Below are 144,179 nucleotides of genomic sequence, written 5' to 3' on the forward strand. Positions count from 1 at the left end.
CATTACAGGAGGATCTCCCGGAATACGTCTGTAGTCCCAAAGTAAATATGCAAGACAGGGGGATCTCCCGGAATACGTCTGTAGTCCCAATTTAAATATGCAACGCAAGATAAAATAGTAGGTATGGCATTGAGTTATATAGTTTATACTAAACATAGAAAAGGAAAATAGGGATTTAACTAAACATGGCGCACAGAATGTCAAATAGGCAATTAAAACACGTAAACATGCTTTTCTAGTCTAAACTAAACAATTAAACATATTAGTATAATTTAATAAGAGAAACATTTTATGATTTAAAAAGGATAAACATGATTGCAATAACAGCCCGTGTACGTACTCGTCACCTTACGTACACTGCACCCACACAATAAATAATATTAAAATATCCTAAGGGAAAAGTCCCCAACACAAGGTTAGGCAAGCCACTTACCTCGAACCGCTCTAATCACCTTGATAACACGTTCTTGCCAGGAATACCTGACTCCAAATGGCCCGAATCTATTCAAATAAATTGCATAATGTAAATATAACTACAAGTAACTAATTTAGCTAATTAATTCGAAGCAAAAGCATGAAATTAGGAAAAACAAAGGCCCAAAAAGTCTTCCCGGGCCCACGTCTCGGAATCGGGTAAAACTTACAAATTATTAATACCCATTCACTCACGAGTTCAGTCGAACAAAAATCATCTAAATCCGACGTCAAATTCCCATTCAAATCTCAGATTTTCAATTGGGGAACCTTTTCCCCCATTTCCAAACTTTTACCCTCAAATTCCATAATTAGACTAGGAAAACAACAATAGATTATTGTATTATGAACAAAATAGAGTTAGAATTCATTACTCAATAGTTCTCCTCCACCGAGCTCCAAATCGAATTTTGTGTTATGAAATTTCAAACCCTCGAAATCCCGTTTTCTGCCCAGCGATTTCTGCATCTGCACTCATGGGGCCGCATCTGCGGTCCTGCACCTGTGGAAAAATCAATGCAGGTGCGGAAGTTACTTATTGGGCTGGGTCCGCATCTGCGACCCCTAGGCCGCATCTGCGGCTCCACTTCTGCGGATGACCAGCTGCACCTGCGAGCCCAGCATGCCCTGTCCATTTTTGCATCTGCGAACTCCCAAGCGCACCTGCGGACTCCCAAGCGCACCTGCGGACTCCCCTCCGCAGGTGCGAAACACTAGAACCAGCAATGCACCAGATTTTCCTAAGTCCAAATTTCTTCCCGTTAAGCATCCGAAACACACCCGAGGCCCCGGGACCTCAGCCAAACATACCAACCAATCCTAAAAGACCATACGAACTTAGTCGAGCCTTCAAACCACATCGAACAACACCAAAATCATGAATTAAGCACGGATTCAAGCCTAAGCATTTAAAATTTTCCAAATTCTACAAAAGACGCCGAACCACATCAAATCTAGTCCGAATGATCTCAAATTTTACACACAGGTCACAAATGATACTACGAACCTACAGCCACTTTCGAAATTCCATTCCAAGCTCCATATCAAAATTTTCACTATCGGCCGAAATCACCGAAAAACTAACTTCCGCCAATTCAAGCCTAAATCTACTACAGACATCAAAAGCACATTCTGGACGCACTCCTAACCCCAAAATCACTCAACGGAGCTAATGGAGCCGACAAAATTCCATTCCGGATCTGTCTTCATATAATTCCAACTACGGTCCAAATCCTAAGGCTTAGGGACTAAGTGTCCCAAAACACTCCGAAACTCAAAACCAATCATCCCGGCAAGTCACAATAGCGGAAATAGATATGGGGAAAGCAGTTAATAGAGGATCGGGGCTATTACTCTCAAAACCACCGACCGGGTCGTTACACCCTAAATCTACTAAAATTTTGGAGGCCCATAAAAAATAACGTAATGAACAATAGTCACCACTTCGCCATGACTGTTCCTTATTTTTTGGCATTTTAAGGCCATAAAATAGGAATTCAAGACAATTCCCATATATTTGTATGCTACAGTCAACGTCATCTACATGAATTCAGGCGACCAGCCTCGAATCTTCTAAAAACTTTCTGGACCATAAAAATAACCTAATGAACAATAGACATCTCTTTGCGAGAGTCGTTCCTAGTTTTTTGCCGTTATATCGAATAAAATAGAATTTCAGGACGATTCTCATATTTTTGCTTGTTATAGTTCACACCATCTGCATGAATACGGGTGACCGACCCCGAATATCCTCAAATTTTGTGGCCCTATAAAAAAGGACCTAATGAACAATATGCATCGCTTCGCCATGATCACTCCTCACGTTTTGGCATTTTAAGGTCATAAAATAGGAATTCAAAATGATCCCTAAATTTTCGTGTGCTATATTGTTCACGCCATCTGTATGAATTCGTGCGACCACCCTGAATCTACTAAAATTTTGCAGGGTCCATAAATATAACTTAATGAATAATAGTCATCACTTCACCATGACTGTTCCTTATGTTTTAGCATTTTAGGGCCATAAAACAGGAATTCAGGATGATTCCCAAATTTTTGTATGATAAAGTCAACCCCATCTGCATGAATTCAGGCGACCAGCCCCGAATCTCCTAAAATTTTGTCCGCCCATACAAATAACATAATGAACAATAGTTATCTCCTTTCTATAGTCATTCCTAGTGTTTTGGCATTATAGGGCCATAAAACAGGATATCATGACGATTCCCAGATTTTCGCTTGCTATAGTTCACGCCATCTGCATGAATTCGGGAGACCGACCCCGAATCTCCTAAAATTTTGCAACCCTATAAAAAAGGACCTAATGAACAATAATCATCTCGTCATGATCATTCCTCGTTTTTTGGCGTTTTAGGACCATAAAATAGGAGTTCAAGACGATTCCTAGATTTTCGTGTGATATATTGTTCATTCCATCTGCATGAAAACGTGCGACCACCCTGAATCTACTAAAATTCTGCTAGTCCATAAAACATAACCTAATGAACATTAGTCACTGCTTCGCCATGACTATTCCCTATTTTTTGGCATTTTAGGGGCCTAAAACAGAAATTCAGGATGATTCCCAGATTTTTGTGTGCTATAGTCCATGCAATATGCATGAATTCGGGCGACCAACCCCGAATCTCCTAATATTTTACGGGCCCATAAAAAATGACCTAATGAACAATCATAATCGCTTCTCCATGACCGTTCTTCGATTTTGGCATTTTAGGGCCACAAAAGAGTAATTAAAGATGATTCCCATATTTTCGTGTACTATAGTCCATGTCATCATCATGAATTCAAACGACCGGCCCCAAATCTCCTAATATTTGGCAGGCCCATCAAAAATGACTTAATGAACAATAGGCATTGCTTCGCTATACCGTTCCTAGTGTTTTGTTATTTTAGAGCCATATATTAGGAACTCAAGATGATTCCCATATTTTCATGTGCTATAATCCAGGTCATCTGCACAAATTTGGAAGATCGACCCGGAAACTACTAAAATTTTGCGAGCCCATAAAATAGACCTAATGAACTATAGTCATCACTTCGCCATGACCTTTCCTCATTTTTTGGTGTTTTAAGGCCACAAGATAATAATTCAGGATGATTCATAGATTTGCATGTGCGATAGTCCGCGCCATCTGCATGAATTCAGGAGATTGGCCCTGAATCACCTAAAATTTGAGGGACCATAAGAAATGATCATAGTCATCACTTCATCATGACCGTTCCTCACATATTGGCATTTTAGGGCCTTAAAACAGGAATTCAAGAAAATCCCCAGATTTGCATGTGCTATAGTCCACGCCATCTGCATGAATTCGGGCGATTGGCCCCGAATGTCCTAAAATTTTGTGGGTTTATCAAAAACTAATTAATGATAAATAGTGATCACTTCTCCATGACCGTTACTCGTGTTTTGCGTTTTAGGGCCATAAATAGGAATTTAGGATGATTCCCAAATTTTCGTGTGCTATAGTCCATCCCATCTGCATGAATTCGGGCGATCGACCCCGACACTCCCAAAATTTTGCAAGGCCATAAAAATGACATAATGAACAATAGTCATCGATTCGGAATGACTGAGCCTCTTTTTTTGTGTTTTTGGACCATAAAGCAGGAATTTAACACGATACCCCTATTTTCGTGTGTTATAACCATTGCCCGGACCAGAATTGCCTAAACGTTTTCTGGCCCATAAAAAACTATCGAAGGAACAATAGTCATCGCCTTGCCATGACCATTGTTTTTTTGCATTTTAGGGCAATAAAACTAGAATTCAGCCTGATTTCTAGATTTTCGTGTGCTATAGGCCACGCCATCTGCAAGGGTCCAGGCGATCGAACCAGAATCACCTAAAATTTTGCATGTCCATAAAAATGACCTAAGGAACAATATTCATTGCTAGCCATGATCGTTCCTCGTTTTTTGGCGTATTGGGGCCATAAAACTGGAATTCTACTTGATTTCCAGATTTTCGTGTGCCCCGCGCCATATGCATGGGTTCAGTCGCCTAGACCTGGAGCGCCTTAAATTTTACCGACCCTTCAAAAATTACCTAAGAAATAATAGTCATCGCCTCACCATGACCGTTCCTCATTTTTGGCATTTTAGGGAAATTAAATTGAAATTCCGGCTGATTCATTTTCGTGTGCATGGGTCGGGGTGATCGGACCCGAATTGCCTAAAAACTTTTCTACCCATCAAAAATGACCTAAGGAGAAATAGTCATCACCTCGCCACTACCATTTCTCATTTTTTGACGTTTTAGGGCCATAACCTGGAATTCCGCTAGACTCCCAGATTTGTGTGTGCAATATATCCCACGCCAACTACATGGTTCCAGACGGCCGGACCCGAACCGCTACAATTTTGTCGCCCATCAAAAACGACCTAAGAAATAATAGTTATCGTCTCACCATGACTGTTCCTCATTTTTTGGCATTTTCGTATGCATGGGTCCGGACAAACTGACCAGAATCACCTAAAATTTTATCGACCCATAAAGAATGACTTAAGAAACAATAGTCAAAGCCTCGCCATGAAAGTTCCTCATTTGTTGATGTTTTAGGACCATAAAACTGGAATTCTGCCCGATTCCTAAATTTTCGTGTGTTATTGCCCATACCATCTACATGGGTCCGGGCAACCCAAACCCGAATCGCCTAAAATTTTATCGTCCTATCAAAAACGGCCTAAGGAGCAACAGTCAACGCATAGCCATGACCGTTCCTCATTTTTGGCGTTTGAAGGCCATAAAACTAGAATTCAACCTAATTCCGAGATATTCATGTGCTTTAGTCCACGTCATTTGTATGAGTTCGGGCGATTGGACCCGGATCGCCTAAAATTTTGTCGGGCCATCAAAAATGACCTATAAAACATTAGTCATTGCCTTTTCAAGACCGTTCCTCGTGTTTTTGGCATTTTAAGGCCATAAAATTGGAATTCTTCCCGATTCATTTTCATGTGCATGGGTCTGGGCAACCGGACCCGAATAGCACTAACTGTTGCCAGCCCATTATAAACAACCTAAGGAACAATAATCATCGCCTCGCCACGACCATTTCTCATTTTTGGCGTTTTAGTGCCATGAAATTGGAATTCCGCTATATTCCCAGATTTTCTTGTACAATAGCCCACGCCACTTGCATGGGTCTAGACGACCGAACCCGAATCACCTAAAATTTTGTCGGCCCACTAAAAATGACCTAAAATAATAGTCATCGCCTCTCCATGATTATTCCTCATTGTTTTGGCATTTTAGAGCCATAAAACTAGAATTCCGCGTGATACCTAGATTTTCGTGTGCATGGGTCTGGGCGAACGGACCCAAATCACCTAAAATTATACCGGCATATAAAAATGACATAAGGAACAATAGTCATCACCTTTTCAGGTGGACCATAAAACTGGAATTTCGCACGATTCCAAGATTTTCGTGCGTTATAGCCCACACCATCTACATGGGTCCATGCAACCCGAATCGTCTAATATTTTACCGGCCCATCACAAATGGCCTAAGGAACAACACTCAGCGCATCGCCATGACCGTTCCTCGTTTTTTGCATTTTAAGTCCATAAAACTGAATTCAGCCCTATTCCCATATTTTCATGTGCTAAGTCCACGTCATGTGCATGGGTTCGAGCAATTGGACCTGAATCGCCTAAAATTTTGCCTGCCCATCAAAAATGACCTAAGGAACATTAGTCATCGCCTTGTCATGACCGTTCCTCATGTTTTTGGCGTTTTAGGGCCATAAAAATGGAATTATGCCTGATTCCCAGATTTGCATGCAGTATAGCTCACACCATCTACATGGTTCCAAGCGCTCGCACGTGGATCGCCTAAAATTTTGCATTCTCATAAAAAATGAAATAAGGAATATTAGCACCGCCTCGCCATGACTGTTCCTCATTTTTTGCATATTAGGGCCATAAAATTGGAATTCCTTTCGATTTTATATTTTCATGTGTTATATCCCATGCCATCCGCATGGGTCCGGATGCCCGGACCTGGATTACCTAATATTTTTTGACCTAAGTAACATTAGTCATTGGCTCGCCATGACCATTCCTCATTTTTAGCATTTTAGGGCCATAAAATTGGAATTCCGCCCAATTTTCAGATTTTCGTATGCTATAGCCCATGCCATCCGCATGGGTCCTAGATTTATCTGATTCCTAGATTTGTGTGTCTTATAGCCCACGCCATCCGTATAAATTGCCTAAAATTTTGTTGGTCCATCAAATTGACCTAGGGAACATTAGTAATTGCCTCACCATGACTGTTCCTCACCTTTTGGCATTTTAGGTCCATAAAATTGAAATTTCGCCTGATTCCTAGATTTTTGTGTGTTATAGCCCACACCATCTGCATGGGTTCAGTCGCCCAGTTCCAAAGCGCCTTAAATTTTGTCGGCCCATCAAAAATGACCTCAGGAATATTTTTCATCGCCTCGCCATGTCCATCCCTCACATTTTGTGTTTTAGGGCCATAAAATTTAATTCCGTGTGATTCTCAGATTTTCGCAGGCTATAGCTTGCGCCATCCGCATGGGTCCGGGATTGATCCTTATTTTTCGGTGTTTCAGGGCCATAAAACTTTAATTTCGTCTGATTCTCATATTTTCATGTGTTATAGCGATGCCATCCGCATGGGTCCGGGCGCCCGGATCAAGATCGCCTAAAATTTTGACGGCTCATCAAAAATGACCTAAGGAACATTCATCACCTCGCTATGACCATTTCTCATTTTTTGGCATTTTAGGGCCATAAATTTTAAATTCCGCCTGATTTCGGGATTTTCTTGTGCTATAGCTCATACCATCCGCATGGGTCTAGGCATCCGAACCCGGATCGCCAAAAATTTTGCTGGCCCATCAAAAACTACCTAAGGAACATAAGTCATATCCTCGCCATGACCGTTCCTCATTTTTGGAATTTTTGCGCCATAAAACTGGAATTCTGCCCGAGTCCCAGATTTTTATGTGCTATAACCCACGCCATCCGCAAGGGACCGGGTGCCCATACCCGAATTGTTAAAAAATTTCTGGCCCATCAAAAATTACCTAAGGAACATTAGTCATTGCCTCTCCATGACCATTCATCGTTTTTTGGTGTTTTAGGACCACAAAACTAGAATTTCGCGTGATTCCCAAATGTTTGTGTGCTATAGCCCATGCTATCCGCATGGGTCCGGGCACCCAGACCTGATCACCTAAAATTTTTCCAGACCATAAAAAATGACCAAATGAACATTGGTCATCGCATCGCCATGACCATAAAACTAGAATTCTGTACCGATTCCCAAATTTGCGTGTGTTATAGCCCACGTCATCCGAAGGGGTCTGGGTGCATGGACCTCGATCACCTAATATTTTTCTGGCCTATAAAAAATAACCTAAGGAACATTAGTCATCGCCTCGCCATGATCATTCCTCATGTTTCGGCGTTTTAGGGCCATAAAACTGAAATTCCGTCCAATTCTCATATTTTCGTGTGCTATAGCCTACGCCATCTGCATGGGTCAAGGTGCCCGGACCCGTATTGCCTAAAGTTTTGTCGACCCATAAGAAATGACCTAAGGAACATTAACCAGTGCCTCTGCATGATTGTTTCTCTTTTTTTGGAATTTTAGGGCCATAAAACATAAATTTTGCTCGATTCCTAGATTTTAATGTGAGATAGCTCATGCCATCTGCATAGGTCTGGGCGACCGGAGCCGGATTGCCTTAAATTTATCCGGTCCATCAAAAACAACCTAAGGAAAAGTAGTCATCGCCTCTCCATGGTCGTTCCTCATTTTTGGAGTTTTAGAGCCATAAAAATGAAATTTCGCCTGATTCCTAGATTTTCGTGTGCTATAGCCCACGCCATCTGCATAAGTCCGGACGCTCGGACCGGATTACCTAATATTTTTCCCTTCCCATCAAAAATGACCTAAGGAACATTAGTTAGCGCATCGATATGATCGTTCCTCATCCGCAAGAGTTTGGGCGCCCGTACCCGGATAACCTAAAATGTTGTCGCCCTATAAAAAAAATAACCTAAGAAACATTAGTTTTCGCCTCTCCATGACCGTTACTAGTTTTTTGGTATTTTAGGACTATAAAACATGAATTGTGCCCGATTTTCAGATTTTCGTATATTATAGCCCACGCCATCCGCATAGGTTTGGGCGCCCGAACCCGAATTGTCTAAAATTTTACCGGCGCATCAAAAACTACCTAAGAAACATTAGTCATCACCTTGCCATGACCGTTCCTCAATGTTTGGCATTTTAGGGCCATAAACTAGAATTTTGCTCGATTCCTAATTTTTCGTGTGCAATAGCTCACGTCATCGGCATGGGTCTAGGCTCCCGGACCTGGATTGCCTAATATTTTGCTGGCCAATCAAAAGACGACCTAAGGAATATTAGGCATTGCCTCGCTATGACCGTTCCTTGTTATTTGGTGTTTTAAGACAATAAAACTAGAATTCTACCTGATTCCCAGATTTTCGTGTGTTATAACCCACGCCATCAGTATTAGCTCGGGCACCAGGACCCGAATCGCATAAAAATTTTCCGGCCCATTGAAAACGAGCTAAGGAAAATTAGGCATTGCCTCGCCATGACCGTTCCTCGTATTTTGGCGTTATAGGGCCATAAAAATAGAATTTCGCCCGATTACAAAATGTTTATGTGCTATAACCCACGCCATCCGCAAAGGTCCGGGCGGCCGGACACGGGTCGCCTAAAATTTTGCCGGCCCATCAACAACGACCTAAGGAACATAATTCATGCCTCGCCATGACCGTTCCTCGTTTATTGTCTTATTAGATCCATAAAACTAGAATTATACTTGATTCCTAGATTTGCGTGTGTTGTAGCTACGCCATCCGCATATATCGCCTAAACTTTTGTCAGCCCATCAAAAATGCCATACGAAACATTATTCATTGCCTCACCATTACCATTCCTTGTCTTTTGGCGTTTTAGGGTCACAAAACTGGAATTTTCTCTTATTTTTAGCCCACGCCATCTGCATGGGTTTAGTCGCCCAGACCTGGAGCGCCTTAAATATTGTCAGCCCATCAAAAATGACCTAAGGAATATTAGTCTTCACCTCGCCATGACCGTTCCTCATTTTTCTGAGATTTTCATATGTTATAGCCATGTCATCTGCATGGGTCCAGGCGCCCGAACCCTGATCGCCTAAAATTTTGTCAGCTCATCAAAAACTACCTAAGGAACATAAGTCATCACCTCGCCATGTTCGTTCCTCACGTTTTGGCATTTTAGGTCCATAAAACTGAAATTACGCCTCATTCCCAGATTTTCTTATGCTATAGCCCATACCATCCGAATGGATCCGGGCATCCGGACTCGGATCGCCTAAAATTTTGTCGGCCTTTCAAAAATGACCTAAGGACCATTAGTCATAGACTCGTCATGACTATTCCTCATTTTTGGCATTTTAGGGCCACAAAAATGTAATTTCGTTCGAGTCCCAGATTTTCGTGTGGTATAGCCGACGCCATCCGCATGGGTTCGGGTGCCCGGACCCGGATCGCCTAAAAACGTTTCGGCCCATCAAAAAAGATCTAAGGAAAATTAATCATCTCCACTCCATGATTGTCTTCATTTTTTTTATCTTTTAGGGCCATAAAACTTGAATTTCGCCCGACTTCCAAATTTTCATGTACTAGCCCACGCCATCTGCATGGGTCCGGGCGGCGAGACCTGGATTTCCTAATATTTTGCCGGACTATAAAAAATGACCTAAGGAACATAAGTCAGCGCCTTGACATGACCGTTCCTCATGTTTTGGCATTTTAGGGCTATAAAATTGGAATTCCGCATGATTCTCATATTTACGTGTGCTATTACCCATGCCATCCGCAAGGGTTCAGTGCTCGTACCCGGATCACCTAAAATTTTGTTTGCCAATCAAAAATAACCTAAGGAACATTAGTCATCACCTCGACATGATCGTTCCTCGTGTTTTGGTTTTTTAGGACCATAAAACTAGAATTTCGCCTGATTCTCATATTTTTGTTTGCTATAGCCCAAAACATCTGCATGGGTTCGGGCGGCCGGACCCGAATCGCCTAATATTTTCTAGACCATCAAAAATGACCTAAGGAACATTAGTCATCGCCTCGCCACGACCATTCCTCATTTTTTGGCGTTTTAGGGCCATAAAACTGGAATTCTGCCTGATTCTCATATTTTGGTGTGCTATAGCCCACACCATCCGTATGGGTTTGGGCGCCTCGACACGGATCGCCTAAAATTTTTCCGGCCCATCAAAAATGACCTAAGGAACATTAGTCATTTTCTCGCCATGACCATTCCTCGTTTTTGACGTTATAAAACTGGAATTTCGCCTAATTCCCAGGTTTTCGTGTGCTATAGCCCACGCCATCCGCAAGGATCCAGGCACCTAGACCCGGATCGCCTAAAATATTTTAAGCTTATAAAAATGACCTAAGGAACATTAGTTATGCCTCGCCATGACCGTTCCTCGTTTATTGGCATATTTGGGCCACAAAACTGGAATTCCGTCTGATTCCTAGATTTGCGTGTGTTGTAGCCCACAACATCCGCATAGATCGCCTAAATTTTGCCTACCCATTGAAAACGATCTAAGGAGAATTAGTCTTCTCCTCGCCATGATAGTTCCTCATTTTTTGGCATTTTAGCGCCATAAAATTGGAATTCCGTCGATTCCTAAATTCTCGTGTGCTATGTGACATTCCCATGAGTCCAGGCGCTCGAACCCGCATCGCCTAAAATTTTACCGGCCTATCAAAAATTACCTAAGGAACATTAGTCATTGCCTCGCCATGATAGTTCCTTAGTTTTTGGAATTTTAGGGCTATAAAACTGGAATTCCGTCAGAATCTTAAATTTTCATGTGCAATAGCGCACTTCATCTGCATGGGTCCGGGCTACCAGACCCGAATCGCCTAATATTTTGCATGCCCATCAAAAACGTCCTAAGGAACATTAGTCATCGCCTCGCCACGATCGTTCCTTGTTATTTGGAATTTTAGGGTCGTAAAATTAGAATTCAGCCCAATTCCCAGATTTTTATGTGGGAATTGCCCGTGCCATCCATATGGGTCCGGGCTACCAGACCCGGATCGCCTAATATTTTGCATGTCCATCAAAAATGACCTAAGGAACATTAGTCATCGTCTTTCCATGATCGTTCCTCATTTTTTGGCATTTTAGAGGCCATAAAACTAAAATTTCGCCTAATTCCCAGATTTTCATGTGCTATATAGCCCACGTCATCCGCATGGGTCTAGGTGCTCGGACCCGGATAGACTAAAAGTTTTCCAGCCCAAAAACTATCTAAGGAAAATTAGTCATTGCCTCGCCATGATTGTCCTCGTTTTTTTTTATGTTTTAGGGCCATAAAACTTGAATTTCGCCCATTTTCAGATTTACGTGTGCTATAGCCCACACCATCCGCATGGGTCAGGGTGCCCCGACCCGGATCGCCTAAAAAATTTTGGTCTATCAAAAATCACCTAAGAAATATTTGTCATTGCCTCGCCACGACCATTCCTAGAATTCTGCTTGAATCCCAGATTTTTCTGCACAATAACCCACGCCATCCCTATGGGTCCATACGCCCGGACTCGGATCGCCTAAAAATTTGCGTGTCCATAACAATTACCTAAGGAATATTAGTTATCACCTCGCCATGATTGCTCCTTATTTTTGGCATTTTAGGGCCATAAAACTGAAATTCAGCTAGATTCTTAGATTTTTTTGTGCTATAGCCCACGCCATCCACATGGGTCCGGGCTACCGGACCCGTATCGCATAATATTTTGTTTTTCCTTCAAAAATGACCTAAGAAACATTAGTCATCGCCTCGCCATGACCGTTTCTTATTTTTTGGCATTTTAGGGCCATAAAACTAGAATTCCGCTTGATTCCCAAATTTTTTTGTGCTATAGCTTACGCCATCCACATGGACACCCATACCCTGATCGCCTAAAAAATTTCTGGCCCATCAAAAAATATTTAAGGAAAATTAGTCATCGCTTCGCCATGATTTTTCCTCGTTTTTTGGCGTTTTTGTGTCAAAAAATTAGAATTTTGCCCGAATCTCAGATTTTTGTGTGCTATAGCTCACGCCATCCGCATGGGTCCGGGCACCCAGATATGACTTGCCTAAAATTATATCGGCCCATAACAAATGACCAAAGGAATATTAGTCATCACATCGACATGACTGTTCCTAGTTTTTTGGCATTTTAGGGCCATAAAACTAAAATTTTGCCCGATTCACAAATTTTTGTGTGTTATAGCCCACGTCATTTGTATGGGTCAAGGCGCGCGAACCCTGAACGCCAAAAGGTTTGAATGCCCATCAAAAATGACCAAAGGATCATTAGTCCTCGCTTCGCCATAATCGTTCCTCATTTTTTGGCGTTTTAGGGCTATAAAATTGGAATTCCACCCGATCCTGAGATTTTTGTGTGCTATAGCCCACACCATTCGCATGGGTCTGTGCAGCCGGACCCAAATCTCCCAAAATTTCGTCGGCCCATAAAAAACAACCTAAGGAACATTAGTCATCGCATCTCCATGATCGTTTCTAATATTTTGCGTTTTACGGCCATAAAACGAGAATTTCGCCTGATTTCAAGATTTTCGTATGCTAGAGTCCACGCCATCCCCATGAGTCAAGGCTCCCGGATCCGGATCGCCTAAAATTTTGCCTTCCATAAACAAAAATTACCTAAGGAACATTAGTCTTTGTCTCGACATGATCGTTACTCGTTTATTGGTGTTTTAGGGCCATAAAAATAGAATTCCACTAATTCCCATATTTTCGTATGTTATGGCCCACACCATCTGCATGGGTCCAGGCACCTAGACTCGGATTGCTTAAAATTTTCCTGGCCCATCAAAATCGACCTAAGGAACATTAGTCATCGTCTCGCCATGATCGTTCCTCATTTTTTAGCGTTTTACGGCCATAAAATTAGAATTTTGCTCGATTCTGAGATTTTCGTGTGCTATAGCTCACGCCATCCGTATGGGTCAGGGCACCCTGCCCGAATTTCCTAAAATTTTGCCTGCACATAAATAATGACCTAAGAAACATTAGTCATCGCCTCTCCATGATCGTTCCTCATCTTTTGGCGTTTTAGGGCCATAAAACTAGAATTTCACCCGGTTGTCAGATTTTTATGTGTTATAGCCCACATCATCCGAATGAGTCTAGGCTCCCGGATCTAGATCGCCTAAAATTTTTCCTACCCATAAAAAATTACCTAAGGAACATTAGTTATAACCTCTATATGACCGTTCCTCATTTTTTGGCATTTTAGGGCAATAAAATTAGAATTCTCGATTCTCACATTTTCGTGTGTTATAGCTCATGCCATTCGTATGGGTCCGGGAACCCGTACCCTAATTGCTTAATAGTTTGCTGGTGCATAAAAATGACCTAAGGAACATTAGTAATCGCCTCGCCATGACCATTCCTCATTTTTTAGCGTTTTAGGGCCATAAAAGTGGAATTTCGCCCGATTCAAAATATTTCGTATGCTATAGCCCAAGCCATCTGCATGATGACTTAAGGATTATTAGTCATCGCCTCACCATGACCATTCATCATTTTTTAGCATTTTATTGCCATAAAACTTGAATTCCGCGTGATTCTCATATTTTCGTGTGTTATGGCCCATGTCATCTGCAAGGGTCCATGCGCCTGAACTCGGATCGACTAAAGTTTTACAGAGCCCATAAAAAACTACCTAAGGAACATTAGTTATCATCTCTCTATGATCATTCATTTTTGGTGTTTTAGGACCATAAAATTAAAATTCTGACTAATTCCCAGATATTTGTATGGTCTGCTCATGCCATCCGCATGGGTCCACGTGCTTGGACCTGGATCGCCTAAAATTTTGTCGGCCCATAAAAAATAACCTAAGGAAAATTAGTCATCGACTTGGCATGACCATTCCTCATTGTTTGGCGTTTTACGGTCATAAAACTAGAATTCCGTCCGATTTTCAATTTCTAATGCTATAGCTCACGCCATCTGCATGCCGACCTAAGAAACATTAGTAATCGCCTAGCCATGACCGTTCCTCTTTTTTGGCATTTTAGGGCCATAAAATTAGAATTCTACCCGATTTTCAGATTTTCGTGTGCTATGGCCCGTGCCATCCGTATAGATCCAGGCGCCCAGACCCGGATCGCCTAAAATTTTGCCGGACCATCAATAACGACCTAAGGAACATTAGTCATTGACTCGCCATATTCGTTCCTCGATTTTAGGTGTTTTAGGGCTATAAAATTGGAATTCCGACCGATTCCCAGATTTTCGTATGTTAGAGCCCACGCCATCTGCATGGGTCCGAGCACCTAGATCCAGATCGCCTAAATTTTTCCAGCCCTTCATAAACATTATAAGGAATATTAGTCATCGTCTTGCCAAGATCGTTCCTCCTTTTTTGGCGTTTTAGGGCCATAAAACTGAAATTTCACACGATTCTCATATTTTCTTATTTTATAGCCCACCTCATCCGCATGGGTCCAGGTGTTGTGCCCGGATTGCCTAAAATTTTACGGCCTATCAAAAATGACCTAAGGATCAATAGTCATTGTCTCGCCTTGACTGTTTCTCATTTTTGGTGTTTTAGGGCTACAAAACTGTAATTCAGCTTGATTCTCATATTTTCGTGTGTTATAACCCACGTCATCTGCATGGGTCAGGCGCCCAGAGTCGGATCGTCTAATATTTTTTTGGCCCCATCAAATATGACCTATGGAACATTAGTTATCGCATCGTCATGACCATTCCTCGTTTTTGGCATTTTAGGGCAATAATACTGAAATTTCGCCCGACTCCCAGATTTTCATCATGGAGAAGCAATGACTATTGTTCATTAGGTCATTTTTTATGGGCCCACAAAATTTTAGGTGATTTGGGCTCAATCGCCCTTATTCATGAAGATGGCGTGAACATTAGCACACGAAAAATTAAAAATCGTGCTGAATTCCTTTTTTATGGCCCTAAAACACCAAAAAAAACAAGGAATGGTCATGGAAAAGTAATGACTATTGCTCATTAGGTTATTTTTTTATGGGCCCATTAAATTTTAGGCAATTCAGGAATATCGCCCGAATTCATGAAGATGGTGTGGATATTAGCACACGAAATATCAAAACTCGTGCTGAGTTCCTGTTTTATGACCATAAAACGCTAAAAACGAGGAATTGTCAGCCCCTTGAATTTCTACATAGAGAAACAATGGAAAGTTAAGAGATGCCATTGGCGCATGCGACAAGGAATCAATAACTGAGACGGATTCTGAGTTTGATGTTTATAGGTTCCTACGACTATCTCAAATTAATTTACACTAATAACTATTTTCACAATTAAATATTTATAGATATTTAGTAGATTTACTTAATATATACATGTATAGAATTTGGGCAAAAGTTATTAGGTTCTCTTGAACCCATAAATTGTGTTGTGGATCTGCCACTGAATTGGTTTGAACAAAAAATGGGGTTAAAGTTTATCAATTGTCAAATTTAGAGAAGTAATTAAAATTACGAAAAATTTAGGTATGCGCTGAATAAATCATGTCAAACTGAGAAAAAGTTAATATAATTAAAATAACATGATAATTACTTTGTTGGTACCAATTTTTATTGTTTCTTCTTTTATAGGAGAAAGGGACAGTTTTATTGTTTCTTGTACAATATGGCTTTTGGTACAAGAAATGGAAGGACAAATTTGGTACTATTGTTTTTGTATACACCATTATTGATATCTAGGGTGACACAAGGCCAGAAGAAACAAAGATCAGTTAAGTATAGATGTGATGTTGACCTAACAATATTAGTTTAGTCTAGGGACGGAGCTACTCTATGAGTTTGGACGAATTGACAAATGATCGTGTTTATATTTGTATTTATACGAAAAAATGCATGTATATAAATATTTAATATATTATATATGAGGTTGTTTGGTATAACTGTATGATAAACTAGGATTTCACACTTCCATTGGATTAACTATCCCATCTTCAATATGAAATAGCTAATCTATCATTTTAGTATAAAACGTCTCCCGGAATTAGCTAGTATCTATAACCAAACATGAGATAAATATACTTTCAAATTTTATTTCGGAATTATTATTCTTTTCTCTTGTACTAACTAACATCTATGGATTTTATTACAAATTCATAACTCATAAACTTTTAAACTCGCCTCTGATTTAGTCAAATATGCAACAACAACAACAAAAAAAAAAAAAAAAAGCCTGAGTGGTCAACACATGCATGTATGGAATCAGGATAACAAGACTAAGAGTTTGAGACTAAGCAGAAAAATCCAAGTCAAGCCAAATAAATCCATTTCAACCGAAAGTAACTGTCTTTCAAGCCAAAAGCAGAAACTGCACCTAAAGTAACAACTAACAATACAAAAGAAAATGACAAAAGCAAGTAAATAATCACATTAATCATTGGTTTAAATAATACAAAGGGCCGCACCTTAGGGCCCCCTCCAAGACCAAATTCCGAATTGTCTCATTTTCCACTGCCCTATGTCCCTTAGAACATGGAGAAAATTTATGCATTTTCTTCCTACTATAAGTTAGGGTCGGAAATGATTTTTTATCTCCACTTACAATTTGAATTTTTAAAAAAACGAACTTGCAAAAAGTTCATGTATTTATTTTATAGATTTTCTGTGTTAATCTTTTGAAGTGGAGCCTTGATGTAACTGTTAAAGTTGTTGTCACGTGACCAGGAGGTCACGAGTTCGAGTCGTGGAAATGACTTATGGCAAAAATGTATGATAAGGCTGCGTACAATAGACCCTTGTGGTTCGGCCCTTCCCCAGACCACACGCATAACGAGAGTTTAGTGCACCGGGCTGCCCGTGTTAATCTTTTATTGATGTCCTATGAAAATGGCTATATAACTACAATAACATCAATAATGGACTACAAAACCTGATCTTCCGTTCGAAAAAATGCTCTATAAGTTCTCACTTACTCCTTCTTTCTCTTCCCACCCTTTTCCCTTTGTAGCCATTGCCCTAAATAATCCAAGAAACACTTCCTTTGCTCCCCATGGCAAGATAACTAAACTTCCAAAGTGTAAAATAATTCCCAAAAAAAAGGATTAGCTAGCAAAGTCTTGGTTTTGATTCAAGAAAATGGACATAGAATTGGCTAAGTGTGAGTGTTGTGGTCTAAAAGAAGATTGCACACAAGACTATATTAATGAAGTGAAGGCCAATTTCAAGGGGAAATGGTTGTGTGGGTTGTGCTCAGAAGCTGTTAGAGATGAAGTTGAAAGAGGGGAAAATAATAATAATAATAAGCAATATTTTCTTGTGATAGAAGAAGCAGTGAAAGCTCACATGTCATTTTGTAGAAATTATAACTCTAATCCTGCAATTTGTGTAGCTGATGGGATAAGGCAGATGCTAAGGAAAAGGTCTGGTGATTTATCTTCTTCTTACCTTCCAAGAAATGTACAAGATCAACAAGTACATCCCAAATAGGAGAAGGAGATAAATCTTTTAACTCTTATTGTAATTAGACAAGGGTAACGTTAACTATGGTGGAATAAAGTGTAACAACAACTTGTTTTTGTTTAATCATCTGGTTTTTACTAATTCAGATTCGCACATCGTAGGGCTCATTTAAGGGAAAGCTCTCCCTACCAAGAATTTTACTTTTAATGTACTCTTATTATAATTAGACAAGGGTAACCTTAACTATGGTGGAATAAAGTCTAACAACACCTTTTTTGTTTAATCATCTTGGTTTCAGGAACACATTGGTCTAATTAATACAAGTTCGCTAGTCTTAAGACTCATTTAACGGGAAACTCTCCTTACCAGGAATTTTATTTCGAAGGTCCGAACCCAAGAACTCTCTTTCGTTATATATGGGTATCACTTTTTTGTATTTCATTTTTTATATTTGGCCATTAAGTATTCCTGGCCAACTAACCTAATTAATTTATATTTACGTTGCACAAATTCCATTTATGTTCCAGTGCAATTAGAAAAAAATAACGGTATCTTTGATGAAAATGATTTTCCTATAATTCTTTTTATGTTTGTTGGGTTGGGGGGGGGGGGGGGTTACTAAGTCAAATGGTACATACTAGTAAAAATTTGTTCTTCCTTTTTTGAACAAAAGGAGGAAAAGAAAGTATAAATTAAGATTTGTATTAAGTTAAAGTAAGTATGGAGTTTCCTTTCTGTCTTTTTCCCCCTCTCCTCGAATAATGCAAGTTTATAAATAATTTAATTATAATTTTTTTTATTTTACTGAGTTACATTCATACAATTAATGACTTATTTTAGATCATAAATTTCATAAATTCTTATATTTCTTAAATTATGTAACAGGTTAAATTATGCCACATAAAATTGAAGGGAGGGAGTTGTTCACCAACTTCGTTACAAATCAAGAAAATGATCTCTCTAACACGATTAACTCATGGCATGATCCACTGATTTCATGATTTCAGCAAACATAAATTAGAGAAATTTACATAGAATACAATTTTTTAAAGACTTATTTATATTTTCTACAACTGCTTTAACAAAATTACTTTTAGTACAATTTATTTTAAAATTTTACCTTTTTAATTAAATTATGTACAACTTTTTAATTCCTAAAATCTCTCATTGAGAATCTCTCTCACCTAATGATATATCTTTCTGATTATATAGTATAAACTAATGTGAAAATGGTACATAAGTATACAATATAACATACACTTTTAGTTATCTGATGTGTACATTGAGAAGAAAAATATGATGCATATTGTTAATAAATATCGTATATAGTATATTATATAATACAAACTTATATGATATTGGTATAGTATATTATACAATATACCTTCATTGTATATATCACTTTAGTTTATATGATGCATACTACTAATAAATATGGTATACAATATATCATATAATATAATTTTTTTTATGAAATTGGTATATAATATATAATACATCACCTTTTTGGATAGTTTTATTTGAAGAATATTTCTCCTACGGGAGAAGGATAAGTTGATAAATAATGAATTATTTGTTGAGAATGTGTTGAAGGATAATATAAATAAAGGTGATGGAGAATTTTAGAGACCAAAATGAAGATTGAAATAGTAATAGTCTAATGGGTTTATAATGAAAATGTTGATTTAACAAAATGGAGAATTTGTAGGCATTAATTATGGGATGGGATGAGAAATGGGATACGTTACAGTTTGCATTCCTTTTCTATAGGGAGTCTACCATATTTTAAGATTATATGTAAAAGTTGTATAATATGAAAATTTAATTGTGGTTGTATATTATGGAATATTGTTTGAATCTATAAGCAATTATGAAAAGTTCCCCATAAATTAATGGCCAAACCCATATACAACCCATTCAACTTAGCTCCATTTTTTATTTTGACACTCTATCTCAACCTTGTTCCATTTTGGCCCTCTAACTCTATTTCTTATGTTTCATTTTAACACAAAAGTTGAAACCAGTGCAAAAAAATATAGCGCGTATGTATACACAAATCTGAGGTGTAATAAATATCTGATTAAATGTTGCTCATCCTTGTCAAACAGGTCAATACTAAAATATACGACCCGGATTTCGTGGTGTCCATGATACTTTCAGTTCAACTTGAAATCCACAAGAACAAATATCCATTTTATTATGAAAAATAAATTTTTTTTTGAGACATGGATTACTTCAAATTTCAAGCTTATATGAAATAAAGGATGAAAAAACCAGGTGACAACATTTAATTGGATATTTATTACAGTTCAGATTTGTGTATACACACGCGCTATATTTTATTTTTGCACTGATTTCAACTTTTGTGTTAAAATGAAATATAAGAAATAGAGTTGGTGGGCCAAAATGAAATAAGGTTAAGATAAAGTGCCAAAATAAAAAATAAAGTCAAGTTGAATGGGTTGTATATGTGTTTGGCCTAAATTAATCTACTATGATTTTAATTAGTTGCCCCATGATCATGGAATTGAGTCCTTAACTTTGGTTGTCCAAACTATTGGTCTTTAGTTTGCCAAAGGCCAGGCATTTGTTGGGCTTATCAGCACCATCATTATAGAGGCAATTTCACTTCTGGCCGTTCGGCTATTTTTGACAATTTTTAGCCCACAGATCTATTATGTAAATTAAAGCCAAAAACTAATTATAATACCTAGCCGGTAAAATAAAAATATCACTAGTCACATTCCAAACCCATGTGAAGTATTTCAAGTACAAAGAAATGTAAAGTATTAAACTATTTCATTCAAATAAGTTTTCAGTTACACAAACAGAACAATTCGGTCAAAAAAATCCAAAAACTGGTGAATTCAAAAAAATCAAAAGAGAAAAACTTACTTAAAAACTCAACTCAGGAAGAAAAAATATACACAGATAACAAGATTATATGTGTATGAGAGAGAGAGAGAGATGTACATTTCACAATGTATACAAGATATACTTTAGATACATAAACACACTTGGATACACTTAATATACACAAATAACAGACTACCAAACTTAGTATACATTGCATATAGAGTTTTTAAAATTAATATACAAGTACCATGTATATACAACTTTATATTAGTGTAGATACAATTTTTATACAAAAGTATAGCTTTTATACAATTTTTAAGAATTAACTAAAAGAGAAAAAAAAAAAAAAAAAAAGAGTGAGAATTTCTACAAAAAATTTATCACAGAAAGAAGAAGAAATAGTAAAGTAGGAATGACAAGAAGAAAAAAACAAAAGGAAATAAGATCTAAAAGTGAAAAAGAAAAAAGCGCTGAGAGTATTTGTGAGAGAAAGATTATACACTTTATATATAAAATATATATTAATTATTCACTTTATATACATATTATAAATTATATACGCAATATATATATATATATATATATATATATATATATATATATATATATATGTGTGTGTGTGTGTGTGTGTGTGTGTGTGTATGTATATACAGTTTATATACAAAATTATATGAACTATGAATGTGTATAAATAGTGTATATGCATTTTATCAGTATAAATACACCTTTCATACAAATGTGCTTACATAATTATACACATTATATATAATATTGTCAATACTCACCGGAGCCACTGTAATCTTTCATGTTCAATTTTGTATAATACGGGTATAATAAATTATTATACAAGAATTATACGATATATAAATAAAGGAGCATTGACAGTAATTGAGCACAACCAACTTTGCAGAAAAAAAATTTTCTCCGACAATGGTCATTTTATTTCCTCCATCTCTCATTCTCATAAAATTCATCCAAAAAAATGCCACGCAATACCATATCTGAAAGTGGAAAGAAAGCGAAGAAGGAGGCAACCACCGTTAGAATTTTGTCGAAAATTACACAAAGAAGATAGTATTTGTTTTTTCATCCAAGTGTAGGAGGAGAAAAAAATATATATATATATATATATATATATATATATATATATATATATATATATATATATATATATAGAGAGAGAGAGAGAGAGAGAGAGAGAGAGAGAGAGAGAGAGAGAGAGAGAGGTATCATTATAGTGGAAGAGAATAAAAAAGAAGAAGATAGGAGTGCAAAAAGAAGAAGATAAGAAGAGAGGGAAAATATGAGGATGAGAGAGAGAGGAGAAGTAGGCGGCTGAAAAAGGGAAGAAATAATGGAATTTTAGGGTTTTGTCTATAAGTTGATATATATTAAATTGCTAGTAAAGGCTAAAAAGAGTAACTTGGGTAAAGTAGGGCCATTATTTTGCCCGAGTGGCCATAGAGTGATGATTTCTGATCATTGGAAGGTAGAAATGACACAAGATAGTCATTCTAGAGGACTGATATTTAGGAATTAGCCAATGAGTCATGAATTTTAGTTTTTCAGGACACAAAGTCCAAAAATTAAAAAATTTAGAAAAAAATAAGTACTGACCGATCCTTAAAATAGCAGCTCTAAAAATGACTATTTGTGTAGTTTCCCCATCATTAAGGGCCTAATAGGCCAGGCAGATCATCTTAGTAATTCATAGCCGAAATGGAGGCAAAAGAGGTAGTAATGTTGTTGGCTAGCCACTTTTCAATCCTGTAATTAAGAAACTAACAATTGTTATGAAGTTCAAAATTTTACAGGTGAAACTCGAGAACAATATAATATCTATCCATGATATTGTCTATTTTTCAATTACAGAGGCTGAAACGTGAGTATTTGTGAATTTTGCCTGGCAAAAGGGCAACTATTAGCGACAAGACTTTTAGCGCAACCGCCAATCAAGTAACAAATCCATGGTAGATTTGGGAACAAATAAATGTCGCTTGTGCAATGGATCTAGCTAAATGTGCATCTCACGACTTAACTTTAATAAATCGTCTAATATACAAATTAAATATTTTTTGAAATTATTGAAAAATATATTATTGACATATGTTTTGTTTTGTTGGTTAAGGCTTATATAAGTTCAAATATGTGGTATAAAAGTTCTCGGATTTTGAAATATCCGATATTTTTTCACCCTGAAATCAATAATCAAATAAGAATTTTTTGAAAACTAAAACCAAACACATTATAAAAACCAAAAAATTCAGTTTTAGATTTTTTATTTTTTTTTTTAACTTACACATTTCTAATATTCATTGCATTAATCCTATCTGCATTTATTCCCTTGAAAGTTGGATCTCTCTTTATTTACCTAAAAACTAAAATCCACTTAATTAAAGCATACATTATCTTATGGTATTATTCTCAGTTTCCTTATGATAGTGTTTGATAGAATTTGCTTCTTGAAGAAGGCTCCAACTCCTGCCATTCATTACTACCATGAGACGGGCACGATGAATGAAATCCCTTTCACTTTTAATTATAGGTCTCGGATTTAAACTTTGAGAACAGAAAAATCCGTGAAAGTTAAGAAATAAGTTGAGTTAGTATGCTTAGAATATACTAAATGATTATGAAAGGAAAGAAAAGCTCTTGCCAATTCATTCATTAATATGATTCCATTTTTTCACCACCCCACAATAGTGAATCTTATCAAGATTTAGGTTCTTGTCACTTTATTCTCATGTCGTCATTTCAAACCTACAAAACTAGAGCGTGAGGGTCCATCTTTTTTCCATGCAACAAAAAACGTTGCCATTTGCCTAGGTATCTGATTCGAACTCCTCCTCCTCTTCTTTCTTCTTCTCCTACTTATTCTTTGTCTCAACTACAGTAATGGCAGGAAACGGCATTAAAAAACTTCGGAAACTGCCTCACGTGTTTGGCAAGGTTCTTGAATTGCCGTTTCGGTCCGATGCGGATGTGGAGGTGGAAGAAAACCCAGAATTCTTCCGTTTCGTGACCGAAATCGGCGTGCACGGTGATGTCAACAGCACCATTGACATTACTAACGTGAGAGCTGAGGCAGTGGAGATACATCCTGGAATGACGAAGATTGTGGTGAGAAATGGAGCCAAAGGTGGCAAAGCGGAGTTGTTGTTGGAACAACTGAAGGTGGACACGTGGAGGTATAGGTTGCCTGCGTCGGCGAAACCGGAGCTGGCTACGGCGGCGTTTGTGGACGGAGAGTTAATCGTGACGGTACCAAAGGGTGATAATGGTCGTAGAGGATTCGGCGGAAGGGACAACGTTTTGGTACGCAGGCTTCTTGTTGTGTAGCAGTGAGAGCAAAGTTCTGATCCGTCCGTTCCATTTTTGTATGCATTTTAATTTAACTATGCATGAAATTTAAGAAGAGGGCTCAGAAGTAACCGTAACATTATTTTCATATGATTTAGAGGTTACGAGCCCTATGAAATTAACCTATATGAATACAGAATAATTTATGTACCCATGTACGAAATTTAAGAATGCAAGAAAACTTTTCTTGATGTTGTGTGGTATATTGACTACATGATTGAAATTATGCAAGTCCCTCATGCAACAACATCATGAATTTTCTATCTGTTCCTTATTTGTTCGAATTTCGAGATCCGGTAAATGAGTTTTTTTTATCGTAATTTTTTTATATTTTTTAAAATATTTAAATTATTAATTATTGTGACTTATAATATTTTTATTTTCTAAATATATAAATTTTATTTCAAAAAACCTAAAGATTCTATATTCAATTTCACAATCAAAATTAAAATATTTAACTCTTGAAATTCGAATGGTTCCACAAAATTAATTGAGACAAAAAGGGACTGAAGGAGTAGTTATCTTGCGTTAAGAATAGTAGATGAGAAAAAGATACTTTAATTGAAATACAAAATTTTATTTCTTGGCCAAAGACTTGAAGAAAATGATGGAATGCTGTACCTATACAATTATTTCGTGCTTGTGTAAGATGATTTCCTGGAACTTATTCTTCACGAAGAGTCATTAACTGCTCCGCAACCTGATTGTATTTTATAAATATTGATCAGAATTGAAGGAATTTTGATATATAATTAGATAATAATAATAATAATAATAATAATAATAATAATAATAATAATAATAATAATAATAATAATAATAATAATAATAATAATTATTATTATTATTATTATTATTATTATTATTATTATTATTATTATTATATATAAATATTATTAAGTAATGAGTTTGAGTTATAAAACAAAAATTTAAAAAGATGTATAAGTTCCTAAAATAAAAATGCTGATACGACTTTGCTAACTTCATGAATGAAGAAATCCTCCCAACAAAACTCTTCATTGCCTTAATATGATTTTTGAGGACTTATGTAAAAATTTAACCGGTTATGCTACACTTTCCACTATTTTCCTATGTGACATAATAATCAACACGTTTATTAGAAATGAAAGGAAGGGTCAAATGTAAAGTACGAGGGTTGTTCTTTAATGTCCATACATGCACGAATCTGAATTAGTCATCGTACCGGTCGGTACATAACATCATTGTGAAAAATTGTGTATATACGGGGAGTAGGGGTATACATGGGTCGGGTTGGTTCGGATTTTCTAATTACCAAACCAAACCAATTATATCGGGTTATTAAATCTAAATACTAAACCAAACCAATAAAAGTCGGATTTTTTAATCTCGGATTTTTCGTTTTTTTTCTTCATAAAGTCCTCGTAGCACAAAACGTAAAATTTGTGATCCAAATATTTCTTTAATCTTAGTAAGACAGAAATATATAATGTGTTTTTCAATAAAATAACATAAATATGAGATGAGTCATGGCATTGTACAGAAATATTCAACAATAAAGATAATAATATCGCATAAAATAAATATTATTAATAAGTCATAATAAAAATAAACATAATTTAAAATTATGACTAATAAGTACTATTATTTACATGACTAACCACTAAAAGAAAAATAAGTTATATATTTTATCTAAACCATGGAAAAACTAAAAAATAGATATCCAACACTATTTTCATAGTACAATTGAATTGAATGTCTTTTATTAGCATTAGTATTGATTTGATTTTGGTTTAGGATTTATTTGAGTTATAATATTTATGGACTATAAAACTTATTGGAGCATCCAAAAATTATAAGTCCAAGCTTGAAATAATACGTTAAAAGATAAAACTATGAAAAAACTTAAGAAATATTTATAAACTACACTACCATAAATATTTTTATGTATTAAATATATTTAAAACTTCTATACATATAATGTCGGATTGGTTTAGTTTTAGTTTGACTTTTTTTAGTGGGTTTGTTTTCAACACCAAATCATAGTCGGATTTTTTCCTCGATTTGACTCGAATTATCGAGTTGGTGCGGTTTGTACGTTTCATTTGTACACCCCTAAAGGGAGAAGGGACGTACCATTCGATTGAGAAAGACAAGAAAGAATATCAAAGGAAAGCTGCTTTGATTTTTGAGGAGAATCTTGGCCACCCCATTCATTTTGGATAGCCATTTGCAGGCCTGGCCATTGAGATAAGAGCTTTGAAATTCCTTCTTGAAGAGGAGACAAAGACGACTTGGCTTTCACATTTCTATTATTTGTAGCAAGACATGCTTCATCTTTATTAGCATTAAAAGCTTCCACATCATTCATATTATAATTGGTACTTCAAATGAAAGCTTTGTTAATGTGCCGGAGTGCGTTGGGATGTATGAGAACTCTTTTTTTAACCAGAGGTTTCGGGTTCGAGCCCTTAGAATAAAGAAACTGCTTCCCCTTTTAATGGGCTTTACACAATGCAAATATGAATTAGTCGAGCCGTGTTGAATATCAGATGGTTATACTCAGAAAAAAGCTTTGCGCTCTCTCCCTCCAAAGAAGAAAGAGGAAGACACCGATACCGCATGAGCGCAATATATATATAGAGAGAGAAAAAAGAGCTGAAAGAAGCAAATATATACAAAGGGAATGAAATGGCGCGAGAAGTGGAGATCTGGAGAGAACTTAGGAGAAATTGAATGGTGCGCAAATATATAAGTTTATTTCCATATGATGTTATCATCAAATAGGATAACTAAAAAGACCTTAACCAATAATTATTTCTAAACAAAGATGAAAATAAAATAGGAAAAAAAGAACAAAGTAGAGGTAAATACTAAGCTTTTAGGAAAAATGTCTCGTATACCTGGTTTACTAGTAACTTTTAATATTTGTAGCATCATGGTATTTTTATTTTTTTTAAAAGAAACCCAAAAGTGGCTACTAATATATAGCCAAGGCAAATAGAGTTTTACATCTTAGGCAATCTGCCTGCGAAAAATTGACTGAAGCACATATTCCTTCCAGTCAGAATATACAAAATTTTGTTAACTTACAAAGAAGTTCGCTTTATCATATTTAATTCTAACACTGGGCAGCTGCCACTTGTCTACCTTTGTAGCATCATGGTATTGGGGTCACCATTAGGGCTGCTTATCGGGCGGATTGGGCGGTTAATTACTCTTAACGATTTGGTTTAACGGTTATCGGCTTTTAAATCTATTAATCCACTAGCCACCCGATAAGATATCGGGCGGATTGGTATCGGTTTAGCTCTTATCGGGCGGTTTATCGGCCTAATTCAATCTATATTGCGTGCGTTAATTGTTTGTTGACCGCCTAGCATACAAATTCAGTATAGAAAATTACACATTGAGTCCAGACATACATGTCTGTTAACGCCTACATAAGAATGATGTAGTGTGTGATGTGGTGTAGAGTAAAAAAATAGAACACATTGTAGTCTACATTACATCCCAAAGCAGACTATGATATGATGTAATTAAGGAAAAAGTAGTTCTAATGGATATGCCACTGTAACTCTTGCTAGATATAACATGGATCATACAAGGATATCAAATTTCATTGAGATAACTATGTGATTGCCTGGGTTTAGATGCAAAGGAACAATTTCAATAGTTTAGCTCATTAAATATAATGGTATCTAAGCTTTTATTAATATATTCATAGCACAAACGAAACAAAATTACAATAAATGTGCGGTCCTTCCCTTTGTTTCTTGTTCATTTCTCTTAGAAAGGTAACAATATATTAATAATTAACACAAAGGCTGTGCTGGAGCCATATTTACAATTTTAAAAAGCAAAAATATGAGCTTGCTCTTCATACTAGGGCACTAAGATAGAGTGCTGGAAGTCGACGAGATAGAGTATTGCGGGTGGCTGCTGGAGTGCTGGTTGAATTTCTATTGAAGCTGGTTGAATTATGGTCGAATAAAGAGAACCATAATTCTGCTGCTGGCTGTTGGCTGAAGTTTAGGCATTAGGGTTCTGATTATTTAGGAATTAGGCGTTAGAACTTAGAGATAGAGTATTGGAAGAAGTGGAAGGGTTTTTGATATTTAATATATATATATATGGATAAAAATAAATTTTTATATATATATATATATATATATATATATATATATATATATATATATATATATATATATATATATATATATATATATATTCTTAACGGGTTAACAGATTATCCGTTAAGAAAATTGAATGATCCGCCCCCAAACCGATAAGCCATTAATAAAAAAAATTCAATTCGTTCCCCGTCCGTTAAACCGTTAACCCGATACCAATAAGCCATTAAGCTTCGGTTTCGGTTTCGGTTCGATTTTGAACACCCCTATTCAGCATGTACAAATTAACTAGCTCATTGCTTAGGTATGAATCCCCATAGCATATGATTGGAGTAGAGTTTAAATTCTATGCACTAAGGGGTCATTTGGTTTGGTAGGGTGTATAAAAATAGTACGGAATAAGGTGTATTAGTAATGCATAGATTAATAATGTATGGGTTAGCAATGCAAGCATAAGCATTAGTTATGCAAATATTATTTCTTATCTACTGTTTGGTGTGGTATATTAAAATCATAATGCATTGCATAATTTTTAAGAAAAATAGTTGTTTACAAAAATGCACTCCATATTCTCAAGTTTTAAGGGACTTTAAGGATAATTTTGTCTTTAACCATACTAATGCATGCATTAATAGCCTTGGTATTACTAATGCCATGGTTTTCTATGCATTACTTATACATAGGATAATACCAAGTATGATGTATAACTAATACAAGTATTAGTTATACACAAGGTTGAAAATATGTATCCAACAAGGTATTAGTAAGGACTATTATCTTCATTTGTATCATCTGAGTGATCTGACATGAAGCTAAAGATAAATGTAAGGACTACCAAGTTCAGGGCTCAAAAGTCATGTTTTCTGCTTCACGCCTAACAGATTCGAACAGCACCGAGGAGAGATAACGTTCCCCAAAGCTCGGGAAAATAACCTGCATATATAATGGCCGGCCGGTGTGATTAGCAGCCACACACTCCTTAACCAAAAAAGAAAATACTGTGGCTTAAGTTCTACTTTCGGGTTATGATCAGTGTAGAGAATTGTCAAGATTAGACGAAAAATGCATTGCATTAAGCAAATTGCTAGGTCAGAAAAACTTCTCGTGGAACAAATTGATGATAGGAGTAAAGCTTATTTAGGAGCAAGAATATAGTTTTAGTTTACGAGTAAACAGACAGTAAAAGTCTGTTTAGCTGTTTGCAGTAATTAAGCACAAAGATTTGGTGCATCATAAGATCAAAATAGGGGTTCTCGTAGTCCCAATCCCCATGTAGTATTGCATTTTCCTTGCATTTTCCAGGGCTGTTCCAGAGTTTAATGCCGCAAATTTTTCAATTGAAATCAGGGAAAAACAAATTTATAGTAAAGTTAAGGCGAATAAAGCCAAAACCAATTCATTTATTCCCAAACTGTTCGATCATAGAGACTAATATTGCTACATGTCGCAACAGATAACGTATCTGCTTGGACTGATCTATCGTTAGCTAGCAACTTGAGAAAAGGAAATTAATACTTACAACGATTAGTTTTCCAGCATTCTCTGGCCGCTTTGCAATTTTAATTGCTGCTGCTGCCGCAGCACCAGATGATATTCCTGCCTGCCATTCATAATTTCATGTTAAAATGATATTAGAAGCATCAATAGCTCGGGACTCGTTTCTCTTCGTCATTCTTTTTCCTTTTTTTCTTTTTGGGGCCTAGGAAGCAGGGGCGGATTGAAGATACCGAGTTAATTTGAACACAGTACTTTCAACGACGAGCATAAATTTATGTGTAAAAATTCACTATAATTGCAACAAATAGTAGATATGAATCCATAACTTTAAAAATATAATGAGTTCAATACTAAGAATCTTAAGGTTGAATTCATAGAGTTTAAATCTTGGATCCACCTCCGTCGGGAAGCATGGGGTTTATTTACCAAGTTATAAAGCAGAACTTACCAGCAATCTTTCTTTCAATGCAAGAAGTTTTGCAGTTTCTATGGCTTCATCACTTGAAACCTGGGTTTTTTAGAAGATCACGACAAATGTATTTTGATCAGAATTTAGTAACCAAAAACCAAATGATACTATTCTCACAAGCTCAAGATCATCATATGAGAGAACGAAAACTTTGGTCGAATTCCTTTAAATGCTTCTACAAATTTATGAAATGAACTCCGTAGGAAATTCATACTTGAATAACTTCGTCAATAAGATTAACTTCCAGCACGCCAGGAACGAAACCAGCACCAATTCCCTGTATCTTATGTGGACCTTAGGCATCACAAATAAGTCGAATGTCAAATCATAAGAGAAAAATTTAATACCGTGATAACTCTATAAATTGCATAGGAAACAGAAGCTTAACAAAGAAGCAAAGATCAATTAACCTTATGCATCTACATAAATGCCTACAACAAGAATCTAACACGACGCTTATGTTGTGAAATTGATGGAGCTCATTAATTTGATAACACTGCCCATTGATCTCACTATACTTATAATTAATCAGAATCGAGATGGGACAACATTTTATATGTAAAGTTCTTGCTCAAGATAACTCATATCATAAATCAGCATGAACAACGAAAAAAGGGGAAACATAAAACCATAACAATAGAGGGAAAATTACTCACCAGGTTTTCCTCCAGAAAGAACAGGACTTTCAACTGGTTCAATACCGTAAAGCTGTAGTACGATAGCAATTGCAGCATTAGCATATAAATATTGATTCCCAATTTAACTTTATAATTCAAAAGGGTTTCCCAATTTGAAAAGATTAATTCACCTTTATGTTAGGATTCTTCTCTCTTAGATATTTGCCTGCGCCTGTTATCGTGCCTCCAGTTCCAATTCCAGAGACAAAAGCATCAATATTCCCGTTCGAGCCTTTCCATATCTCAGGACCAGTGGTTTCATAGTGTATCTAGGATTATAGTAACATTTCAGCTAACCATATTCCCAGTGACGGAGCCAGGCATTTGAGCAAGGCGTTTCAAAACAATGTAAAAATGTCATACTTAATATATGAACCTATGTCTAGGGGATTCAAGAGTTCATTTATATATACAAAATGTTTGTTTTTACCCTATTTGTACAGTGTAATTTTCCAGCAAAGGAGATTCAATTGAACTAGGAGAAAGATAAACCTTTGGATTGGCAGGGTTTTCAAATTGCTGAAGAATATAGGAGTTAGGTGTCTTGGCCTTTATCTCTTCAGCCTTAGAAACAGCTCCTTTCATTCCCTTTGCAGGATCAGTGAGGACTAACTCAGCACCAAAAGCGCGAAGAATGATTCTTCTCTCGAGAGTCATAGAAGCAGGCATTGTAATGATCAGATTGTAGCCTTTAGCAGCAGCCATAAATGCCAGGCCGATACCAGTGTTTCCACTTGTCGGTTCTATTAGGACACTCTTCAGAAAGAAAGAAAGAAACACAAAGTCAGCTCCAATTGTTAAGCAATATGGAAAAGAGAGCCTAACAACTAACATATCCCTCATTGTCTATGTCGCTTGGATCCTTCAAAAATTCCGCTGCACCCGTGTTGGATCCTTGATAATCGGCTTAATGAATGCATATTTTGGTATATATCGCCTCACATTTTGTTCACATCTCGACGATTTGAGATGTTTAATATGATTGTTTGTGCTAAATTTTGGTATTTCTATGTGTAGGAATCATTCGGATGCAATTTGGGACGAAAGGGCGCGAATTGGAGCGAAATCGGAACAAAATTGCAGAAATGGAAGTTGAGCGCCACAGCCAGCGTGGGGCGCTCGCTGTGGCGCACTTTACAGAAGCAAAGAAGTTTGAGCGCAAGGTCCAGCGCCCCACGTTGGCCTGGACGCTCACAACGGGAATTCTCCTTTTTTGACTAGGACTCGGTTATTTCGACCCCTAGACGCCCCCAACTCATATAAAAGCCAACCTAAACCTATTTTTGAAGGGGGGACCGTGATTTAAAGAAGAAGAGAGGCACAAAGCACTGGAAAGCAAGGAATTGATCAATTCTTCCATCCCTTTCCTAGTATTCATTGAATTTATGTTTGAAAATATAATTTTTGATGATTGTATGAACATGAGTGGCTAAGAACCCTATTGTTCTAGAGTCATGGGTATACATGAATGTTGATGTTTGAAGTTTAATTTGACGAAGTTGATTTTATCATATTGGGTTATTTATTTAATTCTGTTTTTAATTATTTTGCTGAGTAGCTAACAGTGAAATACTATCTACGAATTTAGAGTTGAACTCGAAAGTGGGAACTCTAGATTGTATATAGAATTAAATAGAGTAAGTTCTTAAACCCGGGCATCGGGGAACGGATTCGCAATTAGGATAGACATATACCTAATTGCCTTACTCGGTTGCAATACAGGAATTGTAAATGCATTCTTGTTAAACTTAATTCCATAGACATATAGGTATTAAGTTAGCTTGAATAGGCGAGTAAGAACTCGACAGATTCTTACGAGTAATATCAACCCAGTGAATCAACAATCCAGATAAATCAATTAGTTATTTTAAACTAAGAATGCAACATGATTGTTAGATAACCCGTGACCCTGGAATATTATATCCTATTGATTGTTATTCAAAACTATTTAAGTGTTGTGTTTGATTCTTAGTAATTCATTACTTGATAGCCTTTAGGTAGTAATTTAGAAAATTATATATTTTGTCAGAAATATTTTGAATCGATAAGCTATTCGAGTTTGAATTAGTCAAAAGTTAATCATAAGTCTTCGTGGGAACGATACTTTATTCACTACTTTATTACTTGACGACCACGTATACTTGCGTGAGTGTGTTTGGTCCCAACAAGTTTTTGGCGCCGTTGCCGGGGACTTAGAAATTAGCTACTTGACTAAGTTAAGCTTTTATTAGTTATTTGTTCAAGTTTTAATTTTCAGTTTGCCTTGTTTGTGTTAACGCAGGATCTTCTCTTGAATGCGGAGGAGTAGAAGTGCAAACAACCTCATTCCTCTTGATCCAGAAATCGAACGAACACTACATAGAGTGAGAAGGGAACTCGAAGCTAGAACGAGAATAGAAAGAGAGTTGGACATCGTAGTTCAACCACAGCCAATAGAGATGGCAGGTAATGAAGAGCGTCCGGTGATTGAAGCCGCAAGGCCCAATCTTGCGAATATGACTCAGGCTATTGTGAAGCCTGATATCACTGGACATTTTGAACTCAAACAGTACATGGTACAGCTGATTCAGTCCACAGGACAATATGTGGGTCTATCTCATGAGGACCCGCAGAGGCACATTCAGAACTTCTTGGAAATTACGGACACTTACAATTATCCGAACGTTTCCAAGGACTATGTCAGGCTGACACTATTTTCCTTTTCACTGTTGGGAGAAGCTAAGGAATGGTTGCAAAAGGAGCCTACGAACTCAATCCACACTTGGGATGATCTAGCAAGGAAATTCTTAATCAAGTTTTTCCCAACTAAGAAGACAAAGTCGCTGAGGAGCCAAATTCTTGGGTTCCAACAACGGGATGGCGAGACACTTTGTCAAGCTTGGAAAAGATACAAGAAGCTACTCAGAGACTGCCCGCATCATTGTCAGACTGATGAGGTATTGGGTCACACTTTTGTTGATGGGTTAGATGAAGCATCAAAAATGAATCTTGACTCAGCTTGTGGGGGTAGTTGCATGGCGAGGCCGTATAGTGAAATACAACTCTTGCTAAATAACTTCACTGCCAATGACCATAATTGGCAAGGAGAGGGGGATTCAAGAAGGGCAATTAAACAGAAGGCAGCCGGGTTGATTGAGCTTGATGACTTCTCCGCCATGAGAGCCGATATAGCAAAATTGGCAAATTAGATGAATAGAATGACAACGCAACAAACACAACAAATGCAACATGTACAGCAGATGTCTATTTGTTACGAACTATGTGGTGACAGTCATATGAGTGACATGTGCCCCATGAATCCTGAGTCTATATACTATGCGGGACAACAGAGCAGGGGTCCAATGAATCAGCATGCGCAATATGGGAATACCTACAATCCAAATTGGAAGAATCATCCTAACTTCTCATGGGGAGGAAATCAACAGAATCAGAACCAGTATAGGCCCCAAGGAAATTTCAATCAACCTCAGAGACCACCCCTACAAACAGAAGAGAGTACGAATGACTTGCTGAAGAAGTTGTTGCTTGATAATCAACAACTCAGGACCGATTTCAGAAATCTTGAAAGGCAAATGCGACAGTTAGCAGCAAATCAAAATACTAGACCTGCAGGCGCGCTTCCCAATGATACAGAGAAGAACCCTCAAGTTAATGCAGTTACACTCAGAAATGGGAGGGAACTAGAAGAAGTGCCAAAGAAGAGAAAGAACAGTTCTATACCTGAGAGGGAGCTAATCCCTAAGGCAATACACGAGTCAAAGAAAAATGATGCAAGTTCAGAGCCAGTGGAGGCTGCAAGGCCATCACCACCTTTCCCTCAGAGATTGCAGAAAAAGAATGATGATCGCATGTTCAATAAATTTCTCTTTATGTTAAGCCAAGTTCAATTGAATATTCCGTTGGTGGATGTACTTCGTGAAATCCCAAAGTATGCTAAGCACATAAAAGATATAGTGGCTCACAAGAGGAAATTGACTGAGTTCGAAACAGTTGCACTTACTGAGGAGTGCACTTCAAGGGTCCAAAACAAGCTTCCTCAAAAGCTTAAGGATCCTGGCAGCTTCACCATCCCTGTACAAATTGGTAATATTAACGTGGGTCGTGCCCTTTGTGATTTGGGGGCAAGCATAAATTTAATGCCCTTGTCATTATTTAAGCAATTGGGTCTGGGAGCTCCAAGACCAACCACTGTGATGTTGCAATTAGCTGATAGGTCCATAGCCTACCCTGAAGGAGTAATTGAAGATGTATTGCTGCAAATTGGGAAATTTATCTTCCCATCTGACTTCATTATTCTTGATTTTGAGGCTGATGAACAAGTTTCAATCATATTGGGACGACCTCTCTTGGCTACTGGTGATGCAATAATTAAAGTGAGAGAGGGAAAAATGATTATGAGGGTGGACAACGAGGATGCAATTTTTAATGTATACAAAGCGATCCAACTTTCCCGCCACTATGAGGAGCTCTCTATGATATCTGTAGTGGAGGTGGATGAGAAACTTCTTGACACAAGTGTATATCTAGACGATTCTCTAGAAAAAGCAATCATGATGTTTGATAGCTTGGAGATTGATGATGAGGTTGAGGAGATGATGCATATCCTAGATGCAGCATGTGCTTACATGCAAGGAATAAACCCGTTTGAGCCCCTGAATAGGCCAAGTGGCCCCCCTCCAAAGCCGTCAATTAAAGAAGCTCCAAAATTGGAGCTTAAACCCCTACCCCCTCACCTTCAATATGCTTATTTGGGAAGTTCTGACACTTTACCTGTTATTGTTTCTTCTGACTTGTCTAAATTGCAGGAAGAAAAGTTGTTGAGAGTGCTACGTGAGCACAAGCGAGCAATTGGGTGGACGATGTCTGACATCAAAGGCATTAGTCCAGCTTTCTGCATGCATAAAATCCTCATGGAGGACGGATACAAGCAAAGTGTAGAGCAACAACGCCGCCTAAATCCAATCATGAAAGAGGTGGTAAGAAAAGAAGTGATTAAGTGGCTTGATGCAGGTATTGTATTCCCAATCTCTGATAGCAAATGGGTAAGCCCCGTTCAATGTGTGCCAAAGAAAGGGGGGATGACTGTAGTGGTTAATGAAAATAATGACTTAATTCCTACAAGAACTATCACTGGGTGGAGAATTTGCATAGATTATAGAAAATTAAACAAAGCCACCCGAAAGGACCACTTCCCCCTCCCCTTTATTGACCAAATGCTTGATAGGTTAGCAGGACAGGAATACTACTATTTCCTAGATGGTTATTCGGGGTATAATCAGATTACTATAGCCCCAGAGGACCAAGAGAAAATCACATTTACATGTCCCTATGGCACGTATGCGTTCAAGAGAATGCCCTTTGGTCTCTGTAATGCACCTGCGACTTTTCAAAGGTGTATGATGGCTATTTTTACTGACATGGTTGAAAGATTTGTAGAAGTATTCATGGATGATTTTTCTGTGTTTGGATGTTCTTTTGATAATTGTTTAACGAACCTTGATAAAGTGCTAGCTAGGTGTGAAGAGACAAACTTGGTACTCAACTGGGAAAAGTGCCATTTCATGGTACGTGAAGGTATAGTTTTGGGGCACAAGGTGTTAAAAGATGGTTTATAGGTGGACAAAGAAAAGGTGGAGGCAATTGAAAAATTGCCCCCACCGACATCCGTCAAAGGCATTCGCAGTTTTTTGGGCCATGCAGGTTTTTATCGTCGATTCATTAAAGATTTTTCAAAAATTTCTTCTCCATTATGCAGGCTTCTAGAGAAAGATGTCACCTTCAAGTTTGATGATGCATGTCTGAAAGCATTTGAGGAGCTGAAGGAGAGGTTGGTGACTGCACCAATTATCATCGCCCCAGATTGGGGACTGCCATATGAGTTGATGTGCGATGCAAGTGACATAGCAATCGGAGCTGTTTTGGGGCAAAGAAGGGATAAAATATTTCACTCCGTTTATTATGCGAGCAAAACTATGAAACCAGCTCAGATGAATTATACAGTTACTGAAAAAGAGTTGCTTGCAGTGGTGTGGGCGTTTGACAAGTTCAGATCTTATCTAGTGGGAACCAAAGTTATCGTCTACACAGATCATTCAGCTATCAGATACTTGTTTGAAAAGAAAGATGCCAAGCCGAGGCTGATTCGTTGGGTCCTCCTCTTGCAAGAATTTGAATTAGAGATCCGAGATCGAAAAGGGACGGAAAATCAAATGGCTGATCACTTGTCCAGATTAGAAAGTCGGAACCATATAGCTGAAGGAGAGTCAATCAAAGAAACATTTTCTGATGAGCAGCTATTAGCAGTCACCTCAGGTGAAGCCCCATGGTATGCGGATTATGTAAATTTTATTGCAAGTGGGGTGACACCACTAGAATTAACACCTGATAATAGAAGAAGATTCTTACATGATGTGAGGCTCTACATATGGGATGAGCCATTCTTATATAGGCAATGCGTAGATCAGTTGGTGCGAAGGTGTGTTCCTGAAGAAGAGATGAATGCAATATTGCATGGCTGTCATGCTTCGCCATATGGAGGTCATCACGGTGGGGATAGAACCGCCCAAAAAGTGCTACAATCAGGTTTCTATTGGCCAAAATTATTTAAGGATGCACATGCCTTTGTTAAAAATTGTGACAGATGCCAAAGAACCGGAACTATCACAAGGAAGCACGAGATGCCCTTGCAAAATATTCTGACAGTAGAGCTTTTTGATGTTTGGGGGATTGATTTCATGGGACCGTTCCCATACTCTAATGGTCACAGGTACATTTTGGTGGCGGTCGACTATGTTTCTAAGTGGGTGGAGGCCATTGCTCTGCCTACTAATGACGCAAAGGTAGTGGTAAGTTTTGTAAAGAAGCACATCTTTACGCGCTTTGGGACTCCAAGAGTGTTGATAAGCGGCGGAGGAACTCACTTTTATAACAAATTGCTGAATAATGTTCTTGCAAAATATGGAGTTAAGCACAAAGTTTCCACTGCCTATCACCCCCAAACGAGTGGTCAAGTAGAAGTTTCAAACAGAGAGGTAAAGCAGATTCTGGAGAAAACAGTAAGTGGAAATAGAAAAGACTCGGCAGGAAAGCTGGACGATGCATTATGGGCATATCAAACTGCATACAAGACTCCCATAGATACTTCTCTGTACAGGTTAGTTTATGGGAAGGCATGTCACTTGCCAGTCGAGCTTGAACATAAAGCTTATTGGGCGATCAAAAAGCTAAATATGGATATGGACTCAGCTGGTGAGAATAGGTTGCTGCAACTCAACGAGCTTGATGAATTTCGATTGCATGCATATGAAAATGCCAAATTATATAAAGAAAATATGAAGAGGTGGCATGACAAACACATTCAACATCAAGAGTTTGAGCCGGGTCAAGAAGTTCTGTTATTCAATTCAAGGTTGAAGCTTATCCCTGGAAAGCTCAAGTCCCGTTGGGCAGGTCCTTTTGTTGTAGCAAATGTGAGGCCTCACGGAGCGGTGGAACTACGTGATAAGAGCTCAAGTGGTACCTTCTTGGTAAATGGCCAGAGAATAAAATATTATTGGGGTGGTGACATTGCACGTCACAAGACCTCAGTGGACTTAACTGATGCTTAAACATGTGTTGAGTCGTGCCGCGACGTTAAATTAGGCGCTCATTGGGAGGCAACCCAAATTTTTTTTTTGTGTAGAATGTGTGTAATGTATATATCGAGTGCTCGGATAGTCGGGATTTAAAAAAAAAATGTCCGATGCGAGCGCCCAGGCCAGCGTCCCACGCTGCCTGGGGCGCACTTTCCAGTGCCTGAGAAGTTCGAACGCCAGCCCCAGCGTGGGGCGCTGGGCTGGCGGCTCAGGTAAATTTTATTTTATTTTTTTTCGTTTTATTTATTTAATTAAAAATACCCTACCCAATTACCCAATTACCCATATATACTAACATCCCAACCCATACCCAATAACCCAAACCCACCTAAATACACACTCACAACCGAAAAACCCCATTCTTCAGTTCACTCACGCTTTCATCTTCTTCTTCCCCTTTTCTCTCAAAATTTCAATATTCTTCAATAAATCTTGCTCAATTCCATCTCAAGACTCTAAGGTATGTTCTTCTTTTTATCTCTTTTCTTGTATTTTGGAAGTTCTTAGAGTAGTGTAGTCTTATCTCTTTCCCCCTCTTTCTTCCAACACCCTAGGTTCTTAAACATATTTGGATGGTATGGTGGGTGGAATGATTATACACGAAAAATTGGTGTAAAACTTTGGTTGAGCATTTGTGATTGAAGTAGTAAACTATAATTTCCTCTACTTCATGTAAATTTGGGAGGCCCACCTTCTCCCACCATTGTTGAAATAGAAGAGCAAAAATTGATGCCCACAAGGTATTTGCTAAAAAGCTTAAGAGAGTAAATTTGAACACCGGTGAAGTCTAAGTAGCCGAGTGTAGTTATATGAGTTTAGGGTGAAGTGTGGGGTCTCTTGTTGTAAACTTTTGTAAGTGTAGTTAGTGTAGTAATGTAGATTTTAACTTTGTTATGCTTGCACTATAGTTAAGTTACGGCCATGATAGGCTAATTGAATTTTATGGCATAGGGAAGTCTAAGTACCTATAGCCTTGTGATGACACATTGGTGCACATTGGATCAATATTATGATTCGCTTATACATAACCTTCGGTTTTAAGTGTGGGGTCATCTTGCCTCTCACGATGACCTTAGGCAACGTCTCTTGATTCATTCTCATCTTTGTGTTTATCATGTGTAGGTTGTTATGGCTCGTGACGATGCCGCTAAAGGAAAAGGGGTGGGGAAATCCTCCACTACTGCTCCCCCTCCAAAGAAACGCAGGCAAGGCGATAGCCCCTCCCGATAAGCCAAAGGAAAGCAACAGGCTAGTGGGTCTGAAAGGCCACCACGGCCTCGAGTGGAACTTGTTCGGGAGGACGCCATCAAATGGCATGATACTTTTGTTCCATATGGGCGATATGTATCTGAAATAGGGATAAATGTGAAAGCTTTAGAACGGAAATTCCCAGATATACTTGCTACATTGATTGCAAAGAAGATGGATAAGCTCCTCGAATGTCCGGGCCCGGCAAATCTCAGCATGGTAAGAGAGTTATATGCTAACTGGAACGAGAAAAATGACATGTCATGGGTCAGAGGTCAGGAAATTCCAATGGATAGGGAAGCCTTGTGTCAATTTTTGGGAGTTGATAGTCCTAACCCACGAAGGCTTCGAAAGTTCGTCAAAAGTCCAAACTACCAAGCAATACGTCACACTCTTTGTGGCGTTGATTCTAATGCAAGATGGATGCGAACTAAGGGCAATATTCACCTTGAAATGCTCTGTTTCGACTTCAACAAAACGGCCAAGGTTTGGCAAAACTTTGTGCAAGCTAGATTAATGCCCGTTGAACATAATATTGAGTGCACTCGAGCTTGAGTGTGTGTGATTTACTTTTTGATGACCAGGCGCCCCATAAATGTGGGTGAGCTCATGCTTAGGGAGATGACCCGTACCCATTTTGGAGGAAGGATAAAAAGGTTTTTCTTCGGTAACACCTTAACACAATACATGCTCTCTCGTGAGGTGCCAGAGTACCCTGGCTATGATGAGGTAGTGGAGGCACCCACAGCATTGTTAGACATCACATCTATGCTAGAACCCATATCCAAGCTCACCCAAGCTGCTAGGAATGAGAGGGACAAAAATTTCAACAGGTATCTTTACAAATCCCTCAATATTATTATGAGCAAGCTTGGGGTGTCAGATGGGGAGCGCGCGCAGATGCGTAGTGATCTCTCCAGTTCTTCCAAGGAGATGTTGGGCATAGCACCAGGCAGTCCCGTTCATCCATCTGAGAATGAAAACACTGACGAAGAATCTGATAATGCGGATGATGATGACGATATGGGACCAATGGCTTTGGTACCCTTTGGGGATGATGATGCGCACATTGCCGCCGCTGGTTGGCATCCTGATGAGGCAGACTCCAACTAACAGGGAGTTCTTTCTTTCCACTTTACCTTACTTTCGAATTTATTTAGCATCGGGGACTATGCCTTATTTAAGTGTGGGGTGGAGGGAATACTCCTTGAATTGAAATTTTTAGTGTTATTATTATTTTATTTTTATTTTTATTTTTATTTTTTTTTTCTCTTTCACCTTTTAGCTTAGTTTAAGACTAACATATAAAATAAAAAAAAAAAACCAAAGACTTTTCCCGACAATGGATCTATTGGACACTTTTCCTGAGGGATGAAAAGTCTGATTAAAAATACCAAAAAGATTCTCTTTGTTTTACTTTTGATCGTTAGGTAGTATCCCTTGATTTTTCTTTGGACGCCGGTTCTTTTTCAAGGGTGTAGCTCGAACCGGGTGTTTTATTTTATTTCTTTTTAGAAGTAGGATAAGGGAGAAAACTGAGATTGATCTGAGGTACCTGTTGACATGTTTGGTGCTGGTAAATTAAGTTTGGGCATGCGCTCTGTCTTCCTGCGTATATGATTTGAATTGTAATGCCCAAGTAAATTAAAGTAGCTTACTCTTTGACGCCGTTTTCTCAGTTGATTGACTTGTATACCACCTAGCGCAGTGTTGCTTAAAGATCCTCAACTTGATATGCTTGCTTGATTTGAGAGTCGCACAAAACCGTCTTGAGTGAGTCAAGTGCCATGTGTGTATAAGGATTGTTAATATTTTGTGCTACCCTGTGTAGTCTAGAACTTTCCCTGTGTGTTAATCAACGCGAAATCATTAAGTTGTGCTAGTCTAGGAGATGACATAGGCGTTTCTTGCTTGACCATAAAGGTGCTTGTCACTGACAGATAAAATTTTTCCATTGCTAGGCCCTTTGAGCCTATAGACCGTTTCCTTGGCAACCACATTACAAGCCGTACTCCTAATTGTTCTTAAGGTGAGATTGTTGAACCTTAACCTCCTAAGGCACTTAGTCGCTAAAAGTAGTAAGGTGAGAGATTAGGAAGTGACTTCCGAGTGGAACCATGAAAGGGTCCCTAAGGTGCACTAAAATTGTGAATAAAGGTCACTAGTTTATGAACTTCAATGTATGGAGTGTGTTATTTAAATAAATAAAAAAAAAAGAGAAGGGGAAAACAAAAGTTCAAATAATGAAGAAAGATACACACCTCCTAATCTCTCTCACTAGTGCTAGTGAATCTATAGAGATGCTTTTGGAAAAGAGGCTATGTTATTTATGGTGTATGACAAGTGAATGGGTTGAGAAGATACTGCGCTTGAATTATGAGTATAGTGTATTAAAGTGCTTAGGAGGGTTAGTCACTATTCCCAAATGTATCCTACCCATCCCTTAGCCTACATTACAACCTTAAAGTCCTAATTGATCCTAGAGTTAGCTAACTTAGATTAGTAGAGATGTACACTACGGGCAAGCTTATGGTACGACCACGGGATGCACATGAATTCTTTGGGAGAGTGAGTGAATGTTATTCAATTGTGTGATGTCCTTAATTTACGTTCAATGACATATTCAAATTTGTGGACTACTTTGATATTCATTCTTTTGCTTGTGGTGAGGGCACTTGATTTCATGACGGATTGGTGATATTGCACATTTTCTTATGTTGGGTGAATGCGTGAGTTGAGGATGCTTAGTGGTAACGAGTCGTCTCTTGAGGTAAGGTTATTGTGGAGAGGTTGCTTGAGTTGATTGAGTTGGTTGAAAAACATTGAGTATACTTGGGTTATTCAAAAATGGTAAGAATGTGAAATTTGTGTGTCCATGCTTAATGGCCGACATCGATCATAGTCAACAGGTAGGGTGAATTGATTGAATTAATTGTAAAGTCCTCTTTAGTGCTTAGATAGTTCCATTGCTCGAGGACGAGCAAGAATTTAAGTGTGGGGTGTTGATAATCGGCTTAATGAATGCATATTTTGGTATATATCGCCTCACATTTTGTTCACATCTCGACGATTTGAGATGTTTAATATGATTGTTTGTGCTAAATTTTGATATTTCTATGTGTAGGAATCATTCGGATGCAATTTGGGACGAAAGGGCGCGAATTGGAGCGAAATCGGAACAAAATTGCAGAAATGGAAGTTGAGCGCCACAGCCAGCGTGGGGCGCTCGCTGTGGCGCACTTTACAGAAGCAAAGAAGTTTGAGCGCCAGGTCCAGCGCCCTACGCTGGCCTGGACGCTCACAACGGGAATTCTTCTTTTTTGACTAGGACTCGGTTATTTCGACCCCTAGACGCCCCCAACTCATATAAAAGCCAACCTAAACCTATTTTTGAAGGGGGGACCGTGATTTAAAGAAGAAGAGAGGCACAAAACACTGGAAAGCAAGGAATTGATCAATTCTTCCATCCCTTTCCTAGTATTCATTGAATTTATGTTTGAAAATACAATTTTTGATGATTGTATGAACATGAGTGGCTAAGAACCCTATTGTTCTAGGGTCATGGGTATACATGAATGTTGATGTTTGAAGTTTAATTTGACGAAGTTGATTTTATCATATTGGGTTATTTATTTAATTCTGTTTTTAATTATTTTGCTGAGTAGCTAACAGTGAAATACTATCTACGAATCTAGAGTTGAACTCGAAAGTGGGAACTCTAGATTGCATATAGAATTAAATAAAGTAAGTTCTTAAACCCGGGCATCGGGGAACGGATTCGCAATTAGGATAGATATATACCTAATTGCCTTACTCGGTTGCAATACAGGAATTGTAAATGCGTTCTTGTTAAACTTAATTCCATAGACATATAGGTATTAAGTTAGCTTGAATAGGCGAGTAAAGACTCGACAGATTCTTACGAGTAATATCAACCCTGTGAATCAACAATCCAGATAAATCAATTAGTTATTTTGAACTAAGAATGCAACATGATTGTTAGATAACCCGTGACCCTGGAATATTATATCCTATTGATTGTTATTCAAAACTATTTAAGTGTTGTGTTTGATTCTTAGTAATTCATTACTTGATAGCCTTTAGGTAGTAATTTAGAAAATTATATATTTTGTCAGAAATATTTTGAATCGATAAGCTATTCGAGTTTGAATTAGTCAAAAGTTAATCATAAGTCTTCGTGGGAACGATACTTTATTCACTACTTTATTACTTGACGACCACGTATACTTGCGTGAGTGTGTTTGGTCCCAACAATCCTCCAAAAACGCGTAACTTTGTGAGGTTCTGGCACTCACCTTTTGCCATTTTTGAAGGATCCGGACAACATAGCTCCTTGATGACAATCATCATACAAGATAAACCAAATTTTTTGATAAGTTTATTTGTCCTAGGAAATAGAGAGTATTATTAAGCTAATAAAACGAGGTCAACTGACCGTAAGCGTTGAAGGTTTCAAATAATATCCAAACAAGAAGGATACTCAGTAACTGACCTCACCAGGTTTGATGAGGCCTTTCTCTTCAGCATCTTTGATCATACTATAGCCAATCCTGTATATGGAAATAACTCATAAGCATTTCAGCTAAAAAAAGACCTCTACAAGACCAGGTTCTAAGGACATTCAAGAGCCCATATGATTCTTGTGAATGGAAAAAAAATCCTGGCAATGAGCGCTTCCCCTTTAATGAGCCTTACACAATACGAATCTGGATTAGTCGGGCTCCAATGCTGGTAAGGACACCAATGGGAAGCAAAAAAAGGAAGACCATTCAAGTGTCCGTATGATTCTTGTGAAAAACTTTGTAAGAAATTAGCCCGTACATGCCACGGGTCTGCGCATATAAAAACCTAATATTTAAGTAGAGAAGGGTAAAAGGATAGGACATTATCCATCGAGTTTCGAACTGTGTGTCACTGCGCTCGAGATTTCTCAGGTATTAAGAAAAAGAAAAAGATGGCAAGAAATTATCTAACAAAAACGAAATTATATGACCTATCCTTGACACTAGAGCATGGTTCCATCATTTCCAGCTTAGCAGCAACACGCGCAACACAGCCATCCACAATATTATTCAGGTAAACCAAAGGAGTTTTACCAATCAACTGTGCCAAAAATAGCCTCAAAATATTATGAACATTCTAAAACACAATGATTTGTACAAGAATCCAATTTCCAATGATAAACTTACTTCTGTTACATCCTTAGCAATTCCAATCTTTTCCTCCGCCATAATTTTAGATTAATTCTGCAATTGAACTGTAGAAAAACTGAGTGAAAACAATGTTATGAATAATTGTAGTTCGTTTTATTGAATTAATTAATCTGTAAACAATGATTCATTAGCATGCAACTTCATCAAAACAATTCATTGGAAATCTCAAAAAACTATGTCTCATATTACAAATAAGAACGTGAAATTTATTTAAGAAATACAAGGATATACTATTGAAATGAATCAAAAAAGAAAAAGAAAAAAATTACCTAATTTGAGAATGACAAAGGAAATGGAACTTCAAAGCAAATGAAGGCTAAGAATGTCGAGTTGACAAAGGCCAGAGTTTATGCAATTTTCCTACGAATATTACGATGATTAGTTACTGATTTTAGTGATTATTTGACTTGCTTTGATTGCCTTATATTATTAACTGAATGTATCAGTCAATGAACCTTACCGCACTATGTGCTCAAATACAGTGGAAATTGTAGACTTTCCTAAGTATGATATTTCCTCTGTGGACATAAGTAGCTTATTCGTATCTTTTTGGAATTAAGTATTTATAAGGAAGTTTCAATTGATTTTATAAAACTTACAAGGACCTTTGGATTAATTTTAGAAAATTTACCTTTATGGTTGTTACAAATGTTTTTGTTATATGCCTCTTTTCACATGAGATCGATAAATAAGTAATAGACATATTTTAAACATATATATGTCTAATAAGAAATAGCATCATTTAAAGTGTCCAAATAAAAGATGTGGCAACTTTATGTATCATATATGTATTTGACATAAATAACAAAAAAGAATGATTATGCAGCGAATAATAATACGGTTTGCCTACTACTTATAAAGGTATTTTGCCTTTAAATACCCTTATTCATATAATTCTATTAGACGTTCTTGTTTCATATTTTATCCCACATAAAATTATTCTCCTATAGTATTTATTATGTAATATAGGTTCCTGCAAAATTTATTCGGATACTAATTAGCAACATTGAGTTTAACAACGCCAACTAAACGCATTAGTTATGTGAAGTTTAATTTATCAATCAAATGTTGCATTAGTTTTACATGTATTATTTTCTCTTGTGAGGCCAATAAAATATTGTACTACTACTTATGAAAAATCCATATAGAGAAAACTACACAGTATAGCCGCTCCCAAAAATAATAGCCGACAAAATATAGTATAAGTTTTGTATATTAATGTATAATATACATATTTTATACATATTTTTTATATATTTGGCTAGCGGATATAATTATCTTTGGTCAACTGGTCAAATGTGTAATTTGCAACAATTTGGTTACCTTTACGAAAATGGACCATAGTGTGTAAACAAACAGCAGCCCAAATTGGTGAAGGCAGGCAGTGCAGCCCAAATTTCCAATTTAGCCAGCAATAATACAGTTACACGAATAGCCCATTCCCAGACTGTAAACCAAAATCCACCAATTTAACTTCCAATAGAACCTTATCTTCTCATCAAAGACATTTTATCCACACCCACAAAACCTTCCCTCCTCATTTCCCTCACTAAACATGGCAACACTTCATTTTACAACTTCTCCTTCTTTCACCCTCATCTCACCAAAAAACCAAGCCAATGTTGCTGCTGGTATTCATCTAAACAGTCCCTGGAAAACCAAAAATCGTCGAATATCAACCGTTGTCCGGGCTTATAAAGTATTAGTAGAACATGAAGGTAAAACTACAGAGCTAGATGTTGAACCTGATGAGACAATCTTGTCTAAGGCTCTCGACGTCGGCATGTCTGTACCATATGACTGCAAGCTAGGAGTTTGCATGACTTGTCCAGCTAAGCTACTCAGTGGGAAAGTGGATCAAAGTGAAGGTATGCTCAGTGATGATGTTGTGGAGAGAGGTTATGCATTACTATGTGCAGCTTATCCAAGATCAGATTGTCATATTAGAGTTATACCTGAAGAAGAGCTTTTGTCTCTGCAACTAGCAACTGCTGATGACTGAACCTGAAGATCACTCCTGCTTTTGTTATTCCATTTTTGACTGATGTAGAAACTGATACAAGATGTTGTACTTCTTGAGGAATTCAATGCAAAAGTATGTGTTGTTTGTTGCTATAAATTGTTTACTGAAAATATATCTTTCCTCTCTGCGTAAGGCATTCGAACATATAAAGGAATCAAATAATTGCTCTTGATCCTATACAAGAATTATTTTACAAACCTTCAACCATGTAGTTACAGGTGTGCTATCAAAGGTTGTGGTGGGATGGTAAGTACTCTTTCATCCTTAACCAGAGGTATCGGGTTCGAGCCCTTTGATTTGGTAGTGAGCACTTCACCGCCCAAAGTGGGACTTCCCGAATCCGGATGTCGGGTCCCAAAGAGGGTAGTGGACACCAGGTGCTAAACCAAAAAAATGGAAATCACCAAATTTTTGTTCTTTCTATCATGCTAATTACAAAGAATGCTAACAGGTAAAGCAGATTTCTCCATTAACAGTAACGTATTCTCATAAAAAGAATACAAATTGAAGGAAATAAAAGATTTAGTCCCAAGTTTGTAACTACTATTGAAACCCCTCCAATGATATAATGATAAATTTAAGGAAATGTTCTGCAACCTTGCAAATGAGGGAGTAATACATTTCTGACCTTGTTCTAGTAACTACATTGCTCTGTTTGCGAGCTTATAAGGCATCGATAAAACTTCCTTGTCACTTTTAATTTCATCCTACATAATGTACGATGACCACCTAAGCTGTCAGGCAGTGGAAGCCAGGTTTCTTGGTTTTCCTCTGCTTAATCTTCACCTTCACACTAATGCCGTTGTTAATAATGGACTGAAGAACAATCCCAAGTTTCCCCTCCAATTTCTCCCCTTTCCTTGGCGTATAAACTACATTATGAATATCATCAGCCAGTGCTCTTTGAGCCAGAACTTTCCCAACAGCAGCACAAGTAGCCCGATTCTTAGTCGATCCCAAGTCAAATTTCATGTCCTTGGAAATAGAGTGCGCCGCAGCAACAACCTTACTAGTAGCTCTGTGGATAATGCTAGCACGTACAGAACCTTTCGAGACATAAATATCCAAACAAAATGGCTCATGATAAGGAGCAGTAAGCTGATTAAAAGTTGGAACCCTTAACCTCTTTAATGTAGATGCTTCGAATTCATTTAGCTGAAAATCCTCAAATGGAGAGGCAGAGTTATAGCTCAGTTTCTCTTTCTTGTTTTGCTTCTTCTCATCTATACCCTTTAGACCTTGCTCGACCCTAGAAGCTGAAACTTTACTCGATTTTTCCTTCTCCTTTGGACCGTCATTTCCATTATTCTTGTTCTTATTCCTTCTATGGAATTCGAACTTATATTCGTCGTATTCCTTGGAATCTTTATCAAGCTTGTAAAACAAGTTCCCGCGTATCCTCATATCCTCAATCTCATCAAAATCATGACCGTCCTCGTTCAAAGACACATAACTAGTCGCCTCATCATCAATTTCAGTTTCAATGAAAAATGACTTTTTCTTGGATGCAACATTTGTGTTGTCTCGCCACGCCTCAGCTAAGCTAGAGGACACCCTCCAAGTCTCATTATCCACTAATTCAATCCTGCAATCATTTAAGGAATCCTTATTAATATCCTTATACAATGGTGAAAGATGAAAAACCCCACCACCGAAATTTGCAGCAGCGGAACGTGGTTTACTATCCTCGACGAAATTAAATTCATTTGCTTGACAAGCTCTTGTGGGTCTTGAGGAATACGAACATACTCTTAAAGGAAAATGGGAATTGAGTATACACGACAAGTTGATGAGTTGTCTTCTGAATACCATAAACGACATGGAAGAAACTCAATTAGCAACAGCTCCAGATTAGCATAAAAAGTGCTGAAATGAAAAGGATTGCTGATGAAAGTCAATGTCTTGGCTTCAACTTCTTTGAGACAATGTATCGAACAGTTGGTGGGGGATACCTACTGTGGTCTAGACTTATAAGAGCAGCGAACGGTCAGTAGCACAGATCACTGCCGATAGATTTCTCGCGGACCAAATATAAATGATTTTGGCCTAAAAGAAGAGGGGAGTGATGACGCAAAGTTGTGTTCTTGACCCGCAATAGCTTGATCCTAATTTGTTCTTAAGTTGTGTTGATTCTCTCCAAAACCATAACTAAGAAAGGGAAATATCTTTTTAAAAATGGGGAATTTTTTATTCTTCCTCCCACTTTTTTGCATTCTTCGCAAGAAATTACTCCCTATCAATTTATGTGACCTTGTATAACAAAATAAAGAGTTTAAGAAGAAAAAAAGAGAACTTTTTTGAAATTTGTAATCTGAAACATACTATAAACATTTTTGTATCATTGAGGGTAAAAATAATTGTTAAGCTAGTATTTTAAAAATATAGAAATGTGTTAGTTTTTTTTAAACAAACGAAAATTAAAAATGTGTCACATAAAACATATAAGAGGAAGTATTTCCTTTTAATTTTATAAATTCATGTTTAGAGGACGCTGGTAGATTTCGTAAAAAATACTTAGATATCATAGCCATTTTATTTAAGCAAAGTCGAAAGAAGTAAAGAATACTTGCATCCACATGTCTTTAAGAAAATGATTGATTGAGAGTGCTACTCTTATCTTGGATCTTTTTTCTCAACAATGCTTTTGTCATTTGATCCAGTAACGTTCCATTAAATAGAAACAAACAAATTAGAACATTGGTAACTCTCCGATAGAGTATGAGAACAGAAAGATCCATTAGATAAAGAACTATTGGCCGTTCTAAGCCATCTATGACAATTAATCAATAATTCAAAGTGCTTTTCGTTAGCTTGAAGATGAAAGGAGTTTTTGATTGGTCAGTGGAAAATAAGCTTGTTAATTGTGAATGAAATATTAAATTTTCAACATTCACACTCTTGAGCTAGCTACAGCAGTTTGGGTAATGAATACTTGACACTAATTTTCCTATTTCTCAAGACCATTACTACCATAGCCACAATCCCAACCTCCGCTTTGGTAGGTCGGTGCACCAGAAAAAGCCTTCCAAGAGAAATGAGAATTGAGCCTGATTTAGCGAAATTATCCTTTCAAATGATGGATTTCAAAGATCTCAAGGACCCTTGAAAACTGAATATTAGATACAAATATATCTACATATGTTCATTCAGAAAATGCATGAATACTATTTACCGATGAAGTCAGCAGTATTCTCAAAATGCGCCAAAGCTATCAAGTATAATGCACATCTTCTGATGACTAAAGATACTGTAAGGAATCATCTGTTTAGACGGCAAGGCAAGATACATTGGCACTGCTAAACACGTTCCAACAAAACAAATGCATGCATTTCCCATCAAGCCATAGCATACACCATTGTGTTAGCATTCATGTACTTTCCCCAGCTCCTATTTAGCGACCATATTCTCAAAATGGTAGAGGATCTTGTAAGGTACACCTAACCAGAAGCTACCACAGCCTTCCAACTTCCACCTACATCACATGGAAACGGCATGATTTAGACCACTTTGTCCAATAGCCTTGCTGAGTAATTCTTTTCCCGTCCTCCTCCAAACAGCCTTTTGCACAATTGAGCCAAAGCTCTGAAGGAAACATCAAGAATCAGTTCAACAGAAAACCAACCCAAATAGCTCCAAACATCAACGATGCCTGACTAGTTGACTGTAGATTCAGCTAGGGAAACAACGTCCTACTTCAAGTTGGCTGCTGATCGAGGTAATATCATGGCCAGGATCATAGTTCTCAAATTTTTCTTCAGCACCACGTTGTGCGGAAACATCAGCAGGACAAGGAACAGTGCAGCGTCTATCACATTCACTTCAATGATTATCGACCAAGATCAGAAGACTGAACAATCCTCACGACAAGAGAAACTTTACTTCTTAACCGTCATCAAGGGTTAAAGTCAGAGTCACACACTCGAGATCCAGAAGAGCCAAGTTGATCATTTGCATTATTCTATAAAACAGTATTTTGTAAAGGAGTTTCATTTGATGAATCAATTCCACCTTTATAAAATGAAACTTCAGCACTAATTCTATCATCACCTCCATCATGCAGAGGTATCCGAATTGCCCTCATTCATGGAAAATTTGCATCACTGACGCATTTAGAATCAGAAGCTTGTTTTGGAGCCACATGTAGCTCATTTACCACATCAGATCTCCTTGGTTGATTCAACACTAAGACTGTAAATCCTTGCAAATTGCATAGGGAGTCGAGGTAGATGCTAAACCATGTCTATTGCTGCTGATTTCTTCTCTAGCACTTTGGACAGCAGGGTCAAGAAAACAGCTATCTACGCAAACCACACAAATATCTTTCTGATTGTTATTAGTGGCAGAACTATCAGAAGCTTCTTCAATCTGTTTTCTACCGATGTGCTCCCGGAACAAACTTCAGCTAATGAAACAAAACAAGATTGTTACCAATGTGGTTGGGCATTTTCTTTCTAAACTTTTTGATTGATAGGCTCTATACCAGAGATGACAGCATATTTGCAGGACCTAGTGCAGCATCTTCAGTATCAGGGCTGCCGTTACTTGCGCCAGATGGAGAAGAGAGCATTAAATTTGTGGCTGATTCAGTAAAATTCTTCTCTACCTCCGTACTGGAGATTTGGATATCAGACTCGCAACAACCACCTTGTGCCCTAACCACAGTGCTAGCACTTAAATGAACAGCAGAAGCTGGAGAGCCAGAATCCATGGGACCAAACCTGTCATCATTTTTTCCCACTATGCTCACACATACGCCATCATGCAGATGTCGATCATGCCTGATAGATGATTCCTGATCAGCTTTTTCAACCAAAGCAGGTGACGGAGGATGACTATGTTGTAAATCACAAGCTGCAGAAAACGTCGTACAAGTCAAAGTTACAAACATTGATAGAAAAGATAAAATTCTTTAATCAAGAAGCGAAATGTTAAAGAAAAAAAAAGACGAAGCAGGGGCATATAATTATCCTATTACCCTCTTGCATGTCTTCCATCAGTATCTTCTTGCGTAACATGTCTGTCCCAGGAAATACTAACATATTGATGGATTTCATTTCTTGCTTGTTTGATTCCTCCAGTTCCTCAAATCCAAAAACCTTGGTCCAGGTATGCAGATGCTCAGATATTGCAGGAATGATTAACTTCTCAACTTTTAAAGTGGAGAGAACCTGGATAAAGGATGTAAAAACTATTGGTCTAATAATAAACGACATATAAAAGACATAGATGATAAAGATGATGAACATGCTGTTGGAATATTCTAAATGACTTCTGCACAGATGCACAGGACAATTAGAACAGGCATGGCATTAACATAAGCTTCGCAGCATTCGTAAAAGTTTAAGCCTTAAGAGGTCGGACAACATTAAATCTCATAGTGGGAAATGAAAACACGATGACAATGACCAAAGCAATATCATGTTTCTTGTGTCACAACAATATTACTGTTACTCAAATTAACAACATAACTGTTTCAGTAAACTAAATGATGTGCTTTTGGATAAATACTTGAAAGATTTTCTCATACATTTTCAAATATTAAAAAGATAAAAGTGAGACTGCTTTCTTCCTACAGCATTTTACTCCTCCCTAATTTCACATTCCTGGACATATTTCTTGCATACACAATGTCCCGCAATAAAGACAGGCTTTAATATATTTTGTGCCAATTTAGTAAAGACACATCAACTGTCATTTGCAACTTCTGAAGAGTGAAACACTCAGCCCTAAAAAGTAATTGGGACACTTCACCCTCCTATAAGTTCTTTTGTATGAACAACCAAAAAAGTTACAATAGCAGTCGCATGCATGTAAAGGAACATGGGATAGTTCGGCAGTGGATCTGATAATATGCATCAACTTAGAAGAAAAAATTAGAAGCACAAAGAAAGTATAAATCTCATACTGTCTCAATAGCAGACAACAGTCGACGGCACATCCCTTGCCGCCTATATATATTCCGGGTCCCAATGAATGGCATTTCCGCAAGTTGAGTTCCACGGATCCTAACAGACAACCATTGAAAACAGTATTTACTGATTGGTAAGGTGTGAATAAACACAGCACAAGCACAGATGACGCATAAGGAAAAGGAAAATTAAGAAATGTTTTAATGGCTTAGTAAATTCCTCTACATTTCTACATGAAAGGCTAAGTCGAGAATAGAAAGTTAATAACCGATATAAATTCTTTAAATTGTGCCCCTTAGATAGCTAGGAGTTTTACTTGTAAGAAACATACAATCATCTTCTAGATAAAATGGGAAGCCCGGTGCACTATGCTCCCGCTATGAGCATGCCAATATTATGCAAAATACAGATCTTTTGCATGCTTAAATGGAAGACAAAATTCTCATGCTACTCTCATGATCTAACACTTTGGTACTGTGAGAAGGCACGGGAGAAAATATGTTATTGATATTGGATGAACAATACAATACAAGAGGTCCTTATTTATAGCTATACTATACAAGGACATACTACTCCTCTACCAATGTGGGACAATACTACACTATATACATGCTGTAAAACTAACACTCCCCTCAAGCCGGTGCATACAAATCATATGTACCGACCGAGCTTGTTACATATATAACCAATACGAGGACCAGTGAGAGACTTGGTGAAAATATCTGCAAGTTGATCATTCGACCTCACAAACTTTGTAGCAATCTCTCCTGAAAGTATCTTTTCTCTGACGAAGAGACAATCAATCTCAATGTGTTTAGTTCTCTCATGGAACACCGGATTTGATGCAATATGAAGGGCAGCTTGATTATCGCACACAAGTTACATCCGGCTGATTTCACCAAATTTCAACTCCTTGAGCAATTGATTTGTAATGACCCAACCGGTCATTTTAACTTTTAGAACCCCGTTCCCTAAAATAAAACTTTCCGTAGGTGCTTGTAATGATTTATGACTTGCGGGGATTGTTGGTTCGGGATTTGGAAGTGTTTGAAGTGAAACCGGAACACTTGGCTCCTTAAGTTGGCCTTAAAGTGCTAAGTTTGACTTCGGTCAACATTTTGAGAAAACGACCCCGGAATAGAATTTTTATGATCCCAATAGCTCTGTATGGTGATTTTGGACTTAGGAGCGTGATCGGAATTTTATTTGGAAGTCCGTAGTGAAATTAGGCTTGAAATGGCTAAAATAGGAATTTAAAGTTTGAAAGTTTGACCGGGGGTTGACTTTTTGATATCGGAGTCGGAATCCAATTCCGAAAATTTTCATAGCTCCGTTATGTAATTTATGACTTGTGTGTAAAATTTGAAGTCAATCGGAGTTGATTTGATAGGTTCCGACATTGAACGTAGAAGTTGAAAACTCTTAGTTTCATTAAGCTTGAATTGGGGTATGATTCATGGTTTTAGCGTTGTTTGATGTGATTTAGAGGTTCGACTAAGTTCGTATGATATTTTAGGACTTGTTGGTATATTTGGTTGAGGTCCCGAGGGCCTCGGGTGAGTTTCGGATGGTTAACAGATAAACAATTTGAGTTAAAAAGCTGCTGCAATTTTTCCTCTTCTGTTGGACATTCTGGGCTGTGATCGAGCCCAGATATCGAGCCCAGGGTTGACGAGGTACATGCTCGATGCCCTGATCGAAGGCTTAAGCTCGATGCTATGATTGAGGCTATGATCGAAGGCCCAACCTCGATACCCTAATCGAGGCCATGACCGAGGTCCAGGCTCGAGCCTGTGATCGAAGGCAAGGCTCGAGGACATGATCGAAGGTATGGCTCGAGGGCTAGGATCGAGGCCCAAGCTCGATGCCCTGATCGAAGGTACACCTCGATGCCCTGATCGAAGGCACCTGTTCGATGCCGCGATCGAGGCCCAGTTCGAGGACCAGTTCCGAAGGCTGCTGGGCAGTTTTATAAAAAGAGGGCATTCGTCCCATTTGCCATTTTTGACGAACTTGAGCTAGAGTAGAGACGACTTTTGGCAGATTTTCAAGGGAAAAACATTGAAGTAAGTGATTCTAACTCGGATTTGGTCTACATATACAAGTATATCATCGTTTTCACAATCTAATTAGTGTTTTGAGATTGAAATTTGGAAAAAGTTTAGAAATCTCATAGAAACGAAATTTTGAGATTTCGGTATCGATTCGGAGTCGGATTCGAGTGAAACCGGTATGGTTGGACTCGTAATTGAATGGGTTGTCGGATTTCATAACTTTCGCCGGATTCCGAGATGTGGGCCCCGCGGCGAATTTTTAATTAATTTCGGATCTTTTCTTTAAAATGTAGTATTTCCTTATAGAATTTATTTCCTATAATTTTTAGTGATTGTATCGAATTATTTTGGCTAGATTCGATCCAGACAGAGTTGGATAATCGTGGAAAGGCAAAATTGTGGATTAAATTGGAGCAAGACGAGGTAAGTCTCTTGTCTAATCTTGTGAGGGGGAAATTACCTCATAGGTGATTAAAAATTAAATAATTGTTGCTAATTGTGGGGGGCTACGTACGCACGTGGTGACGAGAGTCCGTGCGTAGCTACTATTAATGCTAAAGTCCGGGTAGTTTAGGACTCAAAGCATGCCTTACTTGTGTAAATTGTATTCTTTGATTTATTTATATTAATTGATATCTATATGAATATATTGTGAATTGTTAGATAAAGATATTAAATGATGGAAATCTCATAGGCTTGATTGTCTGTTTAAATCAATTAATTGTTAAAAGAAATTGTTCTCCTCCCAAATTCATCTTATAATGAATATACTCTCCTTCCGGAGGCACATAAGAAAATATCCTCCTTTCTTGTGGAGCGGGCCGAACGCCTCGGCAGGATAGATGCATCTATGGATCGCGCCGCACGTCCCTCGGCAGTGTACACGACACTCTGGATCGGGCCGTACGTCCTCGGCAGAAATCGTGCTTAATAATAATAATAATTACACGATACTTTAATAATTTATTTCAGCTTGTAAAGCTAATTAGTAAATTGGAAACATCTTTGGAATTTAATGAATTATTATTCTTGCTTGTTAAGGAATTAATTGTTACTCCTGTAAATGAGATTTAATTGATAAATTGGAATTTATCTGAATTAAAGGAATTTAATTAATATATTGAAATTGATACATTTGAAGGAATTTGATTATTTCCGCTAATTAAATAAATTCTGTAAATCACATTGATTTAAATATCCTAGTTTTATTTCAATTGTTATTGACCTATATTGAGTGTCAAAGTTGGCCATCTCGTCTCTACCACTTTGAGATTAGGCTTGATACTTACTGGGTACACGTTGTTTACGTACTCATACTACACTTGCTGCACTTTTCGTGCAGGATCTGAGACAGGTACTAGTGGAGGACCTATCATCACATACCCACGTCATCCAGAGGCATAGTGGTGAGCTGCCTTTGAGCTGTCTTTCTGAGCCGTTCTGCAGCTACCAGTGTCTCTTCTGATATTTATATTCTGTCTATTTTATTTCAGACAGTATTTGGAGTTTTGTATAATCTACTAGATGCTCATTCACTTGTGACACCGGGTCTTGGCACACACATTGGTAGAAGTTGGTATTTTATTATTTTCTTGGAATAAAAGTTTAACCAATGTACGTATGACTTATTAGTTGGCTTGCCTAGCTGTAGTGTTGGGCGCCATCACGACCTACAGGTGAAATTGGGTCGTGACAACTTGGTATCAGAGCACTAGGTTCACGTAGGTCTCACAAGTTATGAGCAGACCTAATAGAATCTTGCGGATCGGTACGGAGACGTCTGTACTTATCTTCGAGAGGCTATATGGTGTTAGGAAACTACCTTTCTTCATATTCTATCGTGCAATTGATGTAGCACTAAATATCCTTCTCTTATTCTCTCACAGATGGTGAGAACACGCTCTAATGAGATTCCATACCAGGGAAGAGCTACTCCTCCAGTTGCTAGAGGCCAAGGCAGAGGCCGAGGGAGGGCTCCAGCCCGTGGTAGAGGGCGAGGACGTCCCAGGACTATTCCGGTTATGCCGCCAGTGGATCCAGCAGAGAATCCCATTATTGAGGAGCAGGGTGAGGTGCCTGTGGCAGAGCCAGCTCCGGTGGACTTCACATCTGCATCGGGATTTCAGGATGTCATGGGTCTATGCTGCGATTCATGGACAATATGACTCAGGCCGGTTTATTTCCGGCAGACCCAACCACATCTCAGGCGGGCGGGGGAGCACAGACCCCTACCGGCGCAGGCTCATGGACAGGCAGCTGCTGTATATCAGACCCATGGTGCATTACCCGTGGGTGGAGTCCAGCCAGTGGCAGCAGCTACACCTGAGCCCAGGCCGGCTGTAGCCGCCGATCCTCAGAAACTATTGGACAGATGGACTAGACTACATCCTCCTGTCTTCGGGGGTGAGCGACATGAGGATCCACAGGATTTCATTGATCGTTGCAAGGATAGACTGTACAACATGAGGATATTGGAATCCCATGGAGTTGATTTCGCTACTTTTCAGCTAGAGGGTAGAGCCCGTAGATGGTGACAGTCTTATGCTCTTGGCAGACCAGCAGATTCTCCTCCCATGACTTGGGACGGGTTCACCCGCATCTTCTTGGACAGGTATATTCCACCCTCCCAGAGGGAAGAGTTGCGGTTTCAGTTTGAGCAGCTCCAGCAGGGTCAGATGCCAGTGACCGATTATGAGGCGAGGTTTTCTGAATTATCTCGCCATGCACTAATGATACTCCCTACTGAGGCGGAGAGAGTGCGAAGGTTTGTAGCCGGTTTACATACTGGTATTCAGGCCACTATGGCTCGAGAGGTTGAGATGGGTACCTCTTATGAGCGAGTTGTGGAGATAGCCCGGAGGATTGAGGGTGTACGTCAGCGGAGCCGAGAGCAGATTATGAGAGATAAGCGGTTCAGGTACTCTGGAGAGTTCAGAGGTGCTCTGTCCGGGGGCAGAGGTCAATTCGTGAGGGGACAGTCCAGCAGACCCCCATATCCAGCACCACCACCTCCTCGAGGTGCTCCAGTGCGACCTTATCTCAGTGCTATCCCAGAGAGTTCTTACCGCCCACCAGCTATTCAGGGTCCTCCCAGTGGGTATTCAGGTCCCCAGGGCCAGACACTTAGTCAGCAGCCCATCGCACCGAAGAGTTGTTACGAGTGCGGGGATCCCAGTCACATGCAGAGGTTTTGCCCCAGGCTTCGAGGTAGACCAGTACAGCAGGGTCAGCAGCCTATGCTTACCGGACCAGTTGCTCCACCAGTAGTCTGACCACCCAGAGGTGGAGGACAGGTGGGTAGGGGCCGTCCTAGAGGTGGAGGTCAGCCAGGCGAAGGCCAGACAGTTGGCATTCCAGCTCGGTTCTATGCTTTTCCGGCTAGACCAGATGCAGAGGCCTCAGATGCTGTGATTACAGGTATTATTTCTGTTTGTGGCAAAGATGCCTCAGTATTATTTGATCCAGGATCTACGTATTCATATGTGTAATCTCTATTTGCTCCATTCCTGGGTGTTTCTCGTGAGTCCTTGAGTACTCCTGTATATGTGTCCACTCCTGTGGGAGATTCTGTTGTTGTGAACCGGATCTACCGGTCCTGTATTATTACATTCTGTGGTTATGAAACTAGAGCAGATCTCCTATTGCTTGAGATGACCGATTTTGAAATTATTCTGGGCATGGACTGGTTATCTCCATATCATGCTATTCTAGATTGTCATGCCAAGACTGTTACCTTGGCTATTCCAGCATTGCCTAAGTTGGAGTGGAAGGGTTCCCCTGTTAGTTCATTTAATCGAGTTATTTCTTTTATAAAGGCTCAACACATGGTTGAGAAGGATTGTTTGGCTTATCTAGCCTATGTTCGGGATACTACTGCAGAGACTCCGGCTATTGATTCAGTGCCTGTAGTTCGGGAGTTCCCCGATGTATTTCCGTCAGATCTTCCAGGTATGCCACCTGATCGTGATATTGATTTCTGTATTGACTTGGCTTCAGATACCCAGCCTATATTTATCCCACCGTATCGCATGGCTCCAAAAGAATTGAAAGAACAGCTTGAAGAGTTACTAGCCAAAGGGTTTGTCAGACCGAGTGTATCGCCTTGGGGTGCACCAGTATTGTTTGTGAAAAAAAGGATGGAACAATGCGGATGTGTATTGATTATCGCCAATTGAACAAAGTCACTATTAAGAACAAGTACCCGTTGCCGCGTATTGATGATCTATTTGACCAGTTGCAGGGTGCTAGGGTATTCTCTAAGATCGACTTGAGGTCGGGGTACCATCAGTTGAAGATTCGGGATTCGGATGTTCCGAAGACTGCTTTCCGTACTAGATATGGTCATTATGAGTTTCTGGTAATGTCTTTTGGTTTAACTAATGCACCGGCAGCATTTATGGATCTGATGAACAGGGTATTCAGGCCATATATTGACTCATTTGTCATTGTCTTCATTGATGACATTTTGATCTACTCACGTAGTAAGGAGGAGCATGAGCAGCATATGAGAGTAGTGCTTCAGACATTGCGGGAACAAAAGTTATATGCCAAGTTCTCTAAATGTGAGTTTTGGCTAGAGTCTGTAGCATTTTTGGGACATATCGTATCAGGCGAAGGTATTAAAGTTGATCCCAAAAAGATTGAGGCAGTTCAGAATTGGCATCGTCCCACTTCGGCGACGGAGATCAGGAGTTTTCTGAGTTTGGCAGGTTATTATCGTCGGTTCGTAAAAGGTTTTTCATCTATTGCAGCACCTTTGACCAAATTAACCCAGAAGGGTGCTCCATTCCGATGGTCCGATGATTGTGAGGTGAGCTTTCAGAAGCTCAAGACATCATTGACTACAGCACCAGTGTAAGTGTTGCCTTCCGGTTCGGGGATGTACACAGTGTATTGTGACGCTTCGCCCGTTGGCTTGGGTTGTGTATTGATGCAGGAAGGGCAAGTTATTGCATATGCTTCACGTCAGCTGAAGCCCCATGAAAAGAATTATCCGGTACATGATTTGGAGTTAGCTGCGATTGTTCACGCTCTTAAGATTTGGAGTTATTATCTTTATGGGGTGTCTTGTGAAGTTTACACTGATCATCGCAGTTTGCAGCATTTGTTTAAGCAGAGGAATCTAAATTTGAGACAGCATAGATGGCTGGAGTTACTAAAAGATTATGATATTACTATCCTGTATCATCCGGGCAAAGCAAATGTGGTTGCAGATGCCTTGAGCAGAAAGGCGGAGAGTATGGGTAGTTTGGCTTTCATATCAGCAGAGGAAAGGCCATTAGCCTCAGATATTCAATCCTTGGCTAACAGACTTGTGAGGCTGGATATTTCAGAGCCCAGCCGAGTTCTTGCATGTGTTGTGGCCCGGTCTTCACTATTTGAACAGATCAAGGCTCGCCAGTATGATGACCCACACCTGGTGGTTCTTCGTGAAACGGTACTACGAGGTGATGCCAAGGAAGTTACTATTAGAGCGGATGGTGTTCTGCGACTCCAGAATCGTCTATGTGTTCCTAATGTGGATGGACCGAGGAAAAAGAACCTAAAAGAGGCACACAGTTCTCGATATTCTATTCATCCAGGTGCTACGAAGATGTATCGTGACTTGAGGCAGCATTATTGGTGGCGACGAATGAAAAAGAACATAGTTGAGTATGTAGCTCAGTGTCTAAATTGCCAACAAGTTAAATATGAGCACCAGAGGCCAGGTGGCCTGCTTCAGCAGATGATCATACCAGAGTGGAAATGGGAACGAATTACTATGGATTTTGTAGTTGGGTTGCCGCGGACCTTGAGGAAGTTTGATGCAGTTTGGGTGATTGTTGACAGGTTGACCAAGTCGGCACATTTTATTCCTGTTGTGACTACGTATACTTCAGAGAGGTTGGCCCAAATTTATATTCAGGAGATAGTTCGGTTGCACGGTGTGCCAATTTCCATCATATCAGATAGAGGCCCTCAGTTTACTTCACATTTCTGGAGAGCAGTACAGAGTGAGTTGGGGACCCGTGTAGAACTCAGCACAGCCTTTCATCCGCAGATCGATGGACAGTCAGAGAGGACAATTCAGATTTTGGAGGATATGCTCAGGGCATGTGTGATTGACTTTGGAGGTCAGTGGGATCGTTTCCTGCCTTTGGCCGAGTTTGCTTATAATAACAGTTACCAATCCAGCATCGAGATGGCTCCATTTGAGGCTTTATATGGTCGGCGATGTCGTTCACCTATCGGATGGTTTGAGCCAGGTGAGGCTAAGTTATATGGTACTGATTTGGTAAGGGATGCCTTAGAAAAGGTAAAGTTGATTCAGGAGCGACTTCGTACAGCACAGTCCAGACAAAAGAGTTACGCGGATCAGAAAGCGCGTGATATATCATTTATGGTAGGTGAAAAAGTTCTCTTGAAGGTTTCGCCGATGAAGGGGATTATGAGATTCGGGAAGAAGGGCAAATTGAGCCCAAGGTTTATAGGCCCATTTGAGGTGTTGAAAATAGTTGGGGAGGTTGCTTATAAGCTTGCATTGCCTCCCAGCCTATCGGGAGTTCATCCGGTTTTTCACGTATCTATGCTCCGGAAGTATCATGCCAACCTATCACATGTGTTAGACTTCAGCACAGTTCAGCTAGATAATAGCTTGGGTTATGAAGAGGAGCTAATTACTATTGTTGATAAACAGGTTCGCCAATTGAGGTCCAAGAGGATTTCTGCAATAAAAGTCCAGTGGAGGGGCCAACCAGTCGAGGAAGCGACTTAGGAGGCCGAGGAAGACATGCGGAGCAGATATCCCCACTTATTCAGCACTCCAGGTACAATTCTAAACCCGTTCGAGGACGAACGTTTGTTTAAGAGGTGGAGAACGTAATGACCCAACCGGTCATTTTAACTTTTAGAACCCCGTTCCCTAAAATAAAACTTTCCGTAGGTGCTTGTAATGATTTATGACTTGCGGGGATGGTTGGTTCGGGATTTGGAAGTGTTTGAGGTGAAACCGGAACACTCGGTTCCTTAAGTTGGCTTTAAAGTGCTAAGTTTGACTTCGGTCAACATTTTGAGAAAACGACCCCGGAATAGAATTTTTATGATCCCAACAGCTCCGTATGGTGATTTTGGACTTAGGAGCGTGATCGGAATTTTATTTGGAAGTCCGTAGTGAAATTAGGCTTGAAATGGCTAAAATAGGAATTTAAAGTTTGAAAGTTTGACCGGGGGTTGACTTTTTGATATCGGAGTCAGAATTCAATTCCGAAAATTTTCATAGCTCCGTTATGTAATTTATGACTTGTGTGTAAAATTTGAAGTCAATCGGAGTTGATTTGATAGGTTCCGACATTGAACGTAGAAGTTGAAAACTCTTAGTTTCATTAAGCTTGAATTGGGGTATGATTCATGGTTTTAGCGTTGTTTGATGTGATTTAGAGGTTCGACTAAGTTCGTATGATATTTTAGGACTTGTTGGTATATTTGGTTGAGGTCCCGAGGGCCTCGGGTGAGTTTCGGATGGTTAACAGATCAAAAATTTGAGTTAAAAAGCTGCTGCAATTTTTCCTCTTCTGTTGGACATTCTGGGCTGTGATCGAGCCCAGATATCGAGCCCAGGGTTGACGAGGTACATGCTCGATGCCCTGATCGAATGCTCAAGCTCGATGCTATGATTGAGGCTATGATCGAAGGCCCAACCACGATACCCTGATCGAGGCCATGACCGAGGTCCAGGCTCGAGCCTATGATCGAAGGCAAGGCTCGAGGACATGATCGAAGGTATGGCTCGAGGGCTAGGATCGAGGCCCAAGCTCGATGCCCTGATCGAAGGTACACCTCGATGCCCTGATCGAAGGCACCTGTTCGATGCCGCGATCGAGGCCCAGTTCGAGGACCAGTTCCGAAGGCTGCTGGGCAGTTTTATAAAAAGAGAGCATTCGTCCCATTTGCCATTTTTGACGAACTTGAACTTGAGTAGAGACGACTTTTTGCAGATTTTCAAGGGAAAAACATTGAAGTGATTCTAACTCGGATTTGGTCTACATATACAAGTATATCATCGTTTTCACAATCTAATTAGTGTTTTGAGATTGAAATTTGGAAAAAGTTTAGAAATCTCATAGAAACGAAATTTTGAGATTTCGGTATCGATTCGGAGTCGGATTCGAGTGAAACTGGTATGGTTGGACTCGTAATTGAATGGGTTGTGGGATTTCATAACTTTCGCCGGATTCCGAGATGTGGGCCCCGCGGGCGAATTTTTAATTAATTTCGGATCTTTTCTTTAAAATGTAGTATTTCCTTATAGAATTTATTTCCTATAATTTTTAGTGATTGTATCGAATTATTTTGGCTAGATTCGAGCCACACAGAGTTGGATAATCGTGGAAAGGCAAAATTGTGGATTAAATTGGAGCAAGACGAGGTAAGTCTCTTGTCTAATCTTGTGAGGGGGAAATTACCTCATAGGTGATTAAAAATTAAATAATTGTTGCTAATTGTGAGGGGCTACGTACGCACGTGGTGACGAGTGTCCGTGCGTAGCTACTATTAATGCTAAAGTCCGGATAGTTTAGGACTCAAAGCATGCCTTACTTGTGTAAATTGTATTCTTTGATTTATTTATATTAATTGATATCTATATGAATATATTGTGAATTGTTAGATAAAGATATTAAATGATGGAAATCTCATAGGCTTGATTGTCTGTTTAAATCAATTAATTGTTAAAAGAAATTGTTCTCCTCCCAAATTCATTTTATAATGAATATACTCTCCTTCCGGAGGCACATAAGAAAATATTCTCCTTTCTTGTGGAGCGGGCCGAACGCCTCGGCAGGATAGATGCATCTATGGATCGCGCCGCACGTCCCTCGGCAGTATACACGACACTCTGGATCGGGCCGTACGTCCTCGGCAGAAATCGTGCTTAATAATAATAATAATTACACGATGCTTTAATAATTTATTCCAGCTTGTAAAGCTAATTAGTAAATTGGAAACATCTTTGGAATTTAATGAATTATTATTCTTGCTTGTTAAGGAATTAATTGTTACTCCTGTAAATGAGATTTAATTGATAAATTGAAATTTATCTGAATTAAAGGAATTTAATTAATATATTGAAATTGATACATTTGAAGGAATTTGATTATTTCCGCTGATTAAATAAATTCTGTAAATCACATTGATTTAAATATCCTAGTTTTATTTCAATTGTTATTGACCTATATTGAGTGTCAAAGTCGGTCATCTCGTCTCTACCACTTTGAGATTAGGCTTGATACTTACTGGGTACACGTTGTTTACGTACTCATACTACACTTGCTGCACTTTTCGTGCAGGATCTGAGACAGGTACTAGTGGAGGACCTATCATCACATACCCACGTCATCCAGAGGCATAGTGGTGAGCTGCCTTTCTAAGCCGTTCTGCAGCTACCAGTGTCTCTTCTGATATTTATATTCTGTCTATTTTATTTCAGACAGTATTTGGAGTTTTGTATAATCTACTAGATGCTCATTCACTTGTGACACCGGGTCTTGGCACACACATTGATAGAAGTTGGTATTTTATTATTTTCTTGGAATAAAAGTTTAATCAATGTATGCTTAATTTATTAGTTGGCTTGCCTAGCTGTAGTGTTGGGCGCCATCACGACCTACAAGTGAAATTGGGTCGTGACATGTTTGGTCCAGACTAGCTCACATGTTGCCATAGCCATTGCTCGATATTCTGCTTCTGCACTAGACCGAGCAACTACATTTTGTTTCTTGCTCTTCCAGGACACCAAATTTCCTCCTACTAAAACACAATATCCAGACGTAGAACGTCTATCAGAAGGTGATCCTGCCCAATCAGCATCTGAGTATCCAATGATCTGCTCATGACCTCGATCCTCAAAGAGTAACCCTTTGCCTGGAGCCGATTTTATATATCGAATAATGCGGACAACTGCATCCCAATGACTATCACAGGGAGAATTCATAAACTGACTTACAACACTCACAGGATAAGAAATGTCGGGTCTAGTCACTGTTAGATAATTTAATTTTCCAACCAGCCGCCTATAGCTTGCAGGATCGCTAAGCGGCTCCCCCTGTCCTGGCATAAGTTTAGAATTCGGATCCATCGGAGTGTCAACAGGTCTGCAACCTATCATCCCCGTCTCCTCAAGAATGTCTAAAGCATATTTTCTTTGAGAAATAACAATACCTGAGCTAGACTGGGCAACCTCAATACCTAGAAAGTACATCAATCTGCCTAGATCCTTAGTTTGGAAGTGCTGGAAGAGATGCTGCTTCAGATTGGTAATACCATCCTGATCATTGCCAGTAATAACAATGTCATCAACATAGACTACCAGATAAATACAGAGACTTGAAGCAGAGTGCCGATAAAACACAGAGTGATCAGCTTCACTACGAGTCATACCAAGCTCCTGGATAACCGTGCTGAACTTACCAAACCAGGCTCGAGGAGACTGCTTTAGACCATAAAGTGACTGACGCAAGCGACATACAAGGCCACGAGACTCCCCCTGAGCAACAAAACCAGGTGGTTGCTCCATATAAACCTCATCCTCAAGATCACCGTGACGAAAGATATTTTTAATGTCCAACTGATAGAGGGGCCAATGACGAACCGCAGCCATGGATAGAAAAAGGCGGACTGAAGCCATTTTAGCCACGTGAGAGAAGGTATCACTGTAATCGAGCCCAAATATCTGAGTATATCCTTTGGCAACAAGACGGGCCTTAAGTCGATCAATTTGTCCATTAGGACCAACTTTGACTGCATAAACCCAACGACAACCAACAGTAGATTTACTTGAGGGAAGAGGAACAAGCTCTCAAGTACCACTTGTATGTAAAGCAGACATCTCGCCACTCACAGCCTGTCGCCATCCTGGATGAGACAACGTTTCACCTGTAGACTTAGGGATAGAAATTGAAGATAAAGAAGATATAAAAGCATAATGGAGAGATGACAGACGATGATAGCTCAAACCGACATAATGAGGATTAGGGTTAAGTGTGGTCCGTATACCTTTCCGAAGTGCAATCAGTGTACTAGGAGCAGGGTCCGCAGCAGGAGCAAGGTCAGGTGCAGGACGAGAACCAGTTGGGCCTGATGGAGGACGCAAACGACGATGATAAGTCAAGAGTGGTGTTCCTGTGGTTGGGGAACAATACTAGACTCCTCAACGGTTGGTATAGATGAAACCTCTGTGGTCGAAGGTGGAGGAGGAGCTATAGTAAACTCCTCAAAGGTCGGTATAGGTAAGACCTCAGATATATCATGGTGGTCAGCAGAAGTAAAGAAAGGTTTAGACTCAAAAAATGTGACGTCAGCTGACATAAGGTACCTGCGAAGATCTGGAGAATAACAACGATATCCCTTCTGAACACGGGAATAACCAAGGAAGACACAATTGAGAGCACGAGGAGCTAACTTATCTTTCCCAGGGGCTAAGTTATGAATAAAACACATGCTCCCAAAAACACGAGGTGGAAGAGAGTATAAGGGTGATTGGGAAACAATACTTAATGCGGAATCTGATTCTTGATGGGAGATGAAGGCATCCGATTAATCAAATAACAAGCTGTGAGAACTGCATCGCCCCAAAAACGCAACGAAACACGAAATTCAATTAGAAGTGTGCGAGCAGTCTCAATAAGGTGCCTATTCTTTCTCTCAGCAACCCCATTTTGCTGAGGGGTATAAGGACAAGATGTCTGATGAATAATTCCTTGAAAAATCATAAACTGCTGAAATTGAGAAGATAAATATTCTAAGGCATTATCACTGCGAAAAATGCGAATAGAAACACCAAATTGGTTTTTGATTTCAGCACAGAAACTCTGGAATATAGAAAATAACTCAGAACGATCTTTCATTAAGAAAAACCAAGTACATCTTGAATAATCATCAATGAAACTAACAAAATAACGAAATCCCAAGGATGAACTGACTCTACTAGGACCCCATATATCAGAATGAACTAAGGAGAAGACAGACTCTGCATGACTCTCAACACTACGCGAAAAGGAGGCTCGGGTATGTTTCCCAAGTTGACACGACTCACAATCTAATGTAGACAAACTAGATAAACTAGGCACCATCTTCTGAAGTTTGGATAAACTCGAATGTCCTAAACGTCTGTGGATTAGATCTGGAGGATCTGTAACTAGACATATTGTGGAAGGACTGAGTGAGTTAAGGTAGTAAAGGCCTTCTGATTCACGTCCTGTACCAATTGTCTGTCCCGTACTGCGGTCCTGCATAATAGAAGAATCATCAATAAAATATATACCACAATGGAGGGCACGAGTCAAACGACTAACAGATGCAAGACTAAAAGGACAGCCAGGGACATAAAGAACGGAATCTAGGGTGATAGAAGACAAGGGATTAGCTTGTCCAACTCCTTTTGCCTTAGTTTGACATCCATTGGCTAAAGTAACAGTGGGAAGAGACTGTGAATATACAATATTTGACAAAAGTGATATATTACCAGAGATGTGATCAGAAGCGCCTGAGTCCATGACCCATGGGCCAAGAGTGCTAGACTGGGAAACAAAAGCAAAAGAATTACCAGTAACAGAAGTATCAGTCTGAGCAACTGAGGCTACTTGTGGAGATGTCTACTTACTTGCTCGATACTAAAGGAGCTCATTATATTCTTCTTTAGATAAAGAAAATCCCTGGTTACCAGGAGTCTCGGTCTGAGCAATGTAAGCATTTTTGGGTGGTCGACCATGTAAGGAATAGCACATTTCACGAGTGTGTCCAAGTTTGTGACAATAAGAACACTTGGGTCTAGATCTTCCAAAACGACCTCCTCCTCGTCTATGCTCCATAGTTTGAGATGCCCGAACATCCATTGTCTGGGATGCAAGAACAGAGGAATCAAGTATCTGTGATGAGATCACTGGTGGACTTGGTGCTGCAGCAAGGCGGAGTAATCGAGAGAATAATTCATCAACTGTCGGGACAGTCGGACTAGCCAAAATCTGGTCGCGTACTGAATCAAGATCATTAGGAAGTCCAGCGAGGGTAAGAACGAGAAACATCTTATGTCGCTGCTCTTGTTGTTTTTCCACACTAGCAAAAACTGGCATCAACTTCTCAAATTCCTCCATGACTGTCTGTACTTGACCCAAGTAAGTAGACATATCTAATTCCTGCTTCTTTAAGTTTGTCATCCGCGATATCACATCATAGAAGCGAGATATGTCATTAGTGTATAAGGTGCGTGCCTTTGTCCAAACCAAATAACATGTCTGGAATGGACGAAACAAGGGCATCAACTTGGAATCAATAGATCGCCACAAGATGTTACATAACTGAGCATCGAATTTTGCCCAAAGTGCTATTGCCTTTTCATCTCCATCGCTATACTGTTTGATTAGATGATCTTGAACACCTTGACCTCTACACCACAACTCGACAGATGAAGCCCAAGCTAAGTAGTTTGAACCTCCCATTAAAGGTTCCGAAGTAATAATAGCACTAGAGCTTCCAGAACTCATGTTTCTAGACCCAAAAGCATCAAATCCCAAAGACATTGTTGCAAATTATTACCAAATAAGAGAAAGAATCAACTGTCGGAGCTTTTCACTGGGGTTTGGTCGCCGGACAGTGACGACTCTTGTGGTAGTGTTGGATTTTGCACAACACTGACAGAGATGAAGCAGATAGAAAACAGCCTTACAAAAGTACTGATTTCTCTTTCCCGGAATTGCTGGAATTTATGCACAGCGATAAGTCTCTCACAATTGCTCTGATACCATGTGAGAAGGCACGGAAGAAAATATGTTATTGATATTGGATGAACAATACAAATACAAGAGGTCCTTATTTATAGCTATACTATACAAGGACATACTACTCCTCTACCAATGTGGGACAATACTACACTATATACATGCTGTAAAACTAACACTCCCCCTCAAGCCCTACGGCCAGTAAATTTGGAGAACTAGCCACACCTAAATAAGATGATATAGATTCAGCCCGACTCTGGAACAGGATGGCCTGCCGAATATAAGTTCACAGTTTAATAAGTGCACATCTCAAAAGAACAATGCAATTTTATTAGAGATCATAAATCCTTTATGCAAGGAACACCACTGCATCTTCAAGAAATCTAAGATGATTCAGTTACAAAACAACACACAATAATGTCTAGTGCTCAACTTCTTCATATCTGAAAAACAAACTTGCACTGTAACATATGAACAAATTTGAGCAATCCAGCCTACCTTATAGATGCAACCGATATTATCTCGTCACCCCTTTCCAGAAGTGCAGTGTAGAAGCCACGGAAATTCAGCCGACTTAAATTTGAGCTTCAGAGGAAAGAGAAACATTTCAGATAACTACTCAGTAATGAAAACCAAATGCAAAACGAAGGAAAGAAGAAAAGGACAGTAGGAGGGAAAAGATAAATGATTTATTGTAAAGACAGATTATTAGAGGAGGATTAATGTGTTTCGAGGGTGTGTACAGGGGCAAGATGACATATGGATAGAATGCATTGTGTTGTCCATGAAGTTAAGGAGAAATAAAAGGAACAAGGAAAGAGAAATAAAGAATAGAAAAAATAACTCTAAAATGACATAACTCTCTTCTATATTCCTCTGAGCATCAACCTAGATGAAAAGATGTTAAATTATTAAAAGTGCACTGTCTCCCTTCACAATCAAAATGCTCTGTACTGCTTCGTCCTAGCAGTCGGCCAGACAAACTTAGGAGCACAATCGAAAAAAGGAGTAATCTGTCTCGTAAAGATGAAACTCATTATCTGGAGACCTCGACGAAAAACTACAAAAGCGAATTTCTATAACAAAAAGTTATGCTTTAACTTTTGAAAAACATACACAATGTATATACAGAGTTATATATGTTGCTTTCATGGACCCAATGGAGAAACTGCAACAATAGCTGAAAATAAAATGTGAAGATCATATGCCCAAACCAAATTGGCCAAATCAAATCAGCAGCCAGCTCTTCTTAGGTGAAACAAATAATGAGTACCCATAGATTTTAGATCAGCCAAATTCAAAACCCTTCACAAATTCTAAAAGCTGCATACCCAGTGTTGTAGAGAACATTATGAATAATATTTATCCCACTTCTCCTGTCAACAAAGGGCAAGAAACATTCATCAATAACAGCCACTGCAACAGCTAGCTTAGAATTGCACTCCACCCGTTGAGGAAAGGGGCAACGAGAAATATCTGAGTCCAAATCTGTTCGTTGAATCAGGGACCATGAGAATCCTGCTTCAAGTTCATGTTTGACACCAAGAATATTCTGTAAATGGTCATACAGCTGCATAATCAGAGAAGACAAATAAATCAAGTCATAAACACAAATCCCATGGGAGATCGCAACTCTGATAAGAGGCAGACAAAAAAAGCATATATATAGAATACAGTCTTTCACCATAACTAAAGAAAACGTCTCTCAGATCCAGTGAAAAAGTTTGCAAGAATTTAACTTAAGCTGTAAATCCCTCTATAAAAATTTGATTATACTACTTCGATTCAATAGCCAATTGACTCATTTTTTTGGAAAAGGATCAAAGAGATATATTTGTTTTTCTGAGAATAAATTCAGATGTTCAGAAATTACACGAAAACACTACTTGTTGAAACTTTTAGATTGATGAATATACTTATAACCATAAGACAGACATCATTTTTTTTCTCGAGTTCCGAAATAAGACAACCATTTTAAGACAGCGGGAGTATCAGATGTTAGATAGCATTAGAAATTTTGGGAACACAAAACTATCAAGGAAATATCATACTTCTCAGATCACCATGAGAAAATGATATTACATTGTCCACCAAATCGAAAGGTTCAAAGATCAAGCACGTGCAGGATGTCTTAGAAACCGGCAAGAAATCAAAATACAAGAAGTCAGGAGGGTGAACTTATTAAACTCCTACTGCTCACATTCAATTGATAATTGCAAAGAGCTCCATTTTAAACATTTTTAATCTTGCAGCAACAAGTCAATTATGTCAATCACCAAAAACTCTATAGACTCCACAAGAAAGCATCTTCTAAACATTTTACGACCTTCACTTCCTTCTTTTTCTCTTGAATTTCTTCCTAAGCTTTCAATTCCTAGAATTCATTAATGTGCACTAATCATTGGCGAACTGAAAGATGCCAAAGATCATCACGCTACACACTCCAGCAGGCATTCAAGGAGGAGCAGAGAAGATTTGGCCTTTCAAAGCAAATCCTCTAACAAGTACAAGAAAATATCTTTCTACCATCTCCGCTCAACGGTTTTGGACCTGTGAATGATCATGAAAACAGTGCGTAGGAGCTTATGCTGAGTCCTCCTTGGAATTAAAAGTAGAACATAATTTAAAACTGGAGATACTAATTGTGATTCTGAAATAGTTTCCACTATTTGATACCTATACTTCATGATATAATATGCTATACACCACACAAGGAAAAGAATTCACAACCAGGATAAGAGAAATACCTCCTGACATTTCTGCCCACAAAATAATTCAGATGGATTATTGGATATAGCAGATAAAGCATCCGTCTCCAAACTGCATGATTTGTGATCTGCAAAGGGAAATCTAAGAATCCAGCTCCAATGTAGAAGAGTTAATGTCACAAAAACTTCCAAAAAAAGCACACTTTACATTTTTTCTCACAGAGGCTACAAGAAAGAATTTCGTTGACAGTTCTCTCACTATCCTCCTCAGGAAATTTACAAGCAGCCCCACAAAATTTGCAAGTGCAATTTGGACAATGCCAATGGCCTGGAGGAAGCATCTGCACCAAGAGGAAGCATGTAAATGCCCAGCTGCTTAAAAATCAGAAACTTCCTTTATAGGTTCAATTTGGCAAGCATGATAATAAAGATTAAGCAAAACTAGCTCATCCATCATCAGATTCACGTACATGATATAAGTAAATTACTAAAAGCATGTATGTTCAAATAAAAAACTCCATGTTTTGGGCTCGTCAATAAGTCTGGATAGAGATGGAACTTCCCTAAGAGGCCAAAGTGGAACTTCCCTAAGAAACTGACATCCTAATAATTTCTTTCACAAGAAATTAACATCCTAAAAGTACTGTTCATTCTCATGGTAATTGTAATGCATTTTTGTCTTTCCATACTGTGGTTGACACAAATGAATAATTTTAAACAGTTTTTTAGATCGAGGGAAGGGGATAGGATTAATCTGTCAAACAGTTCATTGATCAGTTTAACTGAAAAGTTTTGGTCAGAGGATAGTCAGCTGACAGAGCTAACACTGAAGATCATGATTCATGGGTCAGGAGAATTGCCTAGAGTTAGTTTTATCGTTGATTGCCTTTTGTAACTTGGCTCCTTTCTTTAACTATTTTTTTTTTTTGGGATAAGGTAAAGATAACCCGGCTCCTTTCCAGTTTCTATTGCGTTCCTTAAGGAGTCCATGCGGGGTGGAAGAGGCAGGCTCAAATTTAATGGTTAACTATACATGGACAATGAAGACAATACATTGCTAAGATAGATAGTGCAACCAGAAACGTGCAAATCTGCTCCAAAGAAATATAGAAGGGCATGATGCAAGTCTTCAATAAATCCGTTCCCTTGCTTCTCTATATTTCTTTGGAGCAGATTGGCACTTTTAAGGTTGCACTATCCATCATGCATCAAAGGAAAACTATGACAGTATGGAGTAACAGTGATAGATATAAAATAGCAGTGAGATAAAGAGAGAATATTCTGATTGATACATACTTGTATGCCCAGACAGCTCTGATGAAAAGTTGATGGACAACCATCACAACAGATTAGGTCCCCACCATCACCACAGATACCACAAGCATCATCTTCGGGATCATCACCATCAATGCCTATACTGTAGAAATCCCGGCGATCAGATTCTTTTTGCCGATTCCACGTGTCAATTAAGCACTCTAGTAAGGAACCTCCGGACTCTAGAACTATGTTTTGAAATGGTTGATGCCGTTTACTTCCAGCATGGAGCTCAAATTTTGAAACTGGAAGGATTTTACTACAGCAACCACAGTGGACACCATCTTGTGTGATCCAACCTTCAAGTTTTACTCTAGTCCTTCTACGGTTCACATATTGAACCTTCTGTCTCAACTTCAATGTCCCGGAGTCAATCAACCAGGACAATAAGGTTCTTTTTCCAGTACATGGAACATAGCCATCACTATCTGTATTTCCCCTCTTGTCCGAACGACGGACCAGCAATGTACATCGCCCAATTAATTTACTTTTTCTTCCATGTATTGAATTAGAAGCAACTCCACCAGATGATTTTGCAACTGTATCCTGTTTAAGTCTCCTTACCTTCAAATTGTCACTTGAATTATCCCCACTCTCCCGGTCTATTGCATGTAATTTGCCTTGCAGCAACTTATCTTTTTTCTTTATATAGCTACTGAGCCTCTCCTCATGCTGAAGAGTGTCTGTGTCCAACGCAGACTCCCTCACAGAAGTCTTTTTACGATCTTCTCTCTTGCCATCATCTTTTCTCTTCTTTTTCATTTCTTTCTCAATCTTTTTCCGTGTTTGCCTGGTAAGTTTATTAATTAAATCATCTGATATTGGAGCAAATGAACAAGAGCTGCCATCAGGTTTACTTTTACCTGAATCTACCTCAGATCGTTTTTGAAATGCCTCATAGGCCTTAATTATTGACCAATAGGATGTTCCACTAGGATTAGTGTACACTGCATCCAGATAGTCTCTATTCTTTCTTGGTCTATAATCAATGGTCCATCCAGCTTCAAGGAGCATTCCCCTTATTCGCTCTCGCAACTGCTGCTTCTCAGTGCTCCCACCTCGTTTCACTTTTCCGTCTTTGCTTTTAGCGGGAATAACATCTTCAGATGCTAAGGACCTACTTTCTTCCTTTAGCACCCCCATTGCTGAGCTAGCAGGCACTGAACTAGGCGGTGCCAACTTAAGTGACGTATCAGTCTCATCTTTTTCAGAGGCTACTGAACGGATGATTTTACCCAACAAAGGTTTTTCCAGTTTCAGCTCATTTTTCTCTGTTTTAATAGACAAAGGTTGCTTTTCCGGGTGTTTAGAACCCGAGTAAAAGGACGGATGGACTAGTAAATTCCTCTTGACAACATCTGCCGACTGAGAACCTTTTCTATTTTCTATTTCCACAGGATCATAATCCTTGTGCATTAAGTCAATCTTCTTCTTCTTATTCAACATAACCTTTAATACCCCATTTTTCCCTTGCAATCTGATTGCTTCATGAGTGGCTTCTCTGGTCAACGAAATGGGCATACGCACTTCACCCTCTAACAAATCATACCTTCTCATAAAGCCATTGTCATCGCCCTTCATCCTACTACCTGAAAAACTACTTGAACTATCCATACATGAAAGCTTCCTCTTCTCAACCATCACACTCCCAGACCCACTCCCGAACTCTCTACAACTCCCTCTTCTTTCAATCATGTTCGATCTGACATCACTGTACCCATTCAATTGCCTTTTCACATCACATTCTTCGTACTTGTTTAAATCAAGCAAATCCGCATTCCTACCAAATTCTCCATCTCTAACACAACTTTTTCCATAAACAACAGAACCATTACGGAGTTTTTGACCATTTTTTCTCCGAATTGACTCTGATATCTCATCACCATACCCATCCAATTGCCTTTTCACATCACATTCTTCGTACTCGTTTAAATCAAGCAAAGCCGCATTCCTACCAAATTCTCCATCTCTAACACAACTTTTTCCATAAACAACAGAACCATTACGAAATTTTTGACCAGTTTTTCTCCGAATTGACTCCGATATCTCATCACTATACCCATTCAATTGCCTTTTCACATCACATTCTTCGTACTCATTAAGATCAAGCAAATTCACATTCCTACCAAATTCTCCATCTCTAACACCACTTTTTCCATAACCATTACTAAAAAATTGACCATTTTTCCTCCGAATTGACTCCGATAACTCATCATTCGACACGTGATCAGTCATGACAAACCTTGGCCTCTTCTTCACCATTTTGTCATCTTTCTTTTTAATAATTAAACAACCAGAAGAGCTTTTTTTCTTCAATACACCCCCTCCTGATCTCACACTATCCTCCATTTTAAACTAAATCTCACAATTACGACACAAAGTCACATTTAAACATTACCTAAATACTTCATAACTCCAAATTATACCTTCAGTTATTCAACGTTAGTAGATCTGAAGCATAACAAAAAAAATCCCAACTTTAGATACAAAGCGGCAGAAAATTTTCAATTTGGCGATTAATATATTCAGAATTGAGTGAATTGAACGAGAGAGAAAAAAAATCAGCGATCATTACCTGGCCGGAAAGTTTCGGCGATTTGTCAATTTCACCGGAAAAGTGATGAAATTGATCGATATAATTTTTTCCCGGCGAAAAAATCGAACCAGCAAATAGAAAAGGAGAAAAATTTTGGTTTGGTTTTCACTTTCTGGGTTTGGTTGTATATATGAACAAAAAAACACTTGCTGTTTTTTCCAAGTGTATTAGTAAAAAACAAAAAGTATACTAGTATACTATATATATATATATATATATATATATATATATATATATATATATATATATTACTTTGGCCATAGATTTTGCCAAAATAAACTTGGATTTTATTTGGCAAACACATATTTGGCCATAAATTTTGCCTACATTTTGGCCAAATCCCAAATCTCAAAACCAGCTCAATAGCTGGTTTTGGGCCAAAATATCACTATTATATTTTTTAAAAATTACCCCAAATTTTTGTATTTTATAAAAGAGTCCACCATTTATTATTTTGTAAGGATATTGCTTCGTATTCTCGGTGATTTGATAGTATATCATGTAGTTCATTATAAAAATAATAATTAAATTTATTTATGTTCAGGACTATGGTTTGCGATAATATAATGAATGTTATTGATAATGGTACTGTTGAGTATTTGTGATAATTTTTAGAACTTGTGGGTATAAGTCATGTTTCATGTTTATACAAACCAAACTTCACCCAAAACAGATGTCCAAACACATTTTCGTCATCAAACCAAATTTCACCCAAATCAGATTTTTCAGAATAAATTTGAGAATTTATGGCCAAACGCCGGCATAGAAAACGGAAAAAAAGCAAAAAAGTGATGTATAGTAGTTGTTCTACTAAGTTGTTAGGACTGTTTCAATTTATTTTATTTCTTCATTTGATTGGAAGAACTTTAATATATTTATCCAGATAATGAAAACATAATGTGCAATAGCTAGAGTTCTTAATCTGCATTTTATTATTGTTTTTCTTTTACAAAGTTAAAAAGTAAAAAGGACGAACCCATCTGAGTTTGGAATTTTTCACAATGCAATTCAAATAGTGAATGCAGACCTTTATCAAATTTAAAAAAAGAAAGTCTTGATAGATGATGAAAGAGAAAATAATTTTATATTGAGTATAACGACGTATAAGTAGTTGCAACCAGAGGCGGTTCCAAAATTTAAAAGTTGCGAGGCATCATTATCGAATAAAAATTTGAGCAAATGCTGGATTAGGAATCGAATCCAGGCCGCACAGTCTAAGATTTGAATTTTAGGGTGTCAAAATATATACATGTTATTTAAGATATATATAAATATATACATAAATATTTTTTTAAGCCTGCCTTATTGAAGTTTGATTTTGAAATTTCTCTTTGCGGAATTTGGCATATTGAATTTAGAGTAATTCTTTAGTGAGAATTAAGAGGTGTTATAAATGGGTAGACCTCTTTAAGTTCAGCCGTTTCACACACCTTCAAATTAAAAGTTGAGTACACATAGACTTGGTTTTTTATTCTTAACTTAAGATAAATGAAACTGAGAGGAAAATGCAAAGAAGGAAAAAAAAGATAAATCTTATTCTTAGCATGAGAGACGTACCAAGTCACCTAGCATATAGATATGACTTGTTAAAATAGGAAGAGAAGCATTGGAACAACCGTAAAATTACTTTTATGTTACCTACAGGTCACGAGTTCGAGCCGTGGAACAATAGAAACAGCCACTAATGCTTGCATTAGATAGGTTGTTTATATCACATTCCTTGGCATACGGCCTTTCTCCGAACCCTGTCGGGGATGAGAGAGTTGAGAACAAGGCAATTGCCTTATGGTGTATATTGGGTACTCATCATGTGCCAAAGTGGAAGAGTTTCCTTTACGCCAACATTAAAGGCTTGGTTTTAAGCTTTGGCCAGCAGTTATCTTTAAGCATAATTTATGCCATGCCGTATATATAAGACTATATATAAGTTCCAAAAGTCTTACTTTTTTTTTCTTAAAGTCCATAATAATCAAACACGTTCACATAGAACCAAATGGGAAAGTATTTGTTTTAACTTGAAAACTAAAATTCAAGTATTAATTCTAATGAGTCCACTTTCTGAAAAAATTAGACAGACCTCTACCTATAAATAACCAAAAAAAAGAAAATATTCGGTAACATTTGTGCATCAATTAAAAAGCTGTTTTCACAAGGCAAAGTGGCTCTTAGTTTAGCATTATGGTCTTTCAGAAAAGTAAAAGGCTTGTTCTCTTGATTTGAGCAAACAAAGGAAAATACTACTAAGTTATTGAAGACCAAACCAAAGCAATCTTAGCTTTCAATGTAAGAAATAGCAAGAAGCATTGCCCCACTACTTGTATTAAATGTGATAGGTTACTTATTGTCTTCTTGATTTGATTTCTTTAACTGGTTACAGCAAGTATATGCTAATTGAAGCTACCATGATTATACAACACTTTATAGCCATTAAAACATTTAAAAAAAACAAGAGGGGGAAAAGTAAAGAAAAGAAAAACTCTGCCAACAATAAATATGCAAACAGTATTTTGAATGTCAAAGAACCATTAATTTCTCAATCAATCTATATGGAGTTCATAAAAGTAGTGTCCACATCTTTTACTCTTACAATTATTGCTATTGTCTTCTTGTTCTTTTCCACTAGATGCCAATGCCATCCTTTAGACCCTCTAAATCCTATTGAGATCAACAAGATTAGAGTCATTATTCAAAAATCTCATTTTAGTTCCCTCTCCAATTTAACATTTCACTTTGTTGACATTGAAGAGCCTGAAAAAAAAGATGTCCTTCATTGGATGTACTTACATTATAAGCATAAAAATGTTCCTTTTCCTTATCGTCGAGCCAGGGTAGTAGTTCGCGCAAATGGTGAGACGTTTGAAGTCGTTGTAGACTTGGCCACTCGCTCTATCATATCAGAAAATCTATATACTGGTCATGGTTTCCCTCCACTCACTCTCGACGAAATTGTACAATGCAGCAGGCTGACATTGAGGAATCCTAAATTTCAAGATTCAATATTGAAAAGGGGTTTGAATATATCAGAAGTTAGTTGCATACCACAACCAGTTGGATGGTTCGGGCAGCCAAAGACACGAAGAATACTTAACGTTCCATGTTTTTATCGACGAGGGACAACTAATTTTTGGGCAAGGCCAATTGAAGGGATCACTACAATAGTAGATGTTGAATCCATGAAGATAATCAAATATATAGATAGATTCAGAGCCCCTTTGCCTGAAGCCGAGAGTGCTGATTTCCAAACATCGAGCCAGGGATCAGTCGCTTGCAATGACACTGACACAAGCCGGATTATCATCAAAGGCAATGAAGTTAAATGGGATAATTGGATTTTTCACGTTGGATTCAACACGAGGGCGGGTATGATCGTGTCTACAGCTTCTATATTTGATGATACAAGAAATGAATATCGACGTGTGCTCTATAGAGGTCATGTATCAGAGACATTTGTGCCTTATATGGATCCTACATTTGAATGGTACTACAGGACTTTTATGGATATTGGTGAATTTGGTTTCGGAAGGTCTGCTAGTAGTCTTGTCCCGTTGCTAGATTGTCCGAACAATGCAGTGTATATGGACGGATATATGGCTGATTCAGATGGACATGTAGTGCAAGTTCCCAACGCGATTTGCATATTTGAAAGATATGTTGGCGATGCTGCTTGGAGGCATACAGAAAATGGAGTACCTGGAAATATAGTAAGCGTCTAAATATAAACATTTGCATACTTACTACTATAGTTATCTAGTGACATAATCAACATTCAATAATTTGTTTTTGCAGAACACTAAGGGACAGCAAGAAGTTAATTTGGTTGTTAGAATGGTTGCAACAGTAGGAAATTATGATTATACACTTGATTGGGAGTTCAAACAAAGTGGAACTCTCAGAGTTGGAGTAAGAAAATTAAGATGTTGTGCTTGTTAATATCTTTCTGATTTGCAATCTTTATTCTTTAGACTTCTGGAAGGGAAGCCTTGGCGTAACTAGTAAAGTTGCTTCCATGTGACCAGAAGGTCACGGGTTCGAACTATGAAAACAGCCTCTTGCAGAAATGCAGGGTAAGGCTGCTTACAATAGACCTTTGTGGTCCGGCCCTTCTCCAGACCACGCGCATAGCGGGAGTTTAGTGCACCAAGCTGTCCTTTTTTCTTTAGACTTCTGATTTGTCCGTGCAGGTAAGTTTGAGCGGAGTTATGGAGACGAAGGCTGTGAAATATACGAACAATAACCAAATAACTGAGGATGTTTACGGGACCCTTGTGGCGAAAAACACTATTGCAGCTAACCATGATCACTTCCTTATTTACTACCTTGATCTTGATATTGATGGTACTGATAATTCATTCCTAAAAGCCAAACTGAAAACTAGAAGAGTGAAGGACTCAAAAATTTTACCTAGGAAGAGTTATTGGAAAGCTGTTAAGGAAACTATGAAAACAGAAAATGAGGCTAAGACACACATAGGACTAGAACCAGCTGAATTGTTGATTGTAAATCCAAATAAGAAAACAAAGATTGGAAATGGTGCATCTTATCGACTAATACCTAGTCGACCAGCCATGTCCTTGCTATCGTACGATGACTACCCTCAACTTCGAGCAGCTTATACAAAGTATCAACTGTGGGTGACACCATACAACAAATCAGAAAGATGGGCCGGGGGATTCTACGCTGATAGGAGTCAAGGAGATGATGGCCTAGCAATCTGGAGTCGCAGGTAACTTTACCATGTAACAGTCCATCCCACTAGTGATATTGTCTACATTAAACCTAAAGTCCACACAACTTTAAGACGCATAACTAAGGTCTAAGGCTTACTTCTTTAAATAACCAGCATTTCTCTCGTGTTTTGCCACGTGGAATTTGCCTAGGGTGTTACATATTAGATTTTCCAAGTGTGGCCTTGTTGTCTCAAGATCTGCATTTCTTGAACTTATCACGATTGATTAGTACATCGTAGATGTTTTTTTAATCTTCTTTTTTTACTTGATCAATGATATTATACAAGCTGACTTTTTGGTGTATATATGCAGGAATAGGCATATTGCAAACAAGGATATTGTGCTTTGGTACACTGTTGGTTTACATCATGTACCATGCCAAGAAGATTTTCCTGTAATGCCTTCAATTTATGATGGTTTCGAGCTCCGGCCAACAAACTTCTTTGAAAGAAATCCATTGCTGAAACAATGATATACCTTGATAAGCTGATATATAATTTGAGCAAATGCAAATTTCAAATTCTTCTATTAAACATTTAGCTCATATGTAAGATGGCTTTGATGATTCTTTTAACTCTACTACATAAAGTGTACTAGTAAATTTGTTGTAATTTATATGGAGAACAAATCGCCTGAAAGACGACCATCCACTTTCATTTTGAGCGTAGACCAACATGTACTGATGTACATCACACGACTGATACTAGTTGTGTGAGTGTGTTTTGACAAGTTGAATTTGTGGGAGCTGAAATCTTCTATAACATAAGAATTGGGTCCAAAAATTTCACTCGTCAAACATAGACAATCCCCATGTGTCAGTTGTGTAAGGCGCAAAGTAAAGTTTATCCAGAAATGTGTGTGTTAGGTAATAAAACAATCAATTTGCACAAACTATAAAGCAAAAGACAACATTTCTAGATTAAATTCTTCTTTTGCAAACAAAACTGGAGACAAAATTTGATATAAGGATAGGCAGATAGGAAGAAAGAAAAAAAAACAAGCTAACAAACTTTTGATCACAAAATAGCCAATCTAGAATAGTTTCTTCCAAACAGGGTGCTTCATCCAAACACTTTCCACCATAGAATCAATTGGAATTCCCTTTGTTTCAGGCAACAGGAAGATAACAAACAATCCCATAACGACGATCCATCCGGAGAAGAAGAAGAAAATATAGGCTTGCATTGTGCAGAGCATTGTCAAGAATGCCTGTGCAATGAGGGAAGTGAAGAGCATGTTGGTGCTGACCGCGAACGCAAAACCAGCCGTTCTTGTTTCCAAAGGGAATGTCTCACTTGGAATTAGCCACCCGAGCGGTCCCCATGACCACGCGAACGACATTACATACGTGCACACCAGAAGAACTACCACTGCTGCTAGTGTCCTGTCCAATGTTCCTGTCTCCCTCAAATTTGTTACCAATATAGCTCCAATTGCAATCTGCAACATTAAAATCAAACTTCTATCAGCAAAAAAGAACAAACAAAGGCATCGCAATTTGATATTATAGTCTGTGATAGAAACATACTCCCTCAGTCCCAATTTATGTGGCACATCTCGGCTAACAAGGGTTGTAGTTGAACTATATACAAACAGCTCTAGCTGGAAAGGGGATAAGCTCGACAAAGACTTCGAAGGAAAGGAGGTAACCAGCTACTAGACCGAAAGGAAGGGGGTTTACCAATTGATCAATAAGTAGTTGCGGGGGAAACTGGTCCTACTCCTTAGCCAGGATCAAACTCTTCCTTTCCGGTTACATTGGCTTGGCCTTTATTTTGAGAGTCAAATTTCTTAATTTTTACCAAGAATTCAGACATAGAATCTCGAAATTTTTGAAGTAAAATGTACATTTTTGAAAACTATGTAAAAAGTACTATAACTCACAATAATTAATAATTCAAAATATTTATATGAATCACCCTAAAAAGCTCAAACGATACCATATAAATTGGGGCGGAGGGAGTATTAGCCCAAGGGTGGTTAATTGAATTCTTGAAAATTTGAAATTTTAGAGTAGTGGCAAAGGGATTCAGAAAAATGTGTTTGATCACGAATTTGACTCTTGATAGTGATATTTTAGCTTTTTGTGAATCCATTTGCGACAAATTCTGCCTCCGCCACTGCTAACAATTTAATCAATCATGCAAGTAGTTTTTTTTATGAATAGTGTACCTGAGAAATTAACATTTGGCAACAAGCTTGGAGGAGCAATTTTCTTCTTCCAACCTTGTCAACAAGATAGATGGAAATAAATGTACTCCCAACATTAACAAGTCCAGTAATAACAGAGGATAGAAGCGAGCCATCGGTCTTAAAACCCATAGTCTGGAAAAGAACAGGCGCGTAAAACATAATGGCGTTGATTCCAGTAAATTGTTGGAAGATTTGCAACAAAATTGCAATCACAAGTGGCGGAATACTAGCAGCCTTAGCTAAGTTCCTGAATGGATGTTTTACTTGCTTAGCTTGTTCACACGACGCGACAATTTCTTGATACTCAGACTCGACTTCACTGACACCCCTAATCTTTTTGAGTGCGGCCTTGCCCTGTACCTCTTTGCCGCGCTCAATTAGACTCGTGGGGGTGTCAGTGATGACAAAGGAACCAATAAGTAGAACCATAGCTGGGACAGCTGCAAAGCCAAGTGACATTCTCCAACCATTTGGGTGAATCATTGAAGTTCCATAGTTAACAAGATTTGCTATGAATATTCCTATTGTTACAAAGAGTTGGAAGAGAATATTCACTGCTCCTCTGTGTTGGATTGGTGCTACTTCAGTCAGAAATAGTGGAACTGTCTGAAAAAATTCCAAAAAAAAAAAAGGAAAAAAAAAGAGAACTTAGACCTAAGTATAATTCACGTGTCAAGTAGACATTTTAAATTTGTTTTCCAAGACTTGGTTATGACATAAATAATTTTTGAAAAAAGAGACTTAATTTTTTTGAAATATTTTTCCCTATTTTTTGTTAGATTGTAAAAAATACTTTTCGGATAAATTATCTTATTAAAAATTAATGATAATATTAGCAAATCAGATAGCGTTTTGATGAAATGTTTGAATAGTATTAAACGATGAGAATAATATCTAAATGTTGGTTAACAAAGTGCTATGAAGTTACGAGTTGAGATAATTATGAAAGAAATTGACTTCCGTCGAAAATTATTTTCTAACAAGCAAACACTAAAAGAAATCTTATTTTCTGGAAAAAATTCACACTCCCAAATACTTAGAAATTTGGAATTGAATGAAAGATATTATAAAGTTGCAACCATTTCAGAATATTCTATGAATCTTGAGTATTAAGTTCTATGCACGACTGTTAAAAAAAAAATTATACGATCATGTCACGTAAAACGTAAATTCAATGCAAATAATTCTTTACACAAATATTAATTGGTAACCTTATAAAAATGGGAAGCGATCTTCTATTAAAAGATCAATCTGCACTAATATCCCAAGAAAATCTTTACTCTATCAGTGTATATAACGGTAAACATAATCATTTTATTAATACGTACCTCATTTCCAAAGCCAACACCAATACCAAATAAAATTCTACCACAAATGAGCATCCATCTGTTATCCGCGGCGGCGCTCAAGGCAGCTCCGCCGATGAAAAACATAGCAGCCATGAAAATGGTTGGTCTTCTCCCTAATTTAGTGGCAGCTTTCGACGCGAAAAAGCTCGCAACGAGAGCCGATAAGTACAAGGATGAAGTGAAGAGTTGGAGAAGTTGATCGTTATATTTACAGTAGTTATTCTCTTTTGCATGTAGCTTTCTTTCATAAACATGTGGGAAAAATTTTACCAAGAAATCATCCATTCCTGAAACTCCTCCTGATTTAATAAATCCAAAAATAAAATCAACATAAATTAATGTTTTGCACTTCTTGATGCAAAACCACATAAGAAATACAGTGGATTCATCCCAATCCAGTATTTTTTATGCGAAACATGAAAATCTACTAAAATTCCAAATAAATATTAGATCTATACCAATAATGTTAAAATTAAAACGAGTCTAGTGCTAAGCACCAGTGGTAATGGCCTAACTACATACGGTAAACGGTTATTAATAGTGGTGAAGTAAGAAATTTCTGATAAGAGTGATTCAAAAATTAAAAAAATAATATACTTAGAATTTGAACCTATGACTTAAACTAATTTTTGGATTAGACCTCCTTTATCACTAAACTAGGCGTTTCTCTTTATATTAAGGGGATTTAATAGTCTATACATAACCACATAAAAAAAAATATTCTTACACTATAAACAGAGTGAAACCCCTTGGCAACATGTGGCTCCGCCCTGGTGATAAATAATTATAGTGTATTGTGTATATAGAAAATTATACTGTATATACAAATTAAAAATTACTTATATATATAGTGTGTGTTGAATCTTGAACCCCTTAGCGGAAAATTCTTATAAGTTGAATATTTTTAAGTTAAATCAAGAATTCGCCCATAATAAGAAATGTTCTAAGAAAGGCCAGCAAAAAATAGAACAAGAAAAACATACCTGAAATACCAATATCATAACCAAACATGAGGCCACCAAATGCAGCGAAAATCCAACAAGAGAGCGCATAAATTGTGATTTTAGAATTATTTGTCTGAGCATTCGCCATTTTTGCTTTCTTTTTTCTGATATCTCTCAAAATTGCAAAAAATTCAAAAGACAGCTCTATGTAAATGCTACACTTTTTTTGAGTCTTTTTTTCTGTTTCTGCTCTTTCCTATATATAAAATTTAATAAACCAGCCAAAGAATATTACATGAGAAAGAGACGAAGAAATCTAGAGTAAATTAATACTCTATTCTTTGCCTCTTGACTCTCCAGTTTTTTGGCCGGAATTTAGTTAATCTTATAAAGTCAATGCCTTTTATAGTTTGAGATTACAGTTAATTCTCTTGCTTACCTTTCGGATAAATTTGTGACTATATTTTAATTAATAGGTTGCTAATGTTTGGTCTCCCAAAAGTTTTGGATATCCATCCACCATTAATATTTTTTAATTTTTTCTCACTCTGTTTCCGTATCGGTACTCGTATTCGAACTTACAGTAGACTTATTAAAATCGGGCAAAATAAAAATGGACGGTGGGCTGAAACTAATTGTATTTACTAGTCGAATATATATATATATATATTGGCTATCATTTTTTGGAGCGGCTAAAAATATACATTTCTCAAAAAATCATTGGTTCTTGACTAAAGTTTATTCGAGGAATAGAAAAAATTAAATTACAAAGTACTAAGTGATATGTATTTTTTGCTTAAAGTTTTAACTGCTAAGATTAAAATTCTTAAATACGTATAAACACTATGTGCGAGTAAGTTTTTGTACGAGGGGAATGGTCGAATTTGTCTGGATTCATGTGGTCAAAGGAGGTTGAAGGGTCATTCATTAATTAGTTCACAAAAATTCATGCATTTACAACTTTAAGCGTCACGAATTTTAAAACAAATAACTAATGGGAGGATTTTCTAAGGGAAAAAAAGAGGGGGGTGGGGGGTGGGGGGAGTTAACGATATTGTTAATTTGAATTAAAAAAAAGAAAAAAAAGGTTACATGGAACAGAAGTATAATTAGTTAAGAAAATGCTTCAATTTTTTATTTTATATGTTTACTAAATAATGTTTAATGTAGTTAAAACATTGAAATCCAAATTCTCCATTTTTATTCTTATTTATTTTGTTTTTTCTTTGAAAAGGTTTCTGCGCATTTACAAAGTTAACACTCTAAGACTTCTGTGTATTCAAGATTTAATTTTTTTCAAAATTTTCCATCTTTTCCCTTTTATTTTGTCAATTATTTCCATAATTTTCCTTTTATGTTTTTAAAAATTTTAAATGATCCCCTATTTCCTTCTTCTACTTTTGAGTCAAATTTGGGAAAAGAGCACAGAATAAGGCGTAATCTGATTGTGCTTTAAGTATACGTTGACCATCAGTCAATCATTTGAAAACGGATTATTTTGGAAAATAATTAATAAGCAGACGGTAAATCAGATTACTAACCAAATACTACAGTTTCAATTTGAGTAATTGGTTAGAAACTTAAATTATTACCATAAAACTATATTATTAGCATAAATGAAAGATTTTCTTGCTGTGCTTGTTGACTCACTTGTTGACCTATTCTAAGTAGCGAACGAAAGATTAAAATTTTGTTAGATTTTTTATTTAATTATGATGTACTCCTATTCGTTTTGAATCATATTATATCTTTAGATTATTATAACTTACATATAATTATGATATTTGACTGTCATCCAAAAGTTATTTGATGATTATAAGAGTCGTTTAATTTAATTACATAGAACTTTTATTGTTGGGTAAATAAGAGGATAACAATAATGTTGTTAGACCGTATGAGCTAACGTGTTCAAATAAATCAGACCATACTTTAAAATGATTAATATTTTTTAATAATGTTCGCGCATCGCGCAAATACTAATACTAGTTAAGAGTAATATGTGACGATGCTGAATTTAATAAAAGGATAAGTCATCAGATAATCAATGTATAAAATATTAGAACGCTATGACTTTGGAATTTAAAAAAATGAAAAGTTGATCGTATGAACTACATTAATCATGAATATTTTGTTTGCATAATGACTATATAGAATAAAAGAATACAATAATTCCATTTATACCACGTGATGGTCATGTATATTTTTAAGTCTTATGTACTTAATTAGATTTTATATATTTCTTTTCTATTTTTAAAGGGGGGAAAGTGGCGAAAGGAAGGGAATACATACATAGTGAGATTCGATCTCTCACCAACTTTTTCTGAATTTATTTTGCTTGCATTATGTCAGAATTTACTATTGAATTGTTCGTATTGTGACAATATCATTTTGTTGATACTTGGTATGATACAAGATATCGTCCAATTGTGAAAATTACATAACAAGATACCAACAACAACCTCAATAGTAAATATTTCATTGTTCATAATACATATATTATCTTAAGTGATTATTGTATACGGTCGAAATAGATTTCGGCATTCGTACGATAGATCGAGGTCAAAACGTAATGGATCAGAGTAAGACTTCGAGATGGTTCCGAAGATGGTACAAACAAGTTTCGAGCCCGAGGGACTGATCAATGTCGAGCTCGATATCATTATCAAGCTCGAATCCAAATCGAACTATGATGCAAAGTAAAGTTATCGAGCTTATGATTCAGAGACCGGCCAACACTGACCCCGAATCAATACAAGGATCCGAGTTAGAATCGAGCTCAAGTCAAGATCGAGAGCTCGAGTCAAGACCGAAAACTCGAGTCAATATCGAGCTCATAGACAAGAGCCATTGCAATCCTACAAGAGGAGAGAATCCTGGCAGGAATTATGCAAAAACTGATTTATCATGGGTCTCCCACTATGTATTTTTAATTATATCTAAAGTAAGATCCCTCTACTATAAAGGGGATGGTTATTATTTCTGTAATGATCAAGTTTTTGCTTACATTGTAATTCAAGCACCATATTTTCCTATAGTGAAGAGTTGTTCTTTTAAGCTTCATAAATTGATTCAACCTATTCAGTCCTAAAAATCATCTTCTTTACAACCTTGTTTACTTTGCACTCTTTGCAATCCATATTTGATATTTCTATTTATCCTTACGGTTTATATTAAGTTATACCACATATCCTTAGAACTACGTACGAATTTAACTCTATCCGTTTTTCGGGTAAACAGTTTGGCCCCCACCGTGAGGCTAAGGATATCAGTGGTTATTTGATACGAATCTGCAAAAATACACCGTTTTGCGCTTATTTCCGAAAGTATCTCGGATTTCGAATTAGCAACTACTAACTACCAATCAAATAGCCTTGCCTATCGATAACGAAGCTGGTCTTCGAGATGAGAACAACAACTTGACACCTAGTACCGAAAGACCACTTGTCAACGCCGTTGGAGCTCGGATCGGAGTGCCGATAGATATTAATTCACATGTGGCCATTGAGGCAAACATACATTCTGAACCTGAAAATAGCATTCATGGTGGCACTCGGTCTGCAACTCGAAACACTCATAACATTGAGAAAAACGGCATCAGCTTGCGTATGATTTTTGAAATGTTACAAGCCCAACAGGTAGCGATAGCTCAGTTGCAGAGCCAAACCCAGCTACCAAGTAGGCCGGAGCCCAGTCCACCCCGAGAAATTGCTCACGGAACGGAGCCAGCCATAGTAAGGTCAAATGAGCAAGAATCGGTGACTGCTCCCGAAATCGCTAAAATACTCGAGGAGCTCACAAAGGGGGTCGAAGCCAAAGATAAAAAAGTATAAACATATAATTCCAGGGTCGACCAGATCCCGGGGGCTCCACCAATGATAAAAGGGTTAGATTCCAAAATATTTGTGCAAAAGCCTTTCCCCTCAAGTGCGGCCCCAAAACCAATCCCCAAAAAATTATGTATGCCTGAAATTTTCAAATATAACGGAACGACCGATCCCAACGAACATGACACATCCTACACGTGCGCCATCAAAGGTAATGATTTGGAGGACGATGAAATCGAATCTGTGTTGCTGAAAAAGTTTGGAGAGACCCTCTCGAAGGGAGCAATGATTTGGTATCACAACCTACCATCGAATTCGATCGATTCATTTGCCATGTTAGCAGATTCTTTCGTAAAGGTACACGTCGGGGCCATAAAGGTCGCAACAAGGAAATCAGACCTTTTCAAGGTAACACAAAAGGATAACGAGATGCTAAGAGAGTTCATATCTCGTTTTCAAATGGAACGAATGGACCTGCTACCAGTCACAGACGATTGGGCTGTTCAAGCTTTCACTCAAGGTTTGAACGAACGAAGTTCGACGGCATCACGGCGACTGAAGCATAACTTGATCAAGTACCCAGCTATCACTTGGGCCGACGTGAACAATCGGTACCAATCAAAAATTAGAGTCGAAGACGATCAGTTGGGGGCTGAACCCGTTGCTCGAAGGGATATCAATCGAGAACAAGGTCCGATCAGGGATCGATATCGACCGTATAACGGAAACCACAGAATCAATGAATCGAGACGTAACCCCGGACAAATCAACAAAAGAAGTGATCGAGGTCGGGGGTCTCGGGGACCGATGAACAAAAGTGGGTTTGACAGGCCTACCGGATCTAAGGAAGCGCCTCGGTTATCGGAGTATAACTTCAGCATTGATGCATCCGCCATCGTATCGGCTATCGGACGCATCAAAGACACTAAATAGTCTCGACCCACGTAGACCGATCTTGCCCAAAGAAATCCCAATCAAATGTACGAATATCATGGCACCCATGGCCACAGAACGGAAGATTGCAGGCAACTAAGAGAGGAGGTAGCCCGGTTATTCAATAAAGGGCACCTTCTAGAATATTTAAGCGACAGGGCGAAGAACCATTTCAAAAAAAGGGATTTCGGTAAGCAGAACGAACAAGAAGAACCACAGCACGTCATTCACATAATCATCGGCGGTGTTGATACCCCTCAAGGGCCGGTGCTTAAACGCACTAAGACATCGATTGTGAGAGAAAAGCGATCTTGAACTCAGGATTACGCACCCATAGGAACTTTGTCTTTCTATGATGAAGATGCAGAAGGAGTCATACAACCTAATAACGATGCACTGGTAATATCCGTACTTATGAATAAAACTAAAGTTAAGCGTGTGTTAATTGATCCAGGGATCTCGGCCAACATCATTAGGTTGAAGGCCGTACAATAACTCGGTCTACAGGACCAGATCGTACCCGCGACCCTGGTCCTAAACGGATTCAATATGGCATGTGAAACCACCAAAGGCGAGATAATTCTGCCGATAAGCGTGGATGGGAGCATCCAGGAAACAAAATTTCACATAATCGAAGGCGACATGAGGTACAATGCCCTTTTTGGAAGGCCATGGATCCACAGCATGAGAGCTGTACCCTCGACCCTACACCAGGTTCTTAAATTCCCAACATCGGTGGGGGTCGTAACAGTGTACGGGGAGCAACCGGCCGCAAGAGAAATGTTTGCCATTGAGGAAGCGAATCTGATATCCTCGCCTTCGCCAATAAAGGGATCGAGCTCAAAAGGGGAACAAAGTGTCAAATAGCAATCATAGATACCAACTTTAACCCAACCAGAAAATCAGAAGATCGATGAAGATGATGATCATAGGATTTCTTGACCCTTCGTGCTTCCCGATGATTCCAATGCCACCCAATCAACGATCGAAGAATTGGAACAAGTCATATTAATCGAGCGTTTGCCCAAACAAAAGGTATACCTGTGAGCGGGATTAACCCCCAAACTCAGGAACAGACTTATTCAATTTCTTATCGATAATATGGATTGTTTTGCTTGGTCCCATTTAGATATAACATGAATCCCTCGAGTATAACGACACATCGGCTGAGCTTGGACCCAGGTTTCAGACCGGTAAAGCAAAAGAGAAGACCCCAGTCCGAGGTAAAGCACGCATTCATAAAGGACGAGGTAACCAAACTTCTCAAAATAAGGTCCATTCATGAGGTAAAATATCCCGAATGGTTAGCCAATGTAGTTGTAGTACCTAAAAAGGGGAACAAACTTAGAATGTGTGTAGATTATAAGGATTTGAACAAAGCATGCCCCAAAGATTCCTTTCCACTACCCAACATCGATCGCATGATCGATGCCATGGCTGGCCACGAGATCCTTACTTTTCTCGATGCCTATTCCGGGTATAATCAAATCCAAATGAACCCGGAAGACCAAGAAAAGACTTCATTTGTAACCAAGTATAGAAAATATTATTATAATGTGATGCCCTTCAGGCTAAAAATTGCGGGAGCTACTTACCAATGCCTAGTAAATAAAATGTTCGAGGAACAAATAGGTAAATCAATAGAAGTTTATATTGATTACATGCTAGTTAAGTCCCTGCACGCAGAGGACCATTTGACCCATTTGCAGGAAACGTTCGAGATTTTAAGGAAGTACAACATGAAGCTCAACCCCGAGAAATGTGCTTTCGGGATCGGTTCGGGCAAATTCCCCGGCTTCATGGTGTCAAATCGGGGGATCGAGATTAACCTCGATAAAATCAAGGCCATCGAAGACATCACCATCATGGACAGCGTAAAAGCCGTACAGAGGCTAATGGGACGGATTGCAGCTTTAGGCCGATTCATTTCGAGGTCGTCAGTTCGAAGTCACAAATGTTTCTCTCTACTCAAAAAGAAGAACGATTTCGCTTAGACCCCAGAATGCCAACATGCATTAGAGGAATTAAAACGATATCTATCGAGCCCACCACTGCTTCATACTCCAAAAAAGACGAAAAACTTTACTTGTACTTGGCAGTATCGGAAATCGCGGTATCCTAGTTCGAGAAGAGAAAGGTACGCAATTTCTCGTTTATTATATAAGTCGAACCTTAGGAGAAGCCGAAACTAGATATCCACACCTAGAAAAATTGGCACTTGCACTGATAAGCGCCTCTAGAAAGTTAAAACCATACTTTCAATATCACCCCATATGCGTATTAACCACTTACCCGCTTCGTAATATTTTGTACAAGCCCGAACTATCAGGCTGGTTGGCCAAATGGGTCGTCGAACTCAGTGGGTACGATATCGAGTATCAACCCTGTACGGCCATCAAATCTCAAATATTATCGAACTTCGTAGTCGATTTCACACCGACCCTCGTACCCGAAGTCGAAAAAGAACTCTTATTGAAATCGGGTATTTTATCGGGGGTATGGACCATTTTTACGGATGAGGCTTCGAACGTGAAGGAGTCCGGGCTAGGCATCATTTTAAAGCCACCCACGGGTAACACTATTAGGCAATCTATCAAAACTACTAGGTTGACTAACAACGAGGCCGAGTATAAGGCCATGATTGCAGGTCTCGAGCTAGCTAAAAGCTTGGGAGCAGAAGTCATCAAAGCCAAGTGTGACTCTTTGCTGGTGGTAAATCAAGTAAACAAAACCTTCGAAGTTTAAGAAGATAGAATGCAAAGGTATTTGGACAAACTGTAGGTCACTTTGCACCATTTCAAAGAATGGACTTTACAGCATGTTCCACGAGAGCAAAACAGTGAGGCTGATGCACTTGCAAATTTGGGATCATCGATCAAGGAAGGCGAGATAAGCTCGGGGACTGTCGTTCAACTCTCAAGATCCGTGATCGAAGAAGGCCATGCCGAGATAAATTCTACGAGCTTAACCTGGGATTGGAGGAATAAATATATTAAATACTTAAAGAATAGAAAGCTCCCATCGGACCCTAAAATTTTGAGGGCCCTACGAACCAAAGTTGCTCGATTCATATTAACTGTAGATGGAACACTATATCAAAGGACATTCGATAGACCATTAGCAGTATGCTTGGGTCCAGGAGACACCGATTACATCCTACGTGAGGTGTACAAGGGCACTTATGGGAATCACTCTGGTGCCGATTCATTAGTCCGAAAAATAATCAGGGCAGGGTATTATTGGATAGATATGGACAAAGATACAAAGGATTTTGTTCGAAAATATGACAAATGTCAAAGGTTTGCACCAATGATCCATCAGCCCGTAGAGCAACTTCACTCAGTCCTATCCCCATGGCCATTCATGAAATGGGGAATGGATATCGTCGGTCCTCTGCCATCGACCCCAGGTAAAGCTAATTTCATTTTATTTATGACTGACTATTTCTCTAAATGGGTTGAAGCACAGGCTTTCGTGAAAGTAAGAGAGAAAGAGGTTGTAGACTTTATCTGGGATCATATCGAATGTCGATTCGGGATACCCGCCAAAATAGTGTGTGACAATGGGAAACAGTTTGTCGGCAGCATAGTGATGAAATTCCTCGAAGACCACAAAATAAAGAGGAAATTATCAACACTGTATCACCTCAGTGGGAACGGACAGGACGAATCAACAAACAAAACTATTATTTAAAACCTAAAGAAGAGGCTGAACGACGCTAAGGGAAAATGGAGAGAAATCCTACCCGAAGTTCTTTGGGCATATCAAACAACATCAAAATCTAGTACGGGGGCGACCCCGTTCTCCTTAGTATATGGCCCCGAAGCCTTGATCCCAGTCAAAGTTGGGGAACCCAGTGCCAGGTTTCGGTATACAATAAAAGAGTCAAAAAATGAGGCTATGAACACTAGCCTCAAATTATCGGATGAAAAATGAGAAGCTGCTCTCGTCCAATTGGCCGCCCAAAAGCAGCGAATCGAAAAATACTATAATCGAAGAACCAAGATTTTCCATTTTAAACTCGGGGACTTAATGCTAAGGAAAGTCACCCTCAGTACCCGAAATCCAAACGAAGGAAAACTAGGACCAAACTGGGAAGGACCGTATCAGGTTCCCGAAAATATCGGAAAAGGATCATACAAGCTCGGCATTATAAACGGCAAAAAACTATCAAGCAATTAGAATATGTCGCACCTAAAACGATACTACTGCTAAGATATGACCCTCCCATATTCATTTACTTTTCGAAACTAACCCCTGCAGGAGTCCGATCAGGAGCTAGGATGGATTCTTCAATACGAAGCCCTAGGTTTGAAAGCACGTGTTGCACTCTTTTTCCCTTAGATCGATTTTATCCCAAATGGGTTTTTCGACAAGGTTTTTAATGAGACAACCAGTTATCGTGCTAAACTTAGAAACAATTCGACAGTATCCGAGGCCTCTTTACAATCGACCTCGAATACTGGGGGGGCATTAGCCCTCAAATATATCAAGTTCTTAAGCAAGAAAGTTTTTTCGTAACAACTGGGTTCCAATAGGAAAAGTTGTAAGAGCTAAAATGAACCATGCTCATGTAGCTGGCCCGAGCCCTGACGCAAAACATGAACATATGTATAATGACTTGTAAAGAAAAGTTCTCTTCTGTACCGATATCTTATATCCAAGAAATATTCCTCTATTTCGAGACTTATTATGCAAACAAGATTGAGTTCGAGCAAGCGCTTACTCGACTATTACGCCCACGGGCCATAATACTTCGAGTTCGAATCATTCACTTGACTACTAAGCCTACAGGCTACTTTTATTTCGAGTTCGAGCAAGCACGCACTCGACCATTATGCCTATGAGCTATATTAGTTCGTGTTCGAATCATTCACTCGACTACTAAGCCTACGGGCTACTTTTACTTCGAGTTCGAGCACTCGACCATTACGCCTACGGGCTACATTACTTCGAGTTCGAATTATTCACTTGACTACTAAGCCTACTGGCTACTTTTATTTCGAGTTCGAGCAAGCACTCACTCGACCATTATGCTTACGGGCTACATTACTTCGAGTTCAAATCATTCACTCGACTACTAAGCCTACGGCTACTTTTACTTCAATTTCAAGCAAGCACTCACTCGACCATTATGCCTACGGGCTACATTACTTCGAGTTCGAATCATTCACTCGACTACTAAGCCTACGGGCTACTTTTATTTTGAGTTCAAACAAGCACTCACTCAACCATTACGCCTACGGGCTACATTACTTCGAGTTCGAATCATTCACTCGACTACTAAGCCTACATGCTACTTTTATTTCCAGTTCGAACAAGCACTCACTCGACCATTACGCCTACGGGCTACATTACTTCGAGTTCGAATCATTCACTCGACTACTAAGCCTACATGCTACTTTTATTTCGAGTTCGAGCAAGCACTCACTTGACCATTAAGCCTACAGGCTACATTACTTCGAGTTCTAATCATTCACTTGACTACTAAGCCTACGAGCTACTTTTATTTTCGAGTTCGAGCAAGCACTCACTCGACCATTATGCCTACGGGCTACATTACTTCGAGTTCGAATCATTCACTCGACTACTAAGACTACGGGCTATTTTTATTTCGAGTTCAAGCAAGCACTCACTCAACCATTACGCCTACGAGCTACATTATTTCGAGTTCGAATCATTCACTCGACTACTAAGCCTACGGTCTATTTTTATTTTGAGTTCAAGGAAGCACTCACTCGATCATTATGCCTACGGGTTATATTACTTAGAGTTCCAATCACTCACTCAACTAATAAGCTTAAGGGATACATCACTTCAAGTTTGAGTAAGCCTACGTTCAAACAATCACTCAACTCGACCACTAAGCTTATGAGCTACCTAATTTCAAGTTTGAGTAAGCGATCACTCGGTTATAAAGGCTACGAGGCCCAAATTTGATCAAGTTGCCTAATCCTTGTGAAAATATTCATAAGGCGTGAATAAAATCTTCACAAAACAGGAAGCAGAACATAAGCAAGTCGGCAAAAGGGGATATTTTTATATATACAAGATTGTTTACATAATTGATTACAATATAAAAATGAAGGACTAAGCTTCTTGGTTATCCCCAGGAGCGGTATCTTCTCTATCGGGCTCCCCCCATTCTCGAACCCGCTCTTACTCCCATCATCATCATCATTATCATCATTATTGGCATCGAAACCAAGGCTTCAGCATCAACTTCGAGCTCTTTAGCCCTTTTAATCTCTTCAGCGAGGTCGAAACCTCGAGCATGGATCTCCTCGAGGGTCTCCCTCCGAGATCGGCACTTAGCAAGTTCAGCAACCCAATGTGCTCGAGTATCGGCGATCTCGACTGCCTCATATGCTTGGACCTGTGCAGCTTCAGCATCAGCCCGATAGACGGCCACGAGTGTATCCGCATTGGCCTTTGTCTTTTCGGCGTCAGATTCGGCCTTGGCAAGTTCATAGGCCAACCGAGCCTCGAGCTCCTCTATTCTTCTTGCTTGGACCGAGCCTTTCTCCTTCATTTTTTAAAGTTGGTTTTTGGCCGATGACAATTGGACTCGAGCAGTTTCTTTCTCTGCAGCAAAGAGGTCCATTCCTTCTTTCCACTTCAAAGACTCCGCTTTTATCACATCGACTTCTTCACAGAATTTTCTGATCATCTCAATTTTCTGTTGTAGCTGTGAGACCGAAATATTAGCCATTGTTTCTGGTATCGAGCCCATAGGCTTTTAAAATTATTATTACCTGCTCGGACAGATCGATCTAATCTTGGTGAGCCTTGGCCAACTCAGCTCAGAGGTTTTTTATTTCTTCCCTCATTTGGCCTAAGAGGAGTTTTAGGGAGTTCCTATCCTCCGTAGCCCGTTGAAGCTCGGCCTCATATTGACGCAGCTCGGTTCGGGACCGAGAACATAATTCTCGATGAACTACCACGGCCTGCAAAGAAAGAAGAAACGAAGTTAGAAAAGAAAAGCAAACTTAAAGGTAATGCCATATAATTTAAGGCTTACCTGATTCAAAGCCTGCTGCACTCCGTGAAAAAGACCCGATGTGTCACTTGTACCTGTAGTGTCCTCGACACTGATAAACAGGTCACAAAAAGGATCCTCTCTATCATGAGGCCTATCTAATTCGAGCGCCCCCAAAGCTTGGGCCTCCCGAATCGCCCCTGCAGAAAAAGCAGGAAGGGTGGGCGAGTCTTCGATCGCTACTGCCCCAAGTGAATCAACTGGTGAATTTTCTTCGGTTCGAAAAGATTCAAGAAGAGCCCCTTCAGACATATCCACCATCCGTTGGCTTCGATGGGAAGCATCTTCGATCTCCAACAACTCGGGGACTGTGCCTGAATCTTTCTCCGATATATCCTCAGTTCGAGGCGGAGCCTTATGAACCACCATCAATCCAACTGCCTGTGGAACGTCGGTGGTCTTCTTCTTTCAGGCCGCCAACGCAGACCCATTGTTCTCTTCTTCTTCTTCTTCTTTATCCCTCAGATGCAGAACTGATTCTACGGTCAAAGGAATGATATTCTTGTTCGGCTTACGAGCCGTCCTCTTCTTCGGTTTTTGATCTTCGGGGACGGGGGCTCTTTTCCTCTTATTATCTTTCACCGTCTTTGGGACAGAGGTCGAAGCCTCTTCCTCGACGGATGAGGTCCTCAAAACCGCATCTTTGCCCACACCTACACACGAAATTGTTTATTAAAGTGTGTGAAAAGCATGTTATTCAAATTACCAAAAGATACGAGAAAGGTGCTTACCGTGATTTTTGGCCTCCGATCGGCCCTTCGACAAGTCTCACCATGAGCGCTCGGCATAGGAGGAGGTCGAAACCAGATCACATACCCAGTTCTTGAGATCGGGCACTGCGTCGGGCATGCAGGGAACCGCTGCATCACAAAAGGGGAATATTGGTGAAGGAAATGAAAGGATAAAATAGTAGGAGATAACAACAGAATTACACTTACGCTTTATGTTCCACTCCTCGGGAAAAGGTAATTTTTCGGTCGGATTCAGGTCCGAAGTCCTTACTCGAACGAATCTGCCTATCTAGCCTCGATCCTTATCCTCGTCTATACTCGAGAACAGAGCCTTGGTAGCTCGACGTTAGAGTTTTATTAACCCTCCTCAAAAAAGGCAAGGACGGTATAATCGGACAAGATGATCGAGGGTGAAAGGCATCCCCTCGATTTTACTCACACAATATCGGATCAAAATAACGATTCGCCAAAAGGAAGGATGTATCTGGCGTAGGGTTATTAGGTATTTATGACAAAAATCTATGATAACGGGGTCGAGGGGACCTAACGTGAAAGGATAAGTATACACGCTTAAAAACCCTCTCACGTGAGTAATAATATCCTCTTCGGGAGACGGCACTACCACTTCTTTCTTCTCCCAGTTACAATATTTTTTTATCCGCTCGATATGCTCCCGGGTTATCGAACAAATATATCTCGATACGGGCTCACATCGGCTAGGAACCGGTGAACCTTTATCGAATTTGAAATCAGAGGTAAGAACACACACCGCCGGAATGCACTCCTCAAGTCGTGGATTCACCGGTGTTTTGTCGGCGGTGGATTGGGAAGAAGAAGCTTTTTCTTTTGGGGGGACGGTTTTTGATGTCTTCACCATTTTGGATTTAAAGAAGGTGACAAAGATTTGGTGATTTATAAAAAGAATTTTGCAAAGAAAAATCACAGATTTGCGAATAAACTCAAAGAATACGAAAAAGAACTTGGGAAATTTGGAAGATTGAAGACTAAATCGACGGGACAGCTATCATGTGCGTCATGATCGAGCCTAATGTAAACGTCATCTTATAATCCGATCGAGCCATTGAAAAATCATATCGTTTCTTACCACATCCTTCCCGAGAAATGGGGGGACTATCTGTATACGGTCAAAATAGATTTCAGCCTTCGTACGATTGATCGAGGTAAAAACGTAATGGATCGGAGTAAGACTTCGAGATGGGTTCCGAAGATGGTACAAACAAGTTTCGATCCCAAGGGACTGATCAATGTTGAGCTCGATATCATTATCAAGCTCGAATCCAAATTGAACTATGATGCAAAGTAAAGTTATCGAGCTTATGATTCAGAGACCGACCAACACTTACCCCGAATCAATGCAAGGATCCGAGTCAGAATCGAGCTCAAGTCAAGATCGAGAGCTCGAGTCATGACCGAAAACTCGAGTCAATATCGAGCTCATAGACAAGAGCCGTTGCAATCCCACTAGAGGAAAGAATCCTGGCAGGAATTATGAAAAAATTGATTTATCATGGGTCTCCCACTATGTATTTTTAATTATATCTAAAGTAAGATCTCTCTACTATAAAGGAGATGGTTATTATTTCTGTAATGACCAAGTTTTTGCTTACATTGTAATTCAAGCACCATATTCTCCTATAGTGAAGAATTGTTCTTTTAAACTTCATAAATTGATTCAACCTGTTCAGTCCTAAAAATCATCTTCTTTACAACCTTGTTTACTTTGCACTCCTTGCAATCCATATTTGATATTTCTATTTATCCTTACAGTTTGTATTAAGCTATATCACATATCCTTAGAACTACGTATAAATTTAACTCTATCCGTTTTTTGGGTAAACAATTATCTAAATTTATTTTTATAGATGAAGAATTTTTTTAGAAATACAGAGAAAGTGAAGCTTGATTATTTAGAAAAAGTAATCAACCGTGAGAATTTAATAATCGAGAAACAATTGTTAGTGCTATGGTTGGAGAACGTAGAAGAAGATAAAATATTGATTTTTCTTATATAATTATAGCAACGAAAAAGGGCCTAAATTACCCCTACGTTTGCTAAATGGTTTATAAATACCCTCCGTCTATCTATCCATTCAAAAAAGCATATGGCGTTAATTCTATTAATAAAACTGCCCCCATGACTAATGGCAGAGCCGGTGGGCCTTCAATTTAGTGACGTGGCATTTTTTTACTGGGTCACATAGCAATCTCTAACTAAAATTAAAAAGGGACTTTTTTGTATATATACAAGATTTTAAACTTATTTACCCAGTTTTATCTAAGTTTTCATATTTACAGGAAGTAACAAAAAATATTTACAAAATATATACAAATTCGGTCAAAATCTACAATTTATCTATAACATAAATTCGTATTTTTTGTACAGAATACGGTCAAAACTACAATTTATATATAATTTATATACAATTATGTAAGTTGTAGATATTTTGTATACCGTTTCTACATTCGACATACAAAATATATACAATTTGTTCATGTCTTCTTTTTCGAGTTTCAGTCTGAAATTGCAACTAAAACCAACTCGAATCTTCACCAAATTGTCTCAAATTTGAGATATAAACTCCAATGGATATTCCCAATCATTTGCAACAATACCCAATCCAAACAAGAAATAATTTTATAAAATTTTATTTTCGAATTCAAAGCTTTGAAGCTTTTTAATGGCTGTCAATTGAGTTTTTAATGGATTAACACAGTTTCCAATTCAATCTACTCGCTTCTAATTAGTACTATTTTATTTATTGATTCCAAAAAGCTAAAAGAATGATAACTAAAATGATTCTCTTCATCAGAGTTAATTTCTTTCTTATTTACTTCCTCGTTTCCATAGGATTTGAAGCAAGAACTTTGCTAGGTACTAATTTTCTCTTATTTTTTCACTTAACATTAGTATCATTTCTTCAGTTAATCTACACGAAGATATTAATATAAGAATACTGATAGAGAATGAGAGAGAGAGATTGACGAGAGAGAGCGAAGAGGGAATTCCCTATTCAATTCCAAATATAATGAGATACTCATTAATACTAATTTTTATATAAATGATAAATTGCATATCAACTTGTAATTAAATTAAAACCTAACTAGTGAGGGTAAATAAATTTCTAATGTAGTACATATAGTAAAAATCCCAATAAAATGAATCTTATTTTGACCCACTTACCTGATCCAACCCAAGGTTTTGTTACTTGGGTCATAAAATTACATTAACCACTTATGTGATTCTACCAAAATTGAATTCAAATGTCACACCACATATCTAGTTTTGTTTCTCAATTAAGTACGCTTAACTTAATTTCTTGAAGATGCCAACAATTTATGTAAGCCTTTTCATTTTCAGTTTGTGGTGTAAAATAAGAATTTTTTCCCCTCATTTTTCGTTTAGTTATCTGTAACTTTAGGGGGTTCATTCATGGGAGAAACGACTATGATGGTGGTAGGTAAGGTGGTAGCGGAGGTGATGAGAGAAGCAACTATGGTGGTGGAGCAGTAGTTACGATGATGGAGTAGCTACTGCTACCTCTTCCGCCACTATTTCTCACTTTAACAAAACTTTGGGTCGAATCAGGTAAGTGGACCGAAATAAGATCTATTCTTTCACTGAGAGGTTTCCACGTGGCCCAGTAAAAAAAGGCCACATCATTAAATTGAAGGCCCACTGGTTCTACAATTAGTCGCAAGGGCAATTTTATCAATAGAATTCACGGCGTATGCTTTTTTAGACCGCGAATAGATAGAAGGAGGTTATTTGTAAATCATTAAGCAAATAATAGGAATAATTTAGGTCCTTTTCCGTTATAACAATAATTATTTAGCCATGTGCTAATTGTTTTTACCAATAATGCAAAGCGCAAACAAATTTGCTAGTCGTAATATAAAAGATCCTATTCCAATGTAACCCTATGACACTCCCTCCCATACTAGTTATCACATGTTCAATTATTTTTGCGACGTCAGTGGAACTCTTTGTCGAACAGTAGAAGCAAGTTTTATCAATGGAATTGTAAAGGGTTTGATACCATACGTTTCCAACAACGAGAAATGCTTTAGTGCAAACTCCATATATGCAAAAATATGCGCAAATGGTCTGGAATTTTTGTCTCTACTTGTCCTATAGAGAATCTTAAGTTTAACAAGTATTATTCATCCTTTGCCCCATGAACAGGGGAGGGGGTAGTGTAGTAGCTACGGGTTCGGAGGAACCCCAGTAGCTTTTGCTTAAACCTTATATTTGTATTAGAAAATCCATTAAATAAGTAAAAATATTTAATTGCGAACCTAGTAACTACAACGAGTTAGGGTTCAGTGATAAGATCAGAACCCTTAACATTCAAATCCTGGCTCCGCCTCTGCTCATGGACAACACTTTTAGCTTTTAACCTTAAAGTTATGTCCATTAGACAAAAGAGGATCAAAACTTAAAATATGACCTCAAAAAGTGCCATATTTGTGCAATTTTGTGATTTTGAAATGACTAAACTTATAGAAATTTAAAGTAGGGATATTTACCTTCCTATACACTAATTGAAACTTGAGTTGAAACTTTATTACCCTTCCTACTCAAATTTCAATTTAATTACATAGGCATATACAATTTACCAATTATATACATTTTAGGAATTTAATGAGAATCAATTAACTCCTATAATCTCGCTAACGTACATAACCCACTCCCCCCACATTTCTTTGTCCATACTCCATACCACCCACGATTCTGATACTCTCTCCCTCCATTAACGCATTCTTCCATTTTTGTTCAAAAATATTTTATAATCTCTCTCAAACTTTCTGATTTCTCTCTCAAAATCCTACGAAATCAATAACAACTTAAAATTTTCCTTCCTTACGATGAAGAAGAAAGGATTTTCGAATAATAGTCCTAAAAATCTAATGTTGGTGATATTCCTACTTTTGATTTGGGTATTTTTCTCACATGATTCACCCAAAAAAGTAGTGAAATCGACACATGCAAAACCAGAGATAAAGTCCAAGCTTTCCCCTCGTGAAGTTAGGGCAGAAGCTCGAACAAAACTCAAGCAGGTCAGGGATGCTGGTGAAACTTCGATATCTACTAAATTAGTAAAGCGGAAGAGCAAAGAAATTGCCCGTGATGATGATTTCGTCGAAACAGAAGTTATCCTGAAACCTGCAAAAAATTAAAGTTTCTCCTACTGTCAAACCTTCAAAAAAGAAGAAGGTTCAAAAATCTCCTATAAACATACCCCAACAGCCATTGGAGAAGGTAAAATTTTAGTATTTATAATTTTTGTTATTTTTTTTAGTTACAAAACCTGTTTTCATTCTCATCATATACCTATTTTTTATTTTATTTTTTTGTATTTGTAGAAATTTTGTCAACATTATGTATATTTGTTGTTGGTTATCAACATTTCTATATTTTTCTGGAAATTGTAGATTTCTTGTATATTATTCGAAATAATTTTATTAGAGAATGTACTACACAATTTAGTTGATTTTATTGGTTATTATTTACTCTATTTATAGATGTTAATTTCATTTTCCGTAAACAAATTGTGTATATTATGCCTAGTTGTTAGTTTCTACTTTCTTGCTCTAAACATAATTTTATCAGTGTATTTGTAGTTTCAATATAGTTCAGTTGTTATATATGTTTACTAATTTTGTAACTTATTTGTATGCAATATATTAATGTATTTCTGGCTGTAGCTAAAGTTAAGTGGAATTATTATTATTTTATTTTTTGGTCTTTAAACATGTTTTATTAACTTAGTGTTTCTTTTGGTACAAAATCGAACATGTTTTGCACCACATGATGTTGATTATGTAATCACTAGGTTTCAGACATTATCCGACCCTACAGTTTCTGCCCAAATCAAGGTGTTGTTGTCTGAAAAAGGGTTAAAGTTATTTAAGAAGATATGTTTTGGGCACTTTTCTTGCATGCCCAAAATATCTATCCAAAATCAAGCAATTCACCTTCTCATGAAGTATGAATTGAACGCAACCGGTTCTCATTTTTTTTACAGCAGAGATAAAGGGTGAGAGGCTTAACTTTGGGTTGAGGGAGTTTGATCTTATCACTGGCCTTAGGTATTTTACAGAAGTAACGGACTTTGATTACACAACTAAGTATGACAGTAAAATAATGAGGAGCTATTTTTCGAACAAGGAAAAAGTTGATAAGTCGTACTTGAAACAAATTATAACCAGTCGTAGTTGGGTGAATGATGAGGATGCATTCAAGCTATGTATTCTCTATCTGATAGAATTCTTCGTCTGTCCTTCAGAGAAAGATAATTGTTTGATAGACCATTTTAGGTTCTATTTGGTGGACTTGGGGCAGTACGTAAATTTCGCATGGGGTATCGAAACTTATACACAATTGCTTCTGTCTGTTAGGCATAAGTTGAACCCTTCTGTACATTTTTATCTCATTTGAGGTTTTTCACTCGCTATGCAAATCTGGTTGTATGAGTGTTGCTCTACAGTCAACGCTGATATAGTTACAAGGGCTGGTAATTTGATCCCCCATATACTTAATTGGACAGCTAGTAAGGACAAGATATGAATTTCTGCATTGGAAGAGAGGATGATCAAACCATCATGGATCAAGGTACATGTTTTTCACTTCTGGACAGACAATATAATATAAATTATCTACACATTTTATACATATGATGACTAGGTCCCTCACATTTTTATTTCACTCAGTTCACCAATATGATTGAAGCCTCAGAAGAGCTTTCTAGAATGACTTTGCCAGACAAAGTTGAATACATCCTTGAAGAAGCTGAAACACAGGCCGGGCATCCGACAAATGCTCCATCTCCATATGGAAATAAGCAGGCAATGAGAATAGATGACAAGAAAGATATTCTGAAACAACTAAAAAAATAAAGAAAAGATGTTGATAAGGTAACAACTGATGATATTCCTAGCTGGTTTTCTTTAATTTATGTTATGCAAATTATCTCTTTATGTCTTTCTATTTTAATACGTAGGTCAGTTCTGACCTTGGATTGTTCAAGAAAGAGGTATATCTAATTCTTGATTTTTGGTCTTCTTTATATATCTGTAAGCCTCTAATTGTCAGATATATTATAACCATTTTTTGTTCTTTAGGTTTTTCAAGAACTAGGCAGCATTTGACTGCTACTCAATGATTCCATCAAGTCTGTGTTACAGGCAATAAAAAGTCAACAGGATACTAACATTGATGTTAAGGTTTCATTCAAAATATATTCATTTTGGACAATAATTTTTACTATGTTTATGTTTATATTAGCATTCATAAATTATATAGCCTAACAAATTCTACTTACACTTTACTAGCAGTTCTGCGAAAAATGATAAGCATTACAAAGAAAAGAACAAACAACAGTATCGTGGCAGTAATGCTAAACTAATGTTGGCCAGCAGTAGTAAAACAAGTATTTTAACAATTTTAACACAATTTCAAGACAAATAATCTACATTATATCTACATTATATCTACATATAGCCTAAATTACCAATAAATAATCTAAATTATATTTCCAATTGTTGTCTTAGATACAAGACATATGTCTGACATTCAAAATGGGGATAATGTTCCTATATCATGCCTTGTAGGTGTTGACTTATCTTTCCAATTTCAAGGGGCATTGGAGAAAGAAACTGCAGGTATGATTTAGTACATTTTATCTATATATTTCACAATACATATTACATATGAGCTACATGACAACATTTTAAAAAATTAACTACAATTAAACTACAATTTATCTACAGTGTTGCTTCTGTTTACTAAAAATAATCTACAATTTCATTACGTTGTACACATTTATTGTAAAGGAGAAGGAAACTATGCATGTGGACTCTCCAAAATAGGATGCAAAAGTTGGCATACAAGGAGAGCATTTAAATGAGGAGAAGGAGACTATACATTTGCAATCTCCAATTCAAGAAGCAAATGTTATAAAATAAGGAGACTATTGCAATGAAGATTTCAGTGGTATTATATATTACAATATAATTGTAGGAAAAAAATAACAACTTTCATATAAGTTTCAGTTTTTCCAAAGAACTTATGCAACTAACATACAATGTTGTTCTTTTATTTTTAATTTTGTAGGTAAACCAGTCGACTACATCAATTTAGGTGATTCGGACAATGACTCCAGGTCTGGAAAAAGAGCAGTAACACTTGGATGATTTTGAGCCGCCAGAGAACTCCTCACAGATTGTTAAGTTCAGCGAGGTTAATGAAGATGAAACAACCCATATGCATCAAGGAAGAACAAGGGTTCCTAGAAAGCATGTCAGATCCCCCTTTCTCCCTTATTTCAGTTCTGAGGGAAGCACTTATGTTGGACCTCCTCCAATTTTCAACATCAAGCATCCATTTACTGGGTTATTAGCGACGATGTTGATCCTGACTTGTTGGAAGAATTCAATAAGTGGTTATATTTAGGTGCCGACACGGTTTCAAATAGGTTAGATTATATACTTTTTTCATATTATCGAGTGCATACAATTTATGGATTTTCAATTGAAATTACATAATAATTGTACTTGCTATGTCTTTAAATAGGAAGAAGGCATCTTATACTTTAAAAGATAACCAGCCCAACCCGTGGTTTGATCTTGGAGTGGAGAAATTTGATAAAAAGACTGGTTTTATACTTTGGCACATCCCGGGCAAATCCTTAACAATACGGTACATACATACCCTGGCAGAATTTAATGATTAACTGTGGTATTCTGTTATTATAGATATCTGTAGATTTTTATTTGAAAATTGTAGTTAAATCGTATTCAACATTGAGAAATAATGAAATATGTTTTTTGTAGCACATTGATGTTATTTTATACTATTTGAGGAAAAGAGAAAAGTATGGTCCTGAAAACAAAACACGGTTTACAACCACTGACTATATCTTCAAGACTAGAATTGAACAAATTTATGAGAGGTACATTAATGCTCCTGCCGATAGGAAGCTTGATATTGTCAAACCTCAGGACGTCGAATCACAAAACATATTAGGCTACCGATTACTTGCAAATATTGCATGAAACAAAGTTGATTTTGTGATTATGCACATAAATATTGTGGAGAAATTTTATTGGTTGTTAGTTGTGTTTGACATTACCGATAGGGTTCTATACGTTTATGATTCTATGGTCTCTTCACGAAATCACAATCTTGTTGAATCTATTATCGACGTTTGCTATTATGATCACCTTCTACTTGCCATGCACCGACTTCTATGGAAAGCATCCAGAGATCAACTACAAGATCACAAAGGCATATATTGAAAAAGGTGTTACTGGCCCTCTTAAAATTCAGTGGTTGGTTGGTGAGATATCTCAGCAAAAAGAGGGATCACTGTATGTGTTGCTTTTCCTTCCATTTAACTAATTGTATTTTACATTGAATGCTAAATATTTTTCCCTATTATTTTTTGCAGTGACTATGGTGTATACGTGGAGGCATTTGCAGAATATGTCAGCATTGGAGAGCTATCGATTTCAAAGGAAGACCTTTCTAGTATTGATCAACATCGTAGAAGCTATGGAGCGCTCATTTGGGATTATGCTAGGAAAAAGTAAGAGCTTTATGTAATTAGTGAAAGTGAGGTGACTGGCAGATTAGCAAGATGAAAAGGTGCACCAACTGTGAAGGAGAGAACACGCATCCGGAACATAAAGAATTAGTTGCCCTTCTCAGTAGAAAAATTATAGTTAAAGTGCTTAGTTGTACCTGGATTGTAGTAAAGTTGTAGGAAAATTATTTATTGAGAACAAGTCAGCTACAATTTATTTGTAGCAGATTTGTGCTACAGTTATTTTACCTTTTGTTTTGTTATTTTGTCCATAGTTCTACTACTTAGAATAGAAAGTATCTACGGCATTTTTTTTGGTTGAAAGTTGTTAGTACTTGATCTCGATATTAGTACTATATAATTATTTTACAGCATAACTACAACTATGTTTACAACTACTATACAAAAATACATAATCTATTCAATTTTAGCAGTGTTGTTAGGAAAGGCTGAAAAGTAATAAATAAACTCAGTATTTGAATAAAACAACTACAAACCAATTGCATTAAGAGTTAAAATCTGTTTAGCAAATATTTATTATAGGAGACAATCTTTATTCAAATTAGCAACACAATTACACCACAACTATAATTCTCTAGAACAAAACAAATACAACTTAATATGTTTTAAAGGATAGATTATCATCAACAATACTCAGTAAAAAAAATTTAAACTATATCAATTTTTATTTCCTTTCAGGGGCATTCCTACAAGATCTTTTGTTATGCCCTTCTAGTCCGCAGTTGCCACATGAAACCTTGTACTTCTTTATATTTACTTCATCATATGGTTTGTATCTTTATTTTTGAGGTCTTCATGGCTGCCTTTTCCCAGAAGGTGACATTTCAACTTCTTCAGCTATATGTTGTGGAACATTTCATTTGCTTTCATCAGGCAGTGGGTCTACTGGTATTTCATAAGTCTGCAGAAGGCTCTCCCTCGTATAATAAGGAGAAAGACAGTTTTCATAACACTCGTTCATGTGCCTCAAAGCCGCCAAAGCATGTGGACATGGATGTTCATCAAGCTGGAAATTTCCACAACTACATCTCTTGTTTTGAAGGCAAACAATGAAGCGCTTCACACCATCTATCACAGTATGGATGTAATCTATTGAAGCCCTCACCTACAATTTTATTACAAACACACAATAAGTTGTCATCAATATGTACAAAACAAAATAACTAGAATTATACAACAACATTTCTACAATTATCAGTATATATTTAGTTTGATGAAATCAATGATTTGATGTTATTGGCCATAACTTATTCTCATCTTCTGCGATAATGTCCTGTTATCCTCCAACTCTTTGTTGTATTTTTTCTCAAGGTATGTGAATGTACCCTTTGCATTCAATAACTTTTCATTAGCCCAACATTCAAGAAGAGTCCTCATGTACTCTAATAGTTTTACTACGGGCAACTCTCTTGCATCTTTGGTTACCGCATTCAAGGACTCTGCAATGTTTGATATCATCATCCATGTTCTGTTCACCGTAGAATGTACCCGAGACCATCTATGATAGCCAATATCGTATAGGTATGCTTTAACACGTGTGTCGAGCTCTTCAATCTTTGACATTCTTTTATTAAATTCATCAAGCGTGTATGATCGTGCCGTGGCAAAGTACAATTCGCTTAACTTTAGATGACCTTTCTTGAACTTTGACTTTACATTTATCCAAATATTCCACATGCAAGCATAATGTGACATGCCTTTATAAACAGTAGATGTTGCCTTCAATATACTTTCATTTCGGACCGAAAGAACACATATATTTTGTTTTTCACCATATGCATGTTTGAATAGCTCAAAAAACCACCTCCAAGATGCGTAATTTTCTAAATCAATAACGACGTATGCTAGTGGTAATATGCTACCTATCACATAGGTAGCAAAAAAATTCAATTTCGGTAATAAAACTTGAAAATATAAAAAATACAGTTTTAGAAACAACTTTATAACAATATTTTTACAATTAATCAACATTACCTGCTGCATCCATTGTGCTAGCTGTTAGCATGATTTCCCTATATGCCTATTTCCCTAGATGGACGTACTAAGTGCAACAAATGCATACAAGAAATAGTCATTTTCAGTTTTCTGCAAATGCATACAAGAAACAATCATCTTCAGTCTTCTACAATTTCACTACCGAACCCAGATAAGTCTTCTCCAGAATATACAGATAAAGCGACTATAGGAATCAACATGATGACCTCTCAAAAATTCCAAAACATTTTCCTTTGCTCTCTAAGATTGAATGTATGTTAAATTCACACCATGATCCGACAACATGCCAGTTTGTATGTCTTTTGATGTGTATATTGTCTTAGTATCCGTATATTTTGGCATCACCATACTGCCAACTACCATGGCAGTAAGTTTACATTGTATATATGTGTTGTCCATCAAAGAGCATGTGTGCAAGCTATTGAATTTTCGAACCTTGAACAATGCTGATTCATTTATGCTGGTGGACTTGAAGTGTCACGTACAATTGTCCCCAATACATACAAGGCAGTAGCTACAAAATAAAAACAATTCAAAAAATATTATGCAAATTGTAGCTATACGAGGTTGTTTATGCACAACAACTTGTTTTAAACTATCACGACCCAATTTCACCTGTAGGTCGTGATGGCGCCCAACACTACAGCTAGGCAAGCCAACTAATAAATTAAGCATACATTGATAAAATTTAAAACCAAGTAAATATAAACCCAAACTCTACCAATGTGTGTGCCAAGACCTGGTGTCACAAGTGAATGAGCATCTAATAGATTATACAAAACTCCAAATACTGTCTGAAATAAAATAGACAGAATAGAAATATCAGAAGAGAGACTGGTAGCTGCAGAACGGCTCAGAAAGGCAGCTCACCACTATGTCTCGGGATGACGTGGGTATATGATGATAGGTCCTCCACTAGTACCTGTCTCAGATCCTGCACAAAAAGTGCAGCAAGTATAGTATGAGTACGTAAACAACGTGTACCCAGTAAGTATCAAGCCTAATCTTAAAGTGGTAGAGACGAGACGGCCGACTTTGACACTCACTATAGGTCAATAACAATTGAAATAAAACTAGGATATTTAAATCAATGTGATTTACAGAATTTATTTAATCAGCGAAAATAATCAAATTCCAATTTATCAATTAAATCTCATTTACAGGAGTAACAATTAATTCCTTAACAAGCAAAAATAATAATTTATTAAATTTCAAAGATTTTCCAATTTACTAATTAGCTTTACAAGCTGAAGTAAATTTCTAAAGCATCGTGTAATTATTATTATTATTAAGCACGATTTCTGCCGAGGACGTACGGCCCGATCCAGAGTGTCGTGTACACTACCGAGGGACGTGCGGCGCAATCCATAGATGCATCTATCTTGCCGAGGCATTCGGCCCGCTCCACAAGAAAGGAGGACATTTTCTTATGTGCCTCCGGAAGGAGAGTATATTCATTATAAGATGAATTTGGGAGGAGAACAATTTCTTTTAACAATTAATTGATTTAAATAGAAATCAAGCCTATGAGATTTTCATCCTTTAATATCTTTATCAAACAATTCACAATATATTCATATATATCAATTAATATTAATTAATCAAAAAATACAATTTACACAAGTAATACATACTTTGAGTCCTAAATTACCCGGAGTTTAGCATTAATAGTAGCTACGCACGGACTCTCGTCACCTCGTGCGTACGGAGCCCCCCCACAATTAGCAATAATTATTTAATCTTAATCACCTATGAGGTAATTTCTCCCTCACAAGATTAGACAAGAGAATTACCTCGTCTTGCTCCAATTTAATCCTCTATAAGGCCTTTTCCACGATTATCCAACTCCGTCTGGCTCGAATCTAGCAAAACTAATTCGATACAATCACTAAATATTATAGGAATCAATTCTATAAGAAAATACTACATTTTAAAGAAAAGATCCGAAATTAATTAAAAATTTGCCCGCGGGGCCCACATCTCAGAATCCGGCGAAAGTTATGAAATCCGACAACCCATTCAATTACGAGTCCAACCATACCAGTTTCACTCAAATCTGACTCCGAATCGATACCGAAATCTCAAAATTTCATTTCTATGAGATTTCTAAACTTTTCCAAATTTCAATCTCAAAACACTAATTAAATTGTGAAAACAATGATATATTCTTGTATATTGATCAAATCCAAGTTAGAATCACTTACCCCAATGTTTTTTCCTTGAAAATCTGCCACAAGTCGCCTCTGCTCAAGCTCAAGTTCGCCAAAAATGGCAAATGGGACGAATGTCCTCTGTTTTTATAACTGCCCAGCTGTTCGGAACTGGGCCTCGAATAGGGCCTCGATCGCGGCATCGAACATGTGCCTTCGATCAGGGCATCGAGGGTTGGGCCTCGATCCTAGCCCTCGAGCCATACCTTCGATCATGCCATCGAGCCTTACCTTCGATCGTGACTTCGATCACAGGCTCGAGCCTGGACCTCGGTCATGGTCTCGATCAGGGTATCGAGGTTGGGCCTTAGATCATAGCCTCAATCATAGCATCGAGCTTGAGCCTTCGATCAGGGCATCGAGCATGGGTCTCGATCCTAGCCCTCGAGCCTTATCTTCGATCATGCCCTCAAGCCTTGCCTTCGATCGAGGCTTCGATACTGAGCCTCGTCCCTGGCTTCGACTCAGGCCTCGATCGTGGGCTCGATATCTGGGGCTCGATCTGAGGCTCGATATCTGGGGCTCGATTTGAGGCTCGATCACAGCCCAGAATATGCAGCAGAAGAGAAAATTGCAGCAGCTTTTTAAGTCTAACTTTAGATCCGTTAACCATCTGAAACTCACCCGAGGCCCTCGGGACCTCAACTAAATATACCAACAAGTCCTAAAACATCATACGAACTTAGTCGAACCTCTAAATCACATCAAACAACGCTAAAACCATGAATCGTACCCCAATTCAAGCTTAATGAAACTAAGAGTTTTCAACTTCTACGTTCAATGTCGGAACCTATCAAATCAACTCCGATTGACCTCAAATTTTACACACAAGTCATAAATTACATAACTGAGCTATGAAAATTTTCGGAATTGGATTCCAACTCCGATATCAAAAAGTCAACCCCCCGGTCAAACTTTCAAACTTTAAATTCCTATTTTAGCCATTACAAGCCTAATTTCACTACGGACTTCCAAATAAAATTCCGATCACGCTCCTAAGTCCAAAATCACCATACGGAGCTGTTGGAATCATAAACATTCTATTCCGGGGTCGTTTTCTCAAAATGTTGACTGAAGTCAAACTTAGCACTTTAAGGCCAACTTAAGGAACCAAGTGTTCCGGTTTCACCTCAAATACTTCCAAATCCCGAACCAACCATCCCCGCAAGTCATAAATCATTACAAGCACCTACGAAAAGTTTTATTTTAGGGAACGGGGTTCTAAAAGTTAAAATGACCGGTTGGGTCATTACATTCTCCACCTCTTAAACAAACGTTCATCCTCGAACGGGTTTAGAATTGTACCTGGAGTGCTGAATAAGTGTGGATATCTGCTCCGCATGTCTTCCTCGGCCTCCCAAGTCGCTTCCTCGACTGGTTGGCCCCTCCACTGGACTTTTATTGCAGAAATCCTCTTGGACCTCAACTGGCGAACCTGTTTATCAACAATGGCAATTGGCTCCTCTTCATAACCCAAGCTATCATCTAGCTGAACTGTGCTGAAGTCTAACACATGTGATAGGTCGACATGATACTTCCGGAGCATAGATACGTGAAAAACCGGATGAACTCCCGATAGGCTGGGAGGCAAGGCAAGCTCATAAGCAACCTCCCCAACTCGTTTCAACACCTCAAATGGGCCTATAAACCTTGGGCTCAATTTGCCCTTCTTCCCGAATCTCATAATTCCCTTCATCGGCGAAACCTTCAAGAGAACTTTTTCACCTACCATAAATGATATATCACGCGCTTTCAGATCCGCGTAACTCTTTTGTCTGGACTGTGCTGTACGAAGTCGCTCCTGAATCAACTTTACCTTTTCCAAGGCATCCCTTACCAAATCAGTACCATATAACTTAGCCTCACCTGGCTCAAACCATCTGATAGGTGAACGACATCGCCGACCATATAAAGCCTCAAATGGAGCCATCTCGATGCTGGATTGGTAACTGTTATTATAAGCAAACTCGGCCAAAGGCAAGAAACGATCCCACTGATCTCCAAAGTCAATCACACATGCCCTGAGCATATCCTCCAAAATCTGAACTGTCCTCTCTGACTGTCCATCGGTCTGTGGATGAAAGACTGTGTTGAGCTCTACATGGGTCCCCAACTCACTCTGTACTGCTCTCCAGACATGTGAAGTAAACTGAGGGCCTTTATCTGATATGATAGAAATTGGCACACCGTGCAACCGAACTATCTCCTGAATATAAATCTGAGCCAACCTCTCTGAAGTATACGTAGTCACAACAGGAATAAAATGTGCCGACTTGGTCAACCTGTCAACAATCACCCAAACTGCATCAAACTTTCTCAAGGTCCGTGGCAACCCAACTACAAAATCCATAGTAATTCGTTCCCATTTCCACTCTGGTATAGTCATCTGCTGGAGTAGGCCACCTGGCCTCTGGTGCTCATATTTAACTTGCTGACAATTTAGACACCGAGCTACATACTCAACTATGTCCTTTTTCATTCATCGCCACCAATAATGTTGCCTCAAGTCACAATACATCTTAGTAGCACCTGGATGAATAGAATATCGAGAACTGTGTGCCTCCTCCAGGATCTTTTTCCTCAGTTCATCCACATTAGGAACACACAGACGATCCTGGAGTCGTAGAACACCATCTGCACCAATAGTGACTTCCTTGGTACCACCTCGTAGTACCATTTCACGAAGAACCACCAGGTGTGGGTCATCACTCTGGCGAGCCTTGATCTGTTCAAATAGTGAAGACCGGGCCACAACACATACAAGAACTCGGCTGGGCTCTGAAATATCCAGCCTCACAAGTCTGTTAGCCAAAGACTGAATATCTGAGGCTAATGGTCTTTCCTCTGCTGAAATGAAAGCCAAACTACCCATACTCTCCGCCTTTCTGCTCAAGGCATCTGCAACCACATTTGCTTTGCCCGGATGATACAAGATAGTAATATCATAATCTTTTAGTAACTCCAGCCATCTGCGCTGCCTCAAATTTAGATCCCTCTACTTGAACAAATGCTGCAAACTGCGATGATCAGTGTAAACTTCGCAAGACACCCCATAAAGATAATGCCTCCAAATCTTAAGAGTGTGAACAATCGCAGCTAACTCCAAATCATGTACCGGATAATTCTTTTCATGGGGCTTCAGCTGACGTGAAGCATATGTAATAACTTGCCCTTCCTGCATTAATACACAACCCAAGCCAACGCGCGAGGCGTCATAATACACTGTATATATCCCCGAACCAGAAGGCAATACTAATACTGGTGTTGTAGTCAATGATGTCTTGAGCTTCTGAAAGCTCACCTCACACTCATCGGACCATCGGAATGGAGCACCCTTCTGGGTTAATTTGGTCAAAGGTGCTGCAATAGATGAAAAACCTTCCACGAACCGACGATAATAACCTGCCAAACCCAGAAAACTCCTGATCTCCGTCACCGAAGTGGGACGATGCCAATTCTGAATTGCCTCAATCTTTTTGGGATCAACTTTAATACCTTTGCCCGATACGATATGTCCCAAAAATGCTACAGACTCTAGCCAAAACTCACATTTAGAGAACTTAGCATATAGCTTTTGTTCCCGCAATGTCTGAAGCACTACTCTCATATGCTGCTCATGCTCCTCCTTACTACGAGAGTAGATCAAAATGTCATCAATGAAGACAATGACAAATGAGTCAATATATGGCCTGAATACCCTGTTCATCAGATCCATAAATGCTGCCGGTGCATTAGTTAAACCAAAAGACATTACCAGAAACTCATAATGACCATATCTAGTACGGAAAGCAGTCTTCGGAACATCCGAATCCCGAATCTTCAACTGATGGTACCCCGACCTCAAGTCGATCTTAGAGAATACCCTAGCACCCTGCAACTGGTCAAATAGATCATCAATACGCGGCAACGAGTACTTGTTCTTAATAGTGACTTTGTTCAATTGGCGATAATCAATACACATCCGCATTGTTCCATCCTTCTTTTTTACAAACAATACTGGTGCACCCCAAGGCGATACACTCGGTCTGACAAACCCTTTGGCTAGTAACTCTTCAAGCTGTTCTTTCAATTCTTTCAATTCCTTCGGAGCCATACGATACGGTGGGATAGATATAGGCTGGGTATCTGAAGCCAAGTCAATACAGAAATCAATATCACGATCAGGTGGCATACCTGGAAGATTTGATGGAAATACATCGGGAAACTCCCGAACTACAGGCACTGAATCAATAGCAGGAGTCTCTGCAGTAGTATCCCGAACATAGGCTAGATAAGCCAAACAACCCTTCTCAACCATGTGTTGAGCCTTTATAAAAGAAATAACTTGATTAAATGAACTAACAGGCGAACCCTTCCACTCCAGCTTAGGCAATGCTGGAATAGCCAAGGTAACAGTCTTGGCATGACAATCTAGAATAGCATGATGTAGAGATAACCAGTCCATACCTAGAATAATTTCAAAATCGGTCATCTCAAGCAATAGGAGATCTGCTCTAGTTTCATAACCACAGAATGTAATAATACAGGACCGGTAGATCCGGTTCACCACAACAGAATCGCCCATAGGAGTGGACACATAAACAAGAGTACTCAAGGACTCACGAGAAACACCCAGGAATAAAGCAAATAGAGATGACACATATGAATACGTAGATCCTGGATCAAATAATACTGAGGCATCTTTGCCACAAACAGAAATAATACCTGTAATCACGGCATCTGAGGCCTCTGCATCTGGTCTAGCCGGAAAAGCATAGAACCGAGCTGGAGCGCCAACTGGCTGGCCTCCGCCTGGCTGACCTCCACCTCTAGGACGACCCCTACCCACCTGTCCTCCACCTCTGGGTGGTCAGACTACTGGTGGAGCAACTGGTCCGGTAAGCATAGGCTGCTAACCCTCATGTACTGGTCTACCTCGAAGCCTGGGGCAAAACCTCTGCATGTGACTGGGATCCCCGCACTCGTAACAACTCTTCGGTGCGATGGGCTGTTGACTAAGTGTCTGGCCCTGGGGACCTGAATACCCACTGGGAGGACCCTGAATAGCTGGTGGGTGGTAAGAACTCTCTGGGATAGCACTGAGATAAGGTCGCACTGGAGCACCTCGAGGAGGTGGTGGTGCTGGATATGGGGGTCTGCTGGACTGTCCCCTCACGAACTGACCTCTGCCCCCGGACGGAGCACCTCTGAACTCTCCAGAGTACCTGAACCACTTATCTCTCATAATCTGCTCTCAGCTCCGCTGACGTATCCCCTCAATCCTCTGGGCTATCTCCACAACTCACTCATAAGAAGTACCCATCTCAACCTCTCGAGCCATAGTAGCCTGAATACCAGTATGTAAACCGGCTACAAACCTTCGCACTCTCTCCGCCTCAGTAGGGAGTATCATTAGTGCATGGTGAGATAATACAGAAAACCTCGCCTCATAATCGGTCACTGACATCTGACCCTGCTGGAGCTGCTCAAACTGAAACCGCAACTCTTCCCTCTAGGAGGGTGGAATATACCTGTCCAAGAAGATGCGGGTGAACCTGTCCCAAGTCATGGGAGGAGAATCTGCTGGTCTGCCAAGAGCATAAGACTGCCACCATCTACGGGCTCTACCCTCTAACTGAAAAGTAGCGAAATCAACCCCATGGGATTCTAATATCCTCATGTTGTACAGTCTATCCTTGCAACGATCAATGAAATCCTGTGGATCCTCATGTTGCTCACCCCCGAAGACAGGAGGATGTAGTCTAGTCCATCTGTCCAATAGTTTCTGAGGATCGGCGGCTACAACCGGCCTGGGCTCAGGTGTAGCTGCTGCCACTGGCTGGACTCCACCCACGGGTAATGCACCCTGGGTCTGATATACAGCAGCTGCCTGTCCACCTGCGCAGTAGGGGTCTGTGCTCCCCCGCCCGCCTGAGATGTGGCTGGGTCTGCCGGAAATAAACCGGCCCGAGTCATATTATCCATGAATCGCAGTATACAACCCATAACATCCTGAAATCCGGGTGCAGATGTGAAGTCCACAGGAGCTGGCTCTGCCACAGGCACCTCACCCTGCTCCTCAATAATGGGATTCTCTACTGGATCCACTGGCGGCATAACCAGAACAGTCCTGGGACGTCCTCGCCCTCTACCACGGGCTGGAGCCCTCCCTCGGCCTCTAGCAACTAGGGGAGTAGCTCTTCCCTGGTCTGGAATATCATTAGAGCGTGTTCTCACCATCTGTGAGATAATAAGAGAAGGATATTTAGTACTACATCAATTGCACGATAGAATATGAAGAAAGGTAGCTTCCTAACACCATATAGCCTCTCGAAGATAAGTACAGACGTCTCCGTACCGATCCGCAAGACTCTATTAGATCTGCTCATAACTTGTGAGACCTACGTGAACCTAGTGCTCTGATACCATATTGTCACGACCCAATTTCACCTATAGGTCGTGATGGCGCCCAACACTACAGCTAGGCAAGCCAACTAATAAATTAAGCATACATTGATAAAATTTAAAACCAAGTAAATATAAACCCAAACTCTACCAATGTGTGTGCCAAGACCTGGTGTCACAAGTGAATGAGCATCTAGTAGATTATACAAAGCTCCAAATACTGTCTGAAATAAAATAGACAGAATAGAAATATCAGAAGAGACACTGGTAGCTGCAGAACGGCTCAGAAAGGCAGCTCACCACTATGTCTCGGGATGACGTGGGTATGTGATGATAGGTCCTCCACTAGTACCTGTCTCAGATCCTGCACAAAAAGTGCAGCAAGTATAGTATGAGTACGTAAACAACGTGTACCCAGTAAGTATCAAGCCTAATCTCAAAGTGGTAGAGACGAGATGGCCGACTTTGACACTCACTATAGGTCAATAACAATTGAAATAAAACTAGAATATTTAAATCAATGTGATTTACAGAATTTATTTAATCAGCGGAAATAATCAAATTCTAATTTATCAATTAAATCTCATTTACAGGAGTAACAATTAATTCCTTAACAAGCAAGAATAATAATTTATTAAATTCCAAAGATTTTCCAATTTACTAATTAGCTTTACAAGCTGAAGTAAATTTCTAAAGCATCGTATAATTATTATTATTATTAAGCACGATTTCTGCCGAGGACGTACGGCCCGATCCAGAGTGTCGTGTACACTGCCGAGGGACGTGCGGCGCAATCCATAGATGCATCTATTTTGCTGAGGCGTTCGGCCCGCTCCACAAGAAAGGAGGACATTTTCTTATGTGCCTCCGGAAGGAGAGTATATTCATTATAAGATGAATTTGGGAGGAGAACAATTTCTTTTAATAATTAATTGATTTAAATAGAAATCAAGCCTATGAGATTTTCATCCTTTAATATCTTTATCAAACAATTCACAATATATTCATATATATCAATTAATATTAATTAATCAAAGAATATAATTTACACAAGTAATACATGCTTTGAGTCCTAAATTACCCGGACTTTAGCATTAATAGTAGCTACGCACGGACTCTCGTCACCTCGTACGTATGTAGCCCCCCACAATTAGCAACAATTATTTAATCTTAATCACCTATGAGGTAATTTCCCCCTCACAAGATTAGACAAGAGACTTACCTCGTCTTGCTCCAATTTAATCCTCTATAAGGCCTTTTCCACGATTATCCAACTCCGTTTGGCTCGAATCTAGCAAAACTAATTCGATACAATCACTAAATATTATAGGAATCAATTCTATAAGAAAATACTACATTTTAAAGAAAAGATTCGAAATTAATTAAAAATTCGCCCGCGGGGCCCACATCTCGGAATTCGGCGAAAGTTATGAAATACGACAACCCATTCAATTACGAGTCCAACCATACCAGTTTCACTCAAATCCGACTCCGAATCGATACCGAAATCTCAAAATTTCGTTTCTATGAGATTTCTAAACTTTTCCAAATTTTAATCTCAAAACACTAATTAAATCGTGAAAACAATGATATATTCTTGTATATTGATCAAATGCGAGTTAGAATCACTTACCCCAATGTTTTTCCCTTGAAAATCTGCCAAAAGTCGCCTCTGCTCAAGCTCAAGTTTGCCAAAAATGGCAAATGGGATGAATGTCCTCTGTTTTTATAACTGCCCAGCAGTTCGGAACTGGGCCTCGAACAGGGCCTCGATCGCGGCATCGAACATGTGCCTTCGATCAGGGCATCGAGGGTTGGGCCTCGATCCTAGCCCTCAAGTCATACCTTCGATCATGCCATCGAGCCTTACCTTCGATCGTGACTTCGATCACAGGCTCGAGCCTGGACCTCGGTCATGGCCTCGATCAGAGTATCGAGGTTGGGCCTTCGATCATAGCCTCAATCATAGCATCGAGCTTGAGCCTTCGATCAGGGCATCGAGCATGGGTCTCGATCCTAGCCCTCGAGCCTTATCTTCGATCATGCCCTCGAGCCTTGCCTTCGATCGAGGCTTCGATACTGAGCCTCGTCCCTGGCTTCGACTCAGGCCTCGATCGTGGGCTCGATATCTGGGGCTCGATCTGAGGCTCGATATCTGGGGCTCGATCTGAGGCTCGATCACAGCCCAGAATATCCAGCAGAAGAGAAAATTGCAGCAACTTTTTAAGTCCAACTTTTGATCCGTTAACCATCCGAAACTCACCCGAGGCCCTTGGGACCTCAACCAAATATACCAACAGGTCCTAAAATATTATACAAACTTAGTCGAACCTCTAAATCACATCAAACAATGCTAAAACCATGAATCATACCCCAATTCAAGCTTAATGAAACTAAGAGTTTTCAACTTCTACGTTCAATGTCGGAACCTATCAAATCAACTCCGATTGACCTCAAATTTTACACACAAGTCATAAATTATATAACGGAGCTATGAAAATTTTTGGAATTGGATTCCGACTCCGATATCAAAAAGTCAACCCCCCGGTCAAACTTTCAAACTTTAAATTCCTATTTAATCCATTTCAAGCCTAATTTCACTACGGACTTCCAAATAAAATTTCGATCACGCTCCTAAGTCCAAAATCACCATACGGAGCTGTTGGAATCATAAAAATTCTATTCCGGGTTCGTTTTCTCAAAATGTTGACCGAAGTCAAACTTAGCACTTTAAGGCCAACTTAAGGAACCAAGTGTTCCGGTTTAACCTCAAACACTTCCAAATCCCGAACCAACCATCCCTGTAAGTCATAAATCATTACAAGCACCTATAAAAAGTTTTATTTTAGGAAACGGGGTTCTAAAAGTTAAAATAACCGGTTGGGTCATTACATAAACAATTTATATAGAAAAAACTACAACTTATACACAATATGAATTTGACAAATAAAATATTCCTACCTTCTTGCACTAGACCTTTTCACCCTAAACTCAAACTTATTCATGATAGAATAGTGTTTCATTGCACTGACAATTATTTGCTTGTCTTGGTAAACTTGGCCTACTTCAATTATATTTGGCGTATGTTCTGTTACGATGATACTTTCATATTCCACAATTGCCGGAGATGTTTGCATATCAATCAACTTCACTGTTCCTGATACTTCTCCAATTGTGTTACAATTGCTTGACAATTTTACTACGTTAGTATTACGATAATTATAAGAACCTATACTCAATTAAAAGTATAGTAATTCAGACCTCTGTATATTCATGTGTTCAGTATTTGACAGAATACTTGTAGAGACATAATAGTTGAACTACATTTGTTATGTAATATTATTGTAGATAATAAATAGTAAAATTGTAGAACACTTGAAATTGAAAAAACATCAGCACTGGAAAAACAGAGCAAACCTGCAATTGTGCTCGCATTCGACATATTGTATTCCAAATCGAAATCACGCAATGTTATACACTGTTGATACATTCCTAAGTTTTTATTTTCCTTTTTTGTCTCCATATACACTCGGACTCCCATATCGTTCCGAATTTTCATTGGAGGACAACGTTCGTTGACAGCGTATTTGATTTCGATAATTTTTGCGGAGGTATCGATCATTAGATGCTCTGCAATTGTGAAATTCAATTGACTATAATTTGAATCTTCATTGACTACAATTCCGTCAACATCAAAATCTTTGTATCTCCCAACGCTATCCCACCGACCATTGAGCTGAAGCATAATCGCTAATTTTGACATTATGTCACAAAATTCAATTCAATTGTAGCTAATTATTTTCTTCAAAACCTTTGTTTATGGAAAACTAGAGGAAACTAGAGAAAACCAGAGAATAGAAGGATACTACAGATATGTTGCCTTGATTATGATGCGATGATAACCAGATGAAATCTGCATAATAGAAGGATTCTACAAATATGTTGCCTTGATTATAGTGCGATGATTGCGTCAGTAAAATCTCTAACTGAAATGTAAGCGATCCCAAAATCTCGCGTCTAAATAAGGAAGATTACCGCATAAAGGAGTCTAATTTAAACAAAGATGTATTTTTTATAGCTAAAACATGTTTAGGTCGGGTAAATAACAAAACTAAAACATTTTTAATAATAAGGTTTTAAATATTATACAGGAACGGAAAAATGTCCTTAAACTTTAAAGTATGTATTTTCCCTATGTCTTATATGGTGGAAGTGGTGTGAATGAGACCCGATTCCGGGCCACATACATTTACAAAAAAAGCCACATCTTTGGGGCCCGTTTCAGTTCATTTCCCAGGCGGGTCAAAATATCAGTTGGCCATTTAAACCGGTGCAATAATTCCATTGGCTTAACCATATTTCATCACCAAAAAAGAATCTTCACTTTACTACAAATATAAAGATTCATTGTTTGGATTTGGAGAAAACAATCCAAAGAGTAAGTTATGGCGTCGTGGAATTCAATTCCTCTCGAAGTTCTATACAATTTTTTAGGATGGGTTGCATTTTTCTCTTGGTCCATTAGTTTTTACCCTCAAGTCATCTTGAATTTCCGACGCAAAAGGTTTCGTTTCTTTTTCTGCTTGTTTACATTAAAGTTCATATCTTTATGGATTTTAATTTTGACCCATTTTGTTTTTGTGTATTGAAATGCAGTGTGGTGGGGTTGAATTTCGATTTCGTGGTATTGAATTTGACCAAGCACTCATCGTATCTCATTTATAATGCTTCCATGTTCTTTAATTCTGCTGTTCAGATGCAGTACCGTCAGAAATATGGCTATAATGAGGTTTGACTTTTTGCTTTTTGTGGTTTTCTTAGCTTAGTTCACTGCTTGATCTAGCCTTGTGGCAGCTGTGTGCAGTCAAATGCACTGATTATATTTTTTCAAAAAAATATTAAGATAGATGCTTTATACTTATTTAAAATTCGGACATATTGTCACAAAGAAATAGTGGATGTTTTGGTAACCTTTAGTAGAATTTGGTTTGAAACAAACTCGCCAACGGATGGTAGAGTGGTTGGGGCATAGGAGTAATAACCTGGAGATCATAGTTCGAATCCCGGCTACTAGAACACTAGTGAAAGCCCATCTTGTTGGTCAAGATTACCTCCAGGAGCTAGCTTTAGGGAGGAGTCAAAGGATTACGAGATAAACAATGAGACAAAGGAGAGCACATAGACAATTCACTTTGAGTACTGGAGGTCTGTTGGGAATTCCTCAGGGAGTATTACAGTTTTTCACCAAAGGGGTGGATTCAGCCGTTGCTCGCTAGCTTGTAGTTTCTGTGCTTATGAGTTGTAGCAAACTGCTCGGTGGATTAGTCGAGGCACTCAAGCTGGTCAAACACCATCATCTTACAAGAAATGGAAAGAATACATGAAAGCTGGTCAGAAAACAAAATCCTTATTTTGGAAAGAAAACCAGTGGGTTTTTCATAATTAACTGGTCATATAATAGTATTACTACTTTTGTCTTGTCTCCTTTTCTTAAGAACTATTGGCATTTTGATCTCTTGTTAACTATTGATATTATCTGAAGGAAGTTTCCATGTAATTTAATGACTTGCATGCTTATTGCCTTTCATATTCAACCGCAGATGATACCTGTGGCTGCCAATGATGTTGCTTTCTCAGTCCATGCTGTTCTATTGACTGCATTTACCCTGTTTCAGATTGCTATTTATGATGTAAGTGGACCATTCCTATTTGCTCTTAAGTTCAAATTTTCTATGGATAGGGAACTGGAAATGAGGTGAAGGATTGAGACCCTGATAAAAGCCTTTTACTCACTTTGACGATGATTGCTTTCTTTACAGCGCGGAAACCAGAAGGTTGCAAAGACTTCTATAGCAATCGTGTCTGTTGCTTGGTTAACTGTTGCAGTTTGTGTGTTCGTAGCTCTCCCCAGCCATTCTTGGCTTTGGCTGGTCTCCTGCTTCAAGTAAGAACCATTCCTAATTGATACATAGTTCCTCCCCTAGAAAATTTTATCAGTTATTTTGATTGAAGTTAGAAGGCTGGCGCTGCCCGTGCTATCTATCCCTCTCCATCTAAGATAAATAAGTACTAATCAATAAGGCACCGATTATTGAGTGTTTACTTAATGGATAAGAGATTTGTATAGTAATAGATTATCAGACATCAGCCTATTCACTGGCCACTTCCGGAATACCTTTTTCCTTTGGATAACCGAGAAATCCCCGAGGCCAGTGGTACATGGTTCGAAACTCAATGGATAATGGGCCGTCCCTCTACTCTTCCACTTAATACCAGGCTTTTATCTGCGCAAGGTTCCAACCTGTGATGTGCGCCTAACCCACACATCACGTGCTGAGCTCTTACCACTAGACCAAAGATGGGTGGTGTGTGGGGTGTTTGTGTGTACTTATGAAGTACCTTGTGAGCTTGATATCTTCTTTGTCATTTTCTTTCTAAAAGGCAAGTGTTTATACTTCTATATATGTGGTGTATGAGTTATTTAGATTCACTGCTAATGTGCATGTTCCAAGTGCTAATGTTTTATGTTTGACTCTTGATTGCAGCACATTGCAGGTTGTTATGACAGTGATTAAGTACATTCCTCAGGTAATAACTGCACACGTTCAACTTGTTTGTTTTCAAAATTCTTGCACCTTCCGATCAATTGCGCCCTCATTTTGGTTGTCTCTTTACTTCAAATTACTAAAATTGTTTGATACATCTATATTCCTGTATTTCATTGTTTCTGCTTGTCAGTGTTAGTTTCTTTCCACAGCCTGGATTAACTTCTTGCTTCTTTCAAATTTATAGGCTATTATGAACTTTCAGCGAAAGAGTACTATTGGATTTAGTATTGGCAACATTTTGCTGGACTTGCTTGGAGGTCTGACGAATTATGGACAGATGGCAGTGCAATCCATAGATCAGAGTGAGTTTCTGTCTTTCAAGTATATGAACTTCTTCCGAAATAATTTGCGGTCTCTAGTTAATTTTCTGGTGAAGCCTAAAAACGTTGTATATGTGCCTTTCCACAGATTCATGGGTGAACTTTTATGGAAACATAGGCAAGACTTTATTGTCACTGGTATGGATCGTTACTTTCATCCATCTGTCAATTTGCTGTGGTCATCATGTCTATAGATATTATATCTGATTTCACCGTTTAGAAACTTTATTCTACTTCGTTCACTTTTTTTCATTCCAAAACCACTTCATCCACTGGAACGGCTCATATGCCATAGCGTTAGAGCATAGAAGACTTGTGAAAAAGAAATAGATCAAGTAATGAGGGGTTTACACTTACAAGGAAATGCAGCAACTTACTGCTAGAAATGGTGCAAGGCCTTATTAGTATGAACCGCGGATCGGCTTGGCCTTATGAATATCTTCTATGATCTTTCCCCTTTGTTAGACAATTTCCTTTTCCTGAAACTGAAGCCTAAGATACCGGGATACCTGCACACAAAACCAATAAAAACTAATTTCTTCTTAATTAAGTTCTTCCTTTTTCCTAATGTTAGCACTTCTATTGCTAGTATCATGAGGCTCTGACTACTATTTGGTTTGGTGGGTGAATGTTGCAGATATCAATATTCTTTGACATTCTCTTCATTTTGCAACATTATGTGCTCTATCCTGCTTGGAAGACTACAACTTCTCAAGATGTTGATGTGATAGGCAAGAAGCCGTTACTTAAATCTTCCGATCATGAACACAAGGAAGATGTATAATACATCTTTGTCTCCACTGTAAAATAGCAAATGTAATTTTTAATCATGCACACAGTTATTCTGAATAGTTGAGCCTAAATGGAGCAAAATGGACACAATGAGGATTCATATAGCTAACCCGAACTTGCCGGGGTTGAGGCATATGTGTTGTTGTACACCAGTAATGAAGTAAAGACACTTATTAAATGAAAAGGAACTGCTTAGGTAACTTTCCTCTTTTGTGAACATGTAAGCATGAAGAAATAATATTGGTGCCATGCCTTGCATGTTTTCTTTGGCTTTTATGTGTATCTAGTTGGCTGATTGATGAAAGATGATAACCGAACTCTTAACATGGTGTGATATCGACTTTCCTTTTTGAGAAGTTTTTCCAATCTGACTAGTGTAGTTTACAAGTCATGTTCGTCGCACGACAATAGTTCAATAACACAAAGGACTTCTTTATGAAAATGAGTTCAAGAAAGTTGTGTATTAAATTCTGCAATACTATGATAGAAAAAGATATATGTAGCTATTGATATAGAAGGAAGAATAGAAATAGAGTAATCAATGGTTGTAGTTTCTCCAAAAGATGAAGTCTTCTCCAACTCCAAGTTGATTGACATTGTTGTCCCATGAGAAAAGTGAATCCACACTGTAAAACCATTGCTGTATAGAGTGTTGTCCTTCTGCAGGGACAACACTACTTGAGTATTCTGTAGCAGTTGATGCTGATGAAAAGTTGATGGATTCAGCAGTTTCCAAAGAATATGACATAGTTTTAGTAGTATTGCTCAGCAAGTCCACATCCAAGTTTCCACAAAAATTGGAGTAGTCATTCTCTACTATTGAGAAATCATTAGTAATATCATCAATCTTGATGTCTGTTTCTGTCTTCTTAGTATCACTACTTGTCGACGAATTCTCTGTTTCATGATCATGTGTTGACATGTTGGATTGTGTGATCGTCTCATCTGGTTTTTGTTCAAGGTTTTCAAGATTAAGTGCCTCAATTGGATTGTGAGTTAAAGGATCTATTCCCATAAGCTTTAATCTCTTCTTAATCCGTGTGTTCCAGTGGTTCTTGATCTCATTGTCAGTCCGGCCTGGAAAATGTGATGCTATCTTAGACCACCTGCATAAAGAGTTTAACAGAAAAGTTTAAGTTTTGCACACTAAGGGGTCGTTTGGTACGCGGGATAAGGTGGGATTAGGTAAGAGATTAAGGATAAATTTATACCATCAATCAAACATGGTATAAATTTAATCCCAGACTTAATACTGGATATCCCACCTTATCCCCCTTATCCCATCAAACTTGGGATTATTATCCCGGGATAACTTAGTCCGCTTACCAAACGGCCCCTAATAGCGTATAGATTTTTGCAAAATCACATTAAGCTGACCTACAACAGTAGTTAACTCTTTTTATAACTTTGTCTGATATGGTAACCACTTAACTTACATACACTAACAATGTAAAGAATTTTTGCACTACTGATATATTTTAACATGCTATAACATGCAACTTGCTAAAATTTTCAAGTTATTTGTCTTATTTTTTTACGGATGATTACATGTAATTATCTTTTAGGTGAGCTGAAAATTCCATACTGACAATGCATAAAAGTTAAACTCTCTGAAAAATAGAGTAATAATCTACTGTATCAGTTAAATTTAACTCATAGTATAGATAATTATATACTTTTCAATGTATATAACTTAAAATATAACTTAAATCCTTATCTGAATCAACATTAAATGGTGAAAAATATGCAATAATATTGCTCTATACTATCTCAAATGAACAAACCTGTTACCAAAAGAGGCATGAAGTTGTATAATCTGATTCTCTTCAGCTTCTGATAGTGGCTCTCTTTTAAGATCTGGTCTCAAATAATTAATCCATCTTAGTCTGCAACTCTTTCCACATCTCAGCAAACCTTCATCACACAATAATTCAGTGTCACAAATTAAGCACTGTACTTTTAATCATCTATATAGGAAAAAATAGTTAAAATATGCGAGCTGCAAAACTCTGCATGTAGGCGTTGCGGCTATAATATATACATACATCATCGAGTTGGAGTGTAGTGGGATGATTGAGATTCCTCCACTCTTAACCAGGAAGTCTCGAGTTCGATCCTAAGGAATAGAGAACTAAGAGGTCGTTTGGTTGGAAAACAGGTTATCCAATGATTATTTATCCTAGGATTAGTTATCCCGGAATTGTTATCCCACCCTCCCATATGAATAAAAATAACACTACAATCCTGGGATAACTAATTTCGGGATTAGTTATACCGCAATTTTATCCCAACCTAACGTGGGATAAACTCATCTCAAATTTAATCCCGGAATTAGTTACCCCTTATCTCTTGCACAGACGGATCCATGATTTTAATTCTATGGTTTCAAGATTTCAACTTCAACCACTGAAACCATCACCTTGTTCGAGTTACGGGTTCATAGCTCAATTTTTTCAGCAATTTTAATGAATTTTATACTGAAAATCCAAGTCTAAGATAAAAGTTATGAGCTTGATTGAACCTATAAATAATAGGTTGGCTTCGCCTCTGATCCCTCGTACCAAACGATTGCTTTTACAAAGCACTTTATCCCTCAACGGTCATACTGGGCACGAGTCCGGATTAGTCGAGCCGATGCACTTCGGATACCAGATGATTAATACAAAAAAAGAAAGATATAATATATACAGACAATGAGCAAAAACATGAAACCTGCAAACTTGGGAACCATTCTCCAACATTGAATGCCATTGTTAAGAATAAAGTTCAACAGCTTGTGGTCTTCATCTATAGTCCAAGGACCTCTCTTTATTCCAACTTTGTCACAACATGGCTGCCTTCCCATTTTATTTGAGTCTTGTGTAGAGTACTCTAGTTTTGGAAAGCTGAAAACAAACTAATAAGCAGAGTTAAAAGCACAAATATATAGGGGCAAATAAAGATTAGTTTGTATTAGAAGCAAAGAAAAGATGCTGCCAGATCAGTGAGGACAAATAATAAAAGAGAGGATATAAATGATTGAATGAAAAAAAGTTTGTAAAGTTGTTGGGCATGCAAGACCTTTTATCTCATATATTTTTTTTTAATAAAAGAAGTGGTCAGTCACCATCACCATAACCATTTATATGACACTTCTCAATCTTTTTATATAACGATTTGATATCCGAAATTTACTGGCTCGACTAATTATTAGGATTTGCACACTGCATATGGCCGATTAAAGGGTGACACATACTCTATCAAGAATTTTTCAATTTCAACGGTTCGAATTAATGATGAAGGGATCTCATCTGTCCCACGATACTCCTTATAGTGCAACTTCTCAATTGCTTGGAGTATAATAAACAATTCAGAAGGTATTATTTCTTTGATTTTTTTTCTTTTCTTTTTTCTTCTATATATTAAGGAAGAAAAAAATAAAGCAAGCCACCAAGTATCAACAGACGTGGGTCGTCTTTGATTCCATTGACAAATTTAATAAGAATATTTCTTCCAAAGTCTTCTTCATTAGTGTTTATTCTGCTGCCAAAAAAAAATTGGAATTTTTATTAATACTCAAATGAATTATTCCTCTTGTCCCTTTAAAGTTGGCCAGTTTTGTCGTTGTAGGCAACTCCTTTTCTCTACCCTTTCAAAATCATTCAAAGTACTAAAGGTTAAGATACAGAAAAAAGACATTGCATGTAATCTTGTTTAGTGCTAATTTAATTTGCTATCTCACATACTATTAACGTGTAACTATCTCAAGCCAGAAAATTAAAACAATAAGGTTACAGAGATTAAGTCATTGCAAGAATATCCACGTCCTACCCCTTTAAAAAAACCAAAAATAAAATCGTATTCGTCACATTAAAAAAAAATTAAATACTTATGTGCTACATGGTGAAAGACATGTGAGTATTAGATTGAACCGAAATATTTGTTGCTTTTAAGTGGTACCGCGTGAATATTGTGGAAGGAGTTTTTAACATAGCGATACTTACATGGCTATTTTATGCATATAATAGCTTACTAATTTAAAGTTTTCTAACTTTTCATTCTACTATATATAATGCTATAAGCATACTTGAGTCATTTTTCTGTTACAAAAATTAATTTTGTGAATGTGTGCAATAAAACTGAGAGTTGGACGACCAAACTTAAAATTATTCCGGACAAAGATAAAAGAAATTCTTCAATTTGAACTTTACATCACTAAGCATAGCTACTTTAATTTGTCAAAGGTCAAAGCAATCAGCAAAATTGCAACCAATAAAAAAGTCAAGAGTGTTAATCATGTTGTGGTTTTCTTTGGTGGCATAAAGGGTCCTATGACTCGGTAAAGTAACTTACAATAAAACATCATTATCAAATTTTAAGGAATCAATTAAAAAAATACTTCAAACCAAATTATACAATTAAAACTTAATAAACAAATTAAACATTGGGTTCATGTACCTATCTAAGTTTTTTCATGCATACAAGTCAGGCATATATTCTCTAATGATTGTTATGAACTCAATGCTAAGTCAAGTTCAACGAACTAAGTTTAAAGAGTTGTTTAAGCAGTTGGTTTACTGATTTTTGTATTTAAAATATTGAAGAACATGATATACTCTAGGATTTCATACCGTACAATAATATACATAGTTGTAGAGTTTCTCTCTCTTGACAATAAAAAGTGAACATTCTTTCAATAGTCATCAATAAACGAAACTATTGAAAGCAAAGGGAGGCTTTGCCTAATTGCGATTTACAATATAAAAATCGCATTCCTCAAATGCGACCTATAAATCGCACCGCCAGATTGTAATTTTTTTTTTCTTTTATCCTATCTTTCTTTCTTTATCCAGATATAAAAATATATTTTTTTTTGAAAAAATAGATTAATAAAAAAACAATGACATAATAATCTCTATATTATAAATCACTATGTAATTGTCTCTCTATGTTATTTACCATATAACATTATGTATATTATAATCTTTACGAAGGACTCATTAGTAAAGATAATCCTGATATGTCGCTTGAAATAATATGACATTTGGTCATATAGAATAATAACTGCATAATTAATACACTACTAAGATTTTTTTTGCTTGTTATATTTTTTTTTAGGAAAAATGCATAAGTATCCCCCTGATCTATAGCCAGATTCTCAACTACATACTCTATATTTGTGGGGGTTTTATTACCTCCCCTAAATTTTTTTAAAGTAGTATTATTTGTATCCTTAAACCTTACGTGGCAGAGTGTGCGTATTTCACTCTTCTTAGCAAGAAAAAATAATTTTTTAGATTTTTATTTTTGCCTTTTTACCATTTTTAGTGAGATATATAATTATTTTTTTCCTTTTCCTTTTTCTTTGTCTTTTTCTTTTACTTCTTTTGTCGTTTCTTCTCTAATTCCGACGGATATTCACTCGCTGGCGACTTTGTCTAACCATTCTTCTTCCATTTGTTTTCTGTTTATCTTCTTCCTCTTTCTATCCGTTTCACACAAAAATAAAACTCTCAACAAGATCTAATCATCACAAAATTTTGGAAGAAGATGTCAGCTAAAGAATACTCTGTGAAGGAGCAATTGTAGAAGACCCTTGCGACCGACCAACTTTGGTCGGTAAAAAAACCGACCAAAGCTAATCGGTTTTTCAAAATATTTTTTTTTTTTTTTTACGAAACCGACCAACTTTGGTCGGTTTTCTTTGGCACAAAAATGCGGAAAACTATTTTTGAGTCCCGCGAAATTTATGTTTCAAGAAACCGACCAACTTTGGTCGGTTTTTCAATTAAAATAAATAAAAATTAATATTAAAAAAACCGACCAAAATTGGTCGGTTAATTCGACGGGTCATTTAAAAAAACCGACCAACTTTGGTCGGTAATTTTACTTTTTAATAAAACCGACCAACTTTGGTCGGTTATTTTCGTGCGAAAATACGATTAAAGAATATAAATTAAATAAAAGACAGTCTTAAAACAAAATGTACCAATGGTCTAGTGGTAGAATATTATCCTGCCAAAGTATAGACCCCGGTTCGATTCTCAGATGGTGAATCTTTTTATTACATAATTAAAATACCGACCAACTTTGGTCGGTTTTTTTTGCAATATTTTTTTTTTGAATTTAATTGACCGACCAAAGTTGGTCGGTAATTTCCAACCAACTTTGGTCGGTATTCCTTTCCGGCCACAAAAATACCGTCCACAGGTAAATGATCGCGTTTTGGTCGGTTTTTGACCATTACCGACCAACGGTGGTCGGTTTTTTTGGTCGATTTTTACCGAATTTCTAGTAGTGCAAGAGGCCACCCTATACCCAATTTCAAAATCAACAGTAAGTCACCAAAATACCATTGAAGCACCAAGTTGAAGATAGTGTAACTAGCTTTTTAAGAAGATAAAAATTATTTAAACAACTCAGTAATTGCAGATACATTCTAAATGATTTGAGAAGTAAAATAATTTGTGAAGGATTCGGGGTTGTAGAATTTTTTTTTATTATCGGTCCATAAATTTGCAAGAAAAATAATCATGTTGTGAAGGAAGTTCCTCACCAGAAAGTTTTTCGACCATCGAAATCTATTTTTTCCGGCCAAATTTTGCAGAACTTTCATCAGCAGGTTCATCATATTAATAGCAAATCCCACCATTTATGATTATATTCTTCTTGCATAACTACAAACTAAACAATAATTTCAGATTTGATAAATAAAAAAGAAAAAGGACAAAAATAAATTAAAAAATTTGGAAAGAATTTTGTGGGAGTTGGGAGGGGGGGGGGGGGGGGGGGTCACGTTTTGGGAAGAAGGTACGTAATTGGAGGAAGAGAAGGGAAAGAAAAAAATAAAAAAAGAATAGAATAATAAAACAAAAAACAAGGGAAAGAATAAGAAAAGATTAAAAAAATTCCTAATGAAATGTACCTGACACGTGACTTCAACGATCAGCATATGATGTGGTTGTGGTGTAACGATTCGATTAATCGTTTCGAGAGTTGTAGCCTCATTTCCCCGTTTACTGCTTAATATATGCTTTACAGTTGTTATGTGACTTGCCGAGGTGATTAGTTTGGGTTCGGTGAGGTTTTAGGAATGAATTGGAACACTTAGTTTTAATTTTTAAAGTTTAAGTTGAAATAGTGTTCGGATGTCGATTTATATGTAAACGATCCCGGAATAGAGTTTTGATGATTCCAATAGCTCCGTATGGTAATTTTGGACTGAGGAGCATGTCCGGAATTATTTTTGGAAGCCCGCAGTGGAATTTGGCTTGAAATGGCGAAAGTTAATTTTTTGGGAAGTTTGATAGGGGAGTTGACTTTTTGATATCGAGGTCAAAATCTAGTTCTGAAAATTTTTATAGCTCCGTTATGTCTTTTATGACTTGTGTGAAAAATTTGAGATCAATCGGACTTGATTTGATAGGTTTCGGCATCGAATGTAAAAGTTGAAAATTCTTAAGTTCCTTAAGCTTGAATTGGGGTATGATTCGTGGCTTTAGCGTTGTTTTATGTGATTTGAGATTTCAACTAAGTTCATGTGATATTTTAGGACTTGTTAGTGTATTTGGTTGAGGTCCCGAGGGCCTCGAGTGAGTTTCAGATGGTTAACGGATCAAAATTTGGACTTAAATAGCTGCTGAAATTTTTCTGCTGGAAATCGAGGGTCGGAAATCGAGGATAGGATCGAGAGCAGCGCCTGAACAAAAACTTTAAGTTATAAAAAAAAATGGGCCTTCGTCCCATTTTCTATTTTTGACAAATTGGAGCTCGGGGAGAGGCGATTTTTGAGAGATTTTCAAGGAAAAACATCGGGGTAAGTGATTCTAACTCAGATTTGGTCAATATACACGAATATATCATTATTTTTATCATTTAATTAGTGTTTTGAGATGGAAACTTGGGGAAGATTGTAGAAATTTCATAAAATAATTTTTTGAGGTTTCGATGTCGATTCAGAGTCAGATTTGAGTGAAACTAGTATGGTTGGACTCGTAATTGAATGGGTTGTCGGATTTTGTGAGTTTTGTCGGATTCTGAGACGTGAGACCCACAAGCGATTTTTGGGTTAGATTTCAGATTTTGTTAGGAAAAATATATTTTCTTATGGAATCTACTCCTATAATTTGTAGTGATTGAATCAAATTAATTGTGATTAGATTCGAGCTAATCGAAGTCGGAAAATCGAGGAAAAGGTATACTAATTGACTGATTTAGCGTGGTTCGAGGTAAGTGACTTGTGTAACCTTGTGTGGAAAAATTTTTCTTGGGATTTGTATTGATATAAAAATGTTGATGTGTTGAAAGTCGTATACACGAGGTGACGAGTGTGTGCACGGGTTAAATGTGAAAGATTATGTCTTTAAATTGTGTAGAGCACTGTTGCATATTAATTAAATTATTTTATTATGTTATATTCATCATCATTAATATATTTTCGTATTTTAAATTTGGCTGACCTGTTCCTGCTAAGTGTTTTACCTGTTTAGTTGAAACTCTGTTCCTTTTGTTCCGTGCATTATTTGAAGGTTGGATTTCTGAATTTAAATATTATTAAAAATGAAGTATTTTATATTTAAAAATTTGATGTTAAGTCAAGATGGTAAATTTGTGAAATATTATTTTTGTTGAATATTTTGTGAAGATTTTTGTATTCATTGTGATTGAGCTGTGAGCTCCGTATTGTGAAAATAATAGATATTATTTTGCTGAATATTTTGTGAGACTTTGTATTCATTGTGATTGAGCCATGACCTCCTTATTGTGGAAAATATTCTTGTTGTTGATTTATTTTTGGTAAGTTGAAATATTTGGGCACTTGAGGTGAAAATTGTGATATATTGTGATATTGATACGCATGCGGTGGTATAAGGTCTGTGTGTTGAAACGCATGCGGTGAGATAAGGGTGGCTTGATACGCGTGGCTAGTAGGGAAACTATTAGAAGTCATGCGGTGTGATAAGAGTGGCTAAAACGTGGGATGCTATTTCGGGAAACATGTTTTCTTTAAAATTAAATGTGAAGGCTCCCGCGGTGATACAAAGAAATGAGATATTGTGAATTTATTTATGATTTGAGACTACGAGGCGATACCTCGGGAGTGCCTTTGTTGATATTTCTTTATGGCTGCATTGCCTTTGGTTATTTTTGGTGTTTTTCTTAAATTTGTAAATTTCTATTTCCCTTCCGCGAGGTATTAATTGCCCTTATTCTGTGTAGTTAAATTGTGACATACTACTTACTTGATTTATCCCCATTGTCATTATTGTTATTATATTGTTAAACTTTTTTCCCTGTATTTTATTATTCTAGTAGGGCCTGACCTGACCTCGTCACTACTTTACCGAGATTAGACTTACCACTAACTGGGTATCGCTGTAGTGTACTCATACTATGTTTCTGTACATCTTTTTGTGCAGATCCAGGTACATCTTATCAGACCAGGTATTAGTGAATTAGTCGTACGAGGAGACTTTGAGGTGTATTTGCCAGCGTCCGTAAACTCCAGAGTCCCCTTCTATATTATTATGCTGTCTTCCTTATTTCCTTTAGACTCTCATGTATAGAGACATTAAGAATAAATTCTTAGAAGTTTGTGACTTATTCCTACCGGATTTTGGGAGTTGAAATTTTTAAATTTGCAGTTCTTATTTATTCGATTATTAAGGATTAAATTTCAGTTTATATTTAGTTATTCCGCATAGATAGGCTTACCTAGTCTTAGAGACTAGGTGCCATCACAACTTCCTACAGAGGAAATTTGGGGTCGTGACATGTGGCCTTTCAAAGGTGTAACAATTTTATTTTAAAATAGTTCAGGGGAGTAATAGGACCCCCGGAAAGAAAAAAATATGTATTTGGGACTTCGGTTATAGGTTGTGGGGGGGGGGGGGTATATGCATATTTTTTTTAAAGACAAAATTCAATGAGAAAGTTGTCTAGTCTCGTAGATAAGTATTGCTTTATTTGATAATGTTCTTTCAAATAACATGATTTAGGGCGTTACATCCCGTACTTTAATATTAGGATAAGTCGTAGTAATCTGTATGAGCTTGAAGGGATTAAGACTATTCATGAGGTTATAAAGGATTTGTGACTATGTCATTGTAAGACCCCGTAAGTTTAACAACCTTGATACCGTTAAGTTTAACAACCTTGATACCGTTATATATATATCTGATATGGTATTTTGAGTGGAACATTTTTGTAAAGTAGTTTGAAAAAATATATATATGATTTTATATAGTTATTAATATTACTACTTTCAATTATACACATAATATGAAAAAGTTTATGAGATTTTCTTTATTGTAAAGATAAAAATTATTTTCTCACAAGAAAAGAAGGTTATCTTTTTACCATTTTAAGAATTAAGCGTACGAAAGTTTTTACTCGAGATTACGAAAATTAAAAGTTGAGAATATATATATATTTCTACATGGATGTTTTAATAAAATAATAGTATATGTATTTATTTTATATGGTACCACATGACCATTATAGTAAGTTATATAAAGTATGTTAAAAGTAAGTAGTATATTAAGTAGTGTGAGATAATTCTTAATTATGTGGGTAATTAGTTAATTATCGGATAATAGGACATTACCTAATTAATTAATAATTAGTGGTTAATTAATTAAAGTCTTTGGATAAAGACTAAAATCTTTGGACTCAAGGTGTAAAAAAACGTGGCAGCCCCCTCCCTTCTAATCAATGACTCACTAGTCATTTAAAATAGGTGTTACATTGTTAGAAGATAAAGTTCAATGATAGTTGATCAGAATATCACATTGTCTAACATAACTCCATTAGTCAAGATGAAAAAAATTGTGCATTAGCTTGGAGGATACATGCTTTCAAACGAATGGCTCATTCAAACAATCTTGCTATCCATTTTCACTAGTAAGGACAAGCGTCGAACGGTGCCACAGAGATCAGGATCGACTTCCCAATCTCCAAAATTCAGGTTTACTTTTTGATCAAGCATGATCCATGTTTTATGTTTGCTACCTACAGTAGAAACCTTTTCAAAAAGCTCTACTCCCTTTCACCCACTAAAAATTTAGTTACTTCCAGAATATCATATAGATTGTTTCCAATTTTGATCCGCCGTTATGTATTTTATCGCAATTGACGTATATTAAAGGGATTGTCAAGAGAATCGGCTCAGGTATGTTAAGGCTATCCCTTCTTTCTTTTGGCGTGATCCGAGTAACGATATGTAAACGTAAAGTTATATCATAAGTGTTTCTACTCTTAGCAGTTAAGGATGTATATGTTCGTTATTTCTGTAAAATAATATTCAAGTATGTCTGAGTATGTCCCTAGTCCCTATTAAGGTATATGATAGAAAGTTAATGCTTATAAAATAGTGATACATGTACATGCATCTTCATGCATTTACCATCGAGCTACGGCCGGTTGGGCAGTTACACATTTACCACCGAGCTACGTCCGGTCGGGCAGTCATGCATTTACCACCGCACTACGGCCGGTCGGACAGTTACCACTGATCAGTTGGGCAGTTAACGCCACGAGAATGATGTAATCAGAACTACTATATTGTAGTTTTATTTATATATACGAATGGTTTTTATTCTATATGTTACGGCCCTCAGTGGCAAGTCAGAAGTTATAAGTTCACTCTTATCTCTCCCCGAGATAGTATCTTATCATTATTATTTTTCATTTCTGCCTTACATATTCGGTACATTATTCGTACTGACGTCCCTTTTCCTAGGGCGCTGTGTTTCATGCCACACAGGTGTAGATAGGCGAGGTGAGGACCATCCACTGTAGGCTGCCTTCAGATATCAACTTTTGGTTGGTGAGCTCCACATCTTCCTGGAGTATTGCCGAGTCACGTTCTATATATGTTACTTTGTTTTATGAGGATGTCGGGAACCCTGTTCCGACTTATATATTATGGTCATATTTTCTTAGAGGTTTTGCAGACAGTGTCCTGTGTATAGTTTTAGGTATGACATGTCAACGGCCTTGTCGGCCCCTATGTATCCATATAAATCTTTTTTGGATTAGTTATGTGAGTTAAGTTCTAATATTGTCAATTATATATATAATATATATATATATATATATATATATATATATATATATATATATATATATATATATATATATATGTGGCCTATCATGGCCCGTGATAAGACTTATAAAAAGAAAAAGAAAAATAAGGTGCGTGGCGCTCGGTTGAGTAGGTATCGGGTGCCAGTCGTGAACCTCTGATTTGGGTCGTGACATAGGGTGTGTTTGGTACGAAGGAAAATGTTTTTCATGATAAATGAGTGGTTTTATCACTTATTTTCTCTTGTTTGGTTGGTGAGTGGAAAACTTTTTCCGAAAAATATTTTTTAGTATTTGGTTAGAGAATAGAAAATATTTATTTTATTATACTCTCCTCACCCCTTTCCCCCAAGTCCACATGTTTCCTTGCTCCTCCCCTCCCCTCCCTCCAGAATAAAAAGAAAATACTCATTTATTGAAATGAAAAAAAAATCTATCTATAACATTAAAAAAATACACTATTAATAATATTTTTGTTTAGGATGGTGAGTGGGATGGGACGGGGGGTTAGGTGGTGGTGGGGGTGGGGTCGGTAGGTTGGGGGTGTGAGATGGATTGGTAGGCATGGGGAATTTGGTGGGGAAGGTTGAAAAATAGGAGCTTTGGAAAATGTTTTTACTTCTCTTGATAGAAAAAAAAAATTCCTCTAATTGGAAGAAAAATATTTTTCAAACCATTTAAGTCAACCAAACATGAAAAATTAAAAAATATTTTCCGAAAAATAATTTCTTTCCTACCAAATACACCCTTAGTTTTCAATTTTAGCGAAACAATCATTCTTCTTCTCTTTTCTTGTTTTTTGGTTGATCCATAACTTTAAGAATTACTAATAATAGATTAGACAGTCAAAATAAAATTAGATAACCTTAGACTAAATTGAATTTAGCATGTTTATTCCTTTATTTTGATGATTTTCCTATTTAAAATATCAGAGAGTTCTTGTTAAAATAATATTATATTTCTCATCAACTGTGAAAAACAAGAGTTAATCTAGAAAAGCTCCATCAAATTCTAAAAGTTGCAAATTGCAATAAAAGGCATAAAAAACAAAAATAGTAGAAATTGCACTTCAAAAACTGCACCAGTCTTGATAAATATATCAAATTGCAATAGCTACAAAAAATTATACCCGTAAATGTAAGTTCTCGTCAAATCTAACTTACAAATTTCGTAACTATTTGACTTTGATACCAAATATGTTAAAGTTTTTGCAAACTTAAGGGTATGTTTGGAAAGCCACCAGATAATTGGATTGTATCACGTTCAACAACGAAATTTTATTTTAATTGCATCACTCATTATATGTCAAGTTTGTTAGTGACTTATTATTTCTAATATTATGAGGTGTAATTTCAAAAAATAGAATAATAAAAAAAATAAAAAATAAAATATAAGCAATTACATGAAATTACAAGAAGCAAAAGTAGAGAAATAAACGATAAATAATGTACAAAGTCAAATATATTTTAAATTTTCAAAAGAAATTAAAAAGTAAAAATAAAATTATTTAAAAAAAAAATAGAAATAAAAAGTTATAAAGAAAATAAATTAAAATAAAAACAAAAAGAAAAAAAAACTAAAATACAATATTGTAATTACACAGTATAATTAGCATCGATTCTCACTTCCCCTTGAGAATTAGAGAATATAATTATACCGCTCCGATTACACCCAATTTCATAATGACCAAGTAATTACTTGGCCAAACAAATATCCCAACTGTGTAATTAAGCCAAATTACACTCAGATTCAATTGACAGGTAGTTTTCTAAACAGGGTAAGGATAAAAACTGTTGAGAGTCTAGTTTGAACATATCCTCAAATGGGACCATTTTTGCCATTTTCGGCTGACTCATACCTCGTATAAACTTAATCCGAGGTAGAGGGTTTCAGAAATAGCCACTAATAATCTTCATTGCCTTCTTCGCTGGCTATCAGAAACCATCCCCGCCCCCTCCCGACGAACGGAACTTCAATGCCAAGCTTCACGATCTCTGACTTATTCTTCTTCAGCAATGTTTTTTTGATTTTAGGTAAGTTTTTAACTAATCTATGATATTCTTTATTATTTTGACTTATGAAGACATTTTGTTAGTGTTTAAATTATTAAAAACTCATGAAAGATAAATGAATTGAATAGTTGGTATTCGGAGAATTAGTAGCTGTTTTGATTTTCCAAAAACGTTCTCAGAGAGTTTAGGTCGATTATTTGCAAAGGCCACAAATTTTATTCATAACAAGTACGGAAATTTAAAGAAACAACATAATAGCTCTAACGCACTTCGATGTCGTTGTCTTCTTCCTCTTCTGATGGGATTCAAACCCAACTATAGTCATCATAATTAAGTACAAGGTTCTCCACAAGACCACAAGCTCTTTAATTTCTTAACAAGTTGCATCCAAATGCGACTTAGGTACAGCTGACTGCAAAAGCCTGAGCTATGTCTGAATTGACAAGTAATTTCACATAGTCGCAACTCGTGAATGCGTTTAGTACAAATATTCTGGAGTACAAGTCTGAAATCTTAAACATAAATCGCAAGCCATGAATGTGTTTCATTAGTCGTAATTTCAACTGCACTTAGAGTATGAATATTTTTTACAAGTATGAAAGTGGATATAAAAATAATGTGGTTACACTACTAAAAATCTGCTAAAAACCGACCAAATATTTCCGAACAACGTTGGTCGGTAAAAAAAAACGACCAAAAACCGTCCAGCTTGGATAGAAACTGGAATTTTTTTTTATATTTTTTTAAAAACTAAATACCGACCAACGTTGGTCAGTAAATTGATCAACGAATTGACCCAACTGGTCAGACAAGAAAATTTTGGATTACCGACCAACGTTGGTCGATAATCTGGATCCAAATTTTTAAATTTTAATAATTATTTGATTATTTAAAATATTTTATAATATTTAAGAATTTATATTTAAAATTATCGACCAACGTTGGTCGGTTAATGTAGGGGAAGCATTTACCGACCAACTTTGGTCGGTAATTGTTATTTTCTGCAAAATAACCGACCAAAGTTGGTCGGTTATTACGTCAACATTGGTCAAACTTTCGAATTACTTTTATATTTACTATCTAAATAATATAAATGTAATTCGTTAACACTTTTGTAATACAAATAATGAATACACTAACATATACTATATATAACATGCTATTTTGTAAATTGATTCATCGATTTATAACTTACTTAGATGCATCGATGAATATTAAAAACAAAATGTTTGACCTATATCGACTAATAGTAAAAACAAAACGTCTCGACCTATATCGATTAATCTAGTTATGCCATGCATTATTAGTGATGAATGAATGAAAAATAAAAGAATTAATACTAAACATCTTTGACATATATATATATATATATATATATGGATCACAAATTAAATAAACGAAAGAAGCTATTAGTATTAAGTAAACGAGTTAAATTAATAGGTCAAACATGGTCAAACTTTAACAAGCTATATATATACACACTAACATATACTATAACAAGCTATATATATAGTTAAAGTATTACAGTGAAGTGTGTTTGTATGTGTATATATATATATAAGAACACGAAGCGCTAGGACCACAGGGTCGGGTTCTTTTAGGGATAGATATATATATATATATAGGTATAGCCGTATATATATAAGAACACGAAGCGCTAGGATCACAGGGTCGGGTTCTTTTAGGGATAGACTTGGGAAGATACTAATTAGTATATATACTTTATCATCAAATATATCTATTTGTAAATTGATTCATCGACTTATAACTTACTTAGATGTATCGATGAATATTAATCGATGATTCATCAAAACGTCTCGACCTATATATCGATTAATCTATGTCATGCATTATTAGTGATGAACGGATGAAAAAAGAAGTTATTAGCATCAATTACCATATAGTGTATGTGTGTGTGAGAGAAATTACTCATATACTTAATTATAACTTAGAAAATTTACTTAGATAGATGCTATTATAATTTATTAAAATTAAATAGTTAATATAATTATTTATAAAGATTATGCTTATAGTTTATAATTATTTATAATAATTGCATAGTTAAATAAAATAAATGCTTGTAGTTTATAATATTTTTTTTATAGTTTATAATATTTTAAGAAAAAAAATACCAAAAAAAAAGAATTTAATTTTTTTATATAAAAAAACCATTCGGTTTTTGGTTAAACGGTCAACACTTAATGTACCGACCAAAATTTCCGACCAACTTTGGTCGGTAATTCTGAAATCAGAATTGAAAAACGGGGGAACCCCCATTTCTCTCTTATTTTTCCCTCTTCTTCTCTATTTCCCTCACTCAAAACCTTCCCCTCTCCTTCTCTATTTTCCTCACATAAATCCCATTCCCCACCCCGCGACGCCACCGCCCAGCCGTCGTCGTCGCCGCTCCGTCGCCGTCGCCGCTGCCACTGCCACTGCCGCCCCTCTCCTTCTCCATCTCCTAAAAATTCTAGGTTTGAATTACAACCCATTTATTTATTATTTCTAGGTTTTGCTAATTAGTTATGAATTAGTTTCAATTGATTAGTGTTTCAATTATTTGAACATTATATTTTATTGAGGATTAGGGTTTAGGTCTTGTTTTAATTAGTTTTGTTAATTAGTCAATTAGTTATGAATTAATTTTAATTGATGAGTGTTTCAATTTTGAGTTTGTATTGTCTTGAATAGTTTAGTTAGAATTGAATTATTAACTTTGTATTGTCTTGAATAGTTTAGTTAGAATCTAGGGTTTACGATTTGTTCTTGTGAATCGAACTTTTAGGGTATGGGTTGAATTTCTTTAGTTTAGTTAGTTTATGTTTAAACTCGTAGGATATGAATTGAAATTTTAGTTTTTAGGATTTGTTCTTGTGAATTGAACTTTTAGGATATGAATTTAACTTTTAAGATATGGATTGGACCTTTTGGATATGAATTGAACTTTTAGGATATAAATTGGTGTAATTAGGAGCCAATTATTATCTTGAATTAACTAAAAAAGATATAATTAATTTATAATTATAGAATAAATTAATTTGTTCTTGTTTTATTTGTATAGATGGAACATCGTACTTGGATGTACAATATGAATTATCCTAATCGACGAAGATTGCGAGAGGATTTTTTAAAAGGGATTGATGACTTTATTAGACATGCAATGTCACTTCCACCATACCAAAGTGAAGGACTAATTAGGTGCCCTTGTGTCAGGTGCGATTGTATGAAGTTTAAAAAATCGGAGGAAGTTAAGCTTCATCTTTATAGGAAGGGGTTTATAGAGAATTACTTTGTGTGGACTAATCATGGAGAGATCGATGGTAGCCGTGGGATATTTCATAACATGGTTGTTGGTAAAAGTAGTAGGTCGGTGGAGAATACAAATCTTGATTCTAGAATTCAGGATATGGTTGCGGATGCTTTTGGGGGTGAGCCCAATGAAAATGTTGAACAAACTCCTAATGATGACGCAAAACGTTTTTATGAACAGTTAGAGGAAGCTAGTCGTCCACTACGTGAAGGAAGTCTGCACTCTGAGCTGTCTGTTGCAGTTAGATTACTAAGTATCAAATTTGATTGGAATATTTCTCAAGCAGCCATGGACTCTTTCATTGACCTTATGAGTGAACTAGTTGACCCTAATATCAACTTATCTGGTGATTTCTATAAGGCAAAAAGATTGGTTTCTAAGTTAGAACTTTCGTCAATGAGAATTGATTGTTGTGAAGATGGTTGCATGTTATATTATAAAGATGATGCAACTTTAGACAGTTGTAAATTTTGCGAAAAGCCTCACAGCCATCTGCATCGCAGCCATCTACATCACATCCACATAGATCACATCCCTACATATCACAGCCACATGGATCGCATCCATCCATATCATAGCCACTCAGGTCATAGCCATCGATATCACATCCACTTGGGTCGCATCCAGCTATGTCGTAGTCACAGGGATCACAACCATCTTCATCAACGACTCCATCTATTGTAGGCCTTCGCCTGCGAGGCAGTAGCTCTGACCCGCCTACACCGTCTTCACATGCCTCTGATACACATGCTTCGGATGGTGATGACGAGGTAGTGCATTATGATCGATATGGCAGGATCATCATAGTCCCTGAGGATGATGGGTAAGTGTTATTCATTATTTTTGCGTCTATTGATTTGTAACATTTTTACTAAGATATTAATGTGTTTTTATTGTTAAATTGCAGGTTCAGGCCGGGGAATAAGACTACGAAGATAATCACCAATGCCATCAAAAAGCTTTATGATGGCCCTTATGCGACTTGAACTGATTGCCCATTCTTACTGAAGGAGCAAATTTTCAATCAATTTAAGGTATAAATATTCTTTTAAACAGTTTAATAATTTATATTTATGATGTTTCCATATAATATTTAACTTTTGAAATACAGAGCAAGTGTGTATGGGAAGACCACTATAGCGCGGAAGTGGCTGCAAATATTCATCATAAAGCTCGCAAGAGATTGGCGAATGCTTTCTCGGATGCTATAAAGAAGAACAAGAGGCCTGGCTGGTTACTTGAGAATTTGTGGAATGATTTGCAAAGGCAATGGCTTACCGCAGAGTTCTTAGAGAGGAGCGAAAAAGGAAAGAAAGCTCGCGCATCCGAGAAGGGAGGCTCCTTGCACACTGGAGGTGCGATCAGCCTAGGGACAATAAAAAGAAGATTGGTACGTAATTGCTTAAATTATTTTATTTTTCTAAGTATATCTATTCTGTTTATTAACTAAATTAATTTATTTTCAGGAAAAAAACTATGGGCGTCCAATGAGTCATGATGAGCTATTCAAGGAGATGCATATTGTGAAGAAGAAGAAAGAGGGGATCAAGATAGGTGGGTCGAGGACTGGGCCTCGACTACATATGTAAGCTTTCAATTTTCTTTAAATATTATAATTTACTTTTATAAAATTTTTGAAATACTGATTTAATTTAAAATAATATAGG

At 37.7% G+C, this 144,179-nt stretch overlaps 9 protein-coding genes and 1 long non-coding RNA gene across 11 annotated transcripts; 4 read left to right on the plus strand and 6 right to left on the minus strand.

Moving 5' to 3' along the window:
• Positions 1–17,689: 17,689 nt before the first annotated feature.
• On the plus strand, positions 17,690–18,174 carry LOC142169103 (uncharacterized). Its single transcript, XM_075230313.1, has 2 exons — positions 17,690–18,025; positions 18,160–18,174. Exons 1-2 carry the CDS (start codon positions 17,690–17,692, stop codon positions 18,172–18,174), a joined length of 351 nt encoding a protein of 116 aa, XP_075086414.1.
• Positions 18,175–21,593: 3,419 nt separating this feature from the next.
• LOC107764529 (uncharacterized) lies at positions 21,594–24,931 on the minus strand. Its single transcript, XR_012698915.1, has 3 exons — positions 24,851–24,931; positions 22,487–22,636; positions 21,594–21,870 (listed from the first exon to the last, which is right to left on the minus strand). It is a non-coding gene; the product is annotated as an uncharacterized LOC107764529 (long non-coding RNA).
• A 3,934-nt stretch (positions 24,932–28,865) lies between these two features.
• On the minus strand, positions 28,866–31,734 carry LOC107824840 (cysteine synthase-like). The gene is made up of 7 exons (XM_016651648.2): positions 31,477–31,734; positions 31,116–31,253; positions 30,964–31,015; positions 30,522–30,601; positions 30,287–30,346; positions 29,861–29,941; positions 28,866–29,274 (listed from the first exon to the last, which is right to left on the minus strand). The coding sequence occupies exons 1-7, from the start codon at positions 31,687–31,689 to the stop codon at positions 29,182–29,184; spliced, it is 717 nt and encodes a 238-aa protein (XP_016507134.1). The 5' UTR covers positions 31,690–31,734; the 3' UTR covers positions 28,866–29,181.
• Positions 31,735–46,583: 14,849 nt separating this feature from the next.
• On the plus strand, positions 46,584–47,219 carry LOC107803171 (ferredoxin C 1, chloroplastic-like). Its single transcript, XM_016626807.2, has one exon. It carries the CDS (start codon positions 46,656–46,658, stop codon positions 47,100–47,102), a length of 447 nt encoding a protein of 148 aa, XP_016482293.1. The 5' UTR covers positions 46,584–46,655; the 3' UTR covers positions 47,103–47,219.
• Positions 47,220–47,714: 495 nt separating this feature from the next.
• LOC107803170 (uncharacterized) lies at positions 47,715–49,083 on the minus strand. Its single transcript, XM_016626806.2, has one exon. The coding sequence runs from the start codon at positions 48,942–48,944 to the stop codon at positions 47,853–47,855; it is 1,092 nt and encodes a 363-aa protein (XP_016482292.1). The 5' UTR covers positions 48,945–49,083; the 3' UTR covers positions 47,715–47,852.
• A 2,270-nt stretch (positions 49,084–51,353) lies between these two features.
• LOC107832321 (uncharacterized) lies at positions 51,354–75,572 on the minus strand. 2 transcript variants are annotated; one of them, XM_075229917.1, is made up of 10 exons: positions 75,432–75,572; positions 72,839–75,307; positions 71,751–71,883; positions 71,582–71,670; positions 70,166–70,404; positions 69,333–69,419; positions 53,029–53,128; positions 52,099–52,291; positions 51,604–51,974; positions 51,354–51,525 (listed from the first exon to the last, which is right to left on the minus strand). In XM_075229917.1, exons 2-10 carry the CDS (start codon positions 75,203–75,205, stop codon positions 51,496–51,498), a joined length of 3,609 nt encoding a protein of 1,202 aa, XP_075086018.1. In that variant the 5' UTR covers positions 75,206–75,307; positions 75,432–75,572; the 3' UTR covers positions 51,354–51,495. The 2 variants fall into 2 exon arrangements, 1 of the variants encoding a protein (XP_075086018.1); XR_012698846.1 differs by lacking the exons at positions 51,354–51,525; positions 51,604–51,974; positions 52,099–52,291; positions 53,029–53,128 and adding exons at positions 66,936–67,346; positions 67,583–68,851.
• Positions 75,573–77,910: 2,338 nt separating this feature from the next.
• LOC107832319 (primary amine oxidase 1-like) lies at positions 77,911–80,991 on the plus strand. Its single transcript, XM_016660142.2, has 4 exons — positions 77,911–79,153; positions 79,239–79,352; positions 79,634–80,175; positions 80,492–80,991. The coding sequence occupies exons 1-4, from the start codon at positions 77,999–78,001 to the stop codon at positions 80,649–80,651; spliced, it is 1,971 nt and encodes a 656-aa protein (XP_016515628.1). The 5' UTR covers positions 77,911–77,998; the 3' UTR covers positions 80,652–80,991.
• Positions 80,992–81,073: 82 nt separating this feature from the next.
• On the minus strand, positions 81,074–85,026 carry LOC107832320 (sugar transport protein 8-like). The gene is made up of 4 exons (XM_016660143.1): positions 84,705–85,026; positions 83,701–84,020; positions 82,352–82,978; positions 81,074–81,619 (listed from the first exon to the last, which is right to left on the minus strand). Exons 1-4 carry the CDS (start codon positions 84,811–84,813, stop codon positions 81,212–81,214), a joined length of 1,464 nt encoding a protein of 487 aa, XP_016515629.1. The 5' UTR covers positions 84,814–85,026; the 3' UTR covers positions 81,074–81,211.
• A 36,676-nt stretch (positions 85,027–121,702) lies between these two features.
• Positions 121,703–125,398, plus strand: LOC107818374 (cystinosin homolog). The gene is made up of 8 exons (XM_016644380.2): positions 121,703–121,971; positions 122,064–122,196; positions 123,008–123,097; positions 123,227–123,351; positions 123,953–123,995; positions 124,200–124,317; positions 124,424–124,473; positions 124,973–125,398. The coding sequence occupies exons 1-8, from the start codon at positions 121,853–121,855 to the stop codon at positions 125,117–125,119; spliced, it is 825 nt and encodes a 274-aa protein (XP_016499866.1). The 5' UTR covers positions 121,703–121,852; the 3' UTR covers positions 125,120–125,398.
• Positions 125,399–125,538: 140 nt separating this feature from the next.
• Positions 125,539–128,028, minus strand: LOC107818373 (myb-related protein 315-like). The gene is made up of 3 exons (XM_016644379.2): positions 127,840–128,028; positions 126,912–127,041; positions 125,539–126,233 (listed from the first exon to the last, which is right to left on the minus strand). Exons 1-3 carry the CDS (start codon positions 127,970–127,972, stop codon positions 125,666–125,668), a joined length of 831 nt encoding a protein of 276 aa, XP_016499865.2. The 5' UTR covers positions 127,973–128,028; the 3' UTR covers positions 125,539–125,665.
• Positions 128,029–144,179: the final 16,151 nt, after the last annotated feature.

This window comes from Nicotiana tabacum, chromosome 14 (assembly GCF_000715075.1).
Source record: "Nicotiana tabacum cultivar K326 chromosome 14, ASM71507v2, whole genome shotgun sequence".
NCBI lineage: Eukaryota > Viridiplantae > Streptophyta > Magnoliopsida > Solanales > Solanaceae > Nicotiana > Nicotiana tabacum.

Coding starts and splice junctions, on each gene's coding strand:
- LOC107818373 (XM_016644379.2), bottom strand. CDS start 127,972: ATGGGAAGGCAGCCATGTTGTGACAAAGTTGGAATAAAGAGAGGTCCT. Junction 127,042..127,839: donor AATGGTTCCCAAGTTTGCAG/GTTTCATGTTTT, acceptor TGTGTGATGAAG/GTTTGCTGAGATGTGGAAAG. Junction 126,234..126,911: donor CATGCCTCTTTTGGTAACAG/GTTTGTTCATTT, acceptor CTCTTTATGCAG/GTGGTCTAAGATAGCATCAC.
- LOC107818374 (XM_016644380.2), top strand. CDS start 121,853: ATGGCGTCGTGGAATTCAATTCCTCTCGAAGTTCTATACAATTTTTTA. Junction 121,972..122,063: donor TTGAATTTCCGACGCAAAAG/GTTTCGTTTCTT, acceptor ATTGAAATGCAG/TGTGGTGGGGTTGAATTTCG. Junction 122,197..123,007: donor AGAAATATGGCTATAATGAG/GTTTGACTTTTT, acceptor ATTCAACCGCAG/ATGATACCTGTGGCTGCCAA.
- LOC107803171 (XM_016626807.2), top strand. CDS start 46,656: ATGGCAACACTTCATTTTACAACTTCTCCTTCTTTCACCCTCATCTCA.
- LOC107832319 (XM_016660142.2), top strand. CDS start 77,999: ATGGAGTTCATAAAAGTAGTGTCCACATCTTTTACTCTTACAATTATT. Junction 79,154..79,238: donor ATGGAGTACCTGGAAATATA/GTAAGCGTCTAA, acceptor TTGTTTTTGCAG/AACACTAAGGGACAGCAAGA. Junction 80,176..80,491: donor CTAGCAATCTGGAGTCGCAG/GTAACTTTACCA, acceptor GTATATATGCAG/GAATAGGCATATTGCAAACA.
- LOC107824840 (XM_016651648.2), bottom strand. CDS start 31,689: ATGGCTGCTGCTAAAGGCTACAATCTGATCATTACAATGCCTGCTTCT. Junction 30,347..30,521: donor TTATTGACGAAGTTATTCAA/GTATGAATTTCC, acceptor TAAAAAACCCAG/GTTTCAAGTGATGAAGCCAT. Junction 29,942..30,286: donor CATTGAAAGAAAGATTGCTG/GTAAGTTCTGCT, acceptor TATGAATGGCAG/GCAGGAATATCATCTGGTGC.
- LOC107832321 (XM_075229917.1), bottom strand. CDS start 75,205: ATGGAGGATAGTGTGAGATCAGGAGGGGGTGTATTGAAGAAAAAAAGC. Junction 71,671..71,750: donor TAGCCTCTGTGAGAAAAAAT/GTAAAGTGTGCT, acceptor TTCCCTTTGCAG/ATCACAAATCATGCAGTTTG. Junction 51,975..52,098: donor GATGGAAGACATGCAAGAGG/GTAATAGGATAA, acceptor CGTTTTCTGCAG/CTTGTGATTTACAACATAGT.
- LOC142169103 (XM_075230313.1), top strand. CDS start 17,690: ATGGACATAGAATTGGCTAAGTGTGAGTGTTGTGGTCTAAAAGAAGAT.
- LOC107803170 (XM_016626806.2), bottom strand. CDS start 48,944: ATGTCGTTTATGGTATTCAGAAGACAACTCATCAACTTGTCGTGTATA.
- LOC107832320 (XM_016660143.1), bottom strand. CDS start 84,813: ATGGCGAATGCTCAGACAAATAATTCTAAAATCACAATTTATGCGCTC. Junction 84,021..84,704: donor TTATGATATTGGTATTTCAG/GTATGTTTTTCT, acceptor TTATTAAATCAG/GAGGAGTTTCAGGAATGGAT. Junction 82,979..83,700: donor GTGTTGGCTTTGGAAATGAG/GTACGTATTAAT, acceptor GAATTTTTTCAG/ACAGTTCCACTATTTCTGAC.